Source organism: Vigna angularis, chromosome 3, assembly GCF_016808095.1.
Source record: "Vigna angularis cultivar LongXiaoDou No.4 chromosome 3, ASM1680809v1, whole genome shotgun sequence".
NCBI classification, from domain to species: domain Eukaryota; kingdom Viridiplantae; phylum Streptophyta; class Magnoliopsida; order Fabales; family Fabaceae; genus Vigna; species Vigna angularis.
Window position 1 is genome coordinate 4,040,468 of NC_068972.1, and position 141,677 is coordinate 4,182,144.

General features: G+C 30.0%; 14 protein-coding genes and 1 long non-coding RNA gene across 28 annotated transcripts in view; 8 read left to right on the forward strand and 7 right to left on the reverse strand.

The window, feature by feature from the left end:
• Positions 1 to 1,519, forward strand: part of LOC108325375 (cyclin-D4-1) — a 2,076-nt gene extending 557 nt beyond the window's left edge. Inside the window, exons 2-5 of the mRNA XM_017558441.2 lie at positions 90 to 176; positions 304 to 610; positions 684 to 808; positions 1,072 to 1,519. Of these exons, the coding sequence (XP_017413930.1) occupies positions 90 to 176; positions 304 to 610; positions 684 to 808; positions 1,072 to 1,329 (777 nt within the window). The 3' untranslated portion in view covers positions 1,330 to 1,519. The remainder of the gene's footprint in view (positions 1 to 89; positions 177 to 303; positions 611 to 683; positions 809 to 1,071) is intronic.
• Positions 1,520 to 19,527: 18,008 nt separating this feature from the next.
• Positions 19,528 to 20,767, forward strand: LOC108325739 (protein SOB FIVE-LIKE 5). 2 transcript variants are annotated; one of them, XM_052874313.1, is made up of 4 exons: positions 19,528 to 20,048; positions 20,131 to 20,214; positions 20,296 to 20,358; positions 20,451 to 20,767. In XM_052874313.1, the coding sequence occupies exons 1-3, from the start codon at positions 19,647 to 19,649 to the stop codon at positions 20,341 to 20,343; spliced, it is 534 nt and encodes a 177-aa protein (XP_052730273.1). In that variant the 5' UTR covers positions 19,528 to 19,646; the 3' UTR covers positions 20,344 to 20,358; positions 20,451 to 20,767. The 2 variants fall into 2 exon arrangements, with proteins under 2 accessions (XP_052730273.1, XP_017414320.1); XM_017558831.2 differs by having other exon boundaries at positions 20,291 to 20,358; positions 20,451 to 20,766.
• Positions 20,768 to 23,196: 2,429 nt separating this feature from the next.
• Positions 23,197 to 24,023, reverse strand: LOC108325575 (uncharacterized). Its single transcript, XM_017558673.2, has 3 exons — positions 23,769 to 24,023; positions 23,635 to 23,681; positions 23,197 to 23,533 (listed from the first exon to the last, which is right to left on the reverse strand). Exons 1-3 carry the CDS (start codon positions 23,986 to 23,988, stop codon positions 23,399 to 23,401), a joined length of 402 nt encoding a protein of 133 aa, XP_017414162.1. The 5' UTR covers positions 23,989 to 24,023; the 3' UTR covers positions 23,197 to 23,398.
• Positions 24,024 to 26,971: 2,948 nt separating this feature from the next.
• On the reverse strand, positions 26,972 to 30,126 carry LOC108325300 (uncharacterized). The gene is made up of 8 exons (XM_017558349.2): positions 29,896 to 30,126; positions 29,146 to 29,219; positions 28,474 to 28,616; positions 28,314 to 28,360; positions 28,116 to 28,224; positions 27,894 to 27,955; positions 27,473 to 27,587; positions 26,972 to 27,280 (listed from the first exon to the last, which is right to left on the reverse strand). The coding sequence occupies exons 1-8, from the start codon at positions 30,055 to 30,057 to the stop codon at positions 27,129 to 27,131; spliced, it is 864 nt and encodes a 287-aa protein (XP_017413838.1). The 5' UTR covers positions 30,058 to 30,126; the 3' UTR covers positions 26,972 to 27,128.
• A 3,713-nt stretch (positions 30,127 to 33,839) lies between these two features.
• Positions 33,840 to 34,648, reverse strand: LOC108325838 (phytosulfokines 3). The gene is made up of 2 exons (XM_017558922.2): positions 34,336 to 34,648; positions 33,840 to 34,239 (listed from the first exon to the last, which is right to left on the reverse strand). Exons 1-2 carry the CDS (start codon positions 34,465 to 34,467, stop codon positions 34,114 to 34,116), a joined length of 258 nt encoding a protein of 85 aa, XP_017414411.1. The 5' UTR covers positions 34,468 to 34,648; the 3' UTR covers positions 33,840 to 34,113.
• Positions 34,357 to 59,761, reverse strand: LOC108325837 (pre-mRNA-processing protein 40A). 8 transcript variants are annotated; one of them, XR_008247601.1, is made up of 33 exons: positions 59,591 to 59,761; positions 59,241 to 59,295; positions 59,090 to 59,158; positions 58,655 to 59,002; positions 58,393 to 58,566; positions 58,222 to 58,298; positions 56,850 to 56,919; positions 51,800 to 51,852; positions 51,659 to 51,716; positions 51,190 to 51,557; positions 51,024 to 51,096; positions 50,840 to 50,935; positions 50,691 to 50,759; positions 50,491 to 50,568; positions 48,978 to 49,064; positions 48,850 to 48,884; positions 48,632 to 48,737; positions 47,160 to 47,240; positions 46,989 to 47,081; positions 46,832 to 46,885; positions 46,616 to 46,732; positions 46,332 to 46,430; positions 45,508 to 45,555; positions 45,276 to 45,368; positions 44,387 to 44,494; positions 44,224 to 44,288; positions 40,057 to 40,159; positions 39,117 to 39,401; positions 38,888 to 39,006; positions 38,344 to 38,453; positions 38,107 to 38,219; positions 36,893 to 36,930; positions 34,357 to 34,421 (listed from the first exon to the last, which is right to left on the reverse strand). XR_008247601.1 is itself a non-coding variant. In XM_017558919.2 (29 exons), exons 2-29 carry the CDS (start codon positions 59,271 to 59,273, stop codon positions 38,884 to 38,886), a joined length of 3,063 nt encoding a protein of 1,020 aa, XP_017414408.1. In that variant the 5' UTR covers positions 59,274 to 59,295; positions 59,591 to 59,761; the 3' UTR covers positions 38,651 to 38,883. The 8 variants fall into 8 exon arrangements, 4 of the variants coding, with proteins under 4 accessions (XP_017414408.1, XP_017414409.1, XP_052730274.1 ...); XR_008247602.1 differs by lacking the exons at positions 34,357 to 34,421; positions 36,893 to 36,930 and adding an exon at positions 36,501 to 36,519; XR_001831883.2 differs by lacking the exons at positions 34,357 to 34,421; positions 36,893 to 36,930 and adding an exon at positions 37,071 to 37,397.
• Positions 59,762 to 67,988: 8,227 nt separating this feature from the next.
• Positions 67,989 to 70,929, forward strand: LOC108326546 (F-box protein SKIP22). 4 transcript variants are annotated; one of them, XM_052874317.1, is made up of 3 exons: positions 67,989 to 69,564; positions 69,802 to 69,894; positions 70,734 to 70,929. In XM_052874317.1, exon 1 carries the CDS (start codon positions 68,129 to 68,131, stop codon positions 69,506 to 69,508), a length of 1,380 nt encoding a protein of 459 aa, XP_052730277.1. In that variant the 5' UTR covers positions 67,989 to 68,128; the 3' UTR covers positions 69,509 to 69,564; positions 69,802 to 69,894; positions 70,734 to 70,929. The 4 variants fall into 4 exon arrangements, with proteins under 4 accessions (XP_052730277.1, XP_052730278.1, XP_052730275.1 ...); XM_052874318.1 differs by having other exon boundaries at positions 70,742 to 70,929; XM_052874315.1 differs by lacking the exon at positions 69,802 to 69,894.
• A 1,516-nt stretch (positions 70,930 to 72,445) lies between these two features.
• Positions 72,446 to 74,843, forward strand: LOC108326168 (tubulin alpha-4 chain). Its single transcript, XM_017559493.2, has 4 exons — positions 72,446 to 72,665; positions 73,234 to 73,468; positions 73,564 to 73,934; positions 74,019 to 74,843. Exons 1-4 carry the CDS (start codon positions 72,573 to 72,575, stop codon positions 74,667 to 74,669), a joined length of 1,350 nt encoding a protein of 449 aa, XP_017414982.1. The 5' UTR covers positions 72,446 to 72,572; the 3' UTR covers positions 74,670 to 74,843.
• Positions 74,844 to 86,047: 11,204 nt separating this feature from the next.
• Positions 86,048 to 89,581, forward strand: LOC108325409 (amino acid permease 6). Its single transcript, XM_017558477.2, has 7 exons — positions 86,048 to 86,134; positions 86,249 to 86,482; positions 88,049 to 88,142; positions 88,301 to 88,515; positions 88,616 to 88,758; positions 88,849 to 89,076; positions 89,165 to 89,581. Exons 1-7 carry the CDS (start codon positions 86,083 to 86,085, stop codon positions 89,579 to 89,581), a joined length of 1,383 nt encoding a protein of 460 aa, XP_017413966.2. The 5' UTR covers positions 86,048 to 86,082.
• An 870-nt stretch (positions 89,582 to 90,451) lies between these two features.
• On the reverse strand, positions 90,452 to 94,333 carry LOC108324217 (uncharacterized). Its single transcript, XM_017557083.2, has 4 exons — positions 93,896 to 94,333; positions 93,232 to 93,461; positions 91,340 to 91,447; positions 90,452 to 90,718 (listed from the first exon to the last, which is right to left on the reverse strand). Exons 1-4 carry the CDS (start codon positions 94,086 to 94,088, stop codon positions 90,596 to 90,598), a joined length of 654 nt encoding a protein of 217 aa, XP_017412572.1. The 5' UTR covers positions 94,089 to 94,333; the 3' UTR covers positions 90,452 to 90,595.
• Positions 94,334 to 95,496: 1,163 nt separating this feature from the next.
• On the reverse strand, positions 95,497 to 99,645 carry LOC108326664 (pyruvate kinase isozyme A, chloroplastic). Its single transcript, XM_017560273.2, has 7 exons — positions 98,909 to 99,645; positions 98,327 to 98,414; positions 98,041 to 98,231; positions 97,335 to 97,453; positions 96,565 to 96,808; positions 96,153 to 96,387; positions 95,497 to 96,047 (listed from the first exon to the last, which is right to left on the reverse strand). Exons 1-7 carry the CDS (start codon positions 99,446 to 99,448, stop codon positions 95,719 to 95,721), a joined length of 1,746 nt encoding a protein of 581 aa, XP_017415762.1. The 5' UTR covers positions 99,449 to 99,645; the 3' UTR covers positions 95,497 to 95,718.
• On the forward strand, positions 95,900 to 96,527 carry LOC128195764 (uncharacterized). Of its 2 annotated transcripts, none has more exons than XR_008247603.1 (2): positions 95,900 to 96,039; positions 96,124 to 96,527. It is a non-coding gene; the product is annotated as an uncharacterized LOC128195764 (long non-coding RNA). The 2 variants fall into 2 exon arrangements; XR_008247604.1 differs by having other exon boundaries at positions 95,901 to 96,039; positions 96,112 to 96,527.
• Positions 99,646 to 112,268: 12,623 nt separating the features above from the next.
• LOC108324293 (inositol-tetrakisphosphate 1-kinase 3) lies at positions 112,269 to 117,100 on the forward strand. 2 transcript variants are annotated; one of them, XM_017557205.2, is made up of 11 exons: positions 112,611 to 112,670; positions 113,990 to 114,071; positions 114,224 to 114,256; positions 114,467 to 114,533; positions 114,903 to 115,023; positions 115,264 to 115,362; positions 115,597 to 115,716; positions 115,812 to 115,988; positions 116,397 to 116,452; positions 116,545 to 116,629; positions 116,774 to 117,100. In XM_017557205.2, exons 3-11 carry the CDS (start codon positions 114,243 to 114,245, stop codon positions 116,863 to 116,865), a joined length of 831 nt encoding a protein of 276 aa, XP_017412694.1. In that variant the 5' UTR covers positions 112,611 to 112,670; positions 113,990 to 114,071; positions 114,224 to 114,242; the 3' UTR covers positions 116,866 to 117,100. The 2 variants fall into 2 exon arrangements, with proteins under 2 accessions (XP_017412693.1, XP_017412694.1); XM_017557204.2 differs by lacking the exon at positions 114,467 to 114,533 and having other exon boundaries at positions 112,269 to 112,670.
• A 1,346-nt stretch (positions 117,101 to 118,446) lies between these two features.
• Positions 118,447 to 119,533, reverse strand: LOC108324294 (agamous-like MADS-box protein AGL62). Its single transcript, XM_017557206.2, has one exon. It carries the CDS (start codon positions 119,374 to 119,376, stop codon positions 118,633 to 118,635), a length of 744 nt encoding a protein of 247 aa, XP_017412695.1. The 5' UTR covers positions 119,377 to 119,533; the 3' UTR covers positions 118,447 to 118,632.
• Positions 119,534 to 131,504: 11,971 nt separating this feature from the next.
• LOC108325712 (agamous-like MADS-box protein AGL62) lies at positions 131,505 to 132,563 on the forward strand. Its single transcript, XM_017558805.2, has one exon. The coding sequence runs from the start codon at positions 131,513 to 131,515 to the stop codon at positions 132,287 to 132,289; it is 777 nt and encodes a 258-aa protein (XP_017414294.1). The 5' UTR covers positions 131,505 to 131,512; the 3' UTR covers positions 132,290 to 132,563.
• The last annotated feature ends 9,114 nt before the right edge of the window (positions 132,564 to 141,677 follow it).

Here is a 141,677-nt window from a genome sequence, read left to right on the forward strand (position 1 = left end):
ATGCACTCGGTCGGGCGAGCACGCACACACGCAGGCTGAAGCACTCTAGTTTAGATGCATGAACGAGTGATTTGTTTTTGGCAATGCAGGTTCACGCATTCTACAAGTTTTCTCCGGTGACGGCGTTTCTCTCCGTCAACTATTTGGACCGTTTCCTCTCTCTGTGTTCTCTTCCCGTAATGCACTTTTCTTCTTTAACTTTTTCTCCCGAAATTGTCAAGCTTTTTAGGCGTAAAGTCAGACATTGTTGTTGTTTATTATTTTATAATTTTTTATTTTAATTTACTTTCATTTTTGTGGCAGCAATCGAGTGGGTGGCCGTTTCAGCTGCTATCAGTGGCATGCCTGTCTCTGGCAGCAAAAATGGAAGAGTCTCATGTCCCGTTCTTACTGGACCTGCAACTGTTCGAACCCAAATTCGTGTTTGCTCCCAAAACGATTCAAAGAATGGAGCTTTGGGTCATGTCCAATCTCAAATGGAGACTTCGCTCCGTCACGCCCTACGATTATCTTAACCATTTCATCACCAAGCTCCCTTCCTCCTCTTCCTCCGAATCCACAACGCACTGTTTCTCCACCGCCTCCAATCTCATCCTCAGCACCACCCGTGGTAACTTTCTGGTAGTCCAAACCACTCCCGTTTTTCAGAAATGCGTTATTCTCACGTTGTTTCTGTTGTGCAGTGATTAACTTCTTGGAATTCGCGCCCTCCACAGTGGCAGCCGCCGCCGTGCTCTGCTCGGTTGGCCGTGACATTGCTTCCACCAATGGCCCATTGCCGCCGAGTTTTCACAATAGAGTAAAAGAGGTAATGTTGCATTAAATTTTATTTTTATTCCTTTTAAAATACAAAATATAAAAGTGGATGATAAGTGAAGTGAAGTCTAAGTAAATTAAATTGTTTTAACTATTATTACTATTAGAATTAGAAAAATTGGAAGATTAAAGGAGCGTGGAAAGGTTTGTCCGTGTTACAGTGTTTGGTGATGATAAGTTGTTTTTGCTGTTCGGGGGTTGTTTGTTTGTTTATTATTATTATTTACACAATGAATCTTTGTTCTTCGGGGACAGGAAATGGTGAGATGCTGTCACCAACTAATGGAGGAGTACGTGGTCGACACGTGTTACGCATCCAGCTCCACCATCAAAGAGAGAGTAGCCGAGCCGCCGCCATCCAGTCCCGTCGGCGTGCTCGACGCCGCCACCTGTGCCAGCTGCGACACACCTTCGGAGAGAATTTTCTTAAGCTTGACAGAGGAACAACGGCGAGAAGCCGAGCCACCAAATAAACGGCTCCGATTCTCTGCTCCAGATACACCGCAGCATTAGATAAGACCGGATGGAACTTCTTTCCCGGCATAAAAAATATTTTATTCAAATATTCTTATATTATTATAATTAATTACAGGCGCAATATAATATATAAATGTGTCATTTTCTTGGGTATCTTTTGTGAGGGAGAAAGAGATTAATAACTTTGTGGTCTTTTTCTCATATCTATCAAGCTCTTGTTTTATATATTTATATATTTATATATGTCGATCATAAATTTTGAATTTATGATTGTTGCATAATTTTAAAGTCAGAATGCATTATCGAATGATGGTGTTTAGTAATAATAATTGCGTGATTGTAGTGAGTGGTTTGGATGAATAGGGGAAGAATTAAACAGTGTGTTTTATGATTCCTGCATCGGAAAGTACTGCATGGGTCAGAGTAACTGAGGAGACTGAAATAATTCAGTTGTGCCGCTCAAAATGCTGCTTGCGAGTTATAATGTGGAGGCATTGGGCTTGAAAAGACATAGAAATATGGGAAAAATAGAAGTGGCGTGCTTGGGCCTAACGGCCAGCAGGGATGAGCCACGTCTCCGAGAAGTGGGCCCAATGGTAGATGTTGAGGTGTGAGGGTGACGTGGGCATGAGGGGCTAATGCCACGTAATAGTGAGTAAAAGAGAAGATTTTTGGGGAAAAGAGATAGTGGAAGGGTGGTGGAGTGAAAGAAAAAAGTGATTTGACGAATGGGAAATACTCACATCAAATCATTATTATACATTCACTCACATCACGTCGTAGTAATAGTAGTAGGACAATGGCCTGTTAGTCTAAGGGGTATAGTGGTAGAGGTAGGATTGTAGGTAGGGGAACAAAGAAGGAACGAAAAAGGTGGTGTTGAGAATAACGAGACCTTTGGACTTTGGGCTTCGTTTATCCTCCTCATAATAATTAAATACCCCAATACACACACCCACGGCACGGGAAGGTAAAAGACAAACATATTCGTTATAGTTGACCTCACTATTTCTTTCTCATCCCTCTTTTTTTTAATCTTTTATCTTCACTGTTAATGTTATGCCATAAATGCAATCTTAGAAAATGGCCTTTTTGTCATGTTTCTTTTTAGTAGTGAATGCTATACAATAATGAGGTGTTTGGTGGAATGGTAATTGTTAAGAGAAGAACAATATTAAGAAGTTGAGGGGCTAGAAAAAAAATAAGTATAGTAGTAGGGGGCTGTGAAAAATTGTTGGGTGGTAGGGCAGAGAGTAGAGTAAATGAGAAGAGATAGGGTAAGGGGAGCGTGGGGCATATAGGGAGGTCTTATGCATTGGTAAGGGAAGTTGGTCAATTTGAATTTGACATCCCAGGCTGTAAATGGGACCCTTCCCATCAGCAAAATTTTCGGCACTGCAGGACGCGTGTGCACGCCACAATATCTTCTCTACTTTCCACCTAACTCTTTTCAAACAACAAGGAACCCCTCTTTCTTTTTCTTTTTTTTTTTATTCATCCTTCTTCAAATTATTAAACTTTCTATGTCCGTTTCTTTTTTATTTATTTATAATTCTATCTCGCTTTAGTAGAATCCCATCTCATAGGGATATGCATATATGTATAACAATAAATAAATATTTTATCAGTTTTTTCATTGTAAAGCAAAACAGTGAGATTCTTGGTTCCTACCATTTTAGAGAATAAAATAAATATTCATTCGTTACCAAGGTCCTTTCGAAAATTAAAGAATGCTTAGTTCTTATAGTTTTTATAGAGTTCTTTTAAATTGAGAATCAAATCACGGTGAAAGTTAATAATGAAAAATGAGTTTTAATCATTCAAAAAAATTATATTTGACTAATGCAGTTTTTGTTTACGCATGGATCTCAATCTAACATGTCAGGAAAAGTCATGATAAATAAAGTTACACGATCAATGATAATATATTAATTTATCACATTTCATCTCTCTCTCTATATATTTATAAAATAGGTATAGTATATACATATTTATTCTATACATATAAGTAAGATGTGTATTAAAGTTTTCTCCGTAGTGACTGATTTATATAAAAAATGGAGAGCTGGGTAACTTGATGAGTTAGATAATATGAAATGTGATAGATGGATTTGATTTATATTATTAATAAAAAAATTTATTTAGTTCGAGTTGTGTAAGATTAATAAGTGATTTTCACAACTTTCCGAAATGCGAAATATAATTTACAAACAAACATTTACGTAATAATTTAAAAAAAAAAATAAATTACGATAATGGGAAATTATATCACATTTATATATTTTAATGAAATGACATCGTTTTTAATTTTTTCAATTTTTTTCAAAATGTCATTTTTACTTTTAAAAATGTGATTTTTATTTTAAAAACAAAATAACCGCTATTTAGTGATTGATTATAACAAGATATGATTCAATTTTTTCAGTCCAATCTGCTTTACTGGTTTAACACTATTCATTACTATAAATACACAATTTAAAAAAAATGCATTGTATTTGTCTATTTGTAATAAGATTATGTTTGATGTGTTTTTTTTTTCTTTGTTTGAAATAGATTTTTGATGAAATAGACGTATATTTATAATAATGTTTATTATTAATTGAGGAGATGATTATGATTTAGACGTATACAGTGATAATGTTGAGAGATGATTATGATTTAGACGTATACAGTGATAATGTTTATTATTAATTGAGGAGATGATTATGATTTAGACGTATACAGTGATAATGTTGAGAGAATTTTAAAGATAAATTCTTTTATGAAGATGATATTAATCTATGTGTTGACATTTAGAAAGTTAAAAATGAGATATTATAATATGCTACTAACCATTCAAATTATATAAAGATGAATGATATAGGGAGAGAGAGATAGAAAATTCTAACTACTAGACCATTTCATCTTATGTGCGAATGAGACTAATATTATAAATATTACGGTAATAATATTTTTTTTTGTAATTCTGCAAAATATAAAAACCACGACAAATGCATGCCTGGAGGAAAATTCAATGTCAAAAACATGTATTAGGGTAATTAAGTATAATATGAGTTTTTATATGTGATATATGTATATTTATGAATGAGTGATGTATGATAATATCTTTATCTTTGTTTTATGATTCTTTTTTTTTTGCATATTAACTTACCATGTTGTTTCTTTTGGTGTTTTTTTTGTGTTTTTGATTTTTTCTTTTCAGATGATAATATTGGTGTGAGCAAATGAGAAATACGTGTTGGAAACATCTCTATTGGAGGACGATAATGTTACACAGTGTTATTTTTTGTTGTTTAGTAGTTTTTTCTTATTGTTTTATTATTACAATTATATTTTTGTATAACTATATTAATATCATATTTTTATATTTTTGAGATAATTTATAATGTCTTATTTTATTATTGAAAACGACTAATTGGAATGCTAATATATATATATATATATATATATATATATATATATATATATATATATATATATATTATTTCTCTAAATTTTAGCATTATAAAATATGTTATAAGTTTCGTTTTTCATTTTTTTTTTTGGCCTTAGATGTAAGTTTTTTTTATATAAAGATATTGATTTTCTCTTTTGCTTTTATTCTAAGCAAATTCTTTTAAGTTTGACTCATGTAATTCGTTTAGCATTTTGTTTTTATTTTTTTTCGTGACTTTTCATTAATTTTTTTAGAACGGACCGTGATCATAAGATTAAAAATGAAACATTTCAAACTTTACATACTTGTTACAAAGTTAAATTGTAAGTAATATAAAGAATATACATTTCAAAGCATTTAATGAGAATAATTTTAGTAATGATAAAAAATTGAATTAAAAAAAAAATAACATAATGAAAAACTAAAGGTAATTAATAATAATAATTTTTGTCAATATAATATAATTGGTACTATTACTATATATTATTATTTACTTAAACAATATACATTATTTTTATCTCTCTATATATGTTATCATACATCATGCAATTCGTACACAATTCATAGATTACATTATATATCCTTCAACATCACTAATAAGTAGTCTCAGCTAAAACGAATATTATTAAGTGTTAAAATTCATAATAACATTTTAAATATATATCAAGCTAACCATTACAAGACATCTTTCGAAAAATACATTTGTATTAAACATATTCCTTTAAAGGGATTTAAACTAATCGTCCAACTATAATACTTTATGTACCTAGTTTTAATCAAATGCGTAAATATTTTTTTTACTTTTCACTATTTTATGACTTTATTTATGTGATCATATAATTACTAGAGTTAATCTATTTTTTTAATTTGTTTATCAACAGTAATAAATATGAATTAGTATGGACAATAGAGTTGTCCCAATCTTATATAAAAATTACACAAAAGATGTTAAAAAAAAAAAAACTATTTTATGGCTACCGTTTTCCCGCAAACCTCACTAAAACTATAAGAAGTCCTATATTCTAACTCACAAATCCTTTCAAACCAAATTTCGGATTTATACTTAAAAAAATATCCACACATAAGTATTTTTTAATTGATATATCCTGAATATTAATATCCTGAATGTAAATATGGTGAGTTATACCACCAAAGAAGAATCTACCATTCAAATTAGAACGGGTTAATAAGTTTAATATCACTACAACACACGGTGAATAATAAATATATCATCTATAATTAACAAGAATATAAATGTGACGGTTACAACATCCATAATCTCAAATACAGTTAGTATTTCTTTTTTTTCCATTTTATAAATGTAAAGATTTATATTTTCACTTATTACACATAACTTATATCATAGATGTGACACTTGTCTAAAACAATCATATCCACCATATATATAGGAAACATTAACTCCGCTCATCAAGATTCAAATGTACTAACTTTCAAATTTTCAAATTAATCGGGACAAGTTTTTAAAATAAAATTTTACACTATGAACTTCCCTTTTTGACAAATTATTCAAAAGAAAAGAATAATAATAATTAATCCATTTACCTAAAACTTAACTCTAATCCATCCACAAAATTTTATTCTGAAAGCTCCTAGATATAATAGGATAATATGACATGATAAGAATATTCTCTGAAGTTAGATTAATGAGAGGAAATTGTAAATACTATATAAAGAAAGAATGTTTAACTTATACTTTTTATTCTGTATATAAATAAAAGTGAGGTTATAGAGCGAGGGTATATATAGAAGTAATAGCATTTATTTTGGAAATCTTTTTGGTTGGTCTAACATTTATTTTGTAAATCTGAATGGTGAAAGTAGGAAGATAGGGGGATCTTGAAGAATGGGGCCATAAACAGTGGACAGTGTTGAGAGTTGTGTAGTAAGAAGCAGCACAGGCATTATATCGAGTTTGAAAAATGGGAAACGGACGAAGCATGAGACAAAGAAGCATTAAGAACATTGGAATGCCACCACCCACTCTCTTCATCTTCATACAAACAATGCCAAATCCTCAAACAGAACAACAAGAACATTAATTTGAGATTTATGCCTTAGTTATCGTGCTTAATTTTTTAGTACGTGGTTGTAGATTTTGGAAATGTATTGTAAGGTGGGAAAGCTGCGAGTAGGTTAGGGTCAGAGTTAGCAGCGACAGACAGTTGTTGAGTACCTACTGTTTTGATGAATGGAAGAATAGGGTTTAGATCATTCGTTTGACCAAACATTCAGTTCAGCCAGCTGGAGATTTATTTAGCTCATAAGCACTTTACACTTACATGTGAAAAATGGAGGGAGACGAAGGAAACAGAAACAAAGTACAGAGGGTAATTTGGTAAGATACATATAAGGTGAAAGTGCACAAATTTAGGTGGCTTTCAGAAAAAAAAAAAAAAAAAACTAGTGAGAATTTGGTTTAAGTCAACTTAATAAAAATATAATTGAATATGTTTTTCTTCTTCATACATTGATTATTTTTAATAATAAAAATAATAAAACCATATTATTTTTAAGTGAATATTTTCTGCATTGCTTAAAATTAGGCTAGGAAATGGACCTAACTACGTTCGCTGATGAATGACGCGTGTCACTTGAGTGCATACACTGGGATAGGACAACTATCCAAGTAAGCAGTTTCCCCTTATCAGTGAGGCTAAAGTCAGTTGCTAAGAAGTATAGTTATCAGGATTTTACAAATGATTTTACGAAACTTGGATGGTATCGGATTGGATCGGACATACGTAATCTTTACTTATAATTTCATCTTACAAAAAAAAAATACACATGTTATTTGCATCAATATTTGTTTAAAAAAATATAGGTGGGTATTTTAAAATTTATAGATATCAATATATTTTTATAAATTATTAAAATAAATTTTAAATAAAATTACAAAAAATATATAAAATATAGTATAAATTAAATTAAATATAAATTAAAATTTAATTATAATTAAATTTAATTTTATAAAATATAAATTAATGTTAATTTTAATTAAATTTAACTTAATAAAATATAATTTTTATTTTAAATTTAATTTTTTTCGGATAGAGATATATACGGATACCGATAATATAATACTCGCATCCAACCCGTTTATAAGCGAATATTAAAATATATGTGTATACCATCTATCCGTTACGGATTTTATCCACGTATATATGCATACGCTAATATTTTTGTCATCTTATTTTTTTTAAATAATACAAATTTTATTCAAATCCACTTAAATTTATCAATTGAGTCAACAAAAAGTAAATAGAAAATAAAACATACTAATCTCGAAACTTATTACACACTCACTCATAAATAACATGAGAGAGTCTAATTAAATAAACAAATAGAAAAATATGTCAAAAAGATACACTGAACAAATTTTTAACGAGTGAAAATTAAATATTTTTTTTGGTATAGAATTTGTAAATGTAAGTTACTTTTACTAAAAGAAGCTAAAAATTTTCTGAAGAAAAAAATAATCTTAAACCTTTTTTTTGTAAAGAATGTAATCTCGACTCTTGGTATTTTCAATTTTAGACTCGCTAGTTTTTATTTAGTCCACTAATCTACCTAGTAGTTTTTCATTGTGTTATTTTATATAACTTTTTTAATTGTTTTATTTTCAATACAACAATAGGAAAAAATTAACGAATTTATGATGCATGCATCTAAATTATTGGCCATATTCTATCTTAAAATATTGGGGTAAAAACACAACAATGCTTTCGTACAAAAATAAAATGGGAATCGAAAGTACTTTTGTTTACCATATTTTACATAATTGTAAGAAAATATTTTTTCGCCAGTGGGCTGGTTTTCTCTACCTTTGTCCAAGACAAAATTGGGCGGGCTAAAACAGTTATGGGTTAAAAAATCTCAACCATTTCCACTTAAGCAAACGAGTAAAACAAATAAAATAAAATAAAAAAATCATTCGCCATTCATGATTTGCACATATACTTTAACCTTTTTCTTTTCAATTTTGTTTTACCTAACCTTTTATAATGTTTATTATGATTTTCATTTACCACACCGAACAGAACTATATTTCATGGTGAAGCAATAATGTACAATTAAAACTACTTCAACAACAATAATTAAATACTAATAAAAAATAATAAAAATCTTATCTTATTGAAAAGGATCAGGTTTTAATAGTTATACTTCTCGTTTTCGATTGCAATAAATTAAAAACACTTAACTTATATCTTTCTCATATTTCTCCATTCATTTAATATAACATAAACCCGCATTTAATATAATATAAACCCGATTGGAAATTCAAATGTGAATCTAAATAGAGTATTATATAAAGATTAAAGACCCGTCTTAAGATTTAAAAAAAAAAAAAAAGCGGTGTCAATCCCTTATATGATTTAACTCATATATCATGATATTGTGTCTCTCCGATCAACCTTCTTCTTAATAGACCTAACAGTGATATTATAACTGATGGTTTGTTTTAATGACCGACTTAAATAAGAGTCCGGTTGATTATCCCACACTCTTTTAATAATTAAAACTAACTATTATTTACATGTTTGTTTATAATGTCATAGAAATGGTTGGGTGAGTGAATGATGATCCATTTGAAAAAATATTTATTTTAGAATATTAACTTAAACAAACTAATTCAGTTAAACAGTATAAAACATCTTAATAATTTAGTTCAGAAAGAAAATTAAACTTCATTTAAAAAAAAACAAATTGAATTTGTTGAAGTAATCTATGAATGGACAATGGGAGTGGTGGAAAAAGTTATATTTTGGAACAACCTATTTCACTACCGTATTCTTAGTTTGGCTTCGGTTTGAATTTGAGACAGTGAGCAAGGGACCAAAATAAAGAAACCGAAATCCAATAGTCCAATACCCACATTATTCTTCGTCTGAATTATTATGTAATAATATGTTCCACTGAGAACCATATATTCAATTATAAACTTGAGATAGATCTTTAAGTTTTAAGTTTACACATTATGAATTTTAGTAACTGGTTTTACTTTATTTTTTATAAGTTAGTCGCTTGATGATGGATGCCATATTCGGATATGCTTTGAAATAACAATTAGATCCAAAATCAATTATATAACAAGATTATAAATAAAAAATGTTGATTTTAAAAAAGTAATATCACGTTTTCTTTTAATTGTAGTGGTGATTTTTTCATTCATGTTATTTAAGGATAAAGAATAAATTCGATCTCATAACCATTGTTCAAACCTGTTTTATTTTGATATATCATCCTTATATTTGCTCATAAAAATATAAATATAAATAATATATAATTATTTAAATTAAATATTGAAAACGACATAAATACATATCTACCCTTTGTCTTCCAACACTCATCCATGACAACAATTTAAACTATTAAACTACTTTTTCAACTACTTAATTAAATAAAGGAGTTTACTATTATGTAACTTCTTAAGTATTAAATTTTAGTTAACAAAAATACTCTCATTCATAAAAAAACATATTTTAAATACAGTAATATTTTAAAAAATTTTATTTCTAATTCAAAATAAAAAAAATTAGAAATTATTTAAATACCCTTAACCTTAAAATTTAGAATCCATAATTTATTTTTGTCAACTAAAATTTACTATACTCAAAGAAGTTACATAAGTTAGCAAACCCCTTAAATAAATTATGTTAACTTTTGTATATCTTAATTTCATAATTTACTTTTGAAGCATGTATTTCATCAGTTTTATTTTTTAATAACTGTTTTGTCATTTATTTAATTATTAGTTTATATTTATAAGATTATAATCATATAATCAAACAAAATATTAAATAATATTTTAATAAACATGATAGAAAAATAAATAATCAAATTTATTTCTTAAATATAAGTTAAAAACCAAATATGAAAGAAAAATTAATACAAAATGAAAAAATTGACATATTATTCATATCTATACCCATATTCAACCAATAAATTTTTTTTTTCATCGTTTATCATTTTTATTATATATATATATATATATATATATATATATATATATATATTAAATAAAAGTATACTTTAAAGTATGTTAAGTTGATATAGTTATATCTAGTCTATATACGATATTATAATTTACAAATAAAGTAATATTATGTCTTAGAGAAAATAATTTATATATTATATTAAAATTTATAAGTGGTAAAAGCTTAGAAAAATAGTATTTTAAAATTAACAGTGTATTAAAAACCAGGAGACTTAATCATTTTAGTAATAAAACTTTAAAATATAAATCGAATTTTTATAAATGATTTTTATTATTTAAAAATATATTTTCTCTCTGAAATTATTATTTTTTAATTTTTTTCGTGTTTTCATCTTTAGTTTGTTTGAAGATTGAAGACTACTTCAATCTTTGTAATAAGTTTTCAGTTTTTACATATCAGTTTTTTAAAGAAGATAAGTTAGTTTTCTGTCCACAAATTATAATGATCAAACTTATTTTTTTTAATTTAAAATTGTTGTTTATTGTATTTTTAATAGCATCACATTTACTTTTCCTTTTTTATTCTACGTTGACATATTAATTGAACTTTAAATAGAAATTCGAAGAATAAAAAATAGAAAAGATTTTGTACGTAGGAAAAATTTATAAATGAAATAAGAATGTTCTTTTCACATCGTTAAAGATATAAAATATCATTTACTAAATAAAAAATACATATATAAAAATGTAGATTTTTGTATTAAAAATATAAATAAAATAAGTATCTTTTTTAAATTTTGAATGAACGTGAGTGTTGTTATATAGTATAATATCATATGTAGATATATTCTTCTTATAAATAATAATTTAATTGTTAGGTTATTTTAATGTTTTCATTGTTCTGTATTCAATTGTAAAATAATATCTGAGTACTTAATAAAATATTATTTTTAAATTGTAAAATGTATTAGTTCATAATAATGTATGACCAGTTTTTTTTAGGGGTGATTATAAGTTTAAACGTTTAAGATGCTTAAAAACAACATAGGACTGGTCCCATCATCATGACCAGTTCCACTTGTTACATCGTACGAGATTTAGTCCGACGTATGTAATAGACTTAATTAGCCGTACAAAGAATTGACTTCTAAGCATTATGTAATAATTAATAAACACACCAGAAAATATTAAGCAAGTTTTAATTATTAATTGTCATCACACTATAATTATATTCTATTAAGATAATTAGTGTGGCTAAATATTACATGATTCAATATAAATATACACGTGTATATATATATATATATATATATATATATATATATATAATTTTTTTTTACAGATCAAATCGTACGTTCAAATATTACATCTTGGTTAATTTTATACAAATATAACTTTATATCAAAATAAACTTACCTATTTAATAGTTAGACAACAATTTAACGTTAAATTTTATTAAATAAATTATAAAAAAACTAAATTTATATTTTCAAGATATACGTCGCACGCCTTTTATTTATTATTTGTGGGTTTCTTTTTTATTTAAATAGCATTTATGTTTTCTTTATTTGCTATTATTACTCTTTAATGTATGTTTAAGTAATTACAAAGACATTGTCACTTTATGTAATTGTTTTTCTTGGATTGAGTTTTACTTAATTAATTTTTACAATGCTACACTAATATCAAATAATAACAGAACTAACTAGATTTAATATGATTATTGTGGACTTCAAACAAATAAGTAAAATAAAAAAAATGTGAATGTAAAAAAAGAAAATTTTTGTAGTTAAAATTTCTTCCTTTCTCTCTTTTTATATATAATAAATAGTCAAGTATACAAATCAATCCAACTATAATATTATATGATTATATCCTAAATTAAAAACTTGGTTATAATATTAGGAATTGTTGATGATCACCCATTTTACCCGAATTCACCACCCATAACTAATGAATAATTGAATATTTAACAATGTCAAAAATGTCAAAAATGTAAGAAGTGTACTATTTTATTTTTTTCGTAAAATTATGAATTGTAATATTGTTAAAAGTATGTGAGATGCTTTAGAGTCATCATAGAAATAGAAAAAATAATATATAAAAAAAGTTTTATATATGAAGAGATTATGAAAACAAATGTTATATTATTGTGTCATCTAAATTTTAAATGATTAAACAATCTATATTTTAAAATTTAAGTTTAATAATAATAACAACTTATGTGGTCAATTATTATTTAGATAGTCAACTAATGAGTCTAGTCTATATTGTACAAACCCAAAACACAAATTAATGACTCATATCCAAATATCAAATGGGTATGCTGATCGTGCACTAATTTTGATAAATGGACAATAATTCAAAGTTCACATCCACAACTCAAAGCACATGTTGCTAAGACTCGTCAGTCACCAAACAGGCCGACCATCCATATAATAGCCTGGATAGTCAATCATCAACTTGATGAGCAGGTTGACGAGTCTAGTTGGCTACCAAAGAGACTGGTTCACCATGAATTGGACCGAATAGATTAACTTTAGATTGTTAACTTAAAAATAAAGTATAATTACTCACAATTGGGTCGTAATTAAGTCAACGTTAATCAAAAGCTCACAACGAAACTCAAATAAATGTTTGAGGTAAAAAGTAGGTTAGGTGAATTTACTAATGCATTAACCGTTATATATTAAAAGTTAAACTAACTTTAATATGAGAGTGCTTTATAGAGTTATCCTTTAAAGGGTAACTTAAATAGTTGATCTCGACCCAATACCTAAATTAAGTAAATTTTATTTTATGTTTATAATAATGATTTAATTTTTTTATATGTATTTTCTATTCAATAGTTTCTATATTGTTAGTGTGATTTTGTGTTAGATCGACATTTATATCTATTAATATTGTGTAGATACATGAGTTAATATAATAATTCGTCTATTTTACGTATTTGTTATTCAATTTCAAAAATAAATTAAAAGAAATGCTAATATTAATAGAACGAAGAAATCATATTAAATGGTTTTTAAAAGTATAAAATCTACATTGAATAAAAACATTAAATTATTTTTATAAATATAAAAGTAATTTTTTTATTAAACTTTAAAGTTATAAAATAATATGACAACATATTAAAGAGTAATAGTGTGTTTTTTTAATAAAACCATTACCTACAAAATAATTGTAAAAAATATATTTTTCGTGCAGGATTGCAGTATACTATGGGGAATGTTGGGCTCTTATTCATACCAACCAAATTACAAAACAAAACATATTTAATTTAGTAAATTAATTTAGTTTATCTTCATAAAAAACAATTAAATTTACAAAGTAGTGTTTTTTTACATGGATAAATATTTAAATACAAAACTACGAGGCATTGTTACTTTATTTTTCAAAAGTAAGAAAATTATAGAGAAAAAATATATATGTAAACTTTTTTCCACAACCAATTTAGAAACTCACGTTCTAGTTTGGTTAAAACTAAACTTGAAATATAGAAAAAGTTACTAAATAGGTTGTGCACACAACAACACATAAAAATCTGTCTTTGTTTATTAGTCGTATAAATGGTATAAAAAATATTTTCTAAACATATCTTTTAAAAATGATTTAAAATTACTTTTTTTTTAAATTGTTTGTTTTTAAATTCACTCATAGAACCCATTTATATGGCTGAAATCAATTAAAGTGAAAAATTGTTTTTGCACATGAGTTTTACACCTAACTCAACCCCATAAAACTGATTTGTAAGATGGGTTTGCATCCTATTATATATTATAATATAGTCTTATCTTTAGTCGATGTGAGACTTCTAACACACCCCCTTCACATCGAGGTATAGAAATCTCGAATGTGATAATAGAAATTGGGTGGTCCTATAGTGACCCGACAACAGATAGAATAAAATGTCCACATAAATCTCGCTAGGATTGGTTCCAACCATGACTTTGATACCATATTTGAAAGTGAGTTTTTAAGCCTAACTATGTTGGAAGTCTCACATCGATTAGTTATAAAGCCAAATTATAATATATATAAGTGAGGTACAAACCTCATCTTACAAGCCGATTTTATGAGTTTGAGTTAGTCTTAAAGCCCATTTCTTAACATGGTATCAGAGTCAAAAGTTAAAGCCTATCCTAGCGAGATCTATGTGGGCATTCTGTTCCACCGTTGTCGGACCACTATCAGATCACCCATTAATTCTAATCTCACGCTCGAAATGTTTATACCTTGGGGTGAAGGGAGTGTGTTGGAAGTTTCATACCCACTTTTTAATAATTATCACTAAAAACATATAGAGAAGTTAGTCTTTTTAACCGTGAAGGGAATCACAATTTAAATCCTAGTGTTGATATATAGGTTATAGAAGTTTTCTTTACATTTTGTTTTTTCATTTTCATTTTTTTCTCTCTAGTCCGTAAAAGTAAATTTTTGTATTGTAATGTGAAGTAGTTGGGAGTAAAGATTTTCTCATAGATCTGGAAAATAAAATATTTAAGTGAAGAAACTCTTTTATTATTTATTGTTTTAAATAATATATCTCCGAAATGTATGTATTAATTTTTAAAGGTGGAGATGCAGCATTGAGCAGCTGTCAGCGTAGGCATGTAGTAGCCACAAACGCATTAGATAGCCCGCATTTTTTAATGTAAATTTTAGCTTTCTCATTTTGTCATGGATTTATCATTAACTCCGGACTGCGAAATAGTGAATAATATTTGAGAAAATTATAGAAGAACACCAAAATGAGCAGTAAGGTATATAGGTTCACATTTTGACAGAAGAAAAACAGTGTAGCTTTCATTATTACCAATTACCAGCTAATGGAAGTTGACACTTTGGAAGGGGACTAGGTCAAAATATTAATGCCCCAAAGATGTTGAAAACCCTCGTATAGCTGGGTTTCACCATTATTACCATAAAGGGATTCTGGTCATTGTCCTAAAATTTTAATTATATATAGCAAGTGTTTACATTTTTTACTCTAAATATACATATTAATGTAAGAGTTTGGACATCTATATAATGCACGATGATAATAGGGTTTTGGATTCGTAACTGGTTATTACTTTCTTCTACAAAAGCCACCAAAGCTTTGCATATCACATGCATTAATTCTTGTGGTATGCATTTGCATTATTTACGCCTTCTTTTAGGTTCCTCTAGTTGCTTCCTAGTGTTTCAATAATGAGTATAGATCACCAACTCCTTTCACTGAAAAGATAATAAAAAATAAAAAACCTCATCAATACTAGGAAGCTTCGTTAATTCTAGTTTCCATGTTGGAACAGATAATTTCAGATCGATTGATTAATATTATTTTTAACCAAACATTGACCATTTGGCTATTGTATAAAAATTTAATATTAGTGAAGGGTGGCTCAACTTTCATGGCTGCTAAGCCTCTCTCTATTACTCAATCCATTTTTGTTACATAAAAATAAAATAATCAAACTTAAAATCTAAGCATATGATGGACCGCACTGGTAGAGCACCAGATCAACATTCCATTTGATCTTATCCTAATTCATAGGAAACACAACTTAATATATATATATATTACTTTTTTACTTTCAATAATTAGTCTCTATAGAAGATTTTTAGTTAATTACCTTCAAAAAGATTGTTTTCATTGATAATTTATTTTATCTATAAACACTATAAAAGAAAATTGCATAACACAATATATCAATAATAATAAAAGTTAGTTGATAAGTCGTGTTTATCAATAATCACAAATTTATTGATAAAATGATCGTTGGTAAATTTTATAAACAAATTGTACAATTTGTCGATAAATGTCTGATATAAATATCATTAAGTAGTTACTGATAAATTTAGGTCATCAGAACATTTATTCATAAAACACGCTATTGAGTCTCATTCTTCTTATTCTTAAATTTCATTTCTTCCTTGTTGTCGTTACACCACCACTATCACCTCTTCCTTTTATTTGTCTTCGTTTCTTCTTTTTCTCTTCCACTACTTCTTTTTCTAACTGTGACAACCACAGTTACAGAAGTCCTTCACCTTCATATCACTAGCGCACCCCTTTTCTGTATCACCATCAACCCCTCAGTGCATCACCTTATCCTCCTCTTCCTATTCTTCTCTTTTTTGCTATTTTTTTAACTCATATTTTCTTAACATACAAAAAACACTTGTATATTAAACGAAAAATTTGTTGTCCAAATATATAATGGATTTATTGAGGTAAAATGATTGTAAATAATTGTAATCATATGTTACAAACAAAAATATCGTCAACAATAAATAATGTAATTTATTGATGGATTATATTGATGACTTTAATCATCGATTATGGTAATGATAAGTTATCGAAAAAACCGTCTATTAATAATATAAATTGTTATTTATCAATTAATAATGTTGATGACTTAAGTAATTAATAACAATAATCATAAGTTATTAACCAAAATATCCATTTGTAAATTAAATTGTAAAATTTATTCCTAAATTTGAGCTTACAAACGAATTGGCTGTTGTCGATAATAATTTGTCACTACTTAAAAATTTGTTTATAATAAACATTTTAAATTTGAGAACATATGCACGGATCTAGTGGAGTCCATGATATATCATTTTCAATATATATATATATATATATATATATATATATATATATATATATATATATATATATATATATATATATATATATATATATATATATATATATATATATATATATAATATTAACTTTACAGAAATTAATATTTTTAGTAATTTTTTTTGAGTCAACTTTTTATCTATCAATAAAAACAAAATTTTGATTGCATCTTACTTTCTAAAAGTTGAAAAAAAAAAGTCTACTCAAGAGTCAAATTGTATAGTGTATGTTTTGAAGAATAGAATTGATTATAATTTCTATTAGTTGAGCTATATAAAATGAAATATATTAAAACTTGTTTTTTTATTTTATTTTATACATTAATATTTTGTTATTTATTAGCAATAATATTTATGTATTTAAATAAAATTATGGTAATTATAAAATATAATCATCATAAGACCAATTATAATTTATTGATCATACAGTATCAGGAAATTATATTTAGCAGTTCAATTTAAGAGCTGGCGTCGGTGACAGATATATATATATATATATATATATATATATATATATATATATATATATATATATATATATATCAAAATATCTTTAAAAACTAATTCAGGTAATTGTTTTTAAATGTGATGTCAAAACAATATATATTTTAAATTTATGTTCTTAAGTTATGATATGAGGTTTTACAAGATTTGTAATATTTCTAATTTTTCTTTATGTTATTTTTTTTTACAATTTTAAGAAATAATTTCATTATTGTAAGATAATGCTTTCACTTTTAATGTTAAAATATTTATACAATATATTATCATTTCAATATGTTCTGAGTTTTGTTTTTACTAAACTTATGTCTTTAATTAAAGATTCAGCTATATTGAATCATATTAACGCAACTATGTTCTTTAGGACTAAAACCAAAAGTAATAGTTAAATAATATTATTTATATCTATTCTATCAATAATTAAATAATACAGATTAGGCTTCTTCTGTATCTTTTCTCTGGCTATTTAAATTGTCTCGCAGTCGTCTAATAGTACCTAGCTAGTACTTCTATTATTTGACCATCGTCACGTGCATAACACCTTTTAAATAGCTAAGATTAAGAATCATTATCCATATTTTGAATTTATATTCATTTGTTGCTCTCAATTTATAAATAAAGTGGACTGAATTGATATTTAAAATGAAAAATATTTTAACAATTCCAATATTATATATGTGTGTATATATATATATATATATTTGAATTTATTTATAAAATTGTGTTGTATTGGTGAAATTTATTTATGATTTTATGATTTATGAATTATTATACCACGTCTTACAATACACTTATCTAAGTAGAAAAAAAATGCAGGCGGGATTTAGATGGAAGTGCATGTACAGGTGCAAACATGTGTTTAAATAGTACGTAACATTGGAAGTTTGGATAAACGCTGACGGATTTGAATGTTTTAAATAAAAGAAAGATACGTTATATATAAAAAGTATGAAAGCAATTTTAAAAGGCAAAAGAAGATAAATTGAAGAACTTGATGATTTATCGAAACGATATATAAAGAATATTATAATGAATTTTGAAATAGTTACGCGTTGAAGGCTGTCCTTTTGAATGCAAAGATTGTAAGGCAAACTCAATGCACACGTGCCCACATGCTTATGTAAATCCTGGCAGTGGAAAGTTTTGGAAAGGAGAAAAGGATTGAGAATGTGATTGCATGTGGATACATAAAATGATAGTCAACTGCACTATGCCCCAAAACATTTTCACAGTCTCTCCATTGATGCACTTGTATATAAAGCTTGATCACTTTTGAAGTGCTGTATATTAATTAAATAGTACTAATTTCTTTTATGTGTTTAAATTTTTTGATGAGTAAAAAATATAATGTTTAATTTGAATGAAAAAGGTGTATACAGAGGAAATAGAGATGCAGAGTATTTTGATTGTGAAGAGGGTAATTTGGGTCTGGTAAGAGGGTACACTTACACAGTGCTTTGCTGTCTAGCATGTGAAAGAGGTGTGGCTCACCCAACTGGCACTTACTCATTTGCATACAAAGCCGAACGAGAGAGGAGAGTGAGGACAAAACGAGTCTGCCATTTATTTCACTCTCATTCTCTATGCTCTTTTCAACCTCATATCCACTCTTGTTCTTTCAGTACAACTTGGTGTCTCTCCCTCTGTGGACATTGCTCCCCAAACCAAAACCACATTGCCATTCCCTTAATAGCCTCTGCAACACTTTCATAATTTCTTTCATTCTTTTCTTCCTTTTGGCACTACACCAACTCTTTCATCATAAATTGGAAAAACCACTATATTTTCCTATATACTAGGAAAAACAAAACTAAAGATTGAAAGATGAACACATTTGGTTCAGAACTTGGAAGTAGTGGGTGTGAGTCTGGTTGGACTCTATACCTGGAGCAATCTTTCCTTAACCAGAATGCTTCTTCACATCAGGGTGGAACTGAGGGGTTCTTTGAAGAGGAACACAAGGACAAAAGATTCAAAGGTGAAGATTCTGGGGAGGAGGATTTGTCCATGCTTTCTGATGCTTCTTCTGGACCTCCTCTTTTTCCACACTACGACTCTTACTTCAAAGAAGATGTCAATGGTTGCTTCTATTCAGCTTCCAAGGCAGTCAAGCTGGCCAAGAGTGGTAAAAAGAAGCAGAAAGTTAAGGAAAATCAACACCTTGAGGATCAACATCTCACTTTTCTTCATGACACTGCTAGCTCTCCTGTCTTTGACTTTTCCACTGTATGCTTCGTCTTTTGAGCTTGCATGTTATTTCTTCCTTTGAATGTGTTTTCTCACTCATGATTCTTGAAAAAATTTGCAGGACAATGTTACAAGGGGCAACCAACAAACATCTGTAGGGAGTGTGGTTGATTATTCACAAGGTTTTTCTGCAACTTATTTTATGGTACTTGACTTTGCACCATTTTTATTTCACCATTTTACACTTCTTCAAAAGACTACAACCATTTATATTCTTTCAGGGAAGATCGTCATTCCAAGAAGAACACTTCGGTTTCCTACAATCAGAAAATGAAGTTGAAGGCAGCAAGTAAGTTTCTTCTTTTGTGTACATGAAGAAAACAGATTTCTAACTTTTGGTTATGATTGAGATCTTTTTAATATGCATTCCTTGTTTGACAGATGGTATGGAGGGAAAAGAATGGGAATAAGGTGAATACATACATATATATATATATATATATATATATATATATATATATATATATATATATATGTCGGTTCTGCTAATGGCTGTCTCTGCAATGGATGGAGAATCGCGGTGTTGAAAGGGACCCTGTACCTTTCTCTTATTTTTTCCTTTTGTAGCCGTTAATGTAGTGGGAAACATGAAAAGACATGTTTGATTTATTTTTTGTTTGCTTTTTAGCTTTATAAATCTTATTTTGTTGTGAATGAATGATGATTACATTTGCAAGGCAGGCTGTTCATATATGTGTTTTGTTTCCATGAAGCCCGACGCTCAATATAAATGCAGCACTAACAACATTCAATTGGTTCAAATATTCAATTATAAATGCAATATTTTGCTTTATTAAGAGGAACAGATATTATATCTAAATTCGCTTCAGGGTGAACCAGGAGAGCAATAATCTTTAATTTAAAATACAAAATGTTAATATGAACTCAGTAATCTCATTTGCTTCAGAAACAAACAAAAAAGAAACTTTTCACTCGTGAAAGGAGTGAGGAAGAAACCAAAACGAGTTTAATTCAACCGGATAAAGCATTTTTTAAGTAATGAAGCAAAACGATCATTCAGATTTAGGTTACGTGATACTTTTGTGAGGTAGGTAGGATCGGGTTTCATTTACATTTGATTAAGCAGAATCTTTATATTGGTAATTATTGTAGCCATGATTAAAGAATGATGAAAAAGAGACAGGGACTTTAAGAGTGTTAGGAGGAGGGATGGGTTTTAAGGTTGATGTTGGAATATTTGGCATGTCTATCTCAAAATCTCTTTCAAGCTCTGGAGATCCTGCCTGTGATCTTCCTGACCCAAAGTAACATGCCCCCATTTTGTTTAATTTGTCAACTTTATTTTCCCTTGGAAGGATCATCTTTTACAATATGATATTTGATGTTGGTTTGTGTGGTCTTGTTCCCTCCAACTCTGTCTGCTTGGAAACTGTCATATATAGGACTTTATGTCATCCACAATTCTGCCTTTCACTTTTTATTCCTTTACTTATTCCTAATTAGTTCTTATTAAAATGAAAGGGCCAAAATATCTTGCATGAATCCAAAAAGCTTCAACAAAGCTAAAGAAGATACCAACACAATCTAGGATCACAAAATTATAATCTTTTCTTTTCTTCGATGTAATTTTTTTTTCAACTCATTTTTTTAAAGAGTAGTTTGGCTCATACACTACTGATATGACCTATCCAGTTTTAAATAATAACTACTAAATAACAGAGTAATTTTTTGAAGTTAGACAATGGTAGTGTTGATAATGAAAAGTTAAACATGCAGGAGAAATGAAATTGTAGAGAGAGAGAGAAAATAATTAAAAAAAAAGTGAAGATATTTCGTGGCTTGCTGCATTTGATATAAACGGATAAGAACGAAAAAGGTTGTGGGGGGAAACATTTGTGTTCTTCCAACCACCGCCCAAACCAAACCCCGCTGTCATTGGAAGAGGGTAAATTGGAAGAGGGTAAGGAGGGTGCTTCGTTGCTTCCAACAAGTTTATTGTCTCATCCCATATTTATTTGATGATGGCCAATTTAGTTTGGATGTTTCCATTTCTCTGGACAATGTCAGTACTCTTGAGGATTGAAAGCTATGTGCCAAGGACATGATAATTTATTGTATAGTCTGAAACTATACCTGATTTCTCACAAATTTCTATGTAATATGCAATTAACTTTTTGATTTATAAAACACTAATAGCATTCAATTATGTATCCCATAAAACTAAGCTAAATCACAGATTTTTTTTTTGTCTTCTACCTGTATTAGTTTCTTTCTCCCATGACTTGAATTACATACACACTGCGAATATTGCATCACTGCATAATTCTATTTCATGGTTTGAAGCAAAGCGTATACTGTTACTGGTATTCTATTTTATAATGCAGTAAAAGTGAAGTGTAATAGCTTTTTTTTGCCCATTTAGAGAGTAACATTGAAAAAGTTTAGCAGGAAAAATTACCTTTTAGTCAAAACCCACACTTCAAATCCCAAACGAATTTTATTTTCTTCCTTGAAAGTAAAGGTGAAGTGTAGACTCTTATTTTGGTAACTGGTACTAAATTTTCACTGTTCAATCTGGCCTTCACAAATAGGACACAGGACTCTCATATTAACCTTGAGGACAAGATCATTTAACCATGAAATTTGAAATTTGATCCCTCACAGTGTTACTACAGACAAAACATTGAAGGAAGGTACCCCTTTGTACAGGTGAAGCCGGCTAGAGATTTGACTTCAAATTATAACTTGGAAGCATTGGTAAAAGAAATTAATTCTTAGAAGCAAAGTTCATTATAAGAGTTTTAAAATTAAATCTGGCTTTAACTACAAACTGCGAGCATAGAATGCATGTGGAATTTGGATTGGTGAACCTAAAAGTAATGTTTGACCATACTACCAAATCATTCCGTAGTTTAGTCACAGACTTCTTTTTGAGGGAAGACTTTAAGGCCTTGGCCTGCCAATAACATTTCTTGTGCTTTGAACAAGTAATGGCAATGCAGTGAAATGCTTATCTTATTATTATGCTACAGTTAATTGGTTCTCCTGTTCAGTGACGCAACTTGCAAGAACAAAATTGCCAGCATATCCAAATACCCCACAAGATAAAACCAAATCAAAAGAAATCCCACAAAGCTGGAATTGTGGGAGACAATGAAGAATGTGATGCCAACCAATGTCAAAGTAAACTAATTAATTGAATCACCTGAAAAGGTTGTACTCAGAGGATTTCAAGGACACAGTAAATCACAGTGTACAGGGTTCCTAAATGGATCTCTAGTGTACAATTCCATAGGTAGAGCTACGGTCTACAAAAGCAAATTCTGTGTCATCTGAGCAACCATTGAAAAGTAAAACAAGAAAACCTTTCACTTGTTTTTTTGAAGCCAATCAAGGATACCCTTTTCTGTATCTGAAACTTCCCCCCCATCCCTTCTCTTCAGTGTTCCTTCCATCAGTTCGAAGTAATCCTTGTAATTTCGCTTGTAATAACTATCCAGCCTCTGCACACAATGTCATACAAAATTAAACACACACCTTATTCATGTATTGTACACTAAAGACAAATGCATGAGTGGGGGAACTCAGCTAGTGATAAGTTTACCTCTTTGTCATTTTTCTCCTTGTTTTCCTCTGATTTCTTCTGATATTCTGGTGATAATTTCATCAAAAAATTATGATGTTAGCAAGACTGATACAAGTTGTGATAACAGAAGAAGAGTAAAGAGAAAAGTGTACTTTGAAGAAGCTGAGTCCTAGAGTCAGGTATTTGGGTGGTGGCAATTAGAGTGGATAAGACAAGGCCTCTTCTTCCCAATTCCAATTTGGTGCTTAAGGTTGGATTGGATGTGTGTGCTGCTTTTGCTTGTGTTCTATGAACTGCTTGCAAATTAGATGAAGCATACTTGTTTAGTGTAACGGTTAGTGCCATCAATATGCTTTGCCCAATTGAACTCATTGGATATTTTTATTTGTCTTCAATGTCTCTTGTTAAGCAACCAAGAATCTAAGAGTTATCCAAATGGATAATGAGATGAGGCAGAGCAAGACGTGTGGACTAGCTTTTGTAGGGACTAACTCATTAAAAAACCAAGAGAAAAATCTAATGTCGTCATGTTGTGAAAATCTTATACCTAATTCGACAAATCATAGAATATTTTAAGTTACAATCATTTTTACTTCTATTATTTTTTAAATTAAGGAGTTGACGTATATGTTTGAAAATAAAATTAAGAAATACACAAGTAACATTGTTTTTAATTTTATGATTTTAAATTTTTTAATATTTAAATTAATAAAACTATGGTGGTTTTATTTACAAATGTAATATAATAAGTTTTATATGTTAATTAAATAAAAGTTAATTAACATATAAATATATTTAGTTATATGTGTTTGTATTTTTTTAAGGGAAGTCGAAATAAATATATTATAGTTTTTTAGTTTTTTTTTAGTGTAGACTTTTTTTTTATAGTAAGTTTATTTGACTATTTATATTTTAGAGAACACTTTAAGGAGAGTTTTAAGAGGTTTTGGTGATTTTATTTTAGGTTGTAGTGATTTTTTAAACAAAGAGTACTTCTTTAGAGTTTAGATGAAGATCATATTAGTGTTTGTATTTTCTTTGTAAAAGTTTTTCATGTTTAATCTATATCTAATTTAATTTACATTATATTTTACATTTTTTTTAATTTTACTTAAGATTTTATTTTAAAATGTATAAATTACCTTCTCTTAAATATCTCGATATTATGAAAACAACTAAGTTTTTTTTAAACTAATGTTTGATGATAACATACCAAATAACAAATCAAATTTTTGGTTATAGATAAGGGTAGGATATACACTATCTATACAAGGGTTACTCCCTACACCACCACACATTGCTTCCTGCACCACCAAACATTTTTTAAATTCTAAAACTATCCTTTATATTTTAAAATATCCTACACTTTCTTCTTTTCTCTTAAACGGATGTCGACATCTGTTCACATCCGTTTAGTTTTTTTTTTTTAAGTTTTTAGTTTTTTTAAGTTTTAAAATTAATATATAAATATTATTTAATTTTTTTTAAATTATTACTTAATTATTTATAAATTAATTTTATTTTATTTAATAAAATAATTATTATTAATTTAATTTATGTATTATTATTTTAAATAATAATTAAAATACTTTTTTAAAATTTATTAAAACGGATACGGATGTGGTAACATCCATGAAGTTTTTTCTTTTTAAAGTTTTTAGTTTTTTATTTTATTATATTTTAAATTAATATATAAATATTTTTTTTTTAAATTATTATTTAATTAATTATAAATTAATTTTATTTTATTTAGTAAAATAATAATTATTAATTTAATTTATGTATTATTATTTAAATAATAAAATCGTTTTTAAAAATTTATTAAAACGAATGTGGCAACATCCATGAAGTTTTTTCTTTTTAAATTTTTAGTTTTTAATTTATTATATTTTAAATTAATATATAAATATTATTTAATTAATTTAAAATTATTACTTAATTATTTATGAATTAATTTTATTTAATAAAATAATTATTATTAATTTAATTTATATATTATTATTTAAATAATAATTAAAATAGTTTTAAAAATTTTATTAAAACGTCGTTACATCCGTTGAAGATTTTTTTTTTTTTTAAATAAAAATAATAAATTAAAAATATGTGAACAGACGGACGTCAATATCCACTGAAAGTGAAACGGATATTGACATCCGTTTTAGAGAAAGACAAAATTAATATGGAATGATGCAGGAAACATTCTGTGGTGGTGGAGAGAGCAACTGCCTATCTATACATGACCCTGTTGCCATTAGACGTAAATGTCAATATCTCTATAAAAAATTTATTTTTGTTGAAAGAGCAATTAAATATAACTTTTAATATTATCTTATAAAGATTGGAATGATCTTAAAAGACTGAATATGTTATTTTTCAATTAAAATTCTTTTCTTCTACACTGACATGTCTTCAGCTATTTATAATACTTTATTCATAAGATATAATATTTAAAATCAAACATAAAAACCAAATTAAATGTCATAACTTTTGTGTTCAATACACAAATCTATTAACAGCTAAACTTGCAAACTAAGTAAATTTATTGACATGACTATCCATTATAGAACTACTCAAGATAATTATCACTGTAATATTATTTACTGAAAAGTTAAAATAATTACTAAATATAGTTACGGAGGATTGAAAATGCTACAATTTCATTCTTATATTGATATTTTACTATTTTAATAGCTGTTTTTTTTTAACTTCATCTTTTATACTTGTTTTTAAATATTTATTTTCTCTTTCATATTTATCTTTAAAACCTTAAATGGGTAATTAATAATAAGAGACATGTTTTTTCACGAGAAATGAACCTCTTAGATGAATCATGATGCTCCAGAGACTAGTCTTTTTCGGCTATAAAACATGCTAAGTTCAGACAAAAATAAGGATATCCACACAAAGAAAATTAATAAATTAAAATGAATTACTTTGTTATAATATTGTTGGCCACACATCAAAAGTGATAGCTGAGCAATGAGGTTTGAAAGAACAGCAAAAGTCAATAATTACGTTGAATTACCTTATAAACATACAATATTATGCCCTATGATGCATAAATGAGGAGTGGTATTGATCCGGAATACCAAATAGGACATTTAACTTTAAATTTAAATAATATAGCAAACACAAACTTGATGAAATGAGAAATCGAGAGAGAATGGGATAAAAATCTTTAGATATAATTAAAACATGACATTTCAGAAGGTGGCAAGAGAAATGATCTAATTATACCCCAAGTCAAGTCACTAATAAATTCACGTGTTATCCATTATAGAAAATACATTTGTTCAGAATTACCCGATTTGTCTTCAAATTATTCCCTTGCCACAGTTGGATTAATGAATAGAGATGGCCACAGTGAATTCTATCAAATAGAGAAGGAAAAGTTCTACAAAATCTTTACAGCTTTATATCTGTTGCCATAAATTAATCTAAAAGACAAATAAAACAAAATATATATTCTGTTTCTAAAACATAATCATGCCTGACCAACCTACACTGAGGAATCAACTGACCGAAGTTTGCAGCGAGTCAGACCATAACATCACAGTTGCCAAAAGTGATATCGTGGCAGTTTCAACTCGAAGACGATGAGGTCCAAGACTAACAGCTGTAGCACCTGCTTCCATCATCATTTTTGTTTCTTTCTCGGTGAAATCTGGAGAACCCCATGGCAACATAAACTAGCGTCAGTTCGATTGAGAAGAAAACAGGTATATATGAGAGGGAGAATTCACCTCAGGCTCACAGCCAACCTCAATTTATTATCTAATTATTTGAACTTCCCATCATTTCTAGACATTTGGTGAAACAAAAAGGTGAAATTGAACTGCAATAAACATATACTAACCGCCTTCTGGTCCAATAATTATTAAGCCACTGGTTTCCTTTTCCAATGACGTCAATGCACTAAGAACAGGAGTTGCTTTCGCCGTCGCAACAAGAGCTAGCTTTGATTGTGCAATCTAAGGGAGAGAAAATAGACCGAGCTAATTAATGACATCAGCATAATAAGTTCAGTAATTCTATTATGTAATCATGTATATCAATTAAATAGCCAACAAATAAGACATGGATCAAATCCCTTGTTTAACTCGGAATTTACAGGAAGGAAAAAGGAAAGCACGAAGAAAGAAGAGCATAGACATCCAGAATTACAAACAAATCACTGATTAAAGGAGGTTATCACAATGTACTGGTTAAAATTCTTCTCAAGGAATTGAAATTCATGCATAAATTTCAGTCTAGGTAGTACGAAATGGAGAGCTCACAAGGTGCAAAAGGTCATTAATCTCTATAGGATCTTTCAGAACCATTTCATGCAGTCGTTGACCTGCAAAAGAGGCAAAAATGCAAGGTTCACCAACAAAAGCAAAATACAGTGCCGTCTTAGACCCAAGTTTAAAATTCACTTCAGTCAGAATGAATCAAAGAAAATTCCGACGGGAGTATAATAATTGTATAATCTCAAATGAAAGTAAAAATATAGTTACATTGTTTGGATGCTGCTAAAATGACACGTTCCAATCTGTCCACCCGATTTTCTGATATCGATGGAGAACGTTCAGTCAATAGAGGAGTTACACTACTGGCTCCAAGTTCCTATCGCATTTAAACATGAATAAAAGAAAAGAACCAGAACACATTGTAAGTCTAACCAGATAAAATCTCAAGATATCACTGAAACGTACTGTGCACTTTTCTACAAGCCAGTCTGCACGACCACCCTTTAGCGTACCTAGACAGATATCGTTCTCAATGAGTGAAAATTTGGTTGTAAGAACTAAATAGTACAAAACATGCAGCAATTATTCAGTAGTTGTAGTTTGGTAAAAGACTACAAGAACTTGCCAAAACCAGCAAACACGTGCAATTGTGTATTTTGTGGAGGTATTGATATCAAATCACTCGATGCAACAAAATCAAGCCCACTGCGATCAATGTCCTGTATGCATCCTTCTACAAGACCTCCTTTTCCATTGAACAGCTGTACCCTTGAACAGCATAATTAGGATCATCAACAAAAATCTTCTTCAGATCAGATTGTAACTGTAGTGCTAAAAAAATGAGTAAGAACTATCTCTTCCTTTGCATCCCTTGAATTAGTACCAAAGAAAATTGTGTCTAAATAAACGATGCAGGCTAGCAAAATATTTTCCATAAATCATTGAAAATAAACTATCAAAGCAACTCCGTTCTCATCCACCTTTTTCAGTACTAATAAATTATTAAGAGACACTACCCTACAAGATTTGTGCAGACAAGACGTTCGACATTCATCTACCGTGATTTACTAATGCCTTTATACCTCTTCCTAATTGACATCGGAAATTACAATTACTATCATATAAAAATTTAAGGAAAAAAAAAAGATAAAATGAATCGGGTTTCTGTCATAAGGAAAAAAAAACTAACGTAATTTTTATGAATAAATTAGATTTAATTCAAGAAAGAAAGCGAAATTAATATCAAACTTCAAGGAATGGCCTATCTAATTAACGAGCAATCATCAATCAGAATTACCTATCGTTGGTGCTTAACCTCAGTACTTTTGTCATATGCCAAAATTCATCACCTTGCACGCGTATAACACTACCCTGCATTTTCCCAGGTAAAACTAAATAAAACAATAAACATATCTTTAATTAAAAAGATGGTATGTAATTTGAAAAATAGCTTCCTTTGTATCCACGCGATAATCTTTCACTGAAAAGAAAACAAGAAGTAAAGCAGAAAAGAGAGAAAATACCAGAAAGATGAACAGAAAAAAAAATGAACACTTGAACACTGCATTCTTATTCTCTCACGGAAATAGAGAGCAAAAAAGGAGTATATAAACAATAAGAAAAGAAACAGAAACAAAACAGAAAAAGGCGCTGAGCTGAAAAGAAGAAGGCTGAGCGAAAACGTAGTGGTCAAAACTGTTTGAAAAGAACGGAAGATTTTATCATTAATCAAACTATATAAGGCACAGTGAATAGAACTACAGTTTAGAAGGGGAACATTGAAAAAAGAAATGTCAGCAAGCCGTTAAAATGGCCTTTTCCAAACACAAATAACGAACTTTGCCTAAGCCTTAGCTGCATGAAGCTAAGTGCTGCTTATAAATTACACCCGACAAAGATAGTGACAAACGAGGGGTTGCTAACTGGAACTGGTTACAAATTGAAATTACAAACAGTGGAATCGATAAGGACTCGCGCAGTAAACATGACTGTAGTAATATGAAAGAGTCATAAAAAAAGCCGAGAGAAAGAAGAAGAAAATGAATACCTTGGAAGGAGGAAGAATTTCGGAGTAGAAGCGAGGAAGGCCACCACGTGACTGGTCTCCATAATCGGAGGAGGAAGAGAATGTCATTGCACGCACCGTCAGGTTTCGGAGCCATGACCGATTCACGAAGCGAGGGGTTACGCCTCCTAGGGTTTGCAACATTTCTCTACGGCACCCACTTCAATTTCAATTGTGATTCTTCTTGTCTTCACCGGCGGTTGTCTTGCATTTGCAGGGTGAGAAAGAAAAGGTTTATGGCGGGAAAACCCACCACGGCCCATAGGTTAGGCCCATCTAAAATTCTAGTCTAGAAACAATTGCTTCCTGCACACCCATAATTTACTACGAATGAGATCGTCATTGAACATGTTAATAATGGCGTTTCTTAACAAACTAATTTCAGTCCAATTATTAATAATTATATTTCACCTTAAATTGTTTAGTTTAATTTCTTAACTATTCGATCTTGGTGATGATTTATTTGCGCATCTCAATACTAATTGACCGTATTATACAGTACAAATGATATCAACTATTAAGTAATTCAAAAAAAAATTCTAAAAACTAAAAAGGTAAATGAACAAATTGCTTCTTCAATGTGAGTACTAACAATTTAACGTTTGAGATAATGAAAAATTTAATAAACTAAATTCTTCTCTAACATTATAACCCAATAAAAACGAGACTACCTTGTTTGTATTATGTAAAAGCAGCAACGTTATTTCATCATTTCATTAAGTACGGATATAACATGAAGAGTCCTAATATTTGTTTTATCTAATTAATGAAATAGATAAATGCTGAATTATAATAATATATGCAGAAATCCAGTTTGAGGCTTGGTTTTCTTAACTGGTACAAAAAGTCCGTGCATGCTTTTGAATGGAAGACAATGTAAATTATGATCTTATTCATTGAAAGTAGTGATGAAAAATAAATTAGCATTGGGTAATAATCCGTTCTCACTGGATAGGTATTAATTAGGAATTGAAGGGTGAGGTTAGAAGAAAAATGAGTGAGGTAAGTAATACATAAAAAGAAATCCACAAAGTTTTAAGATTGAAAATAGTATTAAACATATTTATTATATTTGAGTTGGCTCATAATTTGAAATTCATTAGATCCACATATAGTGACTATCCTTTAAAACCTTTATTCTTATAGTTTAAATAACTTTTTTTGCTACGATGTCTCTACTGATGTGAATACAAAATTCAATTTCATTAAATTAAATTATTTTTATATTTATATCTTTTTTACTTTCTGTCATATAAAAAATATTACTCTTATTTCTGAGAATTCAATAACGTAAATCCTTAATTTAGTAACAAAAATAAATATACTTATTTGTATACTTTCTTGTTTCTAGCATAAAATTTATATAAATTATAATAACATTAAAAAAATATGTCATTTTGATATTATTTTTATTAGTTGTTATCGTTCGTATTTGTGGTAAAAAGTATTTCATCAAAATTTAGAAGAGTATAAAAATGAATATTAATATATCCATTATTGAGAGAAAAGGAATAAAACAGAGATATCATAAACAAAAATAAAAATAAAGATAAAGATACGTATGAACTTTTACGGGATTGGGTTACTATTTCATTAATCCTCAGCGTTGAACGTTATAATCTTGAAACATAATAAATTTGCAATCTAGTTTTGGTTTGTAAGAAGTGACAATGATCTTGAAATTAAAGAAAGAGAAAAATGTTAATGTTTGATTTACGCTGGCTTTATCGATTATTGTAGAGTTTGACTTCCCTTTTAAGGTAAACTAAAAAATGATGAGAATAATTAGCACTAGTAATCCTAGGTGTCGAAGTCAAAGATTGTAGTAATTGTAACAAACTTTTTTTTGGAAATAGAGTGTGGTAGACCAGATGGAAGTATAAATCAACGGAGAAGCTTCTATAGTTAGGTGATGGATCTACATTTCTAAGCCTATTAATCCACTCAAAATAAAATTTCTTTAAATTTGATGATAGTGGTTTGGAGTCAGCTGAAGAACACAGCATCAATAGCATGTCAAAATCATGCTTGTAGGCCAACTTATCTACATTGGTCAACAATGCACTAACTGGCCTATGATGATAAACTCCATGGTAAATATGTTAAACAATCACTCAAAAAGTTTCATACTATATATTTACCATCCTACAGATAATATCTCTGTTTTTAAAACAAAAAATGAACGGACACGATGACAGACAAGATAAACATTTTTGCCTCTTGGATTTTTCTGTAATGATGTGCTCTGTGTGTGGCAAAGTCCACTGCTAGTTGTTGTTTGGAACATGATATGTTTTATATGATTAAAGGCTACTGGGAATCTCTTCCTAATCGAAACCTCGTCAACAATATCTATATTGTTTTAAAAATTTTAAGTTAAAGATAATATCAATTTTTTTTTATGAAGATTGAATTCAGTAAATTTTATTTTAAGAACTAGTAACTGAGTGAAAGATTAATTTTAGTAATTCTTTTTTTTTTGTGATAATATTAACAGTAGGTTAAGTCAGACTGGAAATGGATTCCGTACGTTCAAACATTCCCGTAAGCACGAGTTTAAACTATTGGATATACATATATATGGTTTACATTTTTGGACATACATTTATAAAATAAACTATATAAGACATTTAATCTCAATGAATGGTTATGATTAATTGAATGTGTGTGAATGCATCAATACCCTGGCAATAGGAATATCTTGACAGAGGATAGCACTTGATGACCTAAAGGCTAAAGCATAGCTAGTGTGATCACGATGACTGATTATGAGTGCCATTTTTGCCAATCTGCTAGTTATGAAGGCAATGGTAGAAAAGATGGACCTTTTATATTGGGGAGATGGGGTTTGAATTTGGAGATTTTTTCTGAAGGAAAACTCGTGGAAACTTCTCTTTTCTTAGAAATGATATTAGTGGAAAAAAAAATCTATCTTGAAGGTAAAATATTTTACTCTGGCTTAATTTACCCAACCCACCAAAGAGTTTTCATTTGGTAGACTTTGAAGCAAAAGGAAAGTGTGTTCCTTTTCATATTTATGTGTTGTGTTTTTAACAGTTTTTCTACTTAAAAATTGAAATCAATTTATGGCTTAAATGTTTGTCTAAATCATTAAATTCATAATCCAAAACAAATTATTATTTCGGTGCCAGCCAACCAATACCGTGAGCCAATCAAACCAGACTTAAAGGGTTTAGCTTTACAAAATTTGATTTATTTATTTACCACACGAAACAGGGTATGCAAATAGCAATAAAAAATGAGCGTCGGGTAGAGACGAGTATGGCTGAGACAGCTTTTTCACAATGTTTAAGATAAATTAATTTTGAAGTATTTGATTTTTGTTCCGATCCTGCGCGAGGAACTTCATAAATCTTATCAGAATAATAATCACGACGTAGTCATTTAGCCAACATGGTTCAACTAAAGCAAGAATATTTTGGGTGGCAGTGGCATCGTATCTTTTGTCCCAAACAAGTTTCATTATCCTTTAACAGTGATATATATATATATATATATATATATATATATATATATATATATATATATATATATATATATATATATATATATATATATATATATATATATATATATAAACATTGATTATAAGCAAAGAAACGCCAAAGCTATAATCGTGAAGGATCTGTAATTTGAAGCTTTTCTCTTTTGTCCATCCCTAATGCACATGTTATTATTCACTTTGGGAACCAAAGTGCCTTTCGGTCCATTGTGTTGGTTATTTCCCAAACAAGTTGAACACTTTACAGCTGATGCAGAGCTTCATCATGCAAGCTTCCATTGTCTTTGATATGACCAATCAAATTGCGACCATGCCACTAGGCACCCACCACCACCCCCTCCAAAAAAAACATACTTTTCGGATGTCCGAACCCAGTTTCAAAAAAATTATGGATGAATAAAAATAAGGGTAATATCCAAATTTATATCAATCAAAATCGACATCCACATATATGCATCGGTTTACAATATGAAACAAAAAGGAATACTTCTTTTAATACAGATTATAAGAAACTCCTATCAGCAGCTGCAGGAAAAGAAGGAAAAGAAAACTAAGTGTTTCAAAAGTGGATTATATATATATGTATGTATGTGAAAAGTATTGCTTATGCATAATTACAATGATAAGCGAGGGAGTTATATATAGCTTGCATCTGATATGAGAAACAGGTATGAATCTCATGGTTTGTGGTTCTGTGTGTAGATATAATCCGTGTGAGCCACAAGTGTTCTTCTCATCAAGCAATCTTCTTCTGAAATACCATCACAACTTTCCTCCACGTCTAACTTCTCCTCTTCCAAAGCCTTAAAGCACATACGAGAAGAAGATTATTAACAACTGAATAACACATATGATGTATGTAACTGTTCATATGATATGAACTAAGAAAATTAACTCACCACATGTTGAGTTTTGGTTGAAGTGAAAGAGGAAGAAGCAGGGCCAAGTCTTCCAGCATATGTGGAGGTTAAGAAGAGGAATAACACTGCAAGGCAAAGGGTGGCACTAATGACCTTAGACGACATTTTCATTCTCTGCTTTCTAAGAAAACCTACCAACTAGCAATTACTGTGTGTATCTTATATATGTTGATCGTGCTCCTAGAATATGACTCTATGATGAATTTATATAGATGGTAGGTGTAGGGGCAGTAATGGAACTTTACTCTTTGGATTGTTAACAGTAGAGTCCCGTGTTCGCGTGTGTACATATAACTATGCAGAACTTTTATAAAGAGAATATGAAAGATGTATAAAATTCTTACTAAAATTTAATGCGTAAGAAACTGTTACAAAATCACTACCTTATTGTGGTGGGGACTGTTCTCACTATTTTTTGCATTTAAAATACTTTTAGAATGTTCTTTCACGAAAGAATCTCTTTTGACTTTTGAAAGATGAATAATGTTTATGCTACGACCATTCAAGATCAGTGTGGAAGGTGTGTCTGAGACGGATAGTTGATTTAGAGTTGTACATCTAGTGATCATGGTATGTCATCAAAAACTAAGATTTTAAGTTTTCTTATAAATATATATATAATGAGATTTGACAGAGGTTATGAACGTGTGGTTTTGACAAATTGCACGAAGCCTGACAAGGAATGGTGGCGGATTTTTTAAAAATAAATATTGACTGAAAATTAACATAAAATAAGGTGAAATTTATGGGAGAACACTACTATATATGTGATGTTGAAGATAGTTTTTCGTAACAGATGTTACTTTCATCTTTAATAGTACCATATAACTTAAGATGTTAAATAAATGCATAAAATAAAGTGTTGTTTATGCATTGTAACATATAATTGAATAATTATATCAGATTAACAAGACTTTGTACTTCAAAATATTTGAAAAAACATAATGCAAATAATCAGCGGCAACAATTGAACGTATGCCGGCCTTGGAGTATTTAAATTGGTAGAAAAAAGAATTTCCAACATCATGTATGGTTATTTTCACTCGAAAGTGCAAATGTATATTTAAGCATAAAATATGATGTTGCTATGCTATGATTCGCTTCAATATCAGCACCAGAGAATAAGCTTTTAAAGCAATTTTGTTTTATAAAGAAAGTCCTGATAGATTTATTTCAAATTTTATTTAAATTGTGTTATAATTATCTGTATAAATTCATTGGATAGCAGGAAATATATTTTACTCACCATCTTAATGACAACCACTTTTAAGAAAGTTAAAAGATAATAACTAGTATTGGATTTTTCTTTGTTCAACCATTGTAATATTCAAGAAAAATGACTTTCAATGTGAACCAAAGCATTTGGTGGCCCTTGGAATTTAAGTTGTTAAGAATTTGTCAAAATGACATTTCAATATAGAGAAAAATACGTTCCTCTATAAATTAGATCGACATTATTTCTCTTCCAAATTTCCTTCCAGAAAAAGTTGATTAAAATATTAATAACTTTTTATAATTATTTGGCTTTTTAGTTAATGGGCGACGTTTATATTTAAAAAAATAAATTTTGAAACTTTACTCTTTCCAAACACAAGTAGGACCGACTGCAAAAATAAGGCATCTATAGTGATTGGTGAAATGGTCCCAGTAATTGAGATGATGGACTTTTTTCTCATGCGTGTTATGCATAGCTTCATGTTTTTACTTAATCCTTTTTTTTTCTTCCAATATAAAGCTTTAAAATATCAATGGCCGTGACATCAACATGATAAACCAATTCGTGACAAAACAATCATGATGTGCATCCACATGTAATGCAAAATTGATTACAGTGATTTTTAAAGTTGCACATGAAATAATATTTGGCATGTCTAATGGGGAACATTAGCAGCTACAAGCAATTAGAGTGCACCCAGTGGCACTACTGGATGACGTAAAAGTACCAAAAGAAAAGTTAGAATCAAAAGCATGAAATTTGAAAATGGAAGAAGCTTTTCATTTATTATTCAGCTTTTGCATTTCTAGAGATGATCTAGCTCAGCATCTACCTTTCCATATTCACGAGTTTCTTCTTAACAGGATTGTCATTTTTGTATTTATGAATGTTGTTGGCGTGTGTTTACCTTTGCAACAGATGCATGTATCGTAGTGACTTTTACAAACCTGAAATTTATGAATTCCAGATTGATAAATCTGTTATACAGAGTTTTATATAAGCTCTGTTTTTCCTCTTTCTGTAATAATAAGTTCCATCCCTTTGCCTTTCGATGCCGGTATAATGTCTATATTTAAACCAATTTTTATTAGAATTAAGAAAGAACTCGTTCTAACTTTATCTCAAACTCAAAAGTTAGGTTCATGTACTTTCCCATGTAGTTAAGGTTTGAACACTAGCGATTAGGCCATTCTTAGACCTTACTAGAATTGAGAACAAACCTAACTCATTGCACAAGAGGATTGGAAAAGTCATACGTAATAAATGGTATTTTGCTCATATACCAAGTTATGATAGTTCGGTGTAGGATGTTAACATTACCAGCTTTGAACTTGAACCAACCAAGCTTTTAAGTGAACCTGTACCAAATATAAATATAATTGGACATCTGAGACAGATTTTCACATAGATTAAGCAACTGAGGTGGTCTACAATGTCAGAACCCACAAGTCACAATCCAGTGGCGTCCAATGCTAAAACTCAGAAAATTCTGCAATAGCCCAAAACTTCATCATTTCTCTTTTATTAAAGGCTTGATGGTACTAAAGAGCGGAGATGGGGGGACCGGATTATTAAGTGCATAAAGGGATCGATTCAGAATTGTGCTGCGCAAGTCTCCCACATTAATGAGCTGGTTTCGCTTGTCCACACATAAGAGGCAAGTAATGCATATATTCCACTTTTGACTTGGTGTATGTGACTAGTTAGTGATTAATGTTGTTGTGAACTTAAAATTCCAACATGCAAGAGAAAAAGATAGAAATGAACCAAGTTGTGACTGTTTCCGAACTCTTTCAATCTGGGTGAAGCACCTCAGTGCTTGTGCCTATGACACCAAATTGTTAAGTACTGGTTTAGTTGTCATAATGAGATCGTATTCAAATCAGGGGGGGAAAGGGGAGAAATTGATTGGAATGACGTTTATTTAAAGAATTGAAGATAGGACCTTAATTGTAACTTCATACTCATTTTATTTCGAATATGTTTGTCATGATAGACGCCAAAAAATGACTTGAGGGAATAAGTTCTTACCAGCAAAGTTATTGAAAAAAAGGGGGGAAAGATGAAAAAGAGAAACGGATGGAAGGGTGGGAAGAAAGGAATCAAAAAAAGGCGCAGAAAGGAATAGCGCAGCTGTTGTGTGGCCCTACCAAGAGCGAAAATACTTGGAAATCTTTATTATTCATTACCATTTTTTCTGTTTGAAATACTAACTTCATTCTTCATACTGTGCCTTGGTCATTAAAAAATGGTAGGCTAGAAGCTATTTGTGGAAGAATTCTTCGGTACTAACAGCGAAAAAGGCACTTTGAACCATAATCTGATACAATACGTTTATCTCACTCTCTATAATCTATATTTTCGTGCCAAAGAAGTTACAGTAAATTCCTTTACCAAATAAACTTTATCTCGAAAAGTTAATTCAGTAATAATTATAGTAGGGAAAAACAGTATAAATGAAAGGGTAGTGCCTAGTGTCAACTTCACTAATGATAGATAAAACAACGCAAGTCAAATAAGCGGTGCTTGGTTACCTGATTAAGAGAATGATTTCTCGATTATGGCAATTTCGGAATTTCCAATAGCTGGCGGTGCTAAGCATTTCCCTATGTGCCGACTTCTGATCACAGGCCAGAATGCAGATCAACTGTAAATGATAATGGTTTAAATGTAGAATCAGCTGCAAACCATTAGCACAAAACCTTGTAGAAATCTTAGGCCATGTCATAAATTTTTTGTGAATGTAGGTCCATAATGAGTTTTGGACACACCTATTTGTGGTTATGAATCAGGTTCAGCGTAGGAAAGAGAAACAATAATTGTTACAGGAAATCAGTGACATAACACCATCGCAACATAACCAAGCCCGATTCGTTCCAGTCTGCACTCAAAACATTTGTCTAAGATTCAGCGTTAAACTACAATGATATTATTACATATGGACCAAAATGAAATCACACAAGTGCCAATAACCCTCCTAATTGAAGCTAACTCAGATATGGACCAAAATGAAATCACACAAGTGCCAAAAAGATTATTCAATTAGTGATTTTTGTGATACACAAAATTTGAAAATGATTTTGTGAAAACTGGACATGAGAATGTTTCATTTATCAATCAAAGCAAGTTGCAACAATTGGGATCCTCACGTGAGAACTTAACCTTTCATTCTTGTAGCAAAATCTACAGTGCAGAACATTAGAACACTAGTAAGTTCTCTTGAAAATTTGTTTTTGAACCTTTTTTTGGAAAAATAATACATATTGAGCTAAACAAGAGGTAATCACAGGAGATTGAATAGAATAATATGGCTACCATCTATCCACACCATCTCCAAATTCCCCATCTTCAAGATCTCCATGATCACCTTCTCTGCGGTGGTCTCTCTTGTGTCTTTTGTGGCGTCCTTCATCTGATTCATGGCCAGATGCACGCTGCTCCACCAAAGGAAAAAATGCAACCAAAAGGCAGAAGACAATCAGTTAACATTAAATTATAGAAATTATTAATATCTTTAAGACAGAGAAGTCGTAAATCTACATACGCGCTTTGACTTCTTTCGGTCACTACCATGACCGTGAGATTTCTTAGTCTTCTCTTTATCCATTTCGTGCTCGGGACTATGACGCTGCTTCCTTTGTTTTCTACTATCATCTTCAGACCTTTTGTTTTCTTTGGATGATTGGATTTCAGATAACTCCATACTGTCACTGTCTGCTTTATCCTTCTTGTGTGCCTCATCTTTCCCTCTTTCACGCCCTCCATCTTTCTCCCGTCTTTGCTTCCCTTTCCTTCTCTCTCTTTCCTCCCTGTCTTTTTCCTTCTTCATCTGCAGAAGAAATAGTATAAGCCACTCAGTGACTCCTCTATTGAAAGATTTTATGAATAAAGAATTCATATCAGTTTAGGATATTGATATCCAGATTTTGACACTACTCCATGCCTGACTAAAAAATATATTCACAATCAATATAATGAAAAACTACAGAGGATTTGAAAATAATTTATAAACTCAAATTACTATGATATGCACTTTATATTCATTTGGAAAATTCACTCGTTTTCTTTCTTAATGGTAGAAAGTTATAGTAACAAGAGTGTATTAAAAGGAAGTCATCTACACCTTAAAAGAAAAAGATAGAACAGCAAAACTTAAACATAAGAACATACTTTCGTCTTTAATAATACTTCATTTAGCAAGATGTCCAGATAAAAGTAGAACAACACAGATAAATCGGAAAACTCTAGCATACATCACAATTCACGATAACAATTTATGATAACTGATATTCCTAGCTATTGAACTATGCAACAATCAATGAGCCGACTGGATTATCCACATCAAATTTGCACTCCTTTCTTCTTTATTCTACCCTATAATTGTGAGGGATTTGCAACACATATAAACATGTTATTATTCACACGTAAAAGAAAATGAATGACCCATACAATTCTCAAACACATGCAATGAGGAAAAATTATACCCTTTCCTCCTTCCGTATCCGCTCACTTTCCTTTGCCTCTTCTTTAAGTTGTGCAATGTACTCCTCAAATACTTCCTTGCAAAGGCTTTCATCTCCAATAGACCTAATAACATGCAAAATAAAGTACAAATAAGAGCTTGAATGTTTTATAGGTTAATTCTAAGAAGAAAATCCCAAAGAACAATGCAAAGCAGAGAAGCTCAAACATGTTACTGCAAATCACATAGTGCCTTCTACACTTTACCTAAGATATATACAGTTGTTCAAGACATTCATCATTATATAAGATAACCAAACCATATCCAGATCCAATAAAAAAACTCTATATAAAATGTATTTTAACTGGAATATTCTTTGTCCATATTCAAAATTTGGTTGGATATCCACATTTATCCAAGAAACATTTTAGCAATGATCCTCTGATTCTTTTTCTCAAGAAAAAAATCCTCTGATCCTCAAGAAACAAAGATCTATTGCTAAGAGGTATTCCATCAAATATGTTGTAAATAGCACATCATTAAGATAAAAATATTCTCAATTTATGTTGGAAATTCCACACCAATTAGAGATATGATTAAATTATAATATATCAGTGGATGCAAACTCGATCTCAAGGTTTAGGCTTTAAGTCTACTTGTTAGGTTGGTATCACAACTTCTTTAGCAAGGTTTGTTAAATATATTTCAGCACCTACAAATATTTAGTCACACATTCAAGATATTTAAGCCTTAGCATGATAAGGTGTGATAGAGATCTCACACTGATCAGTGAAATAGACAAATTATAGTAAGAAGTGAATGCAAATGGCACCTTAAAAATCAGTTTTGTGAAGTCGAGTTTGAACTTTAAGTCCACTTTCTAAGAATCTCCTTAGTACTTAAAAATATATTCAGAATCTTCCTATTCATTCCAACATATTTTTATTTCTTATTTTAAAGGATTTGATTATTACAAATAGAGATGATAAGAATGTAATTGGTGTGATTGTGATGGATACAATAATTATTTATTTCCTTACATAGTTCAAGTAAATGCTGCTTCACAGTTTCTCGTCATCGCTGGAGTTGGTTTTGGGCATTTGGCAATGGGAGGCACCAAACTGGGTGGAGTCAGTTCTCAGGATTGGAGGGTGGAGTGAATCCAATTCACCCCAAATGGATACAGGTTTGGGTTCAGGTTCTGAAGTGGTTAAGTTCAATAATCAAGTGGTGCTAAATGCTCCAGAAATATAGCTAGATATCCAAAGAGGTTTCAGATGCTTTGGATTAAACACAAAATCCGCTTGTAACTGGATTTTAAAATCCAAAACCACTTCTGGAAATAAATTTAGGACGAATTTTAAAAACTTGTCCACACTGATGGATTCATTTTGAATTAATCAAACCATGCAGTTCCCTGATCATATTAATAATACTCAAAATCAATAATCCAAATAGTTTACTAAAAAGTTTCAATACTTTAATTAAAGAAAGCATAGTAGTCTATGTGTCTGAACCACTTAAATGACACATCACTTGAATCAAAACAGCCTATTATGCAAATTAAAAAGAGTTATTCCAAAGTACAATAACAATGTGAATATCAAAAGAAAAGGACACTGGCCCGTCCTCAATCTGGATCATTTCTTAAATTCGAAAAAAAAGGACCAGATCTAGTCACTGGTTAGATATGCAAAAGAAAGAAGGCTTGAATTCTCCAGGAAAACAAAGCCAAACACCTACGGTGGAATTTGTCAACCGAACATGACATATTTCCCCCTTGAGGGCAGCACCAGACACTATTTGACTGCAATCCCAGTCAGCACTGCCGCAAGAGAAAGATAGAATTGTATGGCAGGATAGTAGGGAATAGAGGTGGCGATACAATGCTGCAGCACAATGGTGCCACAATTTTCTCGCACTTGATTATTCTAAATTTAATATGGTAAAATAGGATATCAATCAAAAGTAATAAAGCGCTAGAACAGCACCATACAAATATTTGGATGCTCTGATAGTGTCTTTGGATAGAGAATTTTAAGAGGGTAATTCATTTTTATAAAGAATCTGAAATGTCTTATGACAAAAATACATGTTATTTGGGTAAGGAATTTCAAAAGAAAATAAAATTCTACAATTTTATGACTAATTGGGTCACTTAAAATTAGAGAATTTCAAATTCCACCTAAAAGATAAGAATTTGGAATTCTTCATTGCTCTTTGTATTCTCTCCTTAGCCTCCCCTACATTGTTGGGATGACTATCTTTTAAATGATGTTGATGAGTTATTTTTTATTAAAATTGTTAGGATTATTTTTGTTGATGTAGACAATTGTTATTTCTCGCTCGATGATAACCGTGTCATCTTGGCCATTGTAGGGGAGGCTATTTTTTTTTACAGATGAGAACTAGATTTTTTCAATTGACTTCAATTGTGATTATCTTTTTGTTAATGTCTATCATGATTATTTTTTTAAGGACACTAATGTTACTCGTTATCAATAGTATGTTAGGACTTTTCTCTAATGTCGAATGGAAAACTTTGGGCCAACATTAACTAGGATTATTTTTGGTCATCTAAGGGAATTTTTCATCCAACATGGATTGAGAAGTCAATGAAAAAACCAACGTCACAAAAAATAACACCAGTCAATGCCAACATAAACAATTGTGATCGAAATTAATTATAAACAATTTCAGCCAACGTCAACAGTAAAAAAAAGGCTTTGTCAATATCAATTATATTGATGAATTTTGACCAAAAAATAACATGAACCAAGTTTGACTTAAAAAAAGTCAATATTGATATTTTTTAATTAACAATGGTTTGATATTTAAATAATTTTTGCATTTGGTGGTAATTAAAATACTTTTCCAAATTAGAAAATTAAAAATCATAAAATTTGAATTGCCTTATCTAAAGAAAACATTTAAAAAATGAAACAATTTAAAATGAGATCAGTTCAAATTCAAATGTACTTGAATGTCTTGGAAAAGGTGAAATTTTCTATCCAAAAATGCAATGCAAAGGTTAATTGAAAACTAACACTTGAGATTTAGCAAGTTTGTTATACATATGTGTGTATTTTACATCACAAAATCAACTGTTGAATTTTCCACGCTATTGTTATTGTTATAACTATACATTTCACACTTTACAAGAGCCAAATCCACCACGGCCAATTAATAAGGCTTATCAGTTTATACACCAGCTTGTATTTTTCCTAATACATTGAACATGTATTTTACTAGAATGGGCATCCACAGCAACCCTAACATCAAGAATATATAGCATCAGATGCCATATAAGAAATGGAGTGGGGTTAACTCAACAGAAAAATCTACCTGAATAGAAAGAGAATTGTCCAAGCTCTGACAAATATAAAAATGGTCCTAATTGATCAGAGACTTAACACTGTTAAAAACATCACTGGCTTTGTTCAAGCCTACATTTCCCTGTAATGGCTCCATTCCTGCTTTATGAAGAATGGCATGGATTCTTCATTTTGTTCTTCTTTCCTCATATTGGCTTTACTCTAGCATGCCTTGCCACAAGTTTGATTTACTTCATCCTACTTTTTCACGCTCACTTCCCTCTACTTTTCACTCTTGATCATCAACTTATCTTTGTGATCTGCTCATTATCCCCTAACCTATTCCCAACCTGGCATACGATCCTATCAATGACTGCAGCTATTATCTCCCACCCCGAATGTCAGTTAAATGGATGCCAGAGTTTTGATCGCTTCATTTGACCATGTTTTCATACCCTAGTAACTAAATGTCAGTATTTGGGTTTAACACAGACAATCCCGTAATTGCACAATGAAATGTTGGGGAAATCAACATCCTCATTTATAATTTATTGTTTTTCCTATGCCTATGTCATTGGTTGTAATTTCGAATTCCATGTATTTACCATTGTACAACCTTATGACTATAAATAAGGATAGCTTTTTTTTCTAACAAGTTCGAAATAATACTCAAATATTCATATGCAAATTAAATCCTTGCAATTAAAACACCATGGAATAGACTCCACTAAATGAGATTTAATTTCTTTTTTCCAAATATATACTCATTTATTTTAAACAATTAAAACCATCCTTAATTAAATAAAGCCTTATTGCTCCACTTTCACCCATAAAACAATTTATTCATGATGTTTAAATTTATCATTGATCCAGACCTGAACTCCTGGCTATCTTCAACAAGTGGTATTGAGTCCTCCCAATTTGAAGACACAGTAATGTCCTGCAGTGAAGTAAGCAAAAGAAATGCATATATAATATTCATTATTTCTCAACCATTACAATATAACAACTTAGACATTGATGTTCATGATACTGCACCTTGATAGAATATAGCAGATGAAAGAAATCATCGGCAAGACGTTTGCGCTTCTTAGCTTCCTTCTCCTCCTTCTCTTTCACCCGTTCTAGTAGCTCTTCAAACACAAGCTGCAGGATACAAATCGGTCAAACATGCATATATAGATTATATTCTGAACTGAAAATAATTAGAATCAATCTCTAAGAAGCTTGACCACTTCAATACATATGACACCCTTTATGGTCACTTGTAAATGAAAGAAATATTAAGGACTCTGGTAAACAATTCACAAAAGACAATTATGGATATATCAAAAACAAAGTAACTTTAGATTTCTCCAATTATCATAATAACCAGTTTTCCAAAAAAAATTCAATTATATAGACGAGTTTTAGGATGACAATCTAAGGCATTACAGGAAATCACCTCACCTTAAAAGGCAGTCTCAATGCATCATGAGAGTATACAGGGGTTTTCAAGCCTTATACAGTTGCACTTACATCTACCATGAATCAGATAACCACCAACACTGTAGTGGTCACCATAGTAAAAAAAAATGAAGACACGGGGGTATACAGAAAATGGTACACGGTTCATTTTATGTTAAGGAGCTAGTCTCCCTATCTGCCATTTGGGTATCGAGGTAAGATTGAATGTTCAATATTAGTGTCTCTCTCCTAGTATACTCCAACACGTGTACACATACACAAAATGTCAAAATAAAACCTGGCAAAGAAAAAACCATCAACTAAAGAATGGCTGAGAGAAACTAGTCACATGCAAAGTTTAATTCCCCCATTCATTCTAATAAACAGACTTGTAATTAGTGTTGAGACAAGTAAAGAAATTTAGCATATTTGAAACGCATAAAACAGAAGACAGAAACATATATTCCACCCATTTACCTACCTTTAAATTGAAGTCAGATATTGGAGAAGTACCAATGTCTTTTGATAAAGCTGATTTGAAGTCTTCAAACGTCCAGGTTGAGAATAAGGTGATCTGAGATACATGATAAATCATATCCATCAGAAAAGATTTGATAAGCAAATGAGAATAAGGTGATCTGAGATACATGATAAATCATATCCATCAGAAAAGATTTGATAAGCAAAAACCACTGAAGACTGATTCATCATACCTTTGCCAATTTCATTGCATCTTTTATTCGACTTTTTTCTTCATGATACTGTAATATACAAAACAAAGGAAGATTTCCGTTTTATGAGAACCACTTGTTAGCAATTGTAATTTTTTTCAGGATCCATGAAAGTAGAAGTCCACCAGCTCTATTTAGTCATGGCAGAACTCGTTTCAATATAACAATATATGTGTATTGTAATTGATAGGGAATGGAGAGTTTTTATGTAAGGAAGAGAAAAGGGAATAAAGAGGGGGAGAGGCGTTAGGCAGTTATGACCGTATTGTTAGTTTGGGCAGGAAATAAAGCTCCTATATAAGAGCTGTTGTATCTGAGTGATACTTACCTTTTGAATTGTATACGTGCAGACAGGATTATTCCTATCCTGTGGAGAGAGAACTTGGCTCTCTTGGTGGTTGTGGCTGTGCAGTTATACAAAAATATACAGTTTATACTTTCTTTTCTGGTTGTTTAGTGTGAGTGAGTGCGCATTAGATAGGTTTCCAATCCAGAAACCTATCAGTAATGGAGTCTCATTAGAACCCAATTTGATCTTTTATAGATGCGGGATATCTTTAACTCACCTAGGATAGTGTAAATCCTTATGGATGTACATGATTCCAACTAAAGATGTTCAGCCTCATGATTTAACGGGAGAGAATTTAAGAGATTCAACAAATAATAATACCTTTCTATGTTTTAAAAATAAATTAATGTATAATTGCATGAGATTACAGATCCTAAAAGGAAAAATCATAAATTTTACCCATGAAATTAGTAGAAAAAGTTCAAAGCCAACCATAAAGAGAGATTAGCATGCTCACTTGTTTATCTAGCTCTTCAGCAACATCTTCATACAAGTCTTTGGGAGTTGAACCCGATGTGTTTGATGCCACTGCTATGTAGGCATGTAAATCTTTCACCTACAAGACCACTCAAAAAATATCATCTCCATGGTCATTAATAAAAAAGTTTATCCTAGACAACAAATAAGAAAATGGAGAAAACTCAACAAGGTAATATTACGTAAGCTACCACAATTTAAAATTTGCATTTTAAAGTATAACAAAAGGTACAAATAAATAAAACCACAAAATGTATAATTAACCTTTGTATAATAATCACGCCAGTGAGTTTTTGCTGTAAGAATGCCTGAGGCGATATGCTCTTCCATCAATTTGCGGAATTCATCACGGTTTTTACGTTCTGTCTTTCTCAATTCTTCCTATTACGTTTGAAAACAGATATTACATATTAAGCAATAAACAAAGGAAGTAGGGGGTAGAATTCTATAGAGCCCTACAGAGGATGAACATAATAGTACCTTTTGAATCTTCTTCTGCTCTTCCTCTTCCTTTTCTAAATCACGTAAATAATCCTGAAAGGAATAATATAAATTAGATAGACACAAATTTTCAATAGTAAAGATGTTCATATAGAATGACAACTTCAATTGTGAAAATAAATAAAAAAGGTACTACCTGGAATATCTCCAAGCGATCAATTTTTTCAAGACAAGAACATCTTTCATCAGCCTCTAGGCGATCTTGAACTTTTCTCCACTGTGTACTAGCCTGTGAAGCAAAAGGTTGGATGAGAGAATAACAACATAAAAATCTTACAATTTTTTAGGGCATAATAAACCAATTTACCTTTATAAAGTCACAAGATTCCAAAAACTTTTTGTATTCCATTATATTTCGCTTTCGTTCCTCCTGTACCCTTGATCGTTCCTGAAAAAATGATTACATATTTATTTAAAGCACTTCAAAGGATTTTTACGATTTAATGCATTGATTACAGTGACAAAACTCCACTGATGGTTCCATACCCAGTAAGAACTGAAACTTTGATCTTTTCTTAACTTTTAATTCCTTTGTTGTTTGACTCATAACAGACTTAATTTTTCCATAATATAACTTAGCTACCAACAATGTTGTCAAAATTGCCAAAATGCACAATCCTGTGAGTATGGGAGAACCAAGAATACAAGGCCGATGATAGTGCATAGCATAGATCCTGAAGGTATTTGTGGTTTTGGGCAGGCTTACCCAATTCAAGATACCCAACCCATGTTTTTGGGCTTTCCGGGTTGGGTTTACAATAACCCAATTTTAAAAATTAAAGAAAGGCGACCCATTTCCCCTAGGGTTACCAAGAGCAAATCAGTACCAAACAACGTCCTGTGTGACTCTGCTCTGCTCAACTGTGCTCATCACCACTGTCGACCATTATACCGCTCCTGTCACTGGCAATCGCAGAGTACCTATTGTGGTCACCATCATTGCAACACTTTATTTGTAGTCCCGGCCATCAAAACAGATGTGTTGCTGTTCCTGACAACAAGGCTCACATAACCATTGCCAATAACATCATTGACATCAACCTTGGCGGACAGTGACACCCAATGTTAGGGGTCCATCAGTCTTCTCTGCTGCTTAGGTGGAGGTTGCTAGCTATTCAGACTTTTTCTTTTCAGTGAAGCTTCTTCTCAGTAAAATATAAAAATTTAATAAGATATTTCTTCTCAGTGTTATGTCCTTTAAATTTTTTAATATTTCTTCTATTCTAGTTGCCATTTAAAGTTGGAGTGTTCAGTTACACTTATAATTTTAGTAAGCAATTGTGAATTTATCAATTATAATGAATTAGTATTTTTATGACTTATGGACCTATGTTGAGTTCTGTATGCATTGGATCTTAATATGTAATAAGGTTTATCATGAGTTATTTTTCTTGTCTATATTACTTTAAATCTATTCCCAGTTGAGTTATGTTCCTCGTGTTTGACAACACTAGCTACCACTGACTCAAATCAACTAATCCTTCAAAAAAAGTTTTGCACTTCACATTAGCAAAATTTTGATCATCCCAGAAACATGCAGAATAGATTTTAGTTAATAGTGAAAAACAAAATTTATCTGTGCAAATATAGGCACTAGAGACTAACAACACCATATATCATACAAGGACATAGCACACATGTCTAATCCAAAGTGTTTACCCAGAAGCAAGGTCGGCATACTTAACATTAACAAATATGAGCATATATAGTAAACATTCACTCAAAAGTAAATGCCCAAAGGTTCTATAAATGGTTGAAGGATGAGGTAGCAGAACCCACCTTGTTTACAAGTTCCTCCAAGAAGCTTTCAAACATATCCCTACGATCTCTGTCACGTTCAACAGCCTTGAAACGTTCATCGTTTTCAAATATAGACACAGCTTTGCTGAGTGATGTCCAAAAGAATTAATAGCAAAATTAATAATTATCATAAAGTATATCAACTGGATGCAATGTCTCAAAAAAAAAACAACTTAAATATCATTAAAAAAACAAACCTCCATCTAGTGGATGAAGTCAAGTCCGTGGATTCCTGGAACATAATTTAATATATTAGAAAAAGAAAGGTGAAAAGGAAGCCACACATAACACAGCTTTAAAGAATCACTGAAGCGCATAAACATACTTCTAACATTTTTTTAAAATCCTCCCGTGCTTTTTTTTGTTTCATTCGCTTTTCCTCAGCTTCATGTTTTTTCCTATGATTTAAGTACTGAAAAATGAAAAAGAGAAATAGTGTTATCAATTTACCAACATTTAATGTACATCCAGAACATATTATAGAATCTCCCCAACCCGTGCATTTAAAAGAGATGTGAACATAAATCTTGTAGGGATGTATAAACATGGAGAACATAGTCTCAAGTAACCTATTCTCTCTTAATAACAATCATGCATAAATATATTCTTCTTATTCAGATTTGTTAAAATAGTATTTCGGTATAAAATTTTCCTTTCTAAGAAATACTGAGAATATGAGAAGTGTTAGTTAAATTGATCAAACGAAATAATGAGAATTGTGGGCTTAAAGATCATAATAGTTTATCCAGTACATGAAATTTGACCCCATCTCCACCTGTCTGTATAATTTCCTTGTGTTGAGGAGGACTTAAGCTTCTTTTATTTTCAAAAGTGCATAACAAGTCAAACATAATCTGCAAACATTTAAAAAAAAAATAGTTCCATAGATTGTATTTCTATAGCATACATCACATGTGATGCACACCTACAATACCACTTGACAGACATGTGAGCCTCTAAAGACAGTTGTTGATCATAGACACGACTACAGTTGTCAATAGTTAGATTGAGTGGCCAACCCCAAAAGTGCTATAGCATGTTCAGAGATGAAAAATGTATAAGAACAGATACAACATGAATATTTTATAGGACACAAATGCTCACAAATAAAAATATGTTCATAATTAATGATTAAAAGTCACATCACAATATGCCAAACTCACATTCAAGGACCATAATGGCATTAAATGGTAAAAAAAGCTCGAAGGTCGCAAGAGTCACTACACAACCACGAAATGAGCATAGGGCCTATAGAACAAAAATCTAACAGGCTTGGGCATGAGTAGTGGCAAGGAAAGAGAGGGTGTCTGAGCAGTAAAGAATATGAACAGAAACCCATAGGAGGATATTAGCTGACAATGTGACTGAAGAGTAGGACATTTATGCAGTGGGTCATGAATTGGCTCAAAATAAAGGAAGGTTTTAAAAATTATTGTGTGAATGATGAGGGATGAAGAATTTCAAACCCTATGTAGTTTCTGGTGCCAAAAATGGAGGGGAAATGACGAAAATGATAGAAAAAATATCTAATAACTCAAATATGTAAGCGAGAATGGGTTTTAAACAGTTTTGGTATAGTGCAGCAACAGTCACAACCACAGGTGTGACAAACTACTAAAACACAATTATCTTAAAACTAATTTCCTTCTCTATTATTTACACATTTCAAATTGGGCTTGTTCAAATCCTTTACAAATAGAACAAAACAATTGATACTTGCCCCTTACAGAATAAAATATGCCAGCTAAAGCAACAGTAACATAATAGGAAAAAGAATAAGGGAATAAAGGAAATTCTTAGAAGCAATAAGAGTTCTCTCCAAATTATATAAGAATTACCTCATTGAAAGCTTGCTTCCTTTCACCGAGTGTTTTTAACGCACCATACCTTTTATCATTAATTATTAAACGCATAGCCTAAAGCATAGAAATGTCCATGTCAAGCAAGCAAATCACATAACAGGAGACAGAAACATTTAAAAATTTGAAAAATGTATACAGGTGTGTGGCACTAAAATATATTAATGAAATCACTCTACCCGATCCCAAGTCCAGTCAGATCCAACATTTGCAGAATCCAAGAGTGCTTTGAAAGCATCTTTGGCCTCCTAATAAGGTAATATGATGAATGATTAGTGCCCAGGAACATAATACTGATAAAAATATCTTGAATATTTCATTCTCATACCATCTTATTTGCAAAAACAAGGGTTTCTGGCTCAACTGCCTTTGTTTCTGCAGCCACGTGATTACTTCTCTCCCCTATTGAATCCGTTTTACCATCCTGCAAAATTTGAGACAAATCAGTATGATAAGCACCAGATAATAAAAGCATCATCCAAGACATAACAAAACAACAATGAAAAATGTACTTCTTTCTCTTCTGCAGGAACTCCATCGGCAGAACCTAGAGCATCTTGATTTGAATCATTGTTAGTGTCGTTCCTACAATATTTATGGTACAATCAAATTACCATTCATCTACAGAAAAAATAAATAAATAAACACTGAACAGGAGATTAGTCAAAAAGACACTACGTTGGAGTTATAGCAGTGCTAACATCCGTATCAACAGCTTTATCACCTCCCATACTGGTATCTGACAGTGTGACAGTATTTACAGGTGCCTCGAGTTCATCCACTTTTGTTCCAGTTATAGGGGTTGAAGAAGGAGACGTAGATGGTCCAGAAGGCATCTCAGGTTGTACAGTACTTGTGGACGTAGTAACAACTGGAGCAACTGAAACAGGACTTGAAGGTTCCCCTTGACTGCTTACAGATATATTATCTGCATTTAGTGTTGCTTCTGCCACAGAAGGTGCCGGAGAGGGTTGAGTATGAGAATTCAGTAATGCTTCAGAATGTGGTCCACTGGCAATTGCTTTTTCAACTTGCTCACGGGCCAACTTGGAGGAAATAATTTGCAGGAATAAAATTAGCTCAAAAATTAAAGGCAGAAAATAACAGGAAGAATATTTGAAAGAGCATTGTTTTCTATGGTGGAAACCTTCAGTTCCTCGGGAATTAACCACTTAGATTCCTTTGTGACCTTGTTGTAGAAATACCTACAGAATATTCATTAAATAAAATAACATAAATGAATATCAAATATAGAAGGGAGAAAGACATTAATGGAACTAACACCCACTTTCGTCCATCGGGACTAATATACTCCTTCCAGTTCGTTGATTCATCCACTCTCTAACAAAATAAAAGAAAGCAATTAGTGGGTCATTTCTCATAAAGATATTTATTTCTTTTCAAAAGAAAGATTAGTATCTTCATTTTGTAATAGAAATTAGAAATTCAGGTCTCAGAAAGCAAGAAAAAAAGAATATCAAATCCAGAAAACAAATGGGCAAGGTAAAGGATAAAGACTAACTAACCAACTGACAACAAGCACTATGACAACAAGCCTATTCAACTCCTTATATTTTTCTAATTTCTAAGCAGCTAAAAGTGAAGTTATGTTTTATGGAATTTGTAGTTTCTATTGGTCCAGTCCCATATTCTTGTGTTATGGACTTCAGAAAATAAAAAAAGGATTTAGTATTTCCAAAACTGATCAAAACTGAATATACATAAATTTCAGAAGCCATACATTGCTTAGATAGTATCCTATAATAATGTACCTCTGAGAAATGTCTATTTAGAAGAAAATTCTAAATATTTAGTAGTAATGCTGATTGGAAATCAGCTTCCACATTGTTTATTCTTAATTCTCTTGTTTTCACCATATTCACATAAAATTCAGTGAAACAAATCATTCACTGGCAACTTAGTCAAGTCTGTCTTGCTAATTACAGTCCTCCCGACAGAGCATATTTTGTATAGATAGGACTATCTGAACCTTCGCTATGCAACTGCAACTCACATTATACCAAAAGTCCATTAAAAAAATGCACCTGTAAATTTCTTTTACAAATATCATTCACAGTAATCTTTCGAAGATCCTAGAATCAGACACTTTTTTACATGTTTCCTACTAGCATAATATTAATAGAAAAATCCAAGTGAACCAAACCATTTCACCAGCAATGTTGTCAATGTCCATCTTGATAATCACAATCCTCCCAACAGAGCATATTGTGTATAGACAGGAGTACTAAAGGAGTCATAGGGAGTGCACATGATGATCTGAATCTTCATTATGTAACTACACCTTACATTCATACCAAAAGTCCATAAATAAATGCACCTGTAAATTTCTTTTACAAATATTATTTACAGTAATCTTTCTAAGATCCTAAAATCATACACCAGCAAACAGTGCATAGAGGAAACAGAAGGCAACCTAATAGATTGCTGCCATAGCACAAAACCAGAGCTCCAAAGTGTGAGCCATGGTAATACAACAAAAAAGGGAAAAAAAGATTAACACCCATGTTCTAACAATACACTTGTTCCACACAAATGAAGATTAGCAACATTCTTTTGGAATTTGGACAAAAAAATTGCCACAAAGACATTCACTTCATCTATTTACAAATCATGATATTTGAAACTTATATTATGATGCAAGTACGAAAAGCTGTGATAACATTCAAGCAATATAGTAGATAGAGCAATCAGCAAAGACACACAGCACGACCTACCTCTCAATAGAGTAGCACAGCATGCACCTGTAAGCACCTTAAAGCTATGGGAGTAACACACGTAGATTTTAATAAGGTAAAATTGAAATATATGAAGTCCTAAAAGCATTAAAAAAATTGAATTGTCTGCAGTAATACTAAAAGACAAACACCATATGTTCAATATTAACAAAAAAGAAATTGTCTTTTATACTTGAAATTGTTAAGTTGTGACCTCCGAGTTTGAGTCTATTGACCTTATGAATTTTCAGTTCAAGTTTACTTAAATTAAATTTTAAAACATAATTTATATTTTAGGTAGAATCTTTTTTATCCATGCTATGATTGCATTATTTATACCCCCTCCTAATCTTAGGTAGGATCTTGATTTTGACAACCTTGATCCGATTGACACTTTATCAAAAGGTTTAATTCATCATTTGGTCCCTACTTTTAGGAGTTTGGTTCAAAGTGATCCTACCTTTTAAAAAAGTTCAGTAAGGCCTCATATTTCGTTAAAAAATGTTAAATATGGTCCTTTCCGCTCACGCCATTTAAAACATAACGATGCAAATTTCAACGTGGCCAAACCTGAGTGAGTTGTGCAATTTGATGAATACGTGGCTGAAAGAATTAAATGCAGAGAGAGATAATTAAATGACTGTTTGAAAAATTAAATGCAGAGAGAGAGAAACGTAAATGGCTTTTAATGGTTGAAGAGAGAGATATTGATGTATTGATTAGAGAGAGAATATTTCTCTGGACACTACCCAACAATGCACCAGTTTTATACACCCACCTCCAAATTCCACCCTATATCACCCTATATACTATTCCACTCAATAATAACTTAAAAATGATATAATTTTCGAAACCCATAAAACTAGATATTTCACTGTTAGGACAACATCAATATAACTAAAAGAAAGAATCATTGCTTATTAACAACAAAACCGTGACCATTAGATAACCTCTGCACCTCTCTCATCAATCTTTATATCTTCAAAGAAAACTCCTTTAGCTTCCCTAGACCTATTTTATAGACCCAAAATTTAAAATCTGCACAACGAAAACCTTAGCCTGTAACCCTTCACCATTCTTATAATCCACCCATGCAACCCCAGAATATCATTTGCGTACTTTACCTATCCACAAGGGACATAGCAGCACATGCACAACAACAATTTCATGCACTTGGTATTAACCATATTATGATTTCCCTCCCAAGGTAGGTACCACGAAAACCATTAAATGCCAATATCAAGAACCCTTTCTAACTCTCTGGATTCCAACTTCTACAGGAAGAAAATATAATATTTCTCTTCATCTTACCATGGCCCCCACATGCATTGAAACTCTTCACTTCCAAAAAAAAACATGCACTCATACCATTATGTGATGACAGTACATTACTCAACATTTATACCGCTTCCATACATTTAATACCCATCAAACATTCCATGCAATTACAAAATAATAATTTATTATACCCATAAACCCATGTTGGTACCTCTATTGAGAACACAACCCATCACCAATGCACTCTATTGTCATATTTCACTCATACAACACGTTAACACTTCCTACTCTTATTTACATTCTTAACCTAGCCAACCCACGGCTATCCTCCAAAGATTCACGATATGCACTTATCCCTTACTACAAAACCACATGCATTGTAATCCTTCAACCCGTGCATTCATATTCTGGGAATAACATCCCAAACCATTTTTTTTCCTTAGCAACCCACAATCTTCCAATTGGGTATACTATCTATCCACACCATTTCTCAAGATTAACAAGTTTCAAAGAAAACACATCATGCTCAATCAATACATCAAAAAGTTAACTCCCCTTACCTGGGTTTTCCAGTGAATTCTTTAAAGGCCCCTTGGTTCCTAGAAAATCCCATAACTGCACCAAGGGCCCCTACACAACTCCTTGGTACTCACAGTCTTCTTGCGCACTCTCTCGAGTTGTTCTGAAATGTAGCTTAGGGTTGCTTCTTATTTCGCACACAAGCCGCCGGAGGCCGAGAGTTCTTCCTCCCCCATTGCCGCCGTCGTTGAGGATACCCAGCTAATAGCTCCCCCGCACCCCCAGGTCTCGCCGGATTCCCTCCAGTACCCACCGGGATACGTCGGTGCGATTCCCCACCGGTCTCAGTCCGACAGTGGTGGCGACGGCGTGATGAATGCGTAGAGTTATTTGACGAATATTCTCATTTCGAAGGTCTATGACGTAGCAATTGAGTCCTCTCTACAATTGGTGCCAAAGCTTTCTGGGAAACTCGGGGTTAAGGTTTGGCTCAAGAAAGAGGATTTGCAACCCGTTTTCTCATTTAAGATTCGTGGAGCTTATTATATGATGGCAAAGCTTCCCAGGGAGTTGTTGGAAAAGGGAGTTATCTGCTCTACGGTGATTGTTATGTGAAGAGGGTTAATCCAAAGGTGAGGATTATTGGGGTGGAGCCCTCTTATGCAAATGCAATGGCGTTGTCATTCCATCATCATCAGAGATTGATTTTGGACCAGGTTGGAGGATTTGCAGATGGTGTGGCTGTTGGGATTTGCACCTAACTTACGTCATTTTAATTTTTTTAAAATATTTACACAGTGCAACCTCTTCAAACGTGCCACGTATTCATCAAACTGCACAGTTCACTCAGGTTTGGCCACGGTGGCATTTGCACCGTTACGTTTTTAACGGCGTGAGCGAAAAGGACCGGATTGAACATTTTTTAACGAAATATGGGGTCTTACTGAACTTTTTTAAAAGGTAGGATCACTTTGAACCAAACCCCTAAAAGTAGGGACCAAATGATGTATTAAACCTTATCAAAAATAGAAAAGCGTACAATATGAAGTCAAGCCAATATTAAGATTCTCCTTATTTAATGTAACAATATAATATATGTATTGTCCACCATTGAATATGAAGCACACATTAAAGAAAATAATCATAATCAGAAGAAATCCCTTTAAAAGTAAAAAAAATAAACACACATACAAGAAGGGAAAGAAACGGCACTTTCTTCTCCAAAGTAAGGCCAAACAAATAACATAATATCTCAAAGAAACAAACATAAGAAATCATGAGTACGAAGTCAACAAACATTACTAAATGCCCTACCCATAAAGAACTAATCCCTGATGATTGCTTTAAGGTCGAATAGTAAAAATAAACATAGGACAAGATCAAGAGTCTTTAGTCATTCTTGCTGATTTATAGAACGGAATTTCTATTCTAGACTAAAAATTGGAAAAGAAATTTCTTCTAGAGCATCACCCAAGGAAAACAAAACAAGTTGATATCAGACAGCCCAACCGGCATTTATCACAACACTGACCTTACAACAAGACGTAAAAGTCAAGATTGATGGTTGCCTGCCTGAGAGAAAATCAGTTTAGTAATGAATGAGCTAATGGCAGATTATTTTCACCGGACTTGGACAAATAGAAAGCACATAACAATTCTTGAATAATTTGACTCAGCTGATACAGTAAATTGACCATGAGAGATATATACACTGCAACCTTGGCAGAACCAAATAAATAAAAGATCCAAGGGTACAAATAACAAGTTGTTTAACAAAATGGTAACAAAATCAATCGCATAACTAACCTCAATAGGCGTCATCAATTCAAAAGGCTTCTCCCAACTAGATACTTTAGTTTTCTTATTGTAATAAAATCTGAAAAATTAATTGAAAAGTTATACAATTAAACTTGTGAACAATTATATCTAGAAGCCTATAAATGTTTCTTGTGCCAAGAAAATATGCATTACCCTAAAAAAATAGATATTCAATCCAAATTACCAAACAAATGTCCTGAACATTAAATAATTGACGGCTTCATCAAACAAGGGAGTCAATATATATAATTATAAGTATATGCAGGTAGTTTTGTGTGGGTGGATCTGGGTGAGAGCCCCCCAGCCTTGATTTCCCTCCAACCACTGTAAAAAATATTTCAAGCTCAATTATATGTGCCCAAAATGAATAGCGATATCAACCTAGTTTGACTAAATAAAAACCTAATCACACTTTACCAACCCCTGGTTTACATTTAACCATGATATCACATTATGCTACATTTTGATATGAGGTACTCAATAATGACTGACTGTTGTGTGGCTTCCGTTGACCGAGATTCAACTTGAACAGAAAGTTGTCTTCCTTTCCACTAAGCCTAAGATGCGACAGAGGTAGGTTACAAAGACACTATAACATTCAAGTTAGCAGAAATTTTGCAATTTAGTGATTAGTAAATGTGCCAATTAGTGAGGCAAATGCCATTTCTTGATTGGATGTCAGTCCTCAACCCTAGCAGCAATTGTGACAGCAATTGTGGGATTTCACATTGCAATCATGTAAATTGAAAGCTATTGTCAGTGTGTCATTTTCACCCTATGTTCCAATATATACATAGACATTCTTAGAGGCGAAAAACAACTTTTCCACCTTGGAACCGAAGATGAAAATGGAACCTCAGCCAAAAATCTAAATTGTCATTATTGCAACACAAAACCCCACAATTGTTGTCATATTTGTGGCAAGGCTCAAAGACTGACATCGTCAAGTAATGACACATGTTCCACTAACTAATGCAACTATTGCTTAACATTAATTTACCAATATATTTGCTTACTCAAACATCAAAGTGTCTTTACTGTACCGACCCGTATTCAATGAAGTAGAAAGGAACCGTCCATACAACTCGATTCTCAGTCAACAAGAGCCATAGGTAAAATTAAAACAGTATACAGTTAATATCTGGAGTAATTCAAATAAAACAATTCTTAATGCCAGTATACATTATTTTTTTTCATTCACCCCGGTAATATAAAACAAGACCCCAAAACCGTTTCCCACTTTATAGGATTGGCTACATGGATCCAACAACACGACATAATGTTCATAAATTATTTGAAGAATATGCAATATCAACAGCATTGTACCCTAGGAATGCAAGCAAACATTCAAATCCCTTACGTTCTTCCAGTAGCAGTGGTATGCTCAATCCAATCTGTGGAGCCATTCTTAGCTAGCTGTGGCGGGACAATGGTAGCCTGAAAGACAGAAATTAAATTTGCATGAAATTCTGCTTATATATGAGCCATAAGACTCAATCCATGTTATGACAAAAATAAGTAGGATACATACCGAAGGCATGACAGTTGGAACTAAAGGCTGTCCTCCACCGTTGCTCTGAAGAGTTGTCCCTGTGGTAATGCTCTGGGATGAAGAGCCCGTGAGAGCATGGACTTGGGGAACAGGTTGAAATTGCCCGGTAGAATTAAAATTTGTCTGCACTTGACCATAAGTAGGTGCTGCAAACTGTGTAATGGCGATCTTCAAATCAGCATTCACATTTAGAAAATTTGGCTTATCCACTACAAGTGCAACATACAGGCCAAGACTTTACCGTATATGATGAAGAGAGTGCCATTCCCGGACCACCTACACCTGGTGTGTAACCATTTGGAGCTTGAGAATCAGGTTGAGGCATCATTGATTCAGATGGGATGTGCAGGTTTGGGCGAGCAACCGGCATTGGAATTGCCTGCGAGGGGGGTGGCAACTGCGGACTAGGTCTTGGGGGTAACTGTTGAATTGGTTGAGAAAATTGGGGCTGTTGATTTTGAGGAGGCATGCCAACACCAATCATGGGAACACCACCAGGACCAACAGGTTGATGATGGTGATGCTGGTAATGTTGAGAAGGCATGGAAATGAACTGTTGTGGCTGCTGAGCAGGAACAACGGGTCGGAACTGCACAAACAGATATGTTCCTTGAAATAAATAATAATTTGACACAGAGCCAATACAATCACAGAAAACAAAAAAAAAATACATTACCTGAACAGGCATAGGTGGAGCATAATTGCGGGGAGGATCCACTGAACCGGAAATAGGAGGCCGAAGAGGCTTTCATGACAAAAACAAAACACATGTAAAAATAAAAGAGACAGAGGAAAACCAAAATTTCCTAGTTCAATATATACTCTACCTGTAAACCTGGATATTGCGGATTATTTGACATCTGAGCAGAGAACCCTCACACACTATCAAAAGAGTGTATAGTTATCAGTATCTTAAGAACCCCAAATATATCATTTTGTAAATAAATTTGACAAGTTTTGGGTGCCCATAAATTGGAATCTAAAAAATTACACAGAAACGGATACCCAAAACAATGTGCCTAAAAAATCACCGACAGAGAAGCTGTATGGAAGAGAAAGTCCCCGATACTGAATCTTCTTCCAACGGGGGTAAAGGAAATTAGGTTGCAAGAAGAAACGAGGGTGGAATAAAGTGTGTGTACGGATAATAATTGAGGAGAAGATGAGACATACGTACCAATTTATTAGGTTGATGCCTGCGATTGAGTGCTGGATGAAACGGTAATGGGGATTTTACAGTGAACAAGATGAGGAGACAAGACAAGAACACTAGTTATCTTGGTAATGGTAAGTGTCCCTCTTTATATCTTCTTGATTAATTGATTTTCCAAACCAAAACCTTTTCTCTCTCCTTTTTATTTTCTGCTTTTTCTTAGGGCAGATTTCCCAGCAAATAAATAATAGGAGAGAAACGGGTCGTGGACTCGTGGCCCATTAATTATTTTTTAAAATTAAATTATGTAATGTTTTTACAACAAAAAAAAACGTTTTAAAGTTAGATAATTTGAGTTTTTATGATAATGATATTTTTGACAATATTTTTTTTTAAATATTTTAACATTATTTATGTATCATTCTGTGTGATTGTTTTATGTTAGTGTTTATGATTATTATTACGTATTGTGAAGTAATTTTAAATTAATTACATAATGATATATTGATGATGTTAAAATTTTGTTAAAAAATGTTGTCAAAGTATCATTTTCTTTTTATGACTTTTAAATACACAAATTCCATTTCAAATATATAAAATGAAATATATTAACTGTGTCCCGCTAAAACTCATTGATCAATATATTAAAATTTACTTAAAAAATCTTAAAGATCCCCTTCTCTAAATCCCAACTATGTGTCCAATATAATCTTAGAACTTTGATCAATATTCAATCTCGTGTATTATTTATAAACCTTTTTTTTTCATGTTCCAAATCTATTACAAATTCTCAGACTTTTAGATAAAAATAATAATAATCTAAGACTTTAAAGTGAAATATAAATGACAAAAGGGTACGAAAATGTATAAGATTATATTAACTAAAAAATAGAAAAAAAAATATTAATACTTGTTCATTACTCATTTATCATCTCTGGTAACTATGTGTAATTTTCTTTATAATTTCAGTATTATTCTTTAAAATAACTCATCAATCATATACAATCAGCTTGGAATCTTAAAAAATTGTAAAATGATAAGACTTCAAAGTAAATGAGCATCTAGCTCACAACTATTGTGATGTTATTATGTATAACTAGTAAACTTTGATTTCAAAGTAAACAAGTATACTTTGACTGGTATATATTATTAGACTAAAAGAATTGCGTGCCCCTTGTCTTTAATTTTTATGATACTAAATAATTAAAACATATTTAAGATAATAAGAGAAGGCTTTATATAAACAAAACGTATTATCGTGTTTATAAAGGAATATTTAACAATGTTGTTGAAACATAAAAATACATTATTCTCCTTTGTGAGCATTCCTGAATAATTATTGATTTATTATACATTATTATATATCATTGCATCTTTTTTGTATGATGTTATTCAACCATTCATAACACATGATGGGATGTGCTCTCCAAAACAAAGACATAACAGTGGCCAAAGTAATATCAGAAAGGCATTATTGCATAATAATGAGATAAAAAAAATAGAGAAATTAACTAACAAATTGTATAAGCTCAAGCAACTCTTAGCAATGTAAATATGCTATGTTATTAACAAAAAAAATTAGCTGATAAAATATGTTAATGGTAATTTAGTGCATCATAAGAAAGTCTTACGAGACATTTAATGTCTCTCTAAAGATAATATTATGACATAATATATACAAAATAACGGAAAGCTACATGAATTTTTAACAAAAAAAACTTATATACAAAGCAACTAAATAAATATATAAAACTATCTACCGCATTTTTGTCTTCCATCAATAACGTATCATCATGTCTCAATATTTGTTTACATTGTAAAGTGATCGTCGCAAAATCACAACAAAACACAAAATAATTAAAGGATAAGCTAATATACAAAATATGTGGCCTAATTTAATCAAAATACACCAATTTATAAACTAAATGTGTATAACATATAACAAGTCTTATTTTCACACAAACAATTGATATTAGACTAAATAATCAAAATGTATGTCTTTGACACAAGGATTCAACATATGTGTGTACTTCTAGTCAATGTCTGGCCTAATTTAATCAAAATACACCAATTATAAACTAAATGTGTATAACATGCAACAAGTTTTGTTTTCACACAAACAATTGATATTAGACTAAATAATCAAAATATATGTCTTTGACATAAGGATTCAACATATGTGTGTACTTCTAGTGGTGTTTATGCTCTACAAAGTCATAAATAAGGAAGTTATCATCTTACCACTTACAAGGTTAATCCCCTTCGCACCTAGGACCAATAGTTTAGTGGCTATGATCTCTTGCGACTATCACCATGTAACTCATTATACTCTATTTGAGCATGAATAGTTATCATAGTATCATGATACATTTTTTCGGACCCACCCACATCTCAATACATACACTAAAAAAGTATAACAAATTCTCATTGGATTGGTACCCATCATGCTTAGATAAACATCATAAATCAACCATCGTATTAATATTTATTAAAAAAAAATCACTTAAAACATAACAGGAGAGAACATATGAAGACTTGTTTGTCTACCTATTATAAAATTAATGAACATTTTGACTAACTTTGATATCTTTCAACAAGAATATTATCGTTAAACGACTACCAAGTCAGTAGCTCTATGACTTTAACTTTATTGATCGAGCATATCTTTTAAAAAAGTGTAAACAATAATATGTGATTATATTATTTTTGTGTACATATATATAAAGAATATTTATTTATTTGATGTCTATATTTATTTATTAAATTTATTTTTTAGATAATTTTTTTTTAAATTAAAATAATTATTTTATCAAATTTAACTTTTAAGTGAATGTGTTTATTTAAATTTAACTGTACTGTAGTTTGTTTGTTTTTTATTTTTTAATTATAAAACCTACAAATAAATAAAATATTTTCAATAATCTTATAATAGTACTAATAATAAAAAAATAATAAATAAGTTTATTTTTTTATAAGAGATATATATAAATTATAAGGTTTAATTTAAGTTGCCATTAATTGCTATAAGTTATATTTAGCTTAATTTTTAAGCAAATAATACTGCAAGATATTCTAAAAATAATAACAATTCATTTTACATAATAATATATATCAAATATAATAATAAATAATACTTAAGATATATAGTCAGATAAATAAGTAAAAAAGAATGTGAATTAATATTTTTAATCTTATGTACGAATTAGCGATATTTAATGTGTTAGTAAGAAATTTGATGTAGTCTCAACCTAAAAGAAATAGGATTAAATCATCCGTATATATTATTTGCATTGATAAATTTTATGCGTTTTGTTGTCATTCCATGTAAGTCACTTCTCCTCGTCCTCTTTGAAATTCTTAGCGAAGAAGATCTCAAAAGATTGAAAAAAGAAAAAAACTCATTAAAGAAACACATCCTTGTTGTCTTCTTGTTGGAATTTAGATTTTATGTTGGAAACTTTATGGACACTAATTTTAATGCGCTATAATTAAAACTAAATTAATATTATTAATACTAACAAATTCACTAAAAGATTTGGACTGACCGTTGTTTATTGCGTTTGTCTTGTTAAATAATGATGTTTTGGTTGAAATATATTAATTTCTTTGAATTTGAGTCTTTTTATGGCTTAAATCGTTCGTTTGTAAAAAATAAGTTTAAAATATATCATTGTTATTATTATAGAGTCTGGATTAAGATTGACAAATGAAATAATTTTGTGAGAATATTTCAAATATTAGTTTCTATTATTGTTTGGTTACGAATATAAATATGTGTAGTATCTAACTTTTAAAACAAGTATAGGAATTTAATGAATCGTTACTATTCTTATTCTCATGTCTGTTTTTTATTGTCTTTTTTTCATTTTAAGGTTTTTTTCACTTGAATAAATTTGAGGAAAGTGATTGAATCAATTTGGAAGGATTTGAAGGTAAATTTTTTATTGTTTATTTGAGTGAATTTGAAGATAAGTGAGAGTGAATTTAAAAGCAAAGGTTGTTTGTGAGAATTATGCAGGATTTGATTCATGTGACACATTAAATAAATTTACTTCCAAATCCACCCTCATTTACCTCCAAATACACTCAAAAAAATAATAAAAATTTTACCTTCAAATTATCTCAAATCCATTCAATCACTATTCCACAAATTCATTCAGGTGAACAAAGTGTAAATAATTAGGTAATTTAAAATATTTATATCAATTTTCTTTTTCTTCAATTTTATAACTTATTTCTAAGACAAGTATGTATGTGATGACTTATATTGTTTTTGATCATTATATTTATGTAATTGTTATTTGATTCTATTGTTTAATATTTATACATTTACAACTTACTTTTTGATATTTAGTATTGTAGCATATGATTTGACATAAAATACTTTATAATACATGATGTTTTTTATATAAAAAAATAATAATTAATACTTAAAACAGTAAATAGACAATTATAAGTATACTTTTTATTTAATGAGGATTGTTATTATTTGGTTATTGAACAAAAATTTATGGATAAGTGATAAGATTTTAACTATGATTTGATGATTAATTTTGTATTATGATCTATAAATGAAAGTAAGTATTATGAAACAAACATTCCATAAAAAATATCAATGATATTATAAATAAAAACAGAATATAAATAATAATCAACATACAAAACTATTGGTATTTAATTATAATATATGAATATGATCCAAATAGGTGTAGGTTGGACTGTTCCATAATAAAAAGAATGTACTTTTTAATATGCTTATTAAGTTAGATATCAACATAAACTATGGATCTTGGAAGTTTGAATTAGTGTATAAGTTATATTAGACATCGAACTTAAGTGTATAATTTATAGATATATTGATTATGTTCTTGGGTGGATTGACCTTGAAATTGTGTTTATATGTTATAAAATAACCATTTTCGTGAACCGTTTATTTTTGTGTTTTTTTTAGTAAAATGTTTGATTTTGATATATTTATTTAATGTAAATGTTAATACTGTATTTACTTTAACTTATTTCAATCTGATTGATAATGAGAAACTCACACGTAGAGAAAGTGAAATATTAAAATTAATTGGTGCAATATTTGTATGTATTTTTTTTTAAGTTTTTCTTATGTGGACATACATGATGGTGGACTAAAAGAGAATGGACTATTTGGCATTATCAATCATATATTGAATATCTATAATTTAACTCTCGTATTAACAAATTGATGTGATTGTTATATTATTCCATTGTTTTATTTTCTTATTTTTGTATATTAGGAAATATTAAATTATATCATTAGTATAAAATGGTATTGTGAACAATGTGAAACTATGAAGGCCCGTTTATAGTTATAGACGATTATGTGTAAAAATATATATAAAAAAATATAACAATCTTATTATATAACTAATTTTTAATGAAAACAATAAAAGTCATTTACTATTTGAAAATAACAATAATATCATTTTTACATTAACCATAAAATTTCCATATTTTCTGTTGTTTTAATCACAAATAAATAAATGACAAGATACAATGACATAGACCCTTTTTTTAATAGAAGTTCACGTTTAACTTACGAGAGCTTAAACTTAATTAGATATTTGAAAAATAATAGTCTATTTTTTTATTTCTAAAAATTCATCATGTTTTTTTTAAGTTAGAAAAAACCTACATGAACGTGTTTATTTTAAATTTAAAGATTAAATTCATCAATATAAATTATAAATATTTTGATATTGAAAACGTATGACTAAAAGCACATTTTTTTTCTAATTTTAATTTCAAACGAGTAAAAGATACATCCTCTCCTTATGTTGTAAGTATTAAATATATAACATATAGTATATAATTTTTTCCAATCATCGTCATTTTATACATAGCAGAACATCACATGATAAATATGGTCAAATTAATGAAGACACGCATGCGACGGTTGATGAAACTGACCTGTCTTTACGGATATGTTATAAAGATCTTACTGTCACTGGAACACACAAGCTTAGTTGAAGAAATTGATTCAAAAGGCAAAATTGGTGGTTGATTAATGTTCAACTTCCTCATGACTTTTAATTAAAATTTACTTTGTATTTAAATGCCTCATTTTCAGGAAGAAAAAAAAAATAATCATATGAAATAAGACACTTTAATTAAAAAAAATCAACCGATTAAAAATCAAACGAACTAACATTATTAAAGATGAAATGCGGGTTTTGTTAGTATAAAAATTTAAATTATTAAATATATATCTTTAAAAGTTACATTATTTTTGTTCCTTTAAAATTTAAATATGTTTTTTAAAACTATATGTTTAAATTTTTGAAAAAACTAATATTCTAAAATTTATTGCGAAGGAAGGGAAACATGTAACATCCCATAATCTCACACTAGAAAATGCATAATATATATATATATATATATATATATATATATATAAATTTTAAACTCAGATTTCAACTACAAATTCATAAATAAAACTCAAATTTTTCTAATTTAATCTTCTATTTCTTTCTTCATCGGCACTGGGTCAGACGACATTCCTTCATCTGCTCCCGTATAACGAATTATACGATCATCGCACATACACAAACACAAACAAGTAGGGTGAGCTAACATGCAACAAATCATTTATAAGACATGCATAATTACTTCGATACAAACATCATATAATAATTATGTTAGACACCCTCATACCATCGTACTACAATTCCTATTGAACACTCGTCCCACAATACCCAATAAACACCAAAATACCCAATAAACACCACTATACCCAATAGACACTCATTCCACAATACCTAATAGGCACTTATCCCAATGATATGTTGATGAGCGATACAACGGAAGGTTTTTCACTTGTGATGTCATTCTTAGTCCCCTCACTATGTCTAAAATCGGCACATAGACCAGGACATTCTGCCCTCCATACCATTCACAAGGTTAGTCCCCTCACTATGTCCTAAACCGGCACATAGACCAAAACATTATGCCCTCCATACCATTCACAAGGTTCGTCCCCTCACTATGTCCTAAACCGGCACATAGACCAGAACATTCTGCCCTCCATACCATTCACAAGGTTAGTCCCCTCACTATGTCCTAAACCGGCACATAGACCAGGACCTCCTGCCCCTCTCACCACATAATTCATCATTCTCTACTTGAGACTAAATGATTATTAGAGTATCAGGATAACCTCCAACTTCATGACCCTCAACATCAACATATACGCACATACCATGTCATTACAGAATCTCTCCACGAAACTCATATCATGCTCACATTCCTTAATCATATTATACCATTATGAAATCTACCCATAATCCTCATACACATACCATGACATTACAGAATCTCTCCGCGAGACTCATAGCATACTCACATTCCTCGACTCATATTATACCCTTACGACATCTCCCCGTAATACTCATACATGTTCAGATGCATAAATTCAAATCAAATAAACTTCAATCATTTCAGAAATCATACAAACTGAATATATTCCAACAAGATATATTACATGATAATTTAACAGTACATAATCTATACACAAGATTTAAGTTAAAAACCTGTCGAGTAGACTTTCAGGAAAGAGAGGTGCGTCACAATGGACAACTTAAGTACCAAGTCTTTCCTTAGCCAAAGTGTTCCTCAACTAGTTTTTAACAAATTTCTTATTAACAGATTCAAAACAATAACATATAATATTAACACCGAAATTCAATATAGATAGTTATATAGTAAGCATTAACAGTATTCACACAGAATTTCAAAACATGAATAGAAATAAAACAATACTAAATCATATTATAAAAGCATAGAAAGGTTAGTTCCCCTACCTCTATTCCAGACTCCTTTTGCTCTGAATTTATTTCCGCGAAACCCTTCAGAACCTCTACTTTTCTTACAACTAAAAATTTATTCCTAACTCTTTCTTCTCTATTTCTCAAGCTCTCACTTGATTCCTCTTTTCTTGGTGCAGAATACCCTTCCCTCCCAGGGCTATTTATAGCTAAAATTTTTTACTATTCATTAATTTTTTAATATTATTTATTATTTTAATATTATTTTAAAAATAATATTTCTTATCCTAATTCCTTCCATGCTAAGGAATTTTTTTTTTCACTATTCACTATTCACTTTTTATTATTTACTATTCACTTTTTACTATTCAATTTTTTTAAAAATCCTAAATAAGTTATCAAAAATTTGAATCTCTCCTTCTAGAATTATTATAATTTTATATCCAAAATTTTCATTTTTCTATTCATTAAAATTATTATTACTAATAAAATGATAAAATTTACTATTATAAATTTTTTTTTATGGGTCTTACAAAACATATTTGACCCAATTGTAATTTAATAATTTACTTAAAAACAAATATTATTATATAATAAAATTGTTTTATTTCGTGTTTCTAAGTTTCCAGGCTCACACATGCAAAGCAAGGGGATAGCTATAAACGATCCGTCAACGATTTGAAGTACTGCGAGACACAGAACGTTTATCAGTCTTCCCATCAAACAAGAACTGAGGCAGAAAGGAGAAGCCGACACAGAATCAAATACGATGAAACTGAGACTCAGATCCTTGGAATCTAAAGAAACCCTAAAAATCGAAGTCCCTAATTCATGTTCTCTGCAGCAACTCATTGATACCGTTTCTCACACCATCTCTTCTTCTTCCTCTTCTCTGCACCTTTCCCTCAACAGAAAGGACGAAATTCGCGCCTCTTCGCCGAACGACTCTCTTCACTCCCTTGGCGTCGCCGCCGGGGACCTCGTCTTCTACTCTCTCAACCCCACCGCCTTCTCCCACGAAACCCTCCCCCACAAGCCAGAGACTGCTTCCCGCGACCGACCCACCATCCAAAACTCCCCAGAAACCCTCGCCTGCGACGCCCCCTCGAACCCCACCGTGGAAAAGCATCCGACTTTGGATTCAGCGGAGGTGGAAACCGTCGAAATGATTGATGGATCTGACGAGGCGGTGGTGGTGGGCACCAATTCAGAACCTTTCTTTGTGAGAAGGGTTCTAAAAGAAGCCCTGGGAAACAACGTTAGTGATTTCAAGTTGTTGGTGTTTACGGTCCACGGTGTGATTCTTGAGTCTGGGTTTGTTCGAATCGACAAGGACTCCGGTATGGCGGTTAGTTGTTTTCACCTTCTTGATGATTCTCCTTCGGCGTTTTCTTCTGTGATATCGTTGAGGTATGCCCTGCCTGAAATTCTGGTTAATGGTGCTTCGTATAGTGTGAATTTGAAATTTCAGACATTGGGGCATTTTGTGAATGTTTGTGGTTCGTTGTCTGATGATACTGGGTCGAGGTTGCACTATGTTTGTCTGGATAGACGTAAATATGTTAGGCCATTAGAGTTGATGCTGGCAAATTCTGAATCTAAGGGCAGTGTTAATGACGGGGAAGAGGTTATCTTTGGGAACGAAGTTTTCGAAATGTGGAAGATGGTGAAAGATAGGCTTGCATTGCCACTGTTGATTGATCTTTGTGAAACGGCTGGATTGGATCTTCCACCTTGTTTCATGCGATTACCGATGGAGCTTAAGCTCTTGATTTTGGAGCGTCTTCCCGGTGTTGATTTGGCCAAAGTAGCTTGCACCTGTTCAGAGTTGCGATACTTGTCCACCAGCAATGAGTTGTGGAAGAAGAAGTATTTGGAGGAGTTTGGGCAAGGAGAGACTAGAGGGTGGCTTTTCAAAGATTTGTTTGCAGTGTCCTGGGAAACAAAAAAGAGGTCGCAAGGGGTTCCTTTTCGACGACATGGGATTTCAAGACACTTTTTTTTCCCACCCAACCCTTTTAGAATGCCTCCTGCTCCAATTTGGGGTGGAGAATATGGTGTGCAGCCAGTCTTTGGTGTTGCATTCCCTAGATACCAGCCAGGCCGGATTATCATTCCCCCGTGTACTCTGAGAGATTTCAACCTATAAGCTGCTGAGTTAAATTCTCCTCATCAACGATGTGTAGTGCTGGGACTCAAACCTTGGTATGGCTCAACTATTTTCTCCTTAGTTGTTTGGAAAATAAGTTGCTAAGTTAGTGCATCATGAGTGTCTGGTTTTTGAATAAATAATGTTTGTAACTATTGATTTGTCGGTCTTTTTTCCTGGTTAGAAATCATAGTTCTTTGTCGATTTGATTTGTGTAGTTATTTGTTTTGAATAAACGATAGTATTCCAAATGTGGTCTGACATAGTTGTTCTTTTCAATTTTTGTTCTTTAGTTTTGGTTCATGTTTTCCCCTTTATGCCAAGGCAAAGCCTAACGCTGTTTCAACATATGTATAAAGCTGTCTCGGATCATTTTCTCCAAAAATGTATGGACCTCATGCTTTTTTGCTGTGTACATATTACTGTAGTACAACAGTCAAGTGTATAACATTATTAATATAAAAGGATTTGAATCTTCTGATGTTTCTTACTAAACTAGCCAATTAACCATATGGCGATGGTATGTTGTGAAATTAGAAAAAGTTCTTGATTGCTCAAGATTCCTCCGGGCAGACAACATTGGTGTGATGCCAGGGGTAGTTATTTACGGTAACGATACACCTTTGTGGTGCTATCCTGTATTTCATATAGGAAGAACATTGTTTTGAACTTAAACATGTTTTGATAAATGGTGAACCCAAACTTATTAGAAGTGAGTCAAATTTAGTTTTAGTTCGTAGTATGCATGCTTGCAGTGTAATGTGTGTACCGTTTAACTTGATAGACAGATGTAATAAATAGATAGTAGGATGACGGACCATGAACTACGTGATGACATTGTATCTTGATTCTTGCAAATGGGAATATCACGGGCCAAAATAGAGCACTGTGTATTGTGTTACCTCTTTTTTGTGGGTGGAGATTTACTTTGTATTGGTAACTGCTAAACTACTCATTGCATACTCAAATAAGGGACGTCTGACATTCTGAATTGACAACTGATTTATGTTTTTCTTTTTGTTGGCTATTCTGCTACTATTTTTGTCATGCATTAGGCTATCAGTTGAATCATGAAGTAGTTGTTTACCATTAGTGTCAAGATGTAATGGGATCTCCATTGTTTGTTATTTTATATTCATAGCTGGCTCGGTTTGAGCATGACTTCTTATAGTTCGGTACTTTTGCCGAACCAAGTGTCAAAATTAGATCCATACATATTTTGCAGTTACGCAGGCAATGAAGATACTGAAACAGGGAGCTGCTGTATTTGCCATGGACACTGGAGTGAAATGCAACCTCCATAAAGGAAGTGAAATAAACTTTTTTTGTATATAGTTTTTTGTTAAACTGCTTATGGATGTTATGACAATGGATCTTTCCAGTATTATTGAACGAAATGTGATGTTCAAAGTTTGAGTGTATACGTTATAAATGGCCTCCACAAAACGACTTAGTGTAGGAAAATACAAAGAACAAAGAATAGGAATATGGCTAAAGGGAAGTGATTTCAGGGAAGGAATTTTTTGTAGAATGATGGGAATGGAAATTTTGTTTTTAAGTTGTAGTGTTATTATTGCATATCAGGATTAACTTGGACACTATAGTTTCTGGTTTTACTATATTGGGCCGCTTTGTTTGATAAGAAGGTGGGAAGGGAGAAGAAATGGTAGGGAAATTAAACACATAGAGGTTGGGGTGCAGATTCTACAGGCTGAACCCACTTGTATTTACGTGGGTTTAGATTTTTAACCCATTCAATTAGAAGTCTTTTTTCTTCCTGCACCCCATATTATGACGAACTGAACCCCTGTTATGATTAACTACATTACCATTATGACTAATTGCAGCCATACAAAAAAGACTAAAATACCCTTTATTGTTGCACCACACCATGACATCGCTGCTGAGGAAGAATAGAGAGGAAACGCATTGTAGAAAAAATTTTTGCTGTTCTAGAAAACTTATTTCATAATGTATTTAAAAAAGATTCTTAGAAAGCTTTGGAACTTAATCTCGAAATTCTGTTCATGTATTTTGAAAATTTTTGTTTTAAGAAGGGTAAATGGTAATTTTAAAAATAATGGGATGTCACTATAAATTATTGGGGTGAAGGAAGAAAAAACTCAATTAGAATTGGGTTGAACAAGTTTGATAAATTCAATTCAATTCTATAATAAGGAAATAAATATGTTTTGTTATATTAATATTATATATATATATATATTATAAATATAATTTTTTATAGTATATTATTTCATCTACACCATTATATAAAGATATATCCTGAAAATAGTTAATATAAGAGAAAGAAGATTTTTATTTAATATTCACTCTTGTATATAAAGAACTCCAGTCCTAAAGTAGTAATTACAATAGATCTTTAGAATATTTTAACAACAACTTTTTAATATTGTATTTAAAATCTAATTAATAATCTTCCCTTCAAACTGGTGAATGAATATTTATCATTCTCACCTTGTGTGTGAGACTATGAAATCATTCAAGTGAAAGATCTTTTGTAAATAAATTTGTTAACTGAAGTTCAAATAGAATGTGGGTGTTAATTAAATAAAAGAAAGCACGTGCACAAACATAAAATGTAATGTATAACTTTAGTTTCTCATAATATATCTTTAACTAAATAAGTTATAACTTTAGTCCATTGAAAAATGGAATAGCAGGGACATGCCCCAATCTTTCCGTTGTTCTCTTTTAAACGCATTCAAGTAAAAACGGCAATTTTGGACTGGCCTCGGGCGGCAAAAAAGAATTTAAATTTCAAAAAATGAAAAGGATTGGAACTAACTACTGTGGTTACGAAGTTGGGTTATATGGGATGCAGACAGCTCAACTCTTGCTAGCGCACCGTGAACCAACCATGGTTAGAGACAATGACAGCTTAGCAACCCCATCTATCTCCCTATAAATGGAATATGAATCCCCAAACTTCCCTTGCATCAAGATTCAAAGAAGGCGTCTTCATAAACGCCTTTCTTCTCCATTTCTTCTTCCTCTCTACGCTCCTATTTTCTCGTTTCAAATTCGCTTTTTTTAATCTGCGAAAATGAGAGAGTGCATCTCAATTCACATTGGTCAGGCCGGTATCCAGGTCGGAAATGCTTGCTGGGAGCTCTACTGTCTCGAGCACGGCATCGGGGTAAGTTATCCATCTCAACATGCTTACGATCTTTTTTTTTCGTCAGATCTGTGTCGTGGGTGCTTCTTTCGTGTAATTCCGCTGTTGATACGAATATCCGTTTCTCAGATCTAAGGAAATTCTAGCATTTTCTTTTTTTCTTCAATATTTCCGTTATTTATTTCTCTTTGATCCGTACTTTATTTAAACTTCGTTTTCATTATTTTTGAAGATCTCTTTTGTTTTTGTGTTACAAGAGTTTATTTTGCCAGATCCGTTTTGCAATTGCATTCTCTAATTAGGCCATCCGTACTATATTACTAGTAATATGACCTTTTAAAGCATGTTATTTCAAATCATAATGGGATCTCACATCGATTGTCAGATCTACACTTGAAGCTTGCAAGCCATTCTGATTAGATAGTTCTTTTAGCTGTTAGATGTAGTGTTCGTGTTTCTGGTTTCAACCGTTAGCTCTTGTTATTGACAGTTTTTAACTATTGTATGAAATCTCTTTAATTGTGGAATTATGAAGAGTAAATCTTGTTAAAGGTAATACAGAGAGCTGATATTCATGATTTTTATGCAGCCCGATGGTCAAATGCCAAGTGACAAAACAGTTGGTGGTGGTGACGATGCTTTCAACACTTTCTTCAGCGAAACAGGTGCTGGAAAGCATGTTCCACGTGCCGTCTTTGTGGATCTTGAGCCCACTGTGATTGATGAGGTTAGGACTGGAGCTTACCGCCAGCTTTTCCACCCAGAGCAGCTCATCAGCGGCAAAGAAGATGCCGCCAACAACTTTGCCCGTGGCCATTATACCAGTGAGTCCCAACTATGTTAACTTTTATAATATTGTTTAAGGGTATTATAATTTCTTACACTTATTGTTATATTTGTTGTTTGTACTCTATTTTAGTTGGGAAAGAGATCGTTGATCTGTGCTTGGACCGCATCCGAAAGCTTGCTGACAACTGCACTGGTCTCCAGGGTTTCCTGGTTTTCAATGCTGTTGGTGGAGGAACTGGTTCTGGTCTTGGTTCTCTTCTGTTGGAGCGTCTCTCTGTCGATTATGGCAAGAAATCCAAACTTGGTTTCACTGTCTACCCCTCTCCTCAGGTCTCCACCTCTGTTGTTGAGCCATACAACAGTGTCCTCTCCACTCACTCTCTCTTGGAGCACACTGATGTAGCAGTGCTTTTGGACAATGAGGCCATTTATGACATCTGCAGGCGCTCCCTTGACATCGAGCGGCCCACATACACTAATCTCAACCGTCTTGTTTCTCAGGTAATAATTTGCATATTAATGAGATTAATTGTAATTATTACTAAATCTGTGGATTGATTGAATTTTTTTTCTCTGTGGGATTAGGTGATTTCTTCTCTGACTGCTTCCCTGAGATTTGATGGTGCCCTGAATGTGGATGTGACTGAATTCCAGACCAACTTGGTCCCATATCCCAGAATCCACTTCATGCTTTCCTCCTATGCCCCAGTTATCTCTGCCGAGAAGGCTTACCATGAACAGCTTTCAGTGGCTGAAATTACCAACAGTGCTTTTGAGCCATCTTCCATGATGGCTAAGTGTGATCCTCGCCATGGAAAATATATGGCCTGTTGCCTGATGTACCGTGGTGATGTTGTGCCTAAAGATGTGAACGCCGCTGTTGCGACCATCAAGACGAAGAGGACCATTCAGTTTGTGGATTGGTGTCCTACTGGTTTCAAGTGTGGTATCAACTACCAGCCACCTACCGTTGTCCCTGGAGGTGACCTTGCTAAGGTGCAGAGAGCAGTATGCATGATTTCAAACTCCACCAGTGTGGCGGAGGTATTTGGTCGCATTGACCACAAGTTTGATCTCATGTATGCCAAACGTGCCTTTGTTCACTGGTACGTGGGTGAGGGTATGGAAGAAGGTGAGTTTTCAGAAGCTCGTGAGGACCTCGCTGCTCTCGAGAAGGATTACGAGGAAGTGGGTGCTGAGTCCGGTGAGGGCGTAGAGGAGGAAGAGGAGTACTAGAATCTACTTCAGATTCTTTTACGTATTTTCTCTCGTGTTGGTTTTCAGTTGTTTTATTTGGATGCATTCCTTTTATGCTTCGACTGTTCATGTTCCCGACTTAATGGCCATATATTTTGTCCACTTTCTGAACCTTTTCTTGTGAATGCTAATTCCCACGAATTCAACTTTAAATATAGCATTCATTTTATTTACAATTGTAACATTTAAATGCGTATATCTAAAATTCTTAATTATAAAATTTATCATCATCAACATATTTTCGTCTATCCCAATTTGTAATAAAGGGAATGAAAAGTAATATTGACCCTAACGAAAATAAATGCAGAATGCCACCACAATATTTACGTTTTACTTGTTTGTGTTTAGTAACAATATTTACGTTTTACTTGTTTGTGTTTAGTAAGTTGAAATAACTACAAAACAATACAATTTTATGACCAAAATAAGTACATTTGTTTCTGGGGTAATTCGTCATGCTTTTAAATTTTATTCTAAATCTATAATGTCTTTTTATGTTCTCGTGTCCTTTTGTGCAGTACTGTTTTTTTTTTTTAATTTTGATTAAGCTTATTATTGTTTAGAATTGTGCTTATTGTTTCTTCTTTCATTTAATTTTTTACTTTTATAAATGAGTCAAAAAATATTGTACGAGTGTATATTTTAAATGGGACCTTAACTAATCAAATGAGTATTGAGAAATTGAATGAGTTTATTATATTTATAAATGACTCAAAAAAACATTGTATGATTGATAAGTGTTTAAATGGATCCATAACTAATCAAATCAGCCTCTTATACAACCTACTTAATACAGATTCATTCCCTAACAAATTCTTTGTAATATATATCATGGAATAATGTGGGTTTAAAGTATGATTGAAATGAGGTATTTGCTTATAATATGAATGTTATTAATAAAAATATATTTGCTCTAGTATACATATATTAATTGTATATACATAATTAATTTATCTTTTATACTTTACTATTGTGCTCGTTATTGTGTTGAAAATCTAACTATTATGATTGTTGCATGATCGTATGTTTATACAAGACTAGAAGTTGAGTTAAAAAATAACCAGTCTTTTGATTTTAAAATTTTGGTTAAATAGGTCATTCTGTCTTAATATTTGGTTAATTTTTTTAATGTAATTTCATTATTTTTTTTTGGATTTAATACATCATTTGGTTCCTAGTTTTGGGTAAAGCTATCAAAACGGGTAACTCGGCCCGACCCGGTCCAGTCTACCACAGGTTGGTCACTTAGTGAGTCAACCCAACCCAACTCACTTATTAGCGAACTGAAAAAATTTGAACCTGGCTCAATCCACCACGAGTTGGTGGATTAAACCGGATGACTCACTTGCTTACTTAATTATAAGTTTTTTTTTAAAATAAAAAATATATAATTTTTTTTAATTCAAATGTAAATAAATTTCTCTCTAAAATCTAAAATGACGTTAAACTTCAAAGACAATTCAAAAAAAAAAAAATATACAGTTCAAGCGTAATCTAACAACAAGTACAAAAAGCGAACAAATAAGTTTTTAATATTGATAATTTTTGTATCACTTGTCCATATATAATATTAGAGTTTTCAATAGATAAATTTATAATATTTTTTTCTCTTGAAACATCTTTTTTTTTATCTCATCTACAATATAATAAAAAAAAGCGTTAAATATGTTTTTAGTCTTTTAACTATCAAGTGATTTTGGCTTTAGTCCCTATTTGAAAGTTTTGTTTATTTTAGTCCTCTTAGTTTTGAAATTCTTATAATTAGTCCTTAAAATTGGACGGCGTTAACTTTTGCATAAACGTGGCAAACAGCGAGCCAGCTTCCCTTTTTACTCTCTGCCACGTTGTTTTTCAGAAAATGATTGTCACGTTACCGCTGGCCATTCCAAGCTCGTGAACGTCCAACCCTTCGTTGCCGATTACCGCTTTGACTCCGTCGCGGTTGCACGAAACACAACTTATAAAGGGTTGTCAGCGTGTCCTTCTTCCCTCTGCTCGAACCGTTCAGAAGAAGCGAAACCAAGGGCGGTATCGCTTCGAAGTTTCCGTTCCCGTTTTCAGCACATAAATCAGCGACTTCACTGCTCCGACATTGGTTATTAGCATTTTATTGTCCTCGTGGAGAGATAGATTTAACAACGTAGTTACCACATGTTCCTACGTCCAATGATCACTACAACGGAGAAGAGGAACAAGAACAGGCACCGCGTCGGACTCCGCAATCAAAATCCAGTTGTCGGCGCGGTTCTTCGCTATCAACCGAAGCTTCGCCACCGCGGAGCGCTTTACCGCCACCGATTGCGACTGAAGGCCATCGATGCAAATCTTTACCGTCGGCTAGAGATCCTCCGGCGAAATGCTCTCGATAATCTCTGTGGTTGTAGTTTCCTTCCATGTCATCTCTGCAAGGTGCTTTGCCAATACCTTCAGCTACAATGCACCCTTTAAACATGGGTAATCCATCTCTTGCCTGGAATCCGTCCTCATCATCATATGCATCAGTTCTGCCTCCTCAAGCACAAAACCTTGCACCTGCAATGGGACCAGGTAATTCTATTACTATTTTCTCAATCAGCTAGTTCATCCCAGGGCAATTGGCTCTTTATCTGGACTTTCATTGTGTGCGACGACGACGGAGCCGAAGCGGTAACCGACGACGAAGGGTTGGATGTTCATGAGCTTGGAATGGACAGCGATAACGTGGCAATCAACTTCTAAAAAGAAAAGCAACGTCACAGAGAGTACAAAGGGAAGCTAGCTCGCCGTTTGCCACGTTTGTGCAAAAGTTAACGCCATCCAATTTTAAGGACTAATTATAAGAATTTCAAAACTAAGAGGACTAAAATGAACAAAACTTTCGAATAGGGACTAAACCCAAAATCGTTTGATAGTTAAAGGACTAAAAACATATTTAACCCTAAAAAAACTGTTAACTAATAATATTAAAACACAAAATAATAAATAATTAAATTAAATTAGGTGGGTTGGTGAGCCAACCCAGCTTACCACGGGTTCAACCCTGGTGAGCCGGGTTGAAAACTAATCCGCATAAAAAAAATTACATTTTTTTCGAACCCAACCCGACTCAAATCCGTGGTGAGCCAGGTTGGCTCGCTGGTTACAACCTATTTTAACAACACTAGTTTTGGGCTTTTTTGTTCAAAGTCGTCCTACCTTTTAAAAAAGATTAGTAAGGCCCCATATTTCGTTAAAAACGGTTCAAAATGGTCCTTTTTGCTTATGGCGTTAAAAACATAATGATACAATTGTCTTTGTGGCCAAAAGTGAATGATGTGTACAATTTTGCAACACCTGACACGCTTTATATATTTTAAGGTGTAAATTTCAAAAATAAAATTGAATGATGTGGAAAAAGTTTAACTGAGGGTTAAATAAAATTACAATTAGGTTAGAATCCATTTGCGATTTGGGGTTCAAGAATCTGGTGAAAGTGATCTTCAATTTGGGTTCATGATTCGTTGAAGGTGTAATTGGAAGAATCCCGCCTACAAGCAACTCATTTCAGCATTCATAATCTCTCTTTCTTCATTCGTTTTTTTAATTCAACCACAACAAAAGAGAGAAGGAAACCTACCACACCCACCTCCATCTTCTTTGCATGAGGCCACTATAACACCACCTTCACCCATGACTGCACTTTTCTCGCCTCACCGCTAGTGTCGGAGCCAGACGTGATCGTCGACGTTGCTGCATCTTTTCCATGGTGCGTCGTTGGCCAGGAGCTCCACCAACATTATCACTGACCCTTTTTCTCAATTATTGTTCAACCTTTTTCCTCCTCTTTGAATGAGTTTTTTCTGGTTGTGGGTGTTTGAGGTGAAGAAGAAGACAACAATGAGGTGATGGTTGCCAAAATTTTGGGAGAGATGTGGTTTCTGATTTTTTGTGAATTGCAAATTGGAAATTAGGGTTTATGATTTTGCACATGGTTTTGTGAACTGTGAATTGAGATTCTAATTTTGAAAATTACAATTGGGGCTTCTGATTTTTTGTGAATTGCAAATTGACAATTAGGGTTTATGATTTGCACATGATTTTGTGAACTGTGAATTGAGATTCTGATTTTGAAAATGGCAATTAAGGCTTCTGATTTTTTGTGAATTGCAAATTGGCAATTAGGGTTTATGATTTTGCACATGATTTTGTGAACTGTGAATTGAGATTCTGATTTTGAAACTGCAATTGGGGCTTCTGATTTTACACGTGATTTTGCGCAAACCCTAACCCTTTTTTTTATACCTAATAACTTCAACATTATAACATTTCCACATACCTTGCCAACTTAATTCACCTTACCTTGCCACAATAAAAAACTGTACACATCATTCAATTTTGTTCACGGAGACAATTACACCATTATGTTTTTAACGCCGTAAGCCAAAATGACCATTTTGAACCGTTTTCAACGAAATATCGGACCTTACTGAACTTTTTTAAAAGGTATGATAACTTTGAACAAAAAACCCAAAACTAAAGATCAAATGATGTATTAAACCTTTTTTTGTTTTCATTTCAATTTGTTATTTAGTTAAATTGAGTTAATGTGGTCTCTTACGTTAGATTTATATTGATTTCATTTAAAATATGAAATCACGTCACTATAAATTCAACATGTTACCTTAAATTTACGACTTAGGATCTACTTCACCTTATCTCTAGCTTCACCTCAATCTAAAACATAACACATTCACTCTATACTTCTTCTCTCCACATTTGATCATGACTCTTTCTTCTCTTTCATGTCAATCACAAACACTTCCAACCTTAACAAATTGAAATAGAACTACGTGTCATCCCTTCCTATGGTAAATCTAATAAAATAACCTTTGGAGCTTTGTTTTGTTGCTTTGGTTCTAATAAAATTAATTTTCATTATTTCTATAATTAATAATTAAAATTTTGTATAATTATGTTTGAAAATATAGATGTAAATTTGACTATTATTGGTTGATATATGATTGCTTGGAAAGTTTAGTTGATATGATTTAATCACTCATGCAAATGCTAAGAAGTAAAGTGAAAATTTTCCTTCACCATTTAAAGATGGACAAACTTATTTCGTTCTTTGGGATCTTGAAATTATATTGATATTGTTTATTCTAATGTCTCTATAACTTTGTTTACTTCAAAGATGGATTTGAGAAAAAGTGAGTAAATCCATTTGATTTAAGAGAAAGTGAATGGATCAAGTTGATATGAGAGAATATATTATAATATTACTTGTTCAAAGAGATAGATAAGTGAAAGTGAAGAGAATTAAAAGAAAAAGTTTATAAAAGTAAGCAAATGATCCAGATGTGATAAATATATTTTATAATGAATTAAAATGTAAAATTACAATTATGATTTAAATTAATATAAAATAAAATGTTATTATTTAAAATTTTGGATGATTACCTTTTTAATAAAAAAATTAATAGGTTTAATTAATTTAAAATGCAATGTCATTAGTTGAAAATAATTTTAATTAAATATTATATTATAATAAAATAAATATTACAATTAATTAAAATACGATTGTGATTAATTAAATAGTGTTATTATTCCATGCACATTCCTATTCGATAATGAATTCTATCAACCTACAAAATTAACACTTGTCAAATAAATAACACAACACACACACACACACATATATATATATATATATATATATATATATATATATATATATATATATATATATATATATATATATTGTATTTAGTTAATAAATAACATATATAATAATTATAAATTTAATTAAAAAGTAAAAATATATTGTATTAATGATAATATTAAACATTGTATCTATTCATTGTTTTAATTTAGACTTTAAAATTTGTCCATGATTGTACTAAAATATTCAGAAAATAATTAATTTACTCAATCAAATATTCAGAAAACTTAATTTTACTTTCATTATTTATAGAACAAGACTAAACAATCAAATATTTTATTAAGATTTAAATAATTAATTCAGTTAAAATATATTTTTTAGCTAATTTAATAGTTATTTTGTGTTACCTTTTTTAAATAAAACTGTAATGGTGTTTAGATAAAACAGTATTATTTTGAATTTCTAAAAATGTAATAAAGTATTATTAAACTTTCCCTCTTTTTTATTTTATAGAATAAACAATCAATCAAATACTTTGTAATAAAAAATAAAATAAAAAACAATTCAAAAGATATTTTCAACTCATGAGTTGAAAATAAATTAGAAATACATACATTTCCCAATCACCACTACCACCACTATCACAACTTTTAATTTGTCACATGAGAAACGAAAAAAGAAAATAAATTTTGGAAATCAAAAGAATATTCTGCTTAGAGCATTACAATTAAGAGATTAAACACAAATATTCATTTAATATACATATTGTATTTATAGTTCTCTAGTGTTTTTCAAAATATCATTAAGACTATTTTGCAAAATAAAAATATTTACATTAAGATAAGTACATCAAAATATAAATATATATGAAAGGTGAAACAAAACTTCAAATAGTCAAGTGATAAGTGATACTCTTACGGTTGACCACCACTTACATCTACATCATCCTCTGTTTATAAATAACGTATGATTATGGCAGGTAAATAAACTACAAACTAAACAAAAAAATAAGATAAGTTATTATAATTATAATAAATTATATTAATTAAAATCTATCATGAGTTCAATTTCCATATATATTTTTAAATATTTAATAAAGTTACATATTTAAAAAGTGCATGATTTTGTATTGTATGACTAGGTAACCATATTATTATAGAAGTACGAACGATTACAAATACGAAAATACTGAACTCAGACAAGATGTGACGAACAAACAATTCTAATCAATACTCGAATATGTATCCAGGATAAGACGGACAGTCACAGTTCTAGCAACAAAAAACTCATTGAGAGACATTGCAAATCAAGATTAATGGTAAGTACCGATTAATGTATAATGAGTCGAGATTGAACCGTGATTAGGGTTTCACTAATCTTATGTTCATCTCAAACACTATAAATAGAGATCAAAGGTAAGAGGCAGGTGATCGCATTTATTGTAAATTTAAGTCTTTGCTCTGACCCGTTCGGATTAATTACTAACTTAAACATTGGAGTATCTGTCCCGATCAGTTTGGAGAGCTTAGAACGAACATAGAAACCCATTCAACTAAGAAGTAAAAATATGAATGTGTTTTTTAGAATTGTTCGATCCTACGCACCTGAAACATTTTTATTTTGTAAATACATAATAAAGTTTAAAAATGTATTATTGATTAATGGAAATAGTTTAGGTGGTTACTAAACTATTATTGATAATTATTATTAAAACAATATGTAAACATACTAAACTTATTCGTAATTTTCATGTAATTTTTTATTATTATAAAATTTAACAACTCGTTGTCTTAGTTTTTTAAAATTAAACGTTTTTTTATTCATTATTCATATATTATTTAAGTTTTGATAGAAAATTTTAATATAATAAATAAAAAAATAAACGTTTTAATTTATTTTTAGATTTTATTATTACTATTTTTTACGAACGAGTAACTAACATCATTATCACTAACTTGTACTGGGTGTTTTGTGTTGATATAATAACACTGGACAAACGTTTATAAAATATAGTAATTTAAAATTGAATTTAAATCCAACAATTATCCTGATGAAGGAAAAGAAGTAAACGAACAAATCATATTGGATAAACTTAAAATAAAATAAAAAAGACAACTCAGAATTGATTGTTTTTAAGACAAAATTATAATTAATTAATATAAGTGTTAAGTTTTATCTTAAGATTTACATTTTAAATAGATAAAAAAATAGAACGTTTATGAATACAAATTTTTAGTTTTTTATTGTATTTAAAATGCTATTTCACTAAACTTAAGTTATTTGAATTTTTTTGACGTTTAGAAAATATTTTTTTATTCTTATAGTATTATCATATTATATTTTTGAAAGTTTTTCTTAATACAATCAAACTCAAATTTTAATTAAGTAAAATAATCCCGATTAAGAGTAGTTTTTTGTTTCTCTATTTTAAGCGGTTTGACGGTTAACATTATATTTTATCAATGAATGATTTAAGATTGTTAAATATATATGTGTAAAGTCTGATATTTTAATTTACTTATATAAAGGTGAAAATATATATAATAACTTGCATGATCGGAAAAATATGCTAATTATATGTGGGATTATTTTACAGCATGGTAATGATATTATTTTTTTGTGTAAAGGAAGTTTTAGAATTTGTTTTGGTGATGTAAAATAGTGAGAATCTCTTAATTTTCAAGTTGAATGTCTCTAAGAAAATATCTCTATGTATTTTTATTGGTCATCAAATGTATTTTTATTTACAATATATTGTAGACATGTGTTGGTATGATAATATTTGATGGTATTGTGTATACTGTTTGTTGACATATGTTGCAATAAATATGGATTATGATGACAAGTTTAATTCATTAATTATTCAAGGTCAGACATTCAATGAAAATAATAAGACATGCATATTAATACATCAATATATAATGATAAGGACTAAGTGAGATCATTATGATATATAGTTATAGGTTGTAACTCGTGAGTCAATTTGATTCACTATGGGTTTTGAGTTGGATTGGGTTTGAAAAAATTATAATTTTTTTTTATGCAGGTTAGTTTTCAACCCAGTTCACTTATCCGTGGTGAGCCAAATTGACTCACCAACCCACATGATTTAATTTAATTATTTATTATTTTGTGTTTCAATATTATTAGTTAACATTTATTTAATTATATTGTAAATGACATAAAAAATGTTTCACGAGAAAAAAAAATATTATAGATTTATCTATTCAAGAGTCTAATATTATAAATGGACAAGTGATACAAAAATTATCAATATTAAAAACTTATTTGTTCACCTTTTGTGCTTGTGATTTGATTACGCTTGGATTTATGATATAAAAAAAATTTATAATTAAGTGAGCTAGTGAGCCAACCCGTTTAATCCACCAACCCGTGGTGGGTCGAACTGGGTTCGAATTTTTTCAACTACCTAATAAGTGAGTCGAATTGGGTTGACTCACTAAGTAACCAATCTGTGTGGGCCGGACCGGATGGAGCCGAATTACCCGTTTTAACAGCTCTTTATATATATTTTAATTTAAATTAGTTCACCCGTGACTTCTATTAATTCCTAAAATATTATGTGTAAGTGTAGTTGATTATTATCATTATATGTAAGTACATATGATATTGTACACAATAGTGCGCAATATATGTTATAAAAAAGACAGTTTTATTTATGTGTAATCTTTTCTAGTATTTATAATGTTTTACAGAGAAATGGAAATTTAAAAATTGTACATATATTAGTAATTATAATTATTATTATATAAGAAATAATCGTCAACTCCAACCATACATAACCTTACCTTTTTTTTATATGCAGTGAATAATAAATTTATACTTCTATTAGGCTTACAATTAAATGTGTTTAAAAAATTAAATTTTAAGCACATTAAACACTATCATATTTATTTTCTTATTTATTAGCTGGTGATAATAATAATAAATCATAATTTTATATCTTAATTATTTATTTATTAATACTCTTCTAATTTTTGTACCATCTTTTTTGTCTTTAGTTGGAAATATTTTGGTTTAAAAGTAATTAATGCGAGACAAAATGACATTGTGTTATTTATTTAATCTAAAATTCTTTGATTAGATATGAGTTCGAAGTCCTTCTTTTAAAGGTAAATTTTAAATACTATATTGCGTGTAAATGTGATATTCTTTATATGTTTGTTAAGTTTGAAATTTATTTCTAAACATTCGTAAGTAATGTTAAAGACTAAGTAATTGAAATTTTGTTAGCTAGAAACTAATTTGAATTTTAATTCATAAATCAATTATAGTTTTTTATTAATAATATATACTATTTTAAATGTTAATAATTTTTAATTTATTAAAAAATATTTAATTTAATTAATATAATAATTAATTATTTTTTGTCTCTATATTTAATTATTATTTAATGAGATTTTTATAGTGAATATTAAATTTTGTATTAACACTACAATAAAATGTTTAAATAATCATTAATTTTAGAGACCAAAACAATTAATCAACTATATTAATTAAGTTATATATGGTTTTATAAACTAAAAATTATAATCATAAAAAATAATCTCTATTATAGATATAAAATATAAATAATTTTTGAATTATAATATAAAATAATGTTTAACGTTAATTATCAATTTTTATTGGTGTTTAATTTTAATTAGAGACTAATTTACATTTGATAACTAATATTAAAGATCAATCTTGATTCTAATATTTTTAATTTTAACAAATTAATTGTTTTTTTTCTTTGTATTTTACCTTTCTTCACTTTTATGTTACAATGCAGAACAATTAAATATTAAATGAAAAGTAAGAATACAATTGACTATAAGAAGTATTATCTTAAATTTTAAAAATGATAAGGAAATGTAAATAATATTTTTTCAAAAGATTCAACTGTTGAAAGAAGAAAAAGGAATAGTGTGATATGAACTGTTATGAAGTAAATCCATGGTATTGGTATGAACTATTTAATTATTCATTAACATGAAATGTTTTTTTTTTATATACAAGAAATAAGATGGTCATGGATAATTTAAGTACTTAATAAATATTTTATACTTATCTATAAATTAGATAATAAATATTATTAATGTAATTAATTAAATATCAATTTTGACCAATTAAACTAACTATTACTATTTTAAAAGTAGAATTTGAAATAATACTCAGCTGTAGTGTCTCTCTTATCCTTGTGATAATTCTTAACAAAATATAATAAGATTATTTACTCTGTGTACAGATTTGTTTTTCAATAATATTTCAAAATCATACACAAATTATTTTCCTATAATGTTTTAAAATTATAATATAGAATTTACAAGGATATAAATTTTACAAAATAAGACAGAAACAAAAATTATTAAAATATAGTGAAATAAAAAGAAAAGAGAGAGAAAAAGCTAATTGGGTGATTGAAAAAAAACACCAATATAAACAAAGCAACTGCTCACATTTTAGGTATAATTTAAAGCATGTTTAACTGCTTATAATTAAGTATTTTATCACAGTATTATTTTAATATAGTAAATAATGAATAATCTATTCATTATTTTATTTTATATAATAAATAAGTTCAGGTAAAACAAAGAATAACACATATTTATGGTCCATATGGTGGCAGTCAGTAGTAATTTAAATAAGGATTGTGCTTATAGTGTTTCTCTTATTCATTCTCCATTCTTATAATAAGAAGATAATACCACTAATATGGTCAATTTTTCAGTGAACAACATATCAGTGACTGAATAGAGAGAAAGAAAGAAAATGGAGTCCCATAACTTTAAATATGAGGACGATGGTAGCATAAAACGAACAGGTAATTCTATCTATCTTCCTAAAACATTATTACATATGAAATCAAATGATTTATTTTTATTTCATCAATTATTCATGTGATTTTAATTTTGTAATGGTTGTGTCGGGCGTGAAGGAACATGGATGACTGCATCTGCGCACATCGTGACGGCTGTTATTGGGTCTGGGGTGCTGTCGCTAGCGTGGGCCGTGGCTCAATTGGGCTGGATTGCTGGGCCTGTGATTCTGGTGCTGTTCTCCCTCATCACTCTCTACACTTGTTTTCTGCTCTGCAATTGTTACAGGTACCCTGACCCTGTTCATGGAACCAGAAACCGCACCTACATGAACATGGTCAAAACTATTCTAGGTAATTTCAACTCTTCATTTTTCTTCTGATTTTCGGAGACCAAATTCAACTTTTTTTTTTTTTTTACTTCACGCGTTTTCTTATTACTTAAGTGTAAAAGAACAGTTTCAAAAAAAATACACAAAATTTATGAAATTATATTAGCTGAGCTGTAAAATGTGTAAGTAGATATTGTTTTAATGATATTATCGTTGACATTTTAAAATAAAGACAACAAACAGACGTTATTTAATGAGTTCATTATTATTCTTAAACGTTAAGTATTGTTTCTCTATACGACTCTGATAAATAAATGTTTTTAAATTGAAATAGCTTTTTTTTAGTTCAAGGTGTACCTAAGATAAAATTTAATTCAAATAAATTTCATGCATGCAGATTTTATATTTTGCGGACAGACAGACATGATTGTATAGTATGTTCATACTTTTTATGTTATCGGATGATAAAAATTTAATATTTACATTAATCTTAATTTTAATTACTTATATATATTATTACCTCTATGTTTGATGTATATATTTTATAATTTGAATGAAAACTGTATTAAACGAGTAATATAAATTATGTATCTATGCGAATAAAAAGTTTAACTATATTGTTGAATAGTAGAGATATCTCCAGTTATTTTTCAGTTAGTAGACTTATGTTTATATTCATCATTATTTTTCCTTACGGTTAAGTATAATACATAATTACGATGTTCAGTGAGATTTAAAATATTATAATTTGAAAATATAACTAAAGATAAAATAGAAATAAAAGAATCTGTGTACTAAATGAAGTATTTTATTATATATTAGTGGAGTGTAGTAACTTTTTTATGATAATAACAAATAATAAAATTATAAATATATTTTTTAAATAACTTTGCAAAAAAAAATTATTTATCTTATAGATAATGTTTTTATTACAGACATTTATTTTGATTTTAAAATTTAAAAATTAATTAAGTAACGGTTAAAATTAAAAACATCAATTATTTAAAAGATAAAATTGGTAAAAGAATATTTTAATTTTAAAAAGATGTTGCTCAAAAAGATAAAATTCAAAGTAAAATATGAACACGAACACGAAAACGAAAATTCTCTTTTATATAATAATATAGATTATTACAGGGAAAATAGGTAAAAACTACTCTGAATTAAAAATTGGTCGATGATATGTTGCCACTGATAAAAAAAATCTTATTTATAATCTAAAATATTAATATTTTAACATTTTTAAATTTAAAATACTAACAAATAATTATTAAAGTGAGTTGTAAGATAATATTTAAGTATGTGACAACTTTTACTATTCAACAATATGGTAAAACCATCGCATGGATAAATTTACTCATAGGTATTTATAAAAAAAAGAAAACAATAGTTATTTTTTGTAATAAGCTTGTTATTTTTATGAAGGAAAGAATTCTGATCTTTTCAAATATTTATGTAAGTATTTATCTATATATTAAAAGAATATCAGTATTGGATGAGAGAGTAATTTAGCAGAATATGGTGTGAAGTATTGAGCATAAGAATGATTTTGAAAGTTATAAACATTGTTGTTCTTGTTTGGGTCCAGGAGGAAAGCAATACCGTTTATGTGGACTAGCTCAGTTCTCAAATCTTGTTGGAGCATGCATTGGATACACCATCACTGCATCCATCAGCATGGTGTAAGTGAAACTATTTCATATTAGATTTTTCAAAATGAGTTTTAACTCATGAGTGCAGTATAGTTTTTAAATTAAATTAAGTTAGTTTTTAAAGTGGTGAAAAAGGAAATAAGGATGTGTTTTGGTTGTACATTATGTGACTGGTGTTTGCGAAGCAGGGCCATCGGAAGATCGAATTGCTTTCACAAGTATGGGCACGAAGCTAAGTGCCATATATCAAATTACTCATACATGTGCATCTTTGGAGCGGCAGAGATTTTCTTAAGCCAAATCCCTGATTTCCATAATCTTTCAGGCCTCTCCTTCATTGCTGCTGTTATGTCTTTTGGTTATTCTTCCATAGGCATTGGTCTCTCCATAGCAAAAATTGCAGGTTCTCCGTTGCATTTAATCAACACATTTTATTATGTACATAACCATTTCTTATGCCACGCATGAATGAATGAATGAATAAATAACTTTGAACGTAAAAGGTGGAAGCCATGTGGATACTAGTCTTACGGGGCTGGAGGTTGGAAAAGACGTGACAGAAATGCAGAAGATATGGTATACTTTCCAAGCAATTGGAAACATTGCTTTCGCATATAGCTTCAGTCAAGTAATGGTTGAGATACAGGCAAGCAACCTTAGCCAAATTTGGTGTTTTATTTCAATTTATACTGTTCTTTCGAGGATTGTTTTGTTATATAAAACTTGATTTCAACAGGACACATTAAAATCAAGCCCACCAGAAAATGGAGCCATGAAGAAGGCAAGCGTGACTGGAATCTCCATCACCACATTTTTTTACATGCTATGTGGTATTCTAGGCTATCAAGCATTCGGCAACAAGGCACCTGGAAACTTCTTAACAGGATTTGGTTTTTATGAACCATATTGGCTTGTTGATATTGGTAATGTCTTCATAGTTGTTCATTTAGTGGGCGCCTACCAGGTAATTCTTTCATCACCAAATTAACTCGTGTTGAGCAATGTATTAATAAAAACACAAGAAAAACACCTGAATTTCACTGCACAAACAGGTATTTTCCCAACCAGTTTATCTGCTTGTGGAAAGTTGGTGTGCAGGGCGTTGGCCTCAAAGCAGAATCATGGCAAAAGAATACGGTGTGGACATTCCATTGGTTGGAACATACAAAGTGAATGCATTCAGGGTGATATGGAGGACAGTGTATGTGATACTCACAGCACTCATTGCTATGATTCTGCCATTCTTCAATAGCATTGTGGGGTTGCTTGGAGCTATTTCCTTCTGGCCCCTGACCGTCTACTTTCCAACACACATGTACCTGGTTCAGGCACAAGTGCCCAAGTTCTCTATGATCTGGATTGGGGTCAAAATGCTAAATGTCTTCTGCTTGATTGTCAGTCTTGTTGCTGCAGTTGGATCAATCCAAGGAATGGTTATAGACCTTAAAACCTATAAGCCCTTCAAGTAAATCCTATGCGTGGTTTATCTCGAGATGAACCATTGTTTGTATCAGTGTCTTTGGTGATTATTTATCAGTTGTTTGGATCATTTTCTTTCAAGTGTTCTCCATAAAAGTTTCTAATGGATTATTAATGCTTTCACAGTAGTTTTTGTCTCTATTCTTTAAAACATGGTCACTACACCAAAGCTGATAGGTTTTCCTTTATGCAGACTTAACTATATTAGTATTTTGGGAAAACATATACAAAAACTAAAATAAGTATTTCAAATATTAGAGGCAAAATCCGAAACTGAAAATATTTTCAGAGACTATAGAAACTTCATTAACATTTTTTATATATTTGATTGTCTGATTCTTCAAGTTTCTTTCCTGTTTCATGTTATTCCTATGTAGCATACTAGTATGAAGATTCTCCAACGAAAAAGGTATATTTAATTTCCATACTATATAATAAAGTTTATTTATTTTTAAAAAATGGTTTTTTTACTCGAAAAGCTGAAGTAAACCAGCTTTCTATCTTTGCGCTTAATCAGAGACATGATACTTAAGTTTCTTTGTTCAATAATATATACACTGCGTATTTACATAAATGCTTACGTAACAACTGCTACATGATTTTCCATACTTTATTAAACCAACATTTCAACTTTCGATGATTTCTTCTTTCTCTTATGTTCAAGAAAGTGCAAGACATTCATCGTTTCCCAAGTTTTTGTGGCTTTCATTTCATCATAATATCGTCTAGAGGTGAGGAATTTTACTTATTAACAGAAAAATAAAGAATTATACGCAATGCTTGATTCTTCTGATGGAGCTTTTATTTAGTTTTAATTATTCATAGGATGTATGTAAAATGGAAAAGGCGGATGTAAAGAATTGAGTCAATGATGAAAGGAAAATAGATAACAGCAAGTTGATCCTGGATGATATTTTACAATGGCACTAAATCAACAGAGGCTTAAGAAAACAGAAATTTGATATATGCAACTAGATTCCTAAGAGGTATGTGTAGTCTTGCCTTTAGTTTAGACGGGGTGCTATCTGTGATATCCTTTCATCTTCTAGGAGTGCGTAAGGGTCCACATATTGTGGAGGTGATACGGCCATCTTGCTTGCATCATGGACAAATGTTGGTCCAAAATACTGCAACAGTAAAGTAAGGATCAATTTCAAAGCCATCTCAAATGCATAGCTCCTATTTATCCACTATAAAGTGATGCCTGAAGTGTAAGAAGAAAATGCCAAAAAGAACACATAAATCATTTCAAGCTAAGAATTCATGTTGTATTCAGCTTTGTTGCCTAATATCAGATATAAAACCACAGGATAGACTAGAAGATAGATGTGTCGAACATCAAAAGCTTCAGCATTATGAAATGAAGTGGCCGCTCCCAATAATTGAATGTACAAAAACAGTTGTACTCACAGGTTGGGAGTTTTCTCAGTTAACCAGACAAAATTCATAGATATGACAGTTACATCATTGGCTGTTTCTACTATGAATTATAATTATTTACATTGAAGTTAAGAATATAGCTTACAGTTATAGGTGCTAAATTGACATAGTTTGCCAATATACTAGGCAATGTTCTTTTGTCCGTCAAATCGTTATTCGCTTCAATTACAAACAAGATAATAGATGAAAGAAAAATCATGTTGTCATTGTACAGATAAGATGGCCGTGATACTGATATACATACAATTTGATGAAGTGATATATAAAAAAATGCACTCATCACATCTGTTGTCAGGCCAAGTACTTACGAAGTATAGAGCAGAAAAAGTTGCAACAATTATGAGGATCAACGGTCCAAATCCCAAGAAGAATGTTCCTCCAATCGTCAAGAGAAGTTTAGCACGAGGTATTAAGCCCTGAAATGGATAAATACACAAGTGATTTCACGGGATTTCACCCCAAAAGGAAATTCAAGAAAGCTCACTTCAATACAACATTATTAATTCTGATTTAGATGCATTCTAATAGGATATATAGATTTGTTTGTTCATATCTGTCGGCCAAAAGACTCCACATAATTTACGCAGTGCAGCAATCGCTACCTTCTCATGTAGTAATATTCGATGCAAAAGAAAGTGCGTCAATATCTAAACTGACCTAACATGGTCTAACAGAAGAACTCTGCATATTATGGAGATCATCATGTTAATTTTTTAATACATATTCTGTTATAAATGCTAGAACAGTGTACTCATGAAAGCTCTTTTTAAGTTACTAATGCCCATTTCACACTCAAATTTAGGGAGTATTTAGTTAAGCAATTTAAATAAATACTTGTTCAATAAGATTTTACTATGAGAGTTTATTTTTAAGCTTCATTGTGAAACGTACTAGAATAAGCTAAAAACAGATTATTTTGATAAGCTTTTCTACAAAGCTAATTAAAATAAGTGAAAAAGAACTTATGAGAAAGCCACAAGTCATGAACCACTATACTTTAATTCATTTTCCACATCCATATCTGGTAAGTATATCATATTCTTAAATATTTCACCGATAAAGTATATAAGACTTTAGAAGAACTATAAAACTCGAATACGGCTACATACGAAACATTGAAGAATGTACAGTATACAAGTAGAAGCATAGTCCATTGGTAGGGCAAAAATGGAAATTATTCTCTTCACAAATGATTTCAAGAAAGAAATAAGACTGATACTATTTCTATTTGTCAACAGATAAAGAAATAATTCATGATGAAAATGGTTAATAAATTCTATTTTGTTTTAGTAATGCATAAAAACATTTTAATTTGGATTTGCAGAATATTAATTATTATGTTTTATAATTTTTTTAAATATCTGTATATTAATCTTACACATTATATCTTATGTATGTTTAGAATAATTGTATCTAATGCATCTCTTACTAGAAATACTTACAGTATTCAGAATCATAACATAAGTACAAATAAGCTCTGCAAACATTCCATTAGTCCAATGCAATCATTGAAATTCATAGTAAGAAGTATGGAAGCTGTATTTCTACATGAAGATTCAGAAATGAAAAACTCAACTTTAACAACCTATTATTTTCTTAAGTCTTTAAATAATAATAATAATAATAAATCATGCCGTTAGAATTTAGCTATGAAATCTTACATCTTTAAGAGAGTTATTTGTTGCAAAACTGATAAGATTCGATCTTATTTTGAAAATTACTTAAAATTCTTACTAATTCTATGCACTCTGCAGAAGCCATTTGAATTTTAATTTCCAAACATGTGATGTCTCAAAAGGCACTGTGTTCAAAATTTATCAGCAGATCATGTTTGTTGATTTGGGTAACAAAGCCAAAAGTTTATATAATTGGACTTACTATTTATATAATTGTTCATCAAGAGAAGATTAAAAGGTATAGAATGTTTTGGGAATAAGGTTGAAACCAGTGTTGTAAGTTGACATTCATTATTCATAGCTGAATTTCAGTACTTCTTGAAATGTTCATCCTTCCTGTGTTTTCTTTGTCCTCCCTCCCCATTTCCACTTTCTTGCTTCTCACCAATATAAAAATTTTAATTAGTATTTTTTTGTTCAACACCAGATAACAAAGACAAACTACTGCCAACAAAACCATAGAAACAACATAGTTGCTTGTTTATAAATTGTTTAAGGAAAAGGAATGTTAACAATGAATCAACCTCAAGACCTTCACTGTTCAGGGCCATAGATCGTTCTCTCTGATTTTCTAGACTCCTCTCAACATTGGTTGAGACAGATTTTCTTTTGGGGAAACCTCTATCTTCCTCATTCACGAACACCTCTTCATCAAGTTCATAGTTGCTTTGTTTGTAATCATCAAGCAATGATGTAGGGGTCATACCTCTCCTCTTCAATTCCTTCATAAATAATGACTCCGGAGGCTCTTCACCTGAAAACACAACAGAAGCAGGATGATGAGACAAAAAGGTAAAGTTAGTCACTTTGATGTTCTCTTTAACCAGTTGTAGATTATAATCCGAACCCCTTCATTATAAAATCTACTTGTCTGGCCAAAACGTAATAACAAACAGTTTTTCTTGATAACCAACAGATAAAATGCCACACAGACATGGTGAAAGCACAAGAACTCATCCTACATCAGATGAATATACATAAAAGGGAAAAAAGATCTAAATTTTATTTTAGTAATCTGCCAAGGAAAGAGAGTGGAAATCACAAATACAAGTAGTCAAACAAATAGAGCTAAGAAATTTTAGTAAACTTCTGTATTATTTCTCACTAAAACTAGAATTATAACAATTTCGAATAACAATCATTAAACGAGACTTGAAAATAAAATTTAAAAAACAAAATCAAACTTGCCATTGTTTTGGCTATTGGACTCTTGGGAACTACAGCAGACCCTGAAAGCGGAAGACTTAGAAGAGGTGAAAGTATGCAGCTTTGCGATCCCTTTGTGGAAATAGCATGGTAGGTGATTGTTCCACGTAGATTTTCTGGGAAAATTATATTGCGAAAGGGAAAGTTGAGAGAGGGTAGGTCTCAGAGAAGCCATAACTACGGCACAAAATTTGAAAAGACAGACAAACCCAAATGAATGAAAGGGGTTTGGTGGCAGAGAGACGTGAAAAGGCTTCTTCTAGAGGAAGTAAGAAGTAGAGTGGAGCTTGCACCGGCAAGCGCAGTTTAGAGTGATAGAACTAAGGATGGCTAATGTGAGCGGGGGGTGGGTCTGCGTTTGTGGTGAGAAAGAAGTAACCAGTCGTAGATTTGCGGTCAGAGGCTGCTGACAACATGGACAAAATAATCATGATTTTTGTTTCGCGAATAGATTTCCTTCACTATTTATTTTATTTTTTATTCTCATAAACTCCAATCAATTTGTTCCTTCCACGAAAATATGGCAAACTATTTTGGTTGGCTTGTGATGATACGCAGTTAACCAGTTTGTCTTTTTTCGGTAAATTTAGAAACGTATTTATCAGCTTTATCAACAATAGTAAAATAATGCACAAGAATTCAAATACACATGTATACCTACTAATATTATTATACTTTAATCTAAATACAAATATTTGTTGTCAGTTAAATCTTTAAATAATAAAAATCAATTTTGAAATAAAATTTAAATTCAAAGAGATAAAGATAATAAAGTATACAAATAAAGATAAAATAATTATTTGAAATGATGGAATGACTTTTGTTTATCAATTTAGATAATACTTGACAGACCCTTTAATTAAGAGTCACTCTCTGAATTATTTATCTAATATATTAAAACATAAGAGTATAGTTCCATTTTTTTTCAGAGAATCTCATTTAAATTTAATTTCATTGAAAATGATTTTGATTTACATACACTACATCAAATTAAAGGTATCTTTTCTAAAAAATAAACTTTAATGTTATTATCGGTTAATTCTGAAAATAGTGTACATACCAATAGTTTAAGGATTTTTTTTTTCTTTCATTTAATCTCAAATCGTGTCTATATATATAACATCTTACTCTTTTTTCATTTTATTTTGGTAGCATATAAGTTTTGGAATGGATGAGACATTTCGAAATGGGAAAACTTTTACTAAATTTTATAGTAAATAATGAATATCTTAAAAATTATATAACAATAAGTTTTAGTTGATTAAGATATTTGAATAGAAACTAAATTCTAATTTACGTTCTCAATAAACTACCTATAATCATAATAGAGGGAATGCCATTTTTGAACTTCACTTCGATAATCTTATCTTTTTAATTATCCACTAACTAACTGTGTAACTACCATTTACCTACTACTATTTTCAACTCTAATAGCAAGGGAGAGACAATTGGGGAGATCCCTTTCGTAAGAATATCATGGAAAGACGAAACTAAGTATTGGATTCGCGTGTAAGCAAAGAAGCTTGCCAATGTAGTACTCTGTAAGTTCATCATAATCAAACAAAGTTGATCAATCAAATATAATTCGATATAATAGTGCAATTTTCTTAGTTAATTATAATGGGCAATTCACGAAGTGTAATTCACAAGCATCTTTTGAAAAGGGTTTCAGAACTAGCTAGAGTTCTACAGATAAGAATTTATGAACTTTGTTTTACATGAGGACAAGAAACCAATAATACAATACTATCCAAGCCTAGAAAATAAATGGACACGTGTCCCTCAATATTTTGCAACCTTGCGTTTTAGGCAATAGTCTTCACCTGAATTGATTGGAGAGCCACAGGAGAGGATCGTGTGTGAGCAATATCCGAGACCACTAGAACAATATCTCCTTGTCTGATCAATCCTTTGGATTCCATAAGTTGGACGGACTTTGAGATGTTAGATTCAGCATCATCTGATAAATCAACCAGAAGGGGTACAACCCCCCATAACAGATTCAGAGCCATGCGGGTACTTTCATCGTCGGTGAAGGCAAAGATAGGAGGATTTGGGCGGTTGCGTGATAGAAGTGATGCCATGTGTCCATGCTTCGTGTACACAAAGATGGCATCCACACCAAGGTTGTTGGCTGCAGAACAAATGGGTAATTTTTTATTTTTTATTATGATTATTAGACTCTAACCGCTGCGCAGAATACATAATAGAATCAAGTGACAAGAAGAATATGAAGTACCCATTTCAACGGCACAATCACATATTTGCTCAGTGATGCATTCTGGCAATTCTGCTCCAAGTTGGTGATGGTTGAGAAGATTCTGCTTGTTCTCCTCCCGATTCCATGATTCCATTCTACTGCTAGTCATATCCAAGACTGCCAAAGCTTTACGCCCATATGACCCAATAGCTGATTCACCAGACAACATCAAAGCATCAGCATACTGTCGAACTGCTTCAGAAACATCTGCTACCTATTAAATAAAAGCAAATATTTGTGAGGTAAGAACAGAAATCCAATACCGAACTGGAAACATATCATCATAGAATGGAATTCTGTCTTAGTTTCCTAGTAACATGTCTTCTCAATCTAAGATATTGTTTATTCAACCAAGCTCATAATAATCATCCTGGAAAAAGATTGATTTTACCTCTGCACGTGTTGGGGTTGGATACTCGACCATTGACTCAAGAAGCTGAGAAGCTACAATCACTGGCTTGTTTAGTTGTCTGCATACGTAAATTATATCCTCTTGGACTGTAGGAATCTGTTCAAGTGGTATTTCGACCCCAAGATCACCCCGAGCCACCATGATTCCATCAGAAGCTCGCACTATTTCCTCAAGTTTATGAAGAGATTCTAAGCTTTCTATCTTCGACAAAACTTTAATGGATCTGAAACAATTATATATAACTTAGCTAAAATAACTTTGAAATAAATCCATGGAAGAAAATAATGTTGTAGCTTAAACAGGTGGATTTGGTTAATTATCGAATAACTATGCTGTTACCAACAGTATTATCAGACAGACAGCGATGGCAGAGGAAGCTGGACACTAAATTTAATAGCTCAGCCTATGCCATTTTCGACCACAATAGCTGCAATTTACCCTAGGAAATAGAACTGAATAACCCTCTTGAAGACGAAAATATGACACCACTAGGTGAAAATGATTGGGGGTTGCATTGTAGTGCAAGTGCCAGACACGAGCGTTCTTATAGGACTTCAAAGGGAAAACGAGGAAAATAAAATAGACATAGTGACACTGCAGTAGAATGCTTGCGATACTTAGTATACTCCTAGCCACTGGTACGTCATTTTGTACTAAAAAATAATATTGACATCCTTTTAGAGGAATTAACGATTACGCTATATTGCTAAACCATATAACTATTCCTTTTTGAACGTGTGCTTACTTACTTGGTTGACTTCGTGGAGAGGTAGTTCTTTAGATCCTTAACAGAATCAGCGTGATTGACAAAGGATAAGGCAAAAAAATCAACACCCTCAGCTATACCGAGGTCAATGTCAGCCCAATCCTGTGGATGTAAACAATTCAAACTTAAGAGAGAAAAAAACATAAAAGGGTAATATTTTCAATTAATAATTATAATTATTCAAAGAAAAATACAAAAAAAAATAAAGAGGTTCGAAGAGACAAAGTCATTATTAGTTTTTAGTAAAGTATGAATACGATTTGTTCAGTTCAGAAAAAGGTAGTTTCTCTACATTGTAAAACAGAAAGGTTTATTGTATTGTCCGAGAATTTAATGAAATTATTGCATATATGGTTGTTGAAGAAACATCAATCCAGCCAGTTCTTCCAGATCTTCGGAATGGGTTTTGAGGAGCAAACTTGGGACTTTGGAAGGATCAATATACTGTACAATCTATCCATATATTGAAAAATGTAAGCACTGATTCTAGAGGTAATTAATATATCATTTCACCAATTTACAAAAGAAAATATTAAACATGAGTTTTGACAACTGTTGACATTGTTAGCCTAGGAATGCTTTCAGAAAATCAACGCCATATATGTAAAGAAATAACTGCAGAGTGCTAAATTTATCCTCCGTGATCTTCGTTAAATGAGCAGGGGAAGAAAAAACCGGAATATGCATACCTTTGTTGATAGAGTGGGGAGCTTGTAATTCCTCCTCACAAGCTTTCCATCTCTCCAGAAACTAAATTTGGCTCCAGGAAGGAAAAGACCAGCATCAATGCACTTACAATGCAAATCATTTCCTTTCTTTTCAACGACTTCAAAGCAAGCCATTCCACCATCAATAACAAGTTCATCACCAACTTCAATATCTGATAGACATTAACTAAGCTCAGTACTTAAATGCATAAATACATTGTGAAAGAAAAGGAAGAGTTGGTTCTTCATTCGTTAAGCAAGACATCACCTTCAGAAAAACCTGTATAGTTTGTCTGTACTGTGAATGGGCGAGAACCCTCAAAATGCTCAGCAGTAAAATGCCAAATTGAACCTTCCTGAGATGGAAACAAAAACAATACACAAAAGTGCATGTCTCCAAATCAGTTAAATCTAGTAAGTGTGATCATATAGGACAATCTATCACAAAAAAGCCTTTCACAAAAGAATATAAACATAATCTTCTAAATTTGGATCTAGGTCTACTAACTTAAACCCAAAAGACAGCTCGTGAAGGAAAACTTGCTCCATATCTACATATTATGTTACTTTACCATGTCACAAGTGAAGGTGAGATCTCTAACACTCTCTCACACTGAGTACTAGATAGTTTGCAAGGCTGAACATCTATGAATGATACGATAACAATCCAACGAGGGGTCTGATAGGGCCAACAACAGCCCCTGGGATGGGCTCTAGCAATATATTATAATTTGGGTTTGGGTTAACTCAATCCCAAGAGCTAACTCGTGGTAATTGTTACCCCCATTAATATATACTATTTTTTTAACATATAACAAGTGAATGTTAAACAAAAGAAAAAATAGCATACTTCTACTTTAACCGAGGATGAGGCTCCATGATCAACTACATGAATCTGACTACCTTCAGTGTCAATCATCACAGAAACACAGAACCCTTTCTCCTCATTCAACTTCTTGATCTTCCTAATCACATCACGGTGCCACTCCCTGGTGCCATGGCACATGTTGAGCCTGGCAACATTCATGCCTCCTGAGGCCAAATTCTCAAGTTCCTCCAAAGAGCTGCAAGCAGGACCAATTGTGCAGACGAGTTTGGTCTTCCGCAACCCCGCAAACCCCTTTACCGTTAACTCTCCCTCTGAAACCACATCCAATCCAGAATTTCCCTGCAAAGCCTTACTCTTTGAACTCCCCACTCCCACCTCCACAGCAGCACGAACCTTAAAGTCAAACCTTTCATTCCCCTTCCATCTCCCTCTGTTAAAACGAAATCCGAGGCTGGTGACTCGGCCGCCAAAAACCCGATTCTTGAATTCGAGCGGAGCGTTCCCAGCAACACTCACTACACTTAGATCGCTCGCTGATGCAACTATTGACTTCAAAACCATTTTTATAAGAAGCTAACAGAAGCTTGTTTCTGGTTACAGTATAAATTTAAATGGAAATGTGGTATCAGAGATTTGAAATTTACGAGGGTTTAGTTGTCGATTTCAAGGGTTTCTTTGTAAACACCGTCAGCGTTGAGTTTTGGCTGCCAAGAAGAAGGGAGTAGGTTTGGGAATGGGGAAGTTAGCTTTGGTTATTTATCATCTAATGGAAAACAAATGTCAACCCAGGACTTCATTCGTCAAAAAATATTATTTTAATCACAGAGAAATATATTTAATCTTTATTTTTTTAAATATTTACCATTTAATGATATTATACTGAATTATTTAGTTAATCATAGTAAAATCCAAACTATGATTATTATTTAATGCGATGAATAGATAAGTGGATTTAATTCAATTTAAATTAATTTATTTTCAAAACTTTAGTGAAATTTAATTATTAATTTGTATAAGTGTATAGATTTAGTTTTTCTAATTAATTTTTATTATATTTATTTTACTTGTTATTTCAGTTAATATTAGAACAAAAATGTATTAATTAAGAATAAACATATGAAATATATCAGGTTAACTGAACTTAATAAAATTTTGTTAAAAAAACAACATTTTATTAAAAGACTAAATTTCAATATTTATAAAATTAAAAATTTAAATTGAACCAAAATTTTAAGAAAAAAAAATTAATTTTTACTAAAGATTAAAAAGTTTAATATTTAACAATTATTTAATTCAATTAAGTTTGACATTTCAACTAAAGATAAAATAATTTAGATTAAACTCTTTTATTTTTCCTTCTCTGTCTTTTTTACACTCTCATTTTCACTTTTTAATCTATCACAACCTTAAATTTAAAATTTATTTAATTATTTAATTATAATTATATTTTATTAATTAATTTAAATTGAATTTCTCAAAGTTATGTTAATCTTGTACTTTTTAATAAACTGATCAATCCAAATCATATTGATACGATGTTTTAATTTGGACCACAATCGGGCCGGTTTTCATACTGCGATCATATACAGGAATAACACGTTTTTTTATGCTTGTTTCATCCTACACCTCCAAGATATTATCTGCATCCCTACGAATTATATTTTTAATCTTCTAACATCTCATCCTACACTTTTCACTTTTTTTAAATTTTCATTTTCAATTTTAATAAATATTTTTTCATTTTCTTTTCTTTCTTATGCACCACCTTAATAATAATTTAATTTAATTTAAAATTTAAATATTATTTAATATAATTTTATATTTTAATAATTATTAAAATATGATTTATATTATAATAATAATTATATTAAAAATTTATAAATAAAATAATAAAAATAAAATTAATAATAATAAAAAAAATATTTATAATCATGTATTTAAATATATTAAATTATATTAAAATATTAAATTCAATTCAATAATTATTAAAGTTTTAAAAAAATAAAATTTTGAGAAAATATGTTAATCGGATATAGATATCCGATGAGTAATATTACGGATATTCATCTGATGAATAATTGTTTTTAGAAATTTATCTTTTATTTAAATTTTAATAATTATTTAATTTAATTTAATATTTTAATATAATTTAAATGTATTTAAATATTTTATTTAATATAATTTTATTTGATTTTAAATAAATAATTATTTTTAAAATTTTGTCTTTTATTTAAATTTTAATAATTATTTAATTTATTTTAGTATTTTAATATAATTTAATATATTTAAATATATTAAATATTTTATTTAATATAATTTTTTATTTATTGTTATTATTTTTATTTTTATTATTTTATTTTTATACTTTTAATATAACTAATATTATAATATAAATCATATTTTAATAATTATTAAAATATAAAATTATATTAAATAATATTTGAATTTTAAATTTAATTATTATTAAGGTGGTGTAGAGTGTTTTTAATAAGAAAAAGAAGAAAATGAAAAGATATTTTTTAAAGTTAAAATTGAAATTTTTGAAAAAATTGGAGGTGTAGGATAAAAATGAAATGTTAGAAGGTTAAAAATGGATTTTTAGAGGTGCAGGATGAGATGTTGGAGGTGTAGGATGAAACACTCTACATTATATTTATAATCAGTTTTTATAACACTTTACAATTAATTTTAAATTTTCATTATATCATTCATCTTATTTTGTATTAACTTTTATTTATGGATAATCAGTTTTTATAACACTTTACAATTAATTTTAAATTTTCATTATATCATTCATCTTATTTTGTATTAACTTTTATTTATGGGTCTGCTTTATTGTGAAACATATTGTATTTTGTACGAAATTTTAGTTATCATTTTGGTTTAACTCATAACTTTTTTCTTTAAAATTTTTTTATTTTCATATTCTTTCTGCTGAAAATTAATATATTGATGATTAAAAATTTATATTTTTGTGACAGTTGTTAATTATTGTATGTTTTAAATTATGGATAGAGTTCATTTTAAATACTTAAATTCCTTAAATTTATTATGTAACAACCTAATCATAAAATAAAATGAGTTGAAATTTATGAGTCAACTTAACCCATCACAATTGGAGTTGGGTTAATAAAAAAGTGTGAAATTTTGATGTAAGCCAATTTTGACATCGCTCATTAAGAATTCGGTTTACTTGGGTTGGCTTACCAACCTACCTATTTTTTTTTAATTAAAATGAAATTAACTAATTATTCAATAAAACCAAAAATATTGCAACTCAAACCCTTGTTCTGTCTATACAAAACATTTTTTTATATCAATTGATTCAATTATTATTGTTTTAATTTGATGGATTAAAATAATCTATTATAAGAATCCTAGAAGAAGATGGTGAAAAAAAGTTAAGTGAGCAAATGACGTAGTGGGTTAGACCAAATTCAAATGTTTTTGAATCACTAATAAATGAGCCGAGTTTAATTGTCTCACTAAATGACCAACCCATAATAAATCGAGTTGAGTGGGACCGAATAAGCTATTTTGACAACATTAATCATAATTATAATACTAATTAAAGTCTCATTTCATTTGTAGATCATCATATAGCAAATATTTATTCAACCAATAAATCTATAACAATGTTCAAACATCATATCATACCAATATAACACAATTATTAATAGTACATTATGTTTTGTTTTTAGTTTATTTAAAAAATATATTAATATAAACTTTTCTTTATCTATTTAAGTAATCAATAAAGGCCTTAATAGTATTTTTTTGTCCTTTTTTTATATTCATTTGTTGACTTGCTTTCAAGTTAAATAATTCTATAATTTTATAATTTTTAATTAGATAGTATTCTAATTATTAATTTGACCTATTTTTTTCTTGTTCTTTCTCTTTTAGTTCTCTCTTTACTTATAATTTTATTTTGCATCTCTCTCACAATTATATCCTATCATGTGGATGGTAGCAAAACAAGAAACATATCCAAATGATTGATTTTTGTAGAATAAGTTCAATTTTATTTTGTATTTTATTTTAAAACTCGATAACTTTTAATCTTTCAAATACTTGGATAACTTCTTTTAATTTTTACTTTTGTTGTTCTTAGAATTAAAAGTTTATAAGTAATTTTATTTTTGAAGTTCTAATGTTTTTGTTTTGGATTTTAAGCAAACTTCAGGTAAAAGAAGTTAATCTATTTACTTCAATTTATTTGAAAATATGGGAACTTATTGCATTGTTAATTGTTAAAACAAAAAATCTTATAGATGATGGAATTAAAATGGTATTTGACTAAATAAGTTTTGGTTTGAAATATTTTTATGCCGGTCTTGAGTGCAAGAACGCTTTCGGAAGTATATCATATAAACATGGTTTATGGTTATTGAAATGTTAGAGAGATTGAATTATAATTTTTTAGAAGTTAGGACTTTTCGAGTTAATATGCTTGATTGGTTTGATTTTTTAGTTCATTATTTTATTTACAGTTATCTTTCGGTTAAAATTAGTAAAAAAAAGTTTAATTGATATTAATAAATATTGTCAAATACCATTAATTAATATTATTTTAAATTAATTTTTATCATGATTTTTAAATTCTTATTTATTGGGTTATTTTTACGACATTAGTTATTATATATTTTTATTAATATTAGTTGAAAATTTTCTTCAATGGTCATTTATAAAAGTAATCTTAGTTTGTGTTATTGTGTTTTTAAAACAAACCATTAGAAAAAGTAAAACATGTATAAGTTCTTAAAAAATGCCACTAGAAACATGTTGATAAATCAATTAAGGTACATTTTAATTAAAAAAGTATAGTTCACATATATAAAAAAAAATTCTCTTTCAATATTTGTCAAAAAAAAAGTATATTAATATTGAACTATAAATATCATTGATCTATAAAAAAAATTAACTATACTATTTGAAATAAAAAATTAATTCATATGAACATCAATAATAATAATCGATAATTAGTTATCTAATATTGCAGTATTGTATAGATCTTTAAACTGATAACGTCTAGATTAAAATCAAGACAGAAACATAATAAAATTAGAAAAGACATAAATTTGTTTAAAATTCAAATTTGAAATTGTGTAATTTAGTTACGCAAATAAAATTATAAATTTTTTACTCTTAATGAGATTTTTGCAAATTTGGTCTATAAAGATGCTTTGAATGGGAACATGTGGTAAATTATTTCCTCAAATATTATTAGATGCTGAATGACAAGAAAAGTTCTCATGTTCCATTAAAAATACCTATATCTTTATAATATTAATACAAGGGATTGACTTTTTTTAATGAGTTTAATCATTTTCGAGGTCCCTAATCTTGCTAAGAAGTCTCAATTAGGTTCTTAGTTATTATATTTTTTTTTCAATTGGGTCTTTATTTTCGAAAAATTAAAGCAATTAGATCATTGTCGTTAGTTCCGTACTAACACCGCCGTTAAAGGAAGTGCTACGTGTCAGTTTTTGGTTTTTTTCAATTTTTTAATTATTTTTAATTTTTCTTAAAAAATAAAATTTAAAAATGGCACGTGTCAAACTGATATTGTGTCACGTGACAATGACATTGTGACTTGGCACTAACAGTGCCATGTGCCACTGTCAGACCACATGTCATTGCATTAGTTTCAGTTTGATCCTTGTATTTTTTATTTTGTCTCAATTTGGTCTTTGTATTTTTATTTTGTCTCAATTTGGTCATTCTATTTTTATTTTATCTCAATTTAGTCTTAATTTTAAAAATTAAACAATTTTGTATCTCTCCAAATTCAAACAAAATTTAAATTGTATATAAATCTTAACAAATATTTTTATTATAAATGATATTTTTATTAAATATTTTAACAAGATTAAATTTGTTTATATTTTTATTTAATTAATTATATAAATGTTAATTATGTTATTTAAATATAACTATAAGAGTTAAAAGGAAACATAGACATATGGGAATTTTCGAAATGATTTAGCTCATTGAACAAATTATTGATGTGAAATTTTACTTTTTTTAATAAAAAATTGGAATTTTTTTTCGTGAAAATAGTAATTAAAGGTGATTTATTCTTTCATGATCTTCCATGAAAACTTTCTCCACGAAAATTCACACCAACATGTTAAGTCAATCTTTTTTTAAACCCTTATAGGTATATTTAAATAACATGATTAACATTTATATAATTAAGTAAATATAAATATAATTAAACTTAATCTTGTTAAAAATATTTAATATAAATATTAATTTTCATAAAAGTATTTGTTAAAATTTATATACAATTTAAATTTTGTTTGAATTTGGGGAAGGACAAAATTGTTTAATTTTTAAAATTAGGACTAAATTGAGACAAAATAAAAATAGAAGGTTCAACTTGAGACTCAATAAAGATACAGGGACCAAATTGAGACTATGCAATGACACGTGGCCTGACAATGATACGTGGCACTGTCAGTGTCATGTCACACTATCATTGCCACGTGGCACAATATCAGTTTGACACATGACATTTTTAAAATTTATTTTTTTAAATAAATAAAAGTAAATAAAAAATAAAAGTAATTACAAAATAAATAAAAAAACTGAAACTAACACATGGTCCCTCCTTTACGAAACTAATGGCAAAGACCTAATTGCTTTAATTTTTCAAAAATAGAGATCCAATTGAAAAAAAAATAATTGAGAACGTAACTCAGACTTCTTAGCAAAATTAGGAACTTGAAAATGATTAAACCTTTTTATAATGTACACAATTTTCTTTAATTTGTTTTAATAATTTTTTTAAAATTCAAATAACTACTCATAATTAGAAAATTATTTTTAATTTTAATTTATTAATAAATATTATTTAAAATTTAAATAATAATTCATAATAAAAGGCAATTTAATCAATAAAAAATTCATAAAATTTAATTATTTTTATAAACACTTTTTTTACAAAATTTATTTTGCATTTTATTAATATTTTTTATTTTAATATTTTAAAATTAATCCAAAACTTGATAAAAGTTTTGCTACAATAAAACAAAAATAAACACTTGTAATTAACAAAGAGATTTCTATTGGTCACGAATGATATGAATACTACACGAAATGTCTTCTTCAAAATTATGGAAAATGAAAGAACGGAATTAGGAGTAACAGAATGGGCAATCGACTTGTTTAAATCTGATTTGATTTCGGTATGTAAGAAACAGGTTGGGTCGGGCTGATCCACACACATAAGATCATGTGCATGTTTTTCGAGTTGGTCAGTCGAGTTGCAGGTTTTTCGAGTTGGTTCTCTCACGCTCAAAACACTCATGTCAAATTGTATTTGAATAATTTATCACTTTTTTAATATAACATTATTAATGTCTTTGATTGTCGAGTTAGCATGAGTGTTGTAGTTAAAGATAATAAATTCTTTACATTTAAGTTTTTTTTAACTATGTTAAACTGTCGAACTATCCTGTTGAGTTTAAAGTGTTGTCATAAGTGAGGTGAGTTCAATATATTTAAAATTTTTGATGATATTGGGCTGACCAAACTGACCTACTGGACGAGATTGGATGTGCCAGACTATAAAAAAAACCGTTTCGGTCAGCTTATTTTACAAATAAATTAAAGTTAATGTAGAAATCTTGGGTAATGCCAACACAACACATGTGGATAAGATAATACTGATACGTAAATTAGCCAGGGTTGCATATGATACAATAGAGTGCGAAGCTTCAATTTCACAAACCAAACGTTGACGATTTCAAATTTTATGTCCTATTCCGTTCATAAAAGGACACTATCGTGTCAGTAGACAGTATATACGACATCAACAGATAAAATCTGATATGAATTATAATTAATGCCAAATTATTCTTCATCAAAACTATAAAGTTAATCTGCATGCGTACATATTTGTTTTTACTACTTTGGCCTGTAGCATCAAATGTCTGGTGTAAAGACAGCTGTGGCCTATGTTTTTCAATGACCATTTAGCTTATACAAATTCTATCTATCCATTAATATTCAATAACTTGGATTAGCAACATGCAGAGTTTCAAATTATATCTTCCGACAAATGACGAGCTAGGTCTTACGTAGTCTTAAAAAACTAATTTCTGGTATGAATATGGAGATTTTGTCACAGTCAATCACTCCTGTGTTTATTATTATATTCATCAAATTGCTAGCTATAATAAATTTTCAAAACAACTAAAGCCATGATGGTGAATAGAGCAAAGAGTTCACTTCAAAAAACTATTTCCTCATAGTCATGAAAATTGGCAATTTCATGAAACTAGTCATTTAGCTCAACAACTTACTAACATCGGGAGATTTCAAATTATTCTGACACTAAATGGAAAAAGGCTATATATGTGTAATATTTGTTTTTCTCTTAGCTTATAGAAATATTCTTCATTTATTTATGCGGATAATATGGTGGGATTTAGATAGAATCCAATGCCCCAGTATGAATATAAGATATGATTCCTGGCATCTCAACCAACACCAAAGACAAGGGGTTATTAAAATAAGACACAACCGTACGTAATAAAAAACATTATTCTAAGACATAAGATATTATCATCGTCTCTAACTCAAAATTTTAAAACAATATTAATTTTCTTCTTTATATTATACTATTTTTATTTTTTCTTAAGTTAACTTCATGCTTAAATTCCTAGCAAGAAGAATATTTTTGGTACGCAGCTCCTTGGACTAATGTAAGGTCGGGGTGAATTTAAGGTCCTCCAAAAGCCAGAGTTTTAATTGGGTGTACTGCACTGATGTCAGATGCCATGCAACAGGTTTGGCATAATACTATTTTAAATAATGAAAACAAAGTTGATGACGGAATTTCAAGGAAAAAGAAGATGCTATAATTAAGTCAACTGACAAAATGAATAAGTTGGAGCATGTGAGGAATATGGTTCACGTTGCTGCTTATCTTTTACACTTATAAAGAGCAACAAACACTTTTTATGACGCACCTATTTTACCATGTGCACAAGCCTAATATCGTGTTTGGACGGAACAAAATAAAATAGAGGAATTATACAAACATGTGTTTTTTTTATCTGGTTTATTAGTTAGAAAATGAAAAGGAAAAAAAAAAGTGTTAGGAGTTTTCTGTTCACAATCAAAGTAACATGTTATGAATTCTCCTCCATGTTGTAGTCGTTTTTTACCATTCTAAAACGTGCTATCATTTTGAGTGTTAGAATCGAATTTATGTCCCTTTCAAGATGATAGTAGGAAACCTGGAAAATTATTGTGATTAGGTCAGGCATCTCTTTTGTCAAACTATAGGTAGATTGAAAACATGTCATAAGAAGATTGCATATATCTATAGTGGTGCCCTAATTTACCAAGATCGGTTTTAATAGTAAAATAAATAATAAAAGGATAAATGTTTCAATGAAATGCTTTGATGTTGAGCTAGATGCTTCAAATCCCTGTTAAATTAGATGGTTTAAAGTTATAAATTTTACTTCCCTATAAGATTAGTTGTAAGTTCTTAAACTGTTTAATAATAATAATGAAATACTTAAACGTTATATTTGATATTAGTTATATCCAAAATTTGTTTTGGTCTTGTTGGGTTTTCAAGTGCATGTTCATTTTAAAAAAATAATATTCAGATGTCTATGTCGTATTATACAAAAAATATTGTTTATGTTTAATTAACTTTTATTTTTTAAAATGTATATTTTTAATTCACTTTCTATTACCTTCTTTTATTTTGGATACTTAAATTTGTATGTTTTTTCAATTTTTACCATCTGTATGGTCATCCAGTCAACTAATTAATGAGTCAGACCTAATGATAAACTCATTATAATATTTATAAATATATCTGACGAAGAAGACACGTGGACTTTAATTGACTAATCTTTATTACAACATTATTACGCAAACTCATTTACTTGAGCGTCGAGTGCTTTTGCAGGCATCATCCCCACAACTAGAACAAGGAGAAGAGAACAACGTAACATAGAGGATAAAGCAGACAACTTTGAATGTTTTGAGTTAGGGATCACAACTCTACCGAAACATAATCTTTTATACCTTTTCATTATGTTTTTATCATTTATTTTGTTCATTTTGTATAGTGGCACGTTTTATGTATTACAAAATGCAAAATTTTATTATGATGAATTCTTTTTTGATCGACAAAATTTTATGGTGAATGTAAAATAATATTGAAATATTAAAAGTTATTAATCAATTTACACTTATTAGAATAATGTTTTATTAACAACAAACCCACACATTTCTTAATGTGTAGAAAGCAATATGACAGATAAGATAACAACCATTGACAAAAAAATATCAAACATTATGGATCTCATGTGAGTTTTTATTGTTTACCTTTTAATATATTTATTAGTATTATTGGAAATTTTGGTATATATATATATATATATATATATATATATATATATATATATATAATCTTTGAATTATCCATATAAAACATGAATTTTCGTTTGTTTTCTTGTTGTGAGCACCAAAACATTTTAAATAAGTTATGAACTTTTAAAAATATTTTTATCTGAAATATATTTATATTTTAAAATTAAATAAATTTGATTTTTCTCTCATTATTCTAAAAATATAATGCATTTATTATCTTAACGTATTTTCATATTTATGAAAAATATTACTACATTGATCTAAAATTCTATAATAAAAAGTTGATGACAGAAATAAAATGTCCATTGAAACACATAAAAATATAAAATAAAAAATATTATAAATACAAAAAAATCTATATTTTTAACACTTCAATATGCAGTAAAGGGATTATTTTAAAATTATTTGTACAAATACAGATGTCTATATTATAATTACGTATACAATTGATGTTTACGACAATTAATTTTGATAGTTAAGCAAAATATAAAAAATACACACATATTTATTTACTTATTTTTGTATATTATAACAACTTTTGAAAGAAAATATCGTCTTTGTCTAAACTATAATAACTAATAACTATTGCACGGCAGAAACTATATAAAAAGTTGCTTTTTAAAACATAATTATTTTATCATGATTTCGAATAAAAAAATAATTTGTATATTTACGATAATAGTGTTACAGATTTTAATTATATAAAATAAAAATGTATTTTACACATGCTATATATAATTTTAAGTTTGACCAAACTAAACATTCACAACTATTTATGATATGTTTTATTCTTTCTAAGAAACAAATACAGTTCTAAAAAAGACAAAGATAACAAATCTAACATAAAAAAGTTATTAAAAAAGTAAAATAAAAAATACAAAGTCAAACTATCAGGCAAATTATTCTTTCGTATCAGTGAAAAGAAATTTAAACCATTAAATATGAATAAGGTATATACCCTCAGCTTATACCATATTGATACGTTAATGAATGGATCTTAACACTAATATTATTATATCTTTTTACATTGTTGTCTAATTATATATTACTAAATATAATATATTTAGTTATTTACGATATATTTTTTAAAATTATAATTATTATCTTTTATTAATTCATAATCTAAACCTTTTTATGCTAACAAATAACACTCCTTATTCTCCAATTTACATGCTGAAGACAGTTTGTTTCAATCTAAAAAAATTATTTTATAAAATATTGATCATGTTTCCACTGATTTTTGCACTTGTGATATGTGTTCTTTATTTCTCCCTATAAAAGTCTTATAAGTTAATTAAACTCTTAAAATACAAGTTAACATAAAAAAATAATAATTATAAACTATGAGAAATGAGTTTGTGACCAAATACGTATCACATTCGAAAGCCTTGAGTTATGTTTTTTTTAATCAAATCTGAATTTATTTAGTTTTGAAATTATGAATATGTTTTTATTTTTTAATATAATTATCCAAAAACTAAATCATAAACATAACTTATTTTAAAGATGAAGTCATGAAAGCACACAACTGATAATATTGAAATTGTATGGATTAAAGATGATTTTTGTGAAGATTAAAATTAATTAAACCTAAAATAATGTCGTCATATAAAATTAATAGGTTAAACGGTTTTTGCTAAAACAGTTATTACTAAAGTCATATTAATTACATTGAAGTCCTCTTTGTTGTTAATACTTCAGTCTAAAATAATGAATTTATAGTATATATGACTTGAGGATTGTCTAAAATATTTTATATAAAAGTTATATTTTATCTTCACGACTTCCTTTTCCACAGTTTTATATTTTTTATTTTAACATATAAAAGTTGTTGTTTTAACTTATCACTTTTTTCTTTTCATTATTCTTATATCTTTTAAAATTTAAGTTTTCATGTTTTTTAAATTTGTATATAAACATATAATTTATTTTTATATTGTTTATTAATAATGTAATTAACGATTTTTTCTAAATTGTTTAATCTTTTCTTAAATTCTTATAGAGTCACATTTTTTTTGTATTCTTTATTTTGAAATATTAGGTAATAATAAGTTAAGTAATATATAAAATTATTCATCATATTATTAAAAAAATCTGAAATTAGAATTTATATTATTAAAATTATATAATAACAGTTTTTGAATGATTTCATTAATAAATTAAAATTAAAGGTCCATATATTTATTTTTATAAGAAAATTGTAAATATAATTTCAAAAATAAAATAATCTCAAAATTTTAAAAATAAAAAAAATATTTTAATTTTAAAGATAAAAGAAATAAAAAAAATATTTTTAATTCATATATTAAATTATCTATGGCTGTAGTGGGTTATTTAATGTTTGGTGATGAGGCTGAAAACCAATTAATTAAATTATTAAAAATTAATTTCCAATTTTGGAATAATTAGAATGCTATTCATGATCTCATTTTAATTTAAGAATTTGTATATCTTTTATACTCCTCTTAAATATTGCAAAAATTGACAAATTATACTTATTAAGAACCTATACTTACACCACAAAAATGGACAAAATATTTCTTAAGAATACATGGCTAATAATTCACATATAATTAATCATGTATGATTTAAATCTCATGAACTATTAGAAGTATGATATTTTGTAGAAATGTATAAAAGAAAAATAATATAAATATTAATATGTTTTTAGAACCATGAATTAGAAACTTGTCTTTTTGGTTTTACTATCAATTCCCAATCTAACGGTTTTCCGATTATGAAATGAGATCTGAGACCGTTTAGTTAGGGAAAACCGTACTCTTGTATGCAAAATTTTAATTTTTTGACTCAAAATAAAATAGGCCATCCAAAAAATTAAACTAATTAAAAAATAGAAAAAAACAACAAAAGAAGAAGAGCGCAGAGGAAGACCTTCTACAAGGATTGACAACATCATATACCACACTATTGTACTATTATATATATATATATATATATATATATATATATATTATTCTCATTCCATTCACTTCTTCCACAATTACATCCAAACCCAATCTTCTTCTTCTGCAAAACTCAATATTCCTCTTCTCCCAAATCATCACACATTCCTCTACATCCCTTCTCTACCCTCTTAAACACTTTTCTTCCCTGTTTCTCCATGCGCGGATTGGAAAATCCGAGATTGAGAATCTAACGGCGCCAAAATTGAAGCAGAGGAGGGCAAAATATTTGATCTTGGAATCGAGGGGTGTGCAACGATGAGACTAAACGGAGAAATCTCAAGCGGGGAAGACGAAAAGGAGAAGCAACCGGGAACATCAACGTTTTCGGGGCAGAAAGTGGTGGTTGGGTACGCCTTAACGTTGAAGAAGAAAAAGAGCTTTCTGCAGCCAAGTTTCACTGGCCTTGCACGGTAGCTATTCCTCCTTCATCTGCATGCATATTCATTTTTACTTTTCAATTTCCCTAAACAAAGGGACTTCATTCATCCATTATTTATTTATTTATTTATTTATTTATTTATTCATTTGGGTTTTATTGTTTTCATCATTTTACTTGTTTAGCGTAAAAGCAGCTTTTGCTTGCAGTGGTGGGGTTCACAGCCATACCTTGTGTCCTTGTCTGTGTAGTAGTATGTAATGGTGGAGCAATTTTTGCACCATGCCTAATGGCTATCACTTTCGTGACTCGAACCCTTGGCAACTGTGTTTTTATTTTTCCTTTTTTGTTGTTTCTTAAATTATATTAAAGGTACCGATTTTGCTTATGCATATCTGCTATGTGTTGTGCTTTTCTCGATTCTAATTTAAATTGGAATATTCCAACATTTATGCCCTACTTTCCTTCAATTTGTCCACATGGACAACCCAAGGTCAAATCTTGGTACATGGTTTTGAATTCTTAATTTGAATTAATTCACTTTGCTTGCTTCTCTGGAATGTTAGATTTACATTATTGTCCACTAATGTTGCAGTATGTTGTCTGTTCACTGACAAGACTGCTGCCAACTGGGCATTAGAATTAGAGGAAATCGGATTACGTCAGTATGGCCTATATATATATATATATATATATATATATATATATATATATATATATATATATATATATATATATTACTCCATTCAATATTATTCTTATTTTTATGGATTAAATTGAATTTTTATTCGTTTCCTAAGTTCTGTAAAAGTTAAGACATAAAAAAAAAGTTTAAAGATTATTATTTTTCATATAATTTAAAATAGAGGTAATCTTAAACTATATCAGTGAAGTTCAGCTACATTATGAATGATTTAATGATTTTTTTTCTGAGAAGTTTTACGGTACAAAATGGAAAGTTCATCAATATTAAGTAGAAAACCTTTCCCATCATTATTTGCTTGAAATTGGTTGTTATAATTCAATGATTTGATCGATATCACATTTCATATAAAGCTATTTAACGGACCAATATTGTTATTTCCTATTCTAGTCTAAACCAATCTCTCCTTAAAAGTATATATACAGGAAACATATAAATTATGAGTTTGAGGGCATGATAAGATTAATCTTGCTTAGATAGTCAGGATTAGTTTGAGGTAATACATATTTTGACCATTTGCGTGTGGTATATGTATTGTTACGATGAAACATATTTGGTTGGCAGTATCTCTGAATAAAATTGCTAACAAAATCCTCTGCTACTCTCTTGAGACTCTTAATAGTGATGTGTAAAAATGTCGTACGATGCAGGAACAAGGGGATAATCTTTGTTGCTGTTGATCTAAAGAAGCCACTACCAGAACAAGGTCCTTTTGACATTATCTTGCATAAGGTTTGTGACAGTTCTTTCAGCATTTTATGAATAGTGACGTTTGAAGTTCTTCATATGTGTCGATTTGTTCAATAACAGGCTATTAGCATTTTAAGTTTTGCTACTGTTTCCTATGCTCTATTGTAAAATGACTGGGTATTTGTTTTTTCCAGTTATCAGGGGAGGAGTGGCATGATATTATTGAGGTTAGTGAACTCCTGACACTTCTACCCACTTGCACATTGTGATAGCAATCTTGCACAGCTTTATTGTTTTTCTATACGCACATTTGTGACATTGCATGAATATCGTTAGTATCCTTAGTCCGGGAATTAAGCATGAGGTGGCGGTGATGGACTGGACAACCAAATCTTTTGGATTCTTAAAAGCTTATTATTGTCTGACAAAATTTGCAGAGTTCATGCTCTCCTCATCATGAATCATGATCAGATAGTTGAAATCAGTCCCCAAGTGTTCAAACAAGTGAGGATTTACTTTTGTGATTAATCTAAATAATTTGGTTAGGCATGGCTGGAGTTTGTTGCCCAAAGAATGAATTATTATCTCTATCTATCTGCTATTTGGTTCTTTGTTTCTTAGTTGAAAATGTTGTTTCTTTAATACTTTTGCTAGTGACTACTACCGTACTATGACATAGAAATCAAATTTCTTATATAGGTTACAAGCCAATACTGCTACACACCAAATGCATTCATTTCGTAGGAAAGTTTTATCTTTTGCTTCTTCAGTCTTCTAGCTGATAATATTATTTCATGATTTCTGAATAGTCTGTAAAGTTTGTATCGATGGAGCTAATTCGATCTTTGTTCTTCTTCCTTTTTAATTTTGAAGGATTATAGGCAAAAACATCCCGAAGTAACTGTCCTTGATCCTCCAGATGCAATTCGACACTTGCACAATCGCCAATCCATGCTGCAAGATGTGGTGGATCTGAACTTATCCGATTGTCATGGTAACTCTCATCTGAAAGTTTCAGAATAGTACATAAATCTTAATCAGAAGTACTAGAATCATCACAATGTAGCATGCATCTTGGTCTGGTGTTGAACTACTCTGTTTTATTTTATTTTTGCAATGTAAGAAATTATTGGCTTTTCGATTTTTCAAGCTGATTCTGTGTTTTATGTATGGTAAACTAGGTTTTTGCCCTACCATTATCTGCATCTACGCATTAACTACTGTTGTTTTTCAGGCAAGGTTTCCATTCCACGTCAGTTGGTTATCACAAAAGAGAAAGACCCGTCTAGTATCCCTTATGAAGTCACTAAAGCTGGGATGAAGTTGCCATTAGGTATGTGTCTTTGTTTAATCTTCTTTTTCTATCTTTATTTCTTGGGATACATCTAACTTACTATTTTAACTATATGATGGGCATGCATTCGGTCAATCTCTACCAGAATATGTCAATGGAAGTTGAAGAACCTTGTTTTTACCTATGGATATTCTGTTATAAAGTTGTTTTACGACCTGAAATTGACTGAGGCATGGTGTCTTAAAAATATTACCTTTTTTTTTGTATTTTCAGTTGCAAAACCGCTAGTTGTGGATGGCACTGCGAAGTCACATGAACTATTTCTTGCTTATGACGAATTCTCTTTATCAGAGCTTGAACCTCCACTAGTTCTACAGGAGTTTGTCAATCATGGTCTGTGAATTGAACCATAGACTGCTATTTTTCTGTTCAATTTGCACTGTTACCTAATCTCTATTTTTTTTTTTGTTTGGGGATTGACAATACAGGTGGCCTTCTTTTTAAGATTTACATTGTCGGGGAAACCATAAAGGTTGTGAGGCGTTTCTCTCTTCCTAATATCAGTAAGCGTGAGCTATCAAAAGTTGCAGGTGTATTCCGTTTCCCAAGAGTTTCATCTGCAGCAGCTTCTGCAGATGATGCTGATCTAGATCCTGATATCGCAGGTAAGGCTTAAAAAACTACCCTTCGTCCATCATCACCAAAAAAGGTGTTGCATTTTTTTTAAAAGCAATACTATTACCCTTTTTATTTTCTCTTTTCATTTTTTCTATTTCAGTTGTATGTCAAAGGTGTGCTAGTTATGGACTATTGTTTTGTCTTTTACGTTCCACATGATAAGGACGTGTCCTTACTAAAGCTTTGCAAAATGGTTGATACAATTAGATAGTGTATATTGACCATTAGAGAGTGTATCCCATTGTGCAGCAACCACTGACACTTTCTCCTCCATATTTGAAGAGGCTTTTATATTTGTCTGGTGATTGTTTGTGTGAGTTACTACATGCATCTAAGTGCTTTGACGCGATGGCTGGAGCTAGTGTCTCATTTCTTCTGTGATATTTTTGTTCCAGAACATCCCCCGACACCTTTATTGGAGAGGCTTGCGAGAGAGCTCCGTCACAGATTGGTACTGTTGTAATTTCTTATTTTCTTCCTTTTGCAGTCACTTTTCATTTCCAGATGATATATACTTAAACGAAACTGATTTATCATCTCTAGGGACTCCACTTGTTCAACATAGATATGATTAGAGAATATGGAACCAAGGATGTGTTTTACGTAATCGACATCAACTACTTTCCTGGCAAGTATCTCTGGCCACACACATTCTGTGTAAAAAACATGTGACACTTTGTCATGTGTCGATTGTTTCATCCAAATTTGTCTATTCTTTTTTGACATGTCATGTTAATGATAACTGTGATTTTTACGATTTTATGCACTTCAGGGTATGGGAAAATGCCAGGTTATGAGCACGTATTTACAGATTTTCTACTTAGCCTAACGCAGAGCAAGTTTAAGAAGAAACTTACGACTTAAACTGGAGGAAGTTAGTAAGATCCACTTAGCAGCCTGTTCTTGCTGGTGGCTTTCATAAAACTTTATGCAAGCGGCTTTTGAATGCCAATGAGCCACCAAAATATTGAAAAAATGTTGAAATATATAGATTTCTCAATAATCAGCGAAAATTGCTTTTATTGTTATGTATTTGCTTATCCAAGTTAATGTAAATTTTGGTGATGCCAAATTGCTGAAGGTCCGAATTTTCTATTTTTATTCTTCTGGATAAGATAAAATACACCCAAATTTGAACGACGTTATTTTTCCTGTAATTTCATGACCATGCGAATAGCCAATAAAAAATAAATAAATGATTTATTTAATTCATTTATAACTTAAGTAGTTTCGTGTTGGTGAAATTATTTTAAAATTAGTTTTAAATTTAATTACTACAGCATCAAAAAATCATTCTAATATTAATCTACTAATAAAAAAATATGCATTAAATTTTTTATTGGAAAAATAATTCATATATTAGAAGAGAAGATAGTTTTGTAGGAATACTAACTTAATATTAGTTTATAAAATGAGTTTTGAAAGTGTACTAACATTTTAATAAAACTTACGTTATAGTATTTTCATTGTATATATAATACACAAACACGTACGTGGGTTCTTGATTTCTTGCAAGTCAAGATTTTAAATATAGTACATAACTCATCTAAATAATCAAGTCTAAATAAAAAAAATGAATTTATTTATTTAACTTAACATACGTCTAATTAAAAATTCGAGTTGGAATAATTTACTAAAAGCTTGACCCATTCTATATGGAACCATGTGGTGTTAATATAAGATATTCAGATATAATTTTTCACATAGATAACCAAATTCACGAACATCAGTTGTCACTTTTTATTTCTCACTGCCTGCCTGCTTTATTTATATTAAAACAAAATGTATATACTAAAATAAATTGGATTATTATTAATAGATAATGATACTTGTACAAATATACATGAACTTTAACTTTTGTAGATGGTTCCGAAAAGAATTTTATTCCGTTTATCGTATGATCTAAAACATGGGCTTTTATTTAATAAGATTAATTGAATAATTGAGATGTACGTAAGTTGAATAATACACTATTAAGAAATGAAATTAGTGTAAAACATGGATATTTTATATTCATATATTTGTGTGATACACGAGGTAAGTGCTTCATCATGCTGGTGCTCGAAGGTTGCCCGGCAATGGGAGCGATGCATTCAGGGCTTCAAGCCCATAGGCTAGTAATTATTGGGCCTAGTCTGATCCAATAACTAGCAGATTGAGGCTTTACTCTTTGCTCGCCACATGTTCCCCAGCACCTCCAAAATTTTGAAATGTCAAGATTACCTTTTGTCATTTTGTATCACACAGCAGCAATTGCAGCGCATGATTTTCCGTTTCAGAAACTCCATTCGTTTTCTGTCGTGGAAGATTCCTCGAATTATGTATTTTACGAGAAAGCAGATTCTGGAAGTTTAAAATTTTATTTGTGATTATTTTGGATGACACTGTTACAGTGGGTTTATCTTTTTCGTTTTTATAACTTTTGTAACACATGAAGGGAAGAAATTGTAATAGAACATGGCATTGATGATGATGGTTGAGGACATGTCTGAAATATCCGAACCCCAACGAATAATAACCATGTCACAGCCATGGAATTAACTAGCTAAGCCCGAGCTACACCGAAATAAAAATAACACGAAGTTTTTAACATGAAAGAGCAGCGTTATATGTGTGGATTCATCGAAAGGATCAAAAGAAAGCACCAGAGGGTCCTGGTCCAGGTGCATATCCTCCCATTTCCATGTGATTAAACCCTTGCTGGCCTAAGATGCTCCCATCAGGAAACATGAAGTTCTGAAGCATGGGTGGCTGAATCAGCGGTTGGGGGAACATCGGAGAAGGGTGTGGGTAATGCAGCAGATTGGAAGAGGAAGGAGCCCCGGGAAAAAACTGACGACCCTGGTTTGTTGCAGTCTCAAGCATGGCCCTGTCAGCAAGATGCGTAACCAGTTTCTTCAGCTCCTCCAACGCCGCCTTGTACTGCTCCATCTGGGCCAGGCTCATTTTCTCGATGGGCTGGGCCCACCATAGCTGGGCCTGTGATTCCTTCTTAATGCGGTTCAGCTCCTCCCCGTGCTGCCTCCCCTCCTCCAATTGGGCGTTGATCTGAGTGAGCTGCGCGTTGAGGTCACGCACGTTGGCCAGGCGCTGAGCCTCGATGAACTGCATGGTGCCCATGTCCTGCGACGGGGCCCGCGCGAGATAGCGGTCAATGACGGCGTCGACGTTAGGGTGACCGAAGGAGAAGACCTTCTCTCCGGGGGAGAACACAACGAGTGCAACGTCGGCAGCACAGAGGGTGCAAAGCTCACTGGCTTTCTTGAAGAGCCCGGTCCGGCGTTTGGAGAAGGTGACTTGGAGGTTGCTCTCGTTGCTCATTTTCTTCATCTCGATCTTCTGACGGCCACGGCTTTTCTTTGTATCCGAAGACATGGTGGTGAAGAGAAAAATAAGAAAAAATAATTAAGAAAAAGGTTATAGCTAGGCTTAGGGTATGATGCCGCTGTGGAGAATGTTACCCTATACGGCTCATACAGATGTTGCAGAGTGAAGGGGTGACTTTATACACATCTTGTCTGACACAACTGGTTTTCTTAGCATTCAAGGGGTTTCTGGATTGGGAGATTCTCAAAATCCCCTTTGCATGGCGGATATGGCAGGAAATTCAATGTACAAAAAAGGCACTCTTATTCAGAGTCTTTTTCTTCCAATAAGACTTTCCAGTGTGATGCCAGGTTCATGAACAATGAAAGTGAGTGATAATTTCACAGTATATTTTTTGGTCTAGAAAGCATGAATTCTTTGGGAAGACAATTTTAAGGGACAAAATTCTCTCTCCAAATATTTAATATAATTGCATATCTATCCACCCAAATTCCTACCATTTCTTCAATCTTACAAATTACATCCACTCCTATTGCATATTTATCATCCAAACTTCCCACCACTTGTTAAAGTGAAACAATCTCGCACCAATCAAAAGATATCATTAATTAATATTTTATCATTGAAAAATATAACTTTTTAAATAATTTTGTTAGGGACATAAAAGAAAGTATTACTCATTCCAAAATTGAAAAAACTTTCCTAAAAACATATCTTTCGTTTTTAAATATGCTTGCTTTTTGTTACTTTATTTTTTTAAATATAAAAGTTGCTCAGCTCTTATAAAAATAATATTGAACGAATATTATAGCTCCAAATATATAATTTGGTCCTTCCACGGTAATTATCTCAATAGCACCCTTTTTGAAAAGATATAAACAAATAAATTCGGATGTGCTTATTTCTATTATACATAATACGATTTATAGACAACTTTAATACTGTACTGTTATCTCATTTGAATAGTATAACTTTCCTACACACAACTAACTGTTGGACACTTGACAGAAAACACATCCTAATCTGATTTATTTATCTCCAATATTGGATAGCTATTATTCACTTCTATATATCCTCCTATATATATAATGTTAAAATATAAATTCTGAGTTAACAATCTATTAAAATAATAAACACACTTTTCTGTTATAACTTTAGATAAAAAAGTTCTTAACTTGTTTTTCACTTACGTATATCATAGTATTACATAACATTTATACTTAATATCATAGTAGTAGTCATTCATAAAATTAATTGCTATTTACATTGCACTTGAAATAATAATGGACCTTATTCATTTATATTTCAAATTTAATAAAGAAATCAATTTCCTCGCTTTCAGTAATAAATATATTACCGGTCAATGGTTACCTTAACACACTTTACTTCAGAATGTTAATTAAGCCTTCTTAAATTAAAAAATAACTATAACAAAAATAAACATCTATATATAACTTTTAGGTGCATCAGTATTTAATTTTATTAACACCTTGCATTATAATGCCTTATATAAAAAATTCCTAACCCCTAACGCCATTAATAGGTACAAAATAAATTAAAAAGCTTACCTTCTTATTTATTTAATTTTTTTAAATATAATAAATTGAAGTCGTCATATAAGATGTGATTTTTATTTTTTTTATTTTTTATAAAAATAGTAAGTAATCATAAGATTTCTACAGTAATATTTTAAGGTGTGGTGCATGCAGGGCTTCTATGCACCCATTAAATCTTCTGCAACGTCAAAGGCACTAAAAATGCTAACAGTGAATGAGGAGCACACGGAAGAACCTTAATACACCTTTCATAGATGAAAGTACCATGCAACTCCATTACCCAAACGATGACATATTTTACCCTCTAAATGCACTGTGACTATATATTTAGTCAAGCCCTAATTTGAAATCTCCATTTCTGACGCACTCCCTTCCTTTATCCTTTACTTCTTCTCATTCATCTGCACATTACACCTCTTGTTTACATCATGCCTTCACTGCGCTTCCCCTTTCTTTATGCTTCCCTTTTGAACTACTCATTGAGACAAGCCAACATGTTGTGACGCGAGTCCAACACCATGATTCTAAGAGAAGAAGGCATTGAAAGTGGGTGCACTAATGTCTGGTTCACCGCAACATATTTTTTTCCCTATTATTATGTTTTGTATGATGCATGTTCACACATCCACCCCTGATTTGGTGAAGAAGAGGATTAGAACTTTAGAGTTGCACATGGAAGAAGAAGAATAGGAAAAAATATTTTGAATTAAGGTGTTCTAAAAGTATTTATAGATAAAAAATACCTTTAAAAGTTAGAGTTGTCAAAAATGGGTTAAAACTCTTGAATGAACCCGGCTACCACGAGTTCGAGCTGGGTTCAATAAAATTAGAAATTTCAATATGAGCCAAAAATAGACTTAGTTCATTAAGAACTTAGCTCACTCGGGTTAAACTCATGGTAAGTCGAATTGGTTAGTTCATCAATCCATACATAAAAAAAAGACAACCCACCTCATTCATAACTTAATTGTCTAGCCCAAAATACAAGCAAAATTTTTTATTTTTTATAATTTTGGAAGAGAAAGACCAATGTCCATGACACTTCATTCATTCTCAATCTTGGTCTCTCATTACTCATTTTCTTTTCCTAAGATACTAAGGTATAATCTATAATTATGATTTAGTTTTTGGGATGAATGATTTATTTATTGTCCAAAATGGGAAAATAATAAATTTTTAAAATACATTTTGGATATTGTTTACGTATTAAAAAAATGTTAAATTGAAGAAAAAAAGTTGTAATTTTTTTAATTAGGTGAGTCAACCTCTTTCACACACCAACTCGTGGTGAGTCAGGTACACTCAAATTTCTTGACCTCACTAATAAGTGAGTCAAGTTGGATTGACTCACTAAGTGGTCAACCCTATAGTGGGTCGGGTTAGACTGTGCCGAGTGACTCATTTTGACAGTTCTATTTATGACAATCATTTAGAAAAAGAAAATTATATTATGAATTGGATATTTCAAAAGGTATTTCCAAATTCGAAAATGCTCTCCAGAACACCCATTTCGAAAATATTTTTCATGAGCAACTCAAGTTCTACTCCTCTTCTTCACCAATTTGGGGTGGATATGCTTACATGCATAAGACAAAATTTGGCAATAGGATAAAAATATAGTTTGAAGCAACAAATCCTGAATCTTTGCACCAACTTTTAATGTCTTCTTCTTTGCTTAGAATTGTGGTGTTTGACTTGTGCCACAATATGCTGAGATGCCTCAATGATTGGTGAAGGAGTGCACGTGATAAGGGGAGGCACAAAGGGAGACAAAATGTAGAGGAATGGGGAAGGAACAAAGGGTATAAGTAGGGATGACAATGAATCGGGTTGGGTACGGATAATGTCTATCCGCAATCCGACAAGAAAAAATCCACCAACTACCTGACCCGCTATCCGCACGGATACCCGCTTAAAAAATATTCATGGGTATTTTAAAACCCGCGGATATATGCAAATATTTAAAAATGTATATTTTTATAAATTATTAAAATAAAATTACAAAAATATGTAAAATACAATATGTTTTTAATTAAATATAAATTAAAATTAAATTTTAATTAAATTTTAATTAAATTTAACCTTATAAAATATAAATTAATGTTAATTTTAATTAAATAGAACTTAATAAGATATATATTAAATTTTTATTTTTATTTTTTGCCGGTAACGAATATTCGCGGGTACAGATAGTATAATACCCACACCCGACCCGTTTATAAGTGCGTATTAAAATACCTGCTACCCACAACCCGCGTGTAGTAAATATCCACGGATATTAACTATCCATCACGGGTTTTATCCGCAGATATCCACGGGCGCGAATTTTTTTGTTATCCTTAGAAGTAATGAGGAAATTGAATTTTAAATTAAAGATTGACTAGAGTTATAAGGTTGACCTAACGGTTAAAGTTACGAGGAATGATCTGAAAGGTTATAGATTCAACTCTCTTCATTAATATTTAGGAAATATGTGATTGATTTGAAGGGTTTAAAAAAAATGACGAAAAAGATTATGAATTCAACTTTCTTCTATTTATTGATAAAAGAATATTTAACTAATTATTATCTAAAGGATAAAATGAAAATATTTAAATTTAAGAAAGCGAAAAAAAAAGTGAGAGAGCATAAAGCAACGACCTACATTGAAGAAGAATAATTTTAAAATTTCAAAAAAAATAAATAAATACAAACTCTAGCATTTGAAATCATCAATAAGTGAGAAAAGAACAAGAACACATACCTATATTTATCTTAAAGTTAATGGATTATTTAGTGAAGATAAATCAGGGAGGTAGAGTAGGCGATAGGAATTTGGATTATTATTCTTTATATTATTCTTCGGTCGTATTTTCAAAATACTTTATGTATATTAATTTTGATATTTTAAAATATATTAATTTTTAATATAATAGAATCAATATTTTAGATACTATATTTTGATAATGAACACTTTCCAAAAAATAATTTTTCAAAAAAATAATGATTTTACACTAAACGAGGTCGGTAGCCTCTCAATGAGGGTTACTTCCTCTACCACCATAGCTTGCTCCCATTCAACGATTTATTTTATTTTTTTAAATTTTTTTATACATAAAAATATTACAAAAATTATTAAATTATGTAAAATTTACATAAATAAAAAAAATTTAATAAACTAAAAACAAAAAAAAATTAAAAGAGTTGAAATGCGAAGGCTTGAATGGATGTAGGAAATCCGTTTAGCCTTCAACGAATCTTGAGATTCGTCCATGGATGTCGAGATCCGTTGAAGGCTAAACAGATTTCCTACATCCGTTCAAGCCTTCGCGTTTCTCTTCTTCCTCTTACACAACACACCACACACATCCATTTACAGAGCACATATACAAAAAGAACAAAAAGAAGGAAGTTTTAACCACAAAATGTGCAAGGGAAGAATAAAGGAAGAGAAAGAGAAAGGGGGTGAGAGCTCTATGTGTGCGAAGAAGAGAGGAAGTGAAAAAGTGAGGGGCGAGGACTACAGAATTATGATTTTAGAAAAGGTAAATAAAGTTAAATGGTAAAAGTTAGAAAAATTTAACCTAGGATATTTTTGGAATAAGAAAAAAATCTGGAAAGATGTAGGGACCAGTTGGAGTGGTGGAGGGAGTAACTCTCCCTCTCAATGGACACTATTAAAATGGCCCAACAAGCCCATTATCACCCCCACGTATCAAAAAGCCCAACATAATACTCATCATTTGTCAAGTGGGTATTGCTCCCCACACCACCCCAAGTGAGACCTCTCCACTATTTTCTTTTATTCCAAAAATACTCTACACCTCTCCACTATTTTCTTTTATTCCAAAAATATCCTACACCTCTCCACTATCCTCAACAATTTTTCTCTTTCTCTCTCTGCATTAATGGAGCATTCATGTGACTTAGATTTAAACTTGTGATATATTGCAAAATATAAAATTCAGAGGAAACTTCAATATTAGTGCTTCTACCACTTCCATTTTATAAACTTAAAAGTTAGATGCAAATACAAAATAATAAACATAATAATATTAATAGTAAATTATATATTATTATTATATACTAATTTATAATGACGAAAGAACTAAATAAATTCCAAATCTTTAACAAATAACTTTTCTTTAATATTTTAAGTATTTAATAATATTTTTATATTCTTTATCTAATAAATTAAATACTTTATTCAAGTTATTTGAGTCAAACATGTCGGTAAGTTAAAACATAATATATTGTTAAAAATTATAGATATTAAATGTAAAAAAAAAAACACATACATATAAACATTTTTCTAGAAATTTAGAACAAAATTTTACTATTTATTAAGTAATTTGAAGAAAAAATTGATTATTTTTGTAACCTTTGAATATAACTCTATAATAAGAATTAGCTGATATTAATTCATAGAATGAGCGTTACAAATCTGGCTCTATTTTTTTCTTGAGGCTTCTTTCTATTCCAATGATAAATATAAATTCCATTAATTGTTTGGAGATAAAAGATGGACATTATGTTGGGCTTTTGTTATGTATGGAGCGTGATATAAATTTCATATTGTGTTGGATTGTAATTCTTCCTGCACCATTATAATTTCATCAGCACCTCCATATATTTGAAAATTTTAATTTTAATTTATAGGATTTTCATGTTAAGTTCCAAAATACATAATTAACAGACATTCTAGAACGCACAATATAACATATAAAATTTGTATTTCGAATTATATATTTTGAAATACAAATAATGTATTTTAAATTATACTATTTGAAATACAAAATGAATATTTCAAAAAGAGAAGAGTGAAGAAGAAGATGTCAACAATCCAGATGGAGGAAAAATAACGAGGGAGAGTGGTAAAGGAGGAAGAACAAGAATAATAGAAGATTAGGATAAATGGATCATTTCACAACTCGGTGGGGGTGCAAATTGAAATGTATGGAGTTGTAGGAATTACCAGAACAAATCATAATAAATTTTAATAGCCTTGATAACTTTCAAGAATTTTTTTTTTCTCGATGAATATATAATTAATCATTCTCCAAAATTTCCATGTAATTCTAAATATTTCAAAAATCTTAATAATATATATTTATTAATTTTGCGGGTTTTATTTTCAATAATGTAAAGTTTCTTTATAGGTAAGAATTGAACCCATTTAAAGAAGTTTACTATAACTCACTTACTGTACTCAATTAACTAATTTAGACTGCTTTTAGTTATTAAAATTTAGGTTTACTTACTTTAGTTTGCCATATTGTTTATTCATTTTGTTTAATTTTATCAGCTATATTAATAGAACATTCAGTAATACTTTTTGAAAAGATAAATAATGTGATTTTTTTAAATATTCCATCAAAGACTCTTAATTTTTAAAAATACAATAATATAATTTTTTATATTGAAATTGACATTATTATTGTTATAAAGTTCCCTATTAACTGATAATATTAATGAATATACATATTTTTCATGTCAATTATTCAGATTTAAATTAATAAACTAAATAATGTTAAAAAAAAATTGTGTTTGACAAATTTTGTTGTGATGTACATAAATTAAAGTGTATTACCACCTACTTAATCTGAATCATTAATATAAAATAAAATAGAAGATTAAAATTAGGAATAGGTGTTTCCTAATCCATTAAAATTATCAGTATAAATTTTATATTTTTCACATTATGATGCAGTAAAAACTTATTTGGTTAAAATCCAAATTAAAACATTTAAGTTATTCTCATTTTAATTCAAATTCACAATGCATTTTTAATTATAACAATCTAATAAATACTTTAAATTATAATGTACTTAATATAATTTTAGTATAACTTCTCTTTCACGTTTTACTTTTTAAGAACGCGTGTTAAATTATTATGATAATTAATTTATGAGTTAAATATGTTTTTATCTTAAATTATCGTATATTTTTTTATTGTTTTTGTTCATCTTCCAAATTTTGTTTTATTTTTGTTTCTCTTATGGTAGAAAGTTATGGATTTAGTTCTTCATGACTAACACTTTTAGTTTTTTTTTGTGGTGATAGACAATGTGTTATGCTCCCAACTCATTTAAGACATATGTACTGCATCATTGGATTAACAAAATAGCTTGATGACATTTATCGACAACCTTAGATTAACTAGTATTCATCCATAGATAATACCCATTCTTTTAGTAGTGATCAAGACATTCATATAACTTGGTGAAAAGTTTTAATAGTTCGAAAAGATGAATGAAAAACTTAGATAGTTTGATGAGAAATTTGAATAGCCTAGTAAAATATGTTAAAAACTCAAATAATTCGGTAAGAAGTCTGTATAACTTGGTAAAATATATGGAAAATTCAAACAAGTGATAATCCAAATAACCTAAATAATATCTTATTAGACTTTCGACCAAATTATCTAAATTCTCTGTACACTTAATCGAATTATCTAATGCCTTATAATTAAACTAAAAGTACATAATCGACTTAGGTTTGGTTTCTCTAACAATTAATATATAACTTAAATACGGCGAGTATTTTGGTTCAAAAAAATGATAAAATTTACTTATACTACAATCCAAAATAATAATATTTTAATTATATTTATATTATTTATAATTTAAAATTTTAATACATACTATTATATTATTGAAGAGGATTTTAAATGGATGTATTTTGAATCACGGTCCGTACTCATAAATTTGATATATGTTTTATTTTTGCCAATGATATTTTAACATTTAAAATGTTTTACATTTGATATTATCTTCGTTATTTTTATTTTATTTTTTTCCCTTTATAATTTTTTTTATAACTATTTTAGTTTTATATAAGTTATCGAATACTGTCAAACAGTATTAAAAGACACTTTTTTTATCTTACTTTCCTAGTCTTAATTATTAGTTTGTTGTGGTAAATATTTTTTATTGGCATGACTTTAATTAATATTGGTAAACTTATAAAGGTGGATTGAAATACCTTAAGCCTGAACCAGAAGATTTCCAGGCTTTTGTGGAAAAAGCCCAACCAACGAGTTTAGCTGAATGAACTTGTATGAACAAAGCATCAAATACTGCACCTTACAGTTATTGGCACACCTTCGTCGATCGACATTGTCACAAATAGAATGGTACACGACCATAATTATAAATCACACAAGTTGGTGGCACGGTTGAAAAGATTATAATGGAGACTGAAAATAATAGATCGATGAATGCAACTAAAAAGGGAAATATTGAACAATTACTCAACTTACAAAAATATGGCAGATGATCTAATACCGTAAAAACACAACTAGATATTATCCGTTTTGGATCAAATTTTTACGGATTTATTATTGGTACCATTCCAAAAAACTTCTCACCAATAAAAATATCTTATGAGTATATAAACTCATGTTCATCTCTTATTTTATCCGATGTGTGACTTTATTTGTACTCGACACTTGACGAAATAATATAAAAGAGAGAAGATTTTTAAGATTTTTTATATTGAAAATGGCATTCATTCTCATGTGATTACTGTCCTTATAAATTCATTGGTGAGCATTTGTAAGCGGATAAATAGGAAGAAGTTCTGGTACAAGTACAAGTCCAGATTCATCTGCAAAAATAGCATACTACAAATAATGTGAATCATATAAGAGGAGATTTTGCTCAAGATCTTAATATTAGAGATAAAAAGAATTTATATTATATAAGTTAATGTAAATTTTGTTTTACAAACCGATTTTTTTATTTTTAAGATTGAATTAATTTTAAAGTCTATTTTAAAATATTTTATAAACAGTAAAACATGCAGTGATCGTTGCTGAGTAGCCAAGGAACACAACCAATTATAAATGTATAGCAGATGAGTTGTTATTAACCATAGCAATGGAGGCAGAACCATGAAGGATAGGATTGTTTCAGTATTTCTTATTTGTCTCTTTTTAGAGTGTTTCTGTTATGCCTAGTTACATTAAAACACTCGTAGTTTCGCTTTGTGAAATTTCTATTTAAACACATATATAGGAATAGATTTGGTATGGATGGAAACTGATATAGAAACTATGGAGGATTAAACTCTTTGTATTGCCAATGTCTTGAATGACATGTAAAGCATTTGAATATTTTAGGGTTAAATTATTATTCTTTCTTGCTACAAAAATAATTCATATTTATTTTTCTTAAAATTTAATCCAAACTTGATCCAGAATTCTATTTAAGATTCCAAAATGGAAAATAAACTATATATATGTAGTTACAGTTAAAAATATTTTTATGCTTGTTATTTAATTAGACATTTTTGTCAATGTTAATTTTTAAAGTCATAATAACATTATTTTCAATATATTTAATAATATAAAGAAAACTATTTAATTACTATATATGAAAGATAAAACTTTCTACACTAGGACATGGACACTTAAAATGTTCTAACTACCTACGTTCTTCATGTCATGATACTTTTTATTTTGAAACTAGAAATAATCATACATAAATTTCAAGAATTGTAATAAATTGGAGACTCTTTTAGATAAAGAGAGACTGTAATTTCACATGCAAAAATGAGGACTCTATACTTAACATGATCATGAGAAGCGTCACATGCACACACAACTGATGTTATTCAGATTCTATATGCAACCAGAAAACATTAGATGCAAATTGAATAAATATTTTTCGACAACTAGACAACAATAGATACAAATGCCACAGATATTTTTAAGTTTCATATGGAGAGTTTTACTTTATGTGTAACCCAAAAACTTCAAACTCAGTCAGCATAAAATATGAAATATAATGTTGTTAACATCTTCACAAAGGAATTAACTCTATTTCAAATTCATTATGTAGATTATCTTACCAAAATTTTTAAACTTTCATCTTACTCAATAGAAACTCTCAATACTTCAAAGCTCAAATAGAAAACCTAACTCGCTAATGATGATCCTTATCCACCTAATATGAAATGCAATCATTTTTTATTTTTTATTTTTTAAAAAGAGATGGGTATTGAATGGACAGGAATAGAGGGAGGGTAAAAATATATAAAAAAAAAATTACATACCAGTGAGGTAATGAAAAAGAAAGAAATGAGATCTTACCGTTGACATTCTAATCTTTATATAAATAAAATTGTGCAAAATAACGTATGGAGTATTATCTTTATATTCTTAATATTCATAAGTTAATCTTTATTTATTTAACTTTTTTATTGAAGAAATTTATCTTAGCTAGAATAGAACTGATACGTACAAGATGTATGCAACTTTCTGATAAGAAGAAATTAACTGTGTCCAAGTAGAAATTAAGAGTAACAGGGTGAAAACATTAATTCATTAAATATTTCTTTGAGATTATACTTCGGTATTTAGGAATACATTAAAGTTTATTGAAATAAAGTATGTTTGAAAGATGATGATAGTTCATAATATTAATGACTATTTGTCTGATATATGACATGAAGTGGCAATAAACAATAATGGGCATATTTGTTTGTAATTTATATTTAATAATTAATTAATTACCACAAAATAATTAATAACTTGCACTGTTGATTAATGATTAATTTAACACATTTATATCTGAGTATTAAATTTTCCTTCTTAAAAAGATAGCTATAATAAATAAACATTTTTTTTTATAATTTTTGGTGCATCCTTATTTAATTTTATTTAACATTTAGAAATGTTATAAGCAAATGACTACTAAAAAAAACTCACCTATTTTACTGTTTTTTATTATAAAATTTGAAATACAATAATACGAAGCAGACATACTTCTTTTAACAAAAACATTCAAATACGATTTTAAGAAAGTTTTATTTGCTCTGGAATAACTAATATTTTTTCCTTTTATATCCACACAAATATCTTTAATTTTTTTTTCTCTTTTGAACAATTCAACAGTGATTAATCGTATCAATATTGATTTACTATATTATGAATGTCGGTTTAACTAGATTCTTCTTTTCACTATTTTTTCCAAAAAGAAAAATCCAAGGATTTTGTTTAGATAATCTTACCAATAATCTAAGTGAAAAATATTTTATAAGTAAAAAAATTTCAAGTATTAGAAGAAATGTTATGATTTATCTTTTTATTTTTTTTGTGTAAATCTGATTAATTATTTCTCAAACATCATATATTAAACAAAGGTTGTAAAGCTTGAAATAAAAGTTGGGTTAATCAATTGGATAGTAAATACTTATCGTAGTTTTTCACGTAGTTAATTATCATTAGAACAATGGTCTTAATTGTATCAATCATTTAGGTGTTGAAGTTTGTTTTTACAAACCCTATGAATAAAAAGAAACAACATTAAGATTATTAATGACAGCTGCGAAGTGTTCAGGTACACCTTATCTGATAAATGGCCGAGCAAGATTAAGAAAAGGTATGCAATTTTGTCAGAGCTGCTGATTTTCTTACAATAAATATTCTACCATATATGCATCCAAAGAGGATTTTCACAATCTCCCAATCCAGAAACCACTTGAATGAAAATAAAATTGGTGGTTTTTGTTGGAGCCAAGACAGATGCGTGTTGTTTTGGGTGTCTCCATTTACAGACTCAAAACACCTATAAATTCAACCCTTCACTCTTGTTTCTCCACAACATTCTCTTCTTGACAGCGGCATACCCTAAGCTATAGCACCCATGGCCATGGATTCAGGAGCAAAGAAAAGCCGTGGTCGCCAAAAGATCGAGATGAAGAAAATGAGCAATGAGAGCAACCTCCAAGTCACCTTCTCCAAGCGCCGAAGCGGCCTTTTCAAGAAGGCCAGTGAGCTCTGCACCCTCTGCGGAGCCCATGTGGCGCTGGTGGTGTTCTCGCCGGGAGAGAAGGTGTTCTCCTTCGGCCACCCCAACGTGGACGCTGTGATCGACCGCTTTCTGGGGCGGGCACCGGTGCAGGACTCCGGCACCATGCAGTTCATCGATGCCCACCGCATCTCCAACGTGCGTGACCTGAACAAGCAGCTGACTCAGGTGAACGAACTTCTGGAAACGGAGAGGAAGCGCGGAGAGGAGCTGAGCCGGCTGAGGAAGGAGGCGCAGGAGCTGATGTGGTGGACCCGCCCCACTGAGGAGCTGACTGTGGAGCAGATGGAGCAGTACAAGACAGCATTGGAGGAGCTGAAGAAGCACGTTGCCCAACTTGCTGAGAGGGCAATGCTTCAGAGTGCTGTGAACCAGGGTCATCAGTTTTTCCCAGGGGCTTCTTCCTCTGCCAATTTCGTGCCTCAGCATCAGCCCCAGCATCAGCTTCAGCCACAGCCTCCTCAGGTGTTCACTGCTCAGACCATCCCTACCATGCTTCAGAGCTATATGTTCCCTGATGTAACCATCATGCAGCAGCAGCATCACGGGTTCGATAACATGGGGATGGGAGGATATGGACCTGGACCTGCTCCTGCTGGGGGGTTTTTCTGATCCATTCAATGGATCCATGGTCATGATGATGCCCTTTCGTTTTCTAGATTTCCTCTTGTTTTTCAAGCTTGGAATTCTTCTTTCGTGTTGTTTTTCTTTCAGTAGGTAGTTCCATTATGTATGTGACATAGTTAGCACTGGAATAGGGTTCGGATATCGAAGACATGTCTTGAACCATTATCTTGAACGTCATGTATTGTTGGATCGCAGTCCCTCATAGTATTTGTTTCAGAGTTGGGTCTGTAGTGTTGTGTTCATTTCAGTTAATTCAATAAGGGGCATCTTATTTGCTTACTTTTTACCTGTTTGCTTTGCTTTTACTTAAGTCAAATTACTTTATATATATATATATATATATATATATTATAATTTGTTTTAAATTAATCAGTATGATTATTTAAATAGATTGTGGTTACAGATTTTCGATTGGAACGTTGATAAGCACATACACAGGAGTGAAAAAGAGAGACACAGAACAACAAGAGGAAGCGAAATGAGTGAGACATTCATTATGTAATGGATAAAAATGGATACAATTATTAAAAAAAAAATTGTGAAGAAAATAGATTAAAGAGAATCAAATTTAAGATAATTTGATATAAAATAAGCTGCTTCTAAAATATTTATCTTTTTGAATCTAATTTAAGATAATTTATCCGAAAAAAATTATTACAGATTATGATAGATGATAATAATACGCAAAATTCATCATTCAAATAATTTAGTTTTTGTAATTGACCTGAATAAATCCAGGGGTACTAAATTTCTCAACGTGTACTAAAAGGTTTTTGACTTGGTCAAAGTTGTCAGATATTGCTTTTTATTATTGTTGCGGTGAATTTCTTTTTGATCCAAGTCGATTATAATTATTCTTTTTATCAATATCAAAGTTATTTTTCATTGAAGTGATTGAGTTTTTTTTGGGTTAGCATAAGTGTTTTTCAACTAAAAACATGTTTTTCTTTGATATCAATTGTTTTATTCTACTGCTGTTTATACCTGAAGTTGGTTTTTAAATAGCGTCAATAAAATTTATTTTTTTCCCAACGTAAGTTAAGATTATTTGTCAATTAAAGATGATAAAACTTCCCTAAATATATTTTTCAGTTGATTTTAAACTACATTTTTTTATTAATAATAATGAATCTATTTTTACATAGTCTTGATAAAATTGTTACCTTTTTTCTTAATCAGTCTTCTGTTTTCTGTTGGAGACAGTTAACCTCTAGTTTTTCTCGTTACTTAGTTCTAGCGAAGTCTTTGTAATGTTGTTGGTGTTGAGTGGATCAATTGAAGCATTAGAGATGTTATTCACTCAATATCTTGTTTTTACAAACAGTCAGATATAGTATCATATTGGTTACTATTCTCTTAGTCTTCCGCGGATCTGTTCTTCCTTCTTGCTTCGTTTCTTGATCAACCGTGATGTTCTCAAGCCAAAATAATCCATCATTGCAACATCTTGTTAATCCGACAAACCCTCTCTACCTGGTGAGAATCCGACCATCTTTCTTGTCTCCTTCTATTGATCAATGTCAATGAGGGATGATGGTTCTTGAAACCAAAACAACATCAAACACTTTGTTATGTGGATCGACACTACCACTGAAATAAGGAAAGATCTTAAAGAACACTTTTCACATGCAAATAAATTCAGAATAGTTGATCTCCAAGATCTAATCCAAAGCTGCAAACAAGGTGATTCTAATATCTATGAGCATTACACTTAAAGATTGTGTGGAAAGAAATAGAAGGTCTTCAAAAATTACATTAAGAAAGGCTTGAATGATGATTATTCTCAAGTCTCAAAGTGATGATGATCGATCTCATACCATCAATAGTAAAAACATTTTGATGATCTTCAACATGAACGAGAATTTGTTGGTAACCCTTCACCTTTTACTTCTTAGAATTCTGCTGATTTTTCTGGATAATCCCATGATCTTTCTAAATGTCATAATTAATATCAATAAAAGTCATCATACTGAGGTGAACAAGAATACTAGTCTTGGTGAGTCCAATAGCAGATATATTAATTTATTGTCACCAGTAATTTTTTTTATCCCATGTTAGTTAAGATATATTATTATTATTATTATTATTATTAACAAGGAAGACTTTTAGTTATCTAGGTAGAATTTATTTTGAGCAATTTTAGTTTGAAAGATTTTCTTAAGCAATACTAGTAGAAACTTTGGTAAAATATAATCTCAACGAATAATATAACAAAAAATCATAATTAATATTGGTTAACTAATTTTTAACCAAAATTAGCTTAAAATAATTTCAACTAATATTAGTGTAAAAATCTTAGTGTCACTTAAAGTTTTTTCAACAACTTTGACAAAAAAAAAGGTAATGATCAACGTCAACTGATATTTTAAATTACTTAAGTCTAGTATTATGATAAATTTTATGTTAATATTAATTGAAATATCTTATACATATAAAAAATCAATAAACTTGAATATTTTTATCGAAACAAAATATTAAGAAAGGAAAAATAATTTAAAATTTCCAAATTATAAAATTTCTTATCCTATATATGAATTAAATGCATGGCAACTTGAAGTAATGCCTATTCAAAATAACTTCGAGAATAAATTTTTATAAAGGTAATATATAAACGTTGAAATATTCAAAATTGGACAGAAATTACAAGAGCAAAGGGGGATGATATTGAAGATAAATCTGGAAAAAAATGTTTACTGTCTAATTGTTTATATTGCGTATATGGTAAAATTTGATTATAATAAATGTGAAAATTTTGAACGTATTATTATACATATCATATTATTGACTTTTTGTTGATATTTAAAAAAAATATTTAAAGCAATTTTAATGTAAATTCATCTCATATTTAAAATGAGTGCAAGTGTTTGTGTTCTTAAAAAAACTATAAATTTTAATTAATTGACACGTAGAATTTTCTATAACAATGTATGAAAATTAAACTCATTTAATATATTCAAATGAATGGGAGAGAATAAAACATATGTTATTTACATAACTTTGTTAAAATCACAGTCAATATGGTGAACAAAAAAATCTTTTGTTTAAGTTTTTTTTTCTTTGAAGGTAATAGAAAAGATAAGATAAAAATAGACAATATGGTTATAATGAAAAAAAAAATCAAGATAATATAAATGGAAAGAGTGATACACACAATTTCCTATACTAGTTCAATTTTACAATAATCTATATAGTTTAATATAAATAATTAATTATTTCACTATATTATTAAATTACTCACTTACAAAAACTCTTATATATAGAAAACAAAAACATTTACAATCCTTTAAAAAAAACTCCATTAAAAAATTACAAGGTGGTAAGCACTCATATCTACAACCACACCACATTATTATAATTAACCAAGATTACAAAGACAAAAAGATATTAACCACACCACATTATTATAATAAAGATTACAAAGACAAAAAGATATTATCCGACACATGTGATCTTAATAATGATAGTTGGTGAGTCGACATCAATTAGATATACCACGAATTTATAGCATATAAGTGGTACAAACTTCACTTTATAAACTAATTTTGTAAGTTTTAATTATACTTAAAGTTTATTTTTAATTATGGTATCAAAGTCAGGAGTTTGAAATTATCCTAGCGAAATTTGTTATTTATTGAGTCTATTGTATCATTCACTATCGAAAGATTTATTGTTGGACTTATCATGTTGGTGGTTATCGAACTACTCATTAATGTCTAGTCACATGAAGTTTTATACGTCTTGGTATGAGAGAAATATGTTAAAAATTTCATGTCAACTAGAGATAAAATGTGGTAATAGTTCATTTATTTATTTAATCAAAACTTATAATATGATATTTTAAGAATCCTTGTTTTAAAGACATTTGAAAAAGTCATTTTTTAAAAATAAAATATCTAAATGTTTGTCTTTTTTTTTAAATTGAAAATTAAAGTGATGATTTATTCAAATAATTATAATTTAGATATTCTCTATTATTTTTTTATATTGTTCTTCTTTTATCCAGAATGCACAAAATCAGTAAAGTGATAATGCATAGTAATTTAGCAGTTTATAATTGATAAATATGTTATAAAATCGGTAAAAAAGTAGATTGTCTTAACGTATAAATATATAGTATTAATAGAGTTATCAAAACTAAATGTAATGATAAAATATATCTATAACAACTACGAAAACTAAAAGACGACCATGAGAAAAGCTCCGCTACATCACCTCATCCTTTAGAGATACTTCAACACTTATTCTTTATATGTTCACACCAATAAATTGATTATCACTAAGGTTAGAGAAATCAAACTAAACTATAATTATATTATACTAAACTAAAACAAACTGAACTACTTAAGATATAACTGAACTATATTGTTTTAGAGTTTATATAGTTAATTAATAACTGTACTGCACACTTGTCTCTAAAAACATATTTTGCTATTTATATACACTAAGAATGTGCTGAAACACAAAATATCTAAACAAGTGGCAAGTAGGCATGGTCATACGATGTATTCATTGCAATTATTTCATGGGTAGTATTATTTTGAAATCTAACAAATTTTTACACACATATACCAGTGTTGCTTAGACGTTAATAATATTGAATATTTGTAATAGAGAGAAAATACTAGTCATTGCTTGTACACGACATACAAAGTAGAATATATATATATATATATATATATATATATATATAATTGTATTATATTTTATAATTTTTTTCTCAAAATCACATTTTTATCTTTTTAGTTTTATTAACTTACAAACTAATTACGGGTTCTTAATTACAATTTAATTAAATTTAGTTCTTTTAAAATATATAATCAATTTTAAGTATAAATTTAATAATATTATTTTGTTTTAATAATTATTATAGTTAACTTTTTAAACAACTTTAAAAAACAGTTATTTATTTATTTATCCATATTTATATATATATATATATATATATATATATATATATATATATATATATATATATATATATATATATATATATATATATATATATATAATCTAAAAGATAACTCGAACCTGTATCTTTATTTCTTTATTTCTTACTTTCTTATGTTCTTGGAAAATAAAGAAAAAGCGAAACAAGTAAAAGTTTTAAATCAAACTAAAATGTTGTTTAGAGTTTGAAACAATTAACTAAACTCTTAATAGAAAAAGTTTAGTTTTTTTAAACTGAACTAAAAAAATAGTATAATTCAGTTTTTATAGTACAAAATAGTATGGATTATTCATAGTTTATTATAACTAAGTTAATTATGTCCAACCCTAATCATCACAAAAGAAAACAAATGAACACACAAGAAAAACCAAAAGAAACAATAAAACAAATTAACATGCAAAAGAGCTAAAACAATTAATCCTATCATATATAAGCTAAACATTGGTAAAATACAATCACTCATATAAGCACACATAAATAGTTGAAACTGGACTTAATTATTCGAATACATGTTTTTTAACATAGGGCTTCAATGTAGGTCTACACTTGTAGTGATATTTATGTTCTACAAATATATAAACAAATGGGTTATCACCCTATCACTAACAAGGTTAGTTCCCTTCGCGCTTAAAAACCAAACATTGTCTATAGACTAAGACCTCCTACGATCCTCACCACATAGTTCATTCTATTTTATTTGAGTGTGAATAGTTATTAGAGTTACCTCCTTTTTGATCCACATATGTCAATGCATGCCCTAAGATTATCACTATAAAGAATTTTTCCTTGAAATTGTCTTAGCAATATTTGTTGGGAATCTAAGTGTGAATCTAAGTCGCACGTTGGATAGAAATGAGAAAGTAAAGCTCTATATAAAGATAAAAGACTCATTAACCCATTACCGTAAGGTTTTGAGTAGAGAGTAGTGTCAATCTCTTATATGGTTGAGCTCATATCTCATTGATGTTTATGTCTCTCCAGTAAACCTATAGATCTTATATTATCATCATACTTATTCACAATCATAATCATCACCAAAAATGATAATATATAATACTATAAACATACATTAGTTCAATCAAATATTTATTTCAAACAACCAAAAGAAAAAGGAAATAACCAACACACATTGGTGCTTAGAGATGACACCCAACATAAGACTTCTTGCAGAGAGTGCGTTCAGCGCAATAGTACTCTCAAAGACTTATTAAAGTGTTTCTACGTAATAATAACTTATTCTTTTAGTCCTCTAAAAGTATTTGAAAAATAAATTGTAGTACGTAGTCAAATTTTGAGTTTGTCACTGAAAAGAATGCTTTGGAAATCTTTTTAAAAACATATCAATTTTTAGAAAGAAAATTTTTCCTGTAGATACTCAAAATAAGAACAAATTCTAAATTTATTAAACTAAAATATGCATTCGATATTAACAACTTCTCTTTTTTAATATGATACCATGTTAATGTAACCATAAAGACCAAGCAATAGTAAACCATGTATACATCCACCAGAATTAATTTCTTTCTCAAAAGACCAAAATTATGTTATAGGAAATGTGTCATAATAAGGTCTGTTGCAACATCACTTAATCCCAATCCATTTAAAGCACTCATCCCAAACTAAATTAGAAAGCCTACAGGTATGTTGGTAGAGAGAAAAAATAGTTAAGATAGGAATAAATAGACAATATCTGAAAATAGATGAAAAATTAAGTAAATTAAAACTAAATATGTTTGATTGGAAATAAATTGAAAAGGAATTGAGAGATAAAGATGAGGAGGAATATGAAAGAAATATAGAGTAGGTTTGTTTGGTTTCGTCCTTCTTTAAATTATTTCTATCCCTCCCTTTTACTAAATCTTAATTTTCTTCTTTACAATCAAACGAAGTTATAAGAAAATATAGTATAAGATTTTCTTTCTTTTTAAAAATTTGATATGAAAGTTTGTGGTGTTGTATGTGAAAGTCGTGTTTCTTCAAATTTTTCCTTGTTGGCTTTCTATTATCTACTAATTTCCATGCAAAACAAGAAGTATTTGATGTGGATTTAACCTAATCCAACTATCATTAGTGTTTTCCTGAATTCAAAAACACTCTCTCTTGAATTCTACATGTAATATTTGACTGGGTTTAAGTAACACCACTGGTAGCATAAGAAGATTAAATTATTGAAATTTTAAGAGAATTTTCTACTAAGTTGTGTTAGGTTGTTTTAGTGAGATTTACTAGAGAGATATTTGACAATTAATTATTTATTAAACTTTATATAAGAATTTTGACAAAACTTATATAAAATAATGAGTTTATTAATCTTTTATTATATTATTAAAATTTATCATTTTTATTCTATGTGTAACTTAAATTTATACTTAAATTTATGATAATTTTACGTTTAAAGTTTAATGTTTAAGTAAGTTCCTTTTCCTTGAATTCCTTTTTTTAGCAAAAACATTTCTAACAGCTAACACTTTACTTGTAATCCTTATTTGTAACTATCATTCATAGTAAGATAATACATTTGATTAAAATCTCTATCAACAAGATTTTCTGTACTTAAACTATAATATACTCGTTTAACACCGTCATAAAAAATAATCATTACTACTGTTAAGTCTTTCAAAAAAAAATTAAGGAAAAGATTCAATAATAATGAGTTGAGTCAAATTTAACAGAAATTTACATATAGTATTTTATCCTTTAATTTCATTCTTTCTTTATAAATACAATTTTTTTTTGTTAATAATCAAAATATCCTAAAAGTGGATTGCCAACCAGTGTAAATATATAGTATAAAAAAACATTTTCCTTTCTCCACACTCACATGACGTCTTCCTCATTTCATATTAGCTTATATGATCTTCATTTCAGTTTTTTCTAGATTCATCATCTCGAAACCGAAATAAGAGGAAAATATAAGTTGTTGTCACATGAAAGTCTTTAAAATACGGTAACCCATGAGTGTCTACCATATATATGTATGGCACAAAATATGAAAGAATCTGATCTGTATATTGAGGTGTTTTTTCGGTTAAGAATAGCCAACATAAGACCAAAATCGATTTAGAAGCAAAAGTTATGTGTGCATAAGCTTTTACAGTGCATCCTGGACAAAATTCCATGCATAAAAAACAATGATATAGAAGGTTTGGCAGCGCTGACCAAAAAAACGTTTTAGCAAGGAATAAAGTTATGTCAATCTGATGTTAGGCACTCTTAAGAGTACTTGACACTTAAAATTTTATACACTAAAATTATCCTTCATTCTTTAATTTTTTTTATAAATAATTTTTTATGATTATTTTAATATACTGTCAAATAAATATGATATGCAGCGAAAATATCATTACACTCGCCGTGTTAAAAGGACACTGGTAAATTTACACACCTGAAATTGTTTTTATTAATGAGGTTTCAAAATAATTTTGTTGTGTCAATTTATACTAGATGGAAAGAAGTTACCTGGAGTAGAAACATAACTCAACTCAGTCCATTAGTTGATTTCTGTCACAATTATTATTTTTCTATTTTGAATCTCATAAATAAAACATATTTAAATTAGCTCATTCAATATTTTGAAATATATTTGATTAAAAAAATGATTTTTAAAGTTATTAGAACGTAAGCTTTAAATTTAACTCAACCCCACACAACCAACTTGGAAGGTGAGGTTTGCACTCACTTATATATTATAATTTTGTCTTATTTTTTAAGATGTGGGACTTCCAACACACATTTCACACCGAGGTATAGATATCTCGAGCGTGATAGAAGAATTAATGAATTAATGGGTGATCGGATAGCGGCCTAATAGTGAGTGGAATAGAATGTCACAACATAAATCTCACTAAGATAGACTCTAACCATAACTTTGATATCAAGTTAAGAAGTAGACTTCGAACAAAAATTATGAAATTTTGTAAATTTTTTATTTTAGAATAAAGATTTGGATTGCATGTCACAAACTGCATTCTTTAGAGAAAAAAGAAAAACAAATTGTATTAACTTACATCTTTAAAAATTGTCGTCAAAAGAGTATAAATTCTAAATAATTCTATTTCTAATGATCATATTTTTGTTAATATGTATGAAAGGTAAAAAAAAACTAATAAATTTTAACTAAAATTACAATACATTGTTATTAATTTAAAAAATTAAGTGATTAAACTGTCACAATTTATATTTAACTTTTGCACTTAAAATTGTTAAATCAAAATAATTTTTTAATAAAATTTTATTCTAATCAATATTTATTTTTAGTTAGGGGAGATATTTTTTTAAAGATATTTATTATGCATTAATATCATTTTAATCAATTCAAAATATTGTTTGCAAAATAATATTCAGTTTTAGAAAACTGAGATTTTCAATATTTCAAATCACATATATGTACAAGTTAGTGTAACATTCATGTAAAGACTTAGTAAG

What these genes read in the sequence shown, in the direction of transcription:
- LOC108325739 (XM_017558831.2), top strand. Translation starts at nt 19,647, where the DNA reads ATGAACACATTTGGTTCAGAACTTGGAAGTAGTGGGTGTGAGTCTGGT. An exon ending in CTGTCTTTGACTTTTCCACT is followed by an intron (nt 20,049 to 20,130) that starts GTATGCTTCGTC and finishes AAAAATTTGCAG; the next exon opens with GACAATGTTACAAGGGGCAA. An exon ending in TTTCTGCAACTTATTTTATG is followed by an intron (nt 20,215 to 20,290) that starts GTACTTGACTTT and finishes ATATTCTTTCAG; the next exon opens with GGAAGATCGTCATTCCAAGA.
- LOC108325575 (XM_017558673.2), bottom strand. Translation starts at nt 23,988, where the DNA reads ATGAGTTCAATTGGGCAAAGCATATTGATGGCACTAACCGTTACACTA. An exon ending in TAGGACTCAGCTTCTTCAAA is followed by an intron (nt 23,682 to 23,768) that starts GTACACTTTTCT and finishes AATTATCACCAG; the next exon opens with AATATCAGAAGAAATCAGAG. An exon ending in AGGAGAAAAATGACAAAGAG is followed by an intron (nt 23,534 to 23,634) that starts GTAAACTTATCA and finishes CATTGTGTGCAG; the next exon opens with AGGCTGGATAGTTATTACAA.
- LOC108325300 (XM_017558349.2), bottom strand. Translation starts at nt 30,057, where the DNA reads ATGTTGCAAACCCTAGGAGGCGTAACCCCTCGCTTCGTGAATCGGTCA. An exon ending in GGCTTGTAGAAAAGTGCACA is followed by an intron (nt 28,225 to 28,313) that starts GTACGTTTCAGT and finishes TAAATGCGATAG; the next exon opens with GAACTTGGAGCCAGTAGTGT. An exon ending in AATTATTGGACCAGAAGGCG is followed by an intron (nt 27,281 to 27,472) that starts GTTAGTATATGT and finishes GGGGTTCTCCAG; the next exon opens with ATTTCACCGAGAAAGAAACA.
- LOC108325838 (XM_017558922.2), bottom strand. Translation starts at nt 34,467, where the DNA reads ATGAAAATGTCGTCTAAGGTCATTAGTGCCACCCTTTGCCTTGCAGTG. An exon ending in CAACCAAAACTCAACATGTG is followed by an intron (nt 34,240 to 34,335) that starts GTGAGTTAATTT and finishes ATGTGCTTTAAG; the next exon opens with GCTTTGGAAGAGGAGAAGTT.
- LOC108325837 (XM_017558919.2), bottom strand. Translation starts at nt 59,273, where the DNA reads ATGTCAAATAATCCGCAATATCCAGGTTTACAG. An exon ending in AATTGATGACGCCTATTGAG is followed by an intron (nt 51,853 to 56,849) that starts GTTAGTTATGCG and finishes TTATTTTGTTAG; the next exon opens with AGAGTGGATGAATCAACGAA. An exon ending in GAAGATAGCCAGGAGTTCAG is followed by an intron (nt 40,160 to 44,223) that starts GTCTGGATCAAT and finishes GCATGTTATTAG; the next exon opens with GTCTATTGGAGATGAAAGCC.
- LOC108326546 (XM_052874317.1), top strand. Translation starts at nt 68,129, where the DNA reads ATGAAACTGAGACTCAGATCCTTGGAATCTAAAGAAACCCTAAAAATC.
- LOC108326168 (XM_017559493.2), top strand. Translation starts at nt 72,573, where the DNA reads ATGAGAGAGTGCATCTCAATTCACATTGGTCAGGCCGGTATCCAGGTC. An exon ending in TGCCCGTGGCCATTATACCA is followed by an intron (nt 73,469 to 73,563) that starts GTGAGTCCCAAC and finishes ACTCTATTTTAG; the next exon opens with TTGGGAAAGAGATCGTTGAT. An exon ending in TCAACCGTCTTGTTTCTCAG is followed by an intron (nt 73,935 to 74,018) that starts GTAATAATTTGC and finishes CTGTGGGATTAG; the next exon opens with GTGATTTCTTCTCTGACTGC.
- LOC108325409 (XM_017558477.2), top strand. Translation starts at nt 86,083, where the DNA reads ATGGAGTCCCATAACTTTAAATATGAGGACGATGGTAGCATAAAACGA. An exon ending in TGGTAGCATAAAACGAACAG is followed by an intron (nt 86,135 to 86,248) that starts GTAATTCTATCT and finishes TCGGGCGTGAAG; the next exon opens with GAACATGGATGACTGCATCT. An exon ending in ACTGCATCCATCAGCATGGT is followed by an intron (nt 88,143 to 88,300) that starts GTAAGTGAAACT and finishes TTTGCGAAGCAG; the next exon opens with GGCCATCGGAAGATCGAATT.
- LOC108324217 (XM_017557083.2), bottom strand. Translation starts at nt 94,088, where the DNA reads ATGGCTTCTCTGAGACCTACCCTCTCTCAACTTTCCCTTTCGCAATAT. An exon ending in GTCCAATAGCCAAAACAATG is followed by an intron (nt 93,462 to 93,895) that starts GCAAGTTTGATT and finishes TTGTGTTTTCAG; the next exon opens with GTGAAGAGCCTCCGGAGTCA. An exon ending in TGAACAGTGAAGGTCTTGAG is followed by an intron (nt 91,448 to 93,231) that starts GTTGATTCATTG and finishes TATCCATTTCAG; the next exon opens with GGCTTAATACCTCGTGCTAA.
- LOC108326664 (XM_017560273.2), bottom strand. Translation starts at nt 99,448, where the DNA reads ATGGTTTTGAAGTCAATAGTTGCATCAGCGAGCGATCTAAGTGTAGTG. An exon ending in CATCCTCGGTTAAAGTAGAA is followed by an intron (nt 98,415 to 98,908) that starts GTATGCTATTTT and finishes TTTCCATCTCAG; the next exon opens with GAAGGTTCAATTTGGCATTT. An exon ending in TGATTGTGCCGTTGAAATGG is followed by an intron (nt 96,048 to 96,152) that starts GTACTTCATATT and finishes TTTGTTCTGCAG; the next exon opens with CCAACAACCTTGGTGTGGAT.
- LOC108324293 (XM_017557204.2), top strand. Translation starts at nt 112,516, where the DNA reads ATGAGACTAAACGGAGAAATCTCAAGCGGGGAAGACGAAAAGGAGAAG. An exon ending in TTGACATTATCTTGCATAAG is followed by an intron (nt 114,072 to 114,223) that starts GTTTGTGACAGT and finishes TGTTTTTTCCAG; the next exon opens with TTATCAGGGGAGGAGTGGCA. An exon ending in GAACTTATCCGATTGTCATG is followed by an intron (nt 115,024 to 115,263) that starts GTAACTCTCATC and finishes GTTGTTTTTCAG; the next exon opens with GCAAGGTTTCCATTCCACGT.
- LOC108324294 (XM_017557206.2), bottom strand. Translation starts at nt 119,376, where the DNA reads ATGTCTTCGGATACAAAGAAAAGCCGTGGCCGTCAGAAGATCGAGATG.
- LOC108325712 (XM_017558805.2), top strand. Translation starts at nt 131,513, where the DNA reads ATGGCCATGGATTCAGGAGCAAAGAAAAGCCGTGGTCGCCAAAAGATC.